Genomic DNA, 144,179 nt, shown 5'->3' with positions numbered 1-144,179 from the left:
TTTAAAGTTGGCCGATCTTTAATTTTTTGCACAGATGTGGCAGTTTTGTTGTTTGGCTGACAAAGACATACATAATTCATACATTTTGATATATTTATTACATAAATTTTTTTCCCTCATTTTAGCAAAATTGCTAATTATGTTGTTATAATCATGATTTTTACATAATTTCCATTCTAATGGGTAGTAATGCCAAATTAGTTGACCTTGCTTAAGTCATTACATTTTTATTTTTAAATTAATTTTAATATTAGCCTGGATAGAAGGGGTATTTGGGGGAGAATGGATACATGTATGTGTATGGTTGAATCCCTTCACTATTTTCCTAAAACTGTCACAACACTGTTAATTGGCTATATGCTTGATCTTAGTAGCTCAGTAGTGTCTGACTCTTTGTGACCAATTGGACTATAACCCGCCAGGTTCCTCTGTCCATGGGGATTCTCCAGGCAAGAATACTAGAGTGGGTTGCCATGCCCTCCTCCAGGGGATCTTCCCAACCCAGGGATTGAACCCATGTCTCCCATATTGCAGGCGGATTCTTTACCATCTGAGTCATCAGGGAAGCCCAAGAATATTGGAGTGGGTAACCTATCCCTTCTCCAGGGGAACTTCCCAACCCAGGAATTGAACTGGGGTCTCCTGCATTGCAGGGGGATTCTTACCAGCTGAGCTACCATTGGCTATACCCCAATACAAAATAAAAAGCTCAAAAGAAAAATAAATTATTTTTAATATGGAAAAAACTTTTTATTTAGCCAATAGCAACTAAATTAGTCAATAACATTATTATAGTAACATTTACATTCAGAAATGTATAAAACTTTTATACATTAAAGTTCAAATAGTATGATTGGGTCTTATGTTAATTATTATAGAAAATATTATTAAATATTCTAATTCCATCATATAAATCATTACCACTTATATTGCAGTTCTCACAGTCTCTCAAAGCAATATCTAGATCCATAAAATATTGATGTCTTACCCTTCAGCACCCAGCAAACTGGAAGCCTGCCCCAACTGGAAGCCTGATGTCCTTTTTTAAGAAATTTCAAGACTGAAATATTATAAGGAAGACCAAAAATTGGCAATATCTTCTATGATTTATTTAAATCTCTATTTAATTGACACTGTCCCTTGGTCCATGCATGTTTGTGTGTGTGCTCAGCTGCTTCAGTCATGTCCAACTCTCTGCCACCCCATGGACTGTAGCCCACCAGGCTCCTCTGTCCATGGAATTCTCCAGAGAAGAACACTGGAGTGGGTTGCCATGCCCACCTCCAGGGGATTGTCCCGACTCAGGGAGTGAACCCATGTCTCTTACTGAGTCTGTGCTCTAGACCCCTCGAGAAACCCACTCCAGTATTCTTGCCTGGAAAATCCCATGGATAGAGGAGCCTGGCAGGCTACAGTCCATGGGGTCACAGAGTCAGACATGACTGAGCACATACACATTCTTTATAGTGATGCAAATATTTTTATTTGCATAAAAATATTTACTTGTTTTTGTTTTCCTATATTTTATAGGAATGTCACATTTGTTACACACTTCACATACAGTTTATTTCAATTTAAGGAAAGGAGTTTCTCTAAGTTCAAAAGAATTCCTCTTATAAAGAAAAAGAGCCAAACTTGTATCAGTTTGAATTTTGAAGTTTCTGCAAGCTTTGGCTAATATTTTTAACAGCAAGTAGCAGTTCAAAGATAACTGTGGGCACTGCAAATTCAAAAATAATTATTTTGTTAAAGATCACCATTCTCTTTACTTAATGATCATCTTTTATTTTTTGTACAATTCTAGTGCATCTTGTTACTTTCTGTAAATTAATTTTTATTGCTTTAATGGCATTTAGTCAACTTTTTCTTTGTGTGTCTGAAAGTAGTTTTAGTGGTAAATATGATGTGTTTTTTAAAATCAAGATATTTCATATTTGGACAAATATAGAAAATATCCTATGTAATCATTGAGCTGCTTCAAAACTGCTATCAGTTAGTACAACTGAGAATATGTCTCTGAATAAGAAACTCAAATAATGCATTGTCCGTGGCTCACAGAAAAAACACTTGTTCCTTCCCAGTGGCTAATGTTCCTTCCCATTAGCGTGCCCTCACTGTTCTTTCCACCAATGCCCGAAATTCAAAGTTGTTTTTGTAGTTCAACTTTTTACAATCTGCATGAAACCAATAAAATGTTCATTAATTTTGACTTCCTCAATTTTTTTTCATTTATGTATATTAGTTGGAGGCTAGTTACTTTACAATATTGTAGTGGTTTTTGCCATACACTGATACGAGTCAGCCATGGATTTACACGTGTTCCCCATCCTGAACCCCCCTCCCACCTCCCTCCCCGACTTCCTCAATTTTTATCTTTTGATAGCTTGACCATATATATGTTGAATGTTGGGCTTTCCTGGTAGCTCAGCTGGTAAAGAATCTACCTGTAATGCAAGAGACCCCAGTTCGATTCCTGGGTCAGGAAGTTCCCCTGGAGAAGGGATAAGCTACCCATTCCAGTATTCTTGGGCTTCCCTGGTGGCTCAGATAGTAAAGAATCTGCCTGCAATGAGGAGACCTGGATTCAATCCCTGGGTTGGGACGATCCCTGGAGGAAGGCATGGCAACCCACTCCAGTATTCTTGCCTGGAGAATCCTTCTGGACAGAGGAACCTGGTGGGCTACAGTCCATGGGGTTGCAAAGAGCTGGACACGACTGAGTGATGGTTGTGTCATGACTGAACATGATGAATGTTAGCTGTTCAGTATGATTTGTCCTAGCATACTCTAGTTAAATTAGTTGTCATTAATGTTAAAATTTGTATGTGTAATTTCTTTTCTCATTTTTAATACTATTTTGAATTATCTATTTTTATATGACTTTAAAAAAATCTATCTTACATTCTAACATCAAATTTGCAAGTTTTCTGACATCAAATTTTTTCTACCAAACTAGAAAATGTCCATTGTTTTCTATGAATGTTGTGCTATTGTCTCACAAAGCTTGGTTAAATATGGAACACCTGTGATTATGCTCCTTTTTTTTAACTTGAAGTATAGTTGGTTTACCATGTTGTGTTAGTTTCAGGTGTAAGCACAGTGATTCAGTTACACACACGCATGTATACATACATATATATATATGCACACATTATATATTCTTTTTTCAGATTCTTTTCCCCTATAGGTTATTATGAAATATTGAATCCTGTGACTATTCTTTAAGAATATCATTCCAAGATTGGTATTTATGTGTTTGCTGGTTTCTTGGTTGATTACTATTTGCTATTTTTATTTATTTATTTATTTGCTATTTTTATTTAATACTCATTTATTTTTTGACTGCATTGGGTCTTCACTGCAGCCTGCAGGATCTTCACTGAGTCATGTGCAGTCTTTGCTTGTGGTGCAAGGGCTCTCTAGTTTCCGCATTCGGGATAGTTGCTCTGTGGCATGTGGGAGCTTAGTTCCCCGACCAGGATTCAACCTGTGTTCCCTACATTACAAGGCAGATTCTTAACCACACGGCCACCAGGAAGTTCCCTATTTGCTATTCTTTAGGGCTTTTTTTTCAGTTCTAGTTTTTGCATATGCTGTGGTTTTGTTTGTTTTTGGTACAGGTAACATTTTGTATTTTTTAAATTGAGAACCTAAGTATTTCTAGTCACAAATGGTTCCCCTGGCCAAAACTAATTGTGAAAACTGACTGTGAAATATGTAATAATAGTAACAAAATACTTTGGTCTTCCATCTTAAGATATTAAAAAGTTTCTGTGGTTACTTTCTCTATTTGAAAAATGTTTTGGTTTTATCTTAAATATTAAATTTTCCGCCATTTATTCAATGGAAAATTCATAGCCAATAATTTGAATCAACTTACATTTTTCCTGAATCAATCTGATGATTTCAGAAGGATATGACAGATTTTTCCCAGGATCACCTTCTAACAATCAATAAAGATCCAAAGATTTCATATTTCTCATCAATTTGCCAAATTTTTTGCAATTTATCTTCTGATGGGCAGGCCAGAATTGCATGTGTTGTGAATTTTATAGAAAAAACATATTTTTCATTGTTTTGACCAGGAAAAAAAACTTCATTAGTAAAGACATAAAGTAATAGGTGTTTCATTCTATCTTTTTGAGTCATGGATGATAAATATACATTGTGCATTTCCTAGTTTTGCATAGTAGCTAAAATACATTAAATAAAGAACTTGTCATACCTGTTTGTGAACTGCGTGTGGGTCATGCTCAACAGAAGCCTGTTTACTTTCAATGTCTGAAATTTAAAAAATGAAGCAGACCATCTCTTTAATATACTGTAATATCTTTTCAGTCCTTACTTTTCTGAGCCTTACTTTCATGTTTTGTGTTTCTATCCCAGTCTCAACTTGTTCTCATTTTCAATGATCTATAGAATTAAAAGATAAAATGTAATTATATTCAAAAGGTTCCAAGTTTGAATATATGTCATCAAAAATACAATTAAAGGAAATGTTAAAATATTGAAAATTAAAATTATTTTTTCTATTTGTTGTCTTTCACAGAATAGGGACCTCCTTTTCTGAAAAAAGTCATTTTTCTTCTAAAATAATCTATTAAAATTAAAAACAAAATTAAAATGATTGGTCATTACAATTTAAACAAAAATTATTCAAACAAAGCTTAGTTTTTACTTTAGTTTTAAAATGTCATTATAGCTTATATTTTCATAAACATAAAATTATTTATAATTCTTATATTCAATATCCATCAGTTTCTAATGCCAAAAATTGCTATTATGCTTCATTCCTGAAACATGTTATATCTGGAGTATATATAAAAATGATGTAAGGATTATTGTTTAGTCACTTCAGTTGTGTCCGACTCTTCGTGAGCCTATGGACTGTAGCCCACCAGGCTCCTCCATCCATGGGATTTCCCAGACAAGAATACTGGAGTGGTTGCCTTCTCCAGGGCAGGAGAAGAGAGCAAACCCTGACCCAGAGAGCAAACCTGTGTCTCCTGTATTGGCAGGTGAATTCTTCATCACTGAGCTACCAGGAAGTGCGATATAAGGATAATATTGTTTAATATTGTAAAATGTTCTCTGGCTGCCATATGTAATTATTGAAAATACTGCATTTATTCATGAGTGCTCACAGGTCTACAAGCTGGGACTTGAAGAAAGCAAGAAAGTAGACGCTCAGTACTCCTGGGAAATGATACTTTATCATGCAAGAATCTATAGCATTCATGACATCTGAGAGGAAGGATTTGACAAGTGAATTAATTTGTCTTTTCTCTTACCTAAATGCTTCCACAGCTCAAATTCTCCTTATGCTCCTAAGCAGTGTCCTTCTATGCTGTTGGCAGCAGGACAACTTACGATTCTTCTTGACATTTGATTGAGTTAAGGCACCTTTTGCTTTCAGAACAGAGAGCAAGAGATGTGGGGAATCACTTTCTGTGACCTAAACGGTGTTAGTCATCGTGTGGATGTTTAGGATGATGGCTGCTCTGTGTCAGCAGTGGGTACCCAATCTCATAGGGTCTCTAACAAGCTTACCTTTTCACTGTGTGTTCGTGATTATCAGACTCTCTCACAAATGAGTCCCAAGGTAGGAGCCCTTCTTGACTAGATCTACGGGCCAACCTAAGCTCAATAAAAGTATCTAATACTACTTATCTGCACAACTCATATGTATAAAGTAGACATAGCTTCCTCACACCAGTATCTGAATAAATGGGTGTTCCTTTTTCTAGGCATCTTTTACACTAACATATACATACATATATTCTTAACATTAAATATATATATAATATTTAATTTTTATTTATTTTTGGCTGTGCTGGATCTTCATTGCTACGTGGGCTTCTCTCTAGTTGCAGTGAGCAGGACCTGCCCTCTAGTTGCCGTGTGCGGGCTTCTCATTGCGGGTGGCTTCTCTTGTTGCAGAGCACGGACTCTGAAGCACACGGACTTCAGTAGTTGTGGGGCATGGGCCCGGTTGTTGCCGCCCCCAGGCTTTAGAACGCAGGCTCAATAGTTGTGGTTCAGGCTTACGTGCTCCGCATATGGCATCTTCCCAGATCAGGGATCGAACCCATGTCTCCTGAGTTGGTCGGCAGATTCTTTACCACTGAGCCACCAGGGAAGCCCTAAAAATATATGTTAAAAAATAAAAAAACCTATTAATTATATCATAATATAAAAACTTTGTATCTCCTATTTAACAATATATTATATACTGCTTTCCATATTGTTATATAAAATTGACCATTGATTTCACCTTGTTAATAACTACAGTGATATTATACTACATTTTAAAGCCAACTTCTCCTTCATTGACATTTACTTTTTAAAATTTTTGTTCTAGATGAAAAGGATATTCTCATGAACCTCAAAATATGAGCAGATGGAGGAAAACTACCAGTAGTTCAAGACCCACATCATATCAGTGTCTGCGCAGGAGGAAGCCATGAGGTATCTGACAGACCTGAGAACAGGGGAACTCTTAAGACTGGCACGAGTTCAGTTCAGTTCAGTCACTCAGTCGTGTCCAACTCTTTGCGACCCCATGGACTGCAGCACGCCAGGCTTCCCTGTCCATCACCAACTTCCGGAGCTTGCTCAAACTCATATCCGTTGAGTCGGTGATGCCATCCAACCATCTCATCCTCTGTCGTTCCCTTCTCCTCTCACCTTCAATCTTTCCCAGCATCAGGGTCTTTTCAAATGAGTCAGTTCTTTGCATCAGGTGGCCAAAGTATTGGAGTTTCAGCTTTAGCATCAGTCCTTCCAATGAACACCGAGGACTGACCTCCTTTAGGATGGACTGGTTGGATCTCCTTGGAGTCCAAGGGACTCTCAAGAGTCTTCTCCAACACCACAGTTCAAAAGCATCAATTCTTTGGAGCTCAGCTTTCTTTATAGTCCAACTCTCATATCCATACATGACTACTGGAAAAACCATAGCTTTGACTAGACAGACCTTTGTTGGCAAAGTAATGTCTCCACTTTTTAATATGCTGTCTAGGTTGGTCATAACTTTTTTTATAAGGAGCAAGTGTCTTTTAATTTCATGACTGGAGTCACCATCTGCAGTGATTTTGGAGCCCAAGAAAATAAAGTCTGTCACTGTTTCCATTATTTTCCCATCTGTTTGCCATGAAGTGATGGGATCAGATGCCATGATCTTAGTTTTCTGAATGTTGAGCTTTAAGCCAACTTTTTCACTTTCCTCTTTTACTTTCATCAAGAGGCTGTTTAGTTCTTCTTTACTTTCTGCCATAAGGGTGGTGTCATCTGTATATGTGAGGTTATTGATATTTCTCCCAGCAATCTTGATTCCAGCTTGTACTTAATCCAGACCAGCATTTTGCATGATGTACTCTGCATATAAGTTAAATAAGCAGGGTGACCATATGCAGCCTTGACGTACTCCTTTCCCAATTTAGAACCAGTCCGTTGTTCCATGTCCAGTTCTAACTGTTGCTTCTTGACCTGCATACAGATTTCTCAGGAGGCAGGTAAGGTGGTCTGGTATTCCTATCTCTTTCAGAATTTTCCACAGTGTGTTGTGATCCACACGGTCAAAGGCTTTGGCGTAGGCAATAAAGCACAAGTAGATGTTTTTCTGGAACTCTCTTGCTTTTTTGATGAGCCATGGATGTTGGCAATTTAATCTCTGGTTCCTCTGCCTTTTCTAAATCCAACTTGAACACCTGGAAGTTCATGGTTCACGTACTGTTGAAGCCTGGCTTGGAGAATATTGAGCATTACTTTGCTAGCATGTGAGATGAGTGCAATTGTGTGGTAGTTTGAGAATTCTTTGGCATTGCCTTTCTTTAGGATTGGAATAAAAACTGACCTTCTCCAGTCCTGTGGCCACTGCTGAGTTTTCCAAATTTGCTGACATATTGAGTGCAGCACTTTCACAGCATCATCTTTCAGGATTTGAAATAGCTCAACTGGAATTCCATCACCTCCACTAGCTTTGTTCGTAGTGATGCTTCCTAAGGCCCACTTGACTTTGCACTCTAGGATGTCTGGTTCTAGGTGAGTGATCACACCATTGTGTTATCTGGGTCATGAAGATCTTTTTCATATAGTTCTTCTGTGTATTCTTGTCACCTCTTCTTAATATCTTCTGCTTCTGTTAGGTCCATACCATTTCTGGCTCACTGAAAATCAGAGTAGACTAGTCTGAGAACAACTACTGGGACTGGGAGGGGGTTTCTACACTTCAGTAAAGATGGGGGGTATGGGGTCCCAGATAAGGTGTAAAGTAGCTATAATGGTTTTAGCTCTTTGAACTTCAACTTAATTATAAAGCTCCTTTTCAGAAGAAAACCTCACAACAAAAGAAGACTTTTGAGAGTAGAATCAAAATGAGGAAGTATGGGATAATAGAAGTAAAGGAAAAAGAAAGTCTAGATAAAAGAGCAGAGGAACTACATTTCAGAACATATAAAAGGCCATTAAAAAAATTCTTGATAAGGACATCAGAAGAAGGAAATCTAGAATAATGAAGCCAGAAAAGTTACCCTGGTTCACCCTTCCTTCATAAAGGAAAAACTAAATTCCTATAAAAATGAATAGTAGAATAAGATTGTGTTCAAATCAAACATTGTCAGATGTGTTAACTAACCTTATTGTGATAATCATTTTGCAATATATAAGTATATCAAATCATTGTACACCTTAAACTTATACAATGTTCTTTGTCAACTGTATCTCAATAAAACTAGAAAAAAATCCAACACTAAGTCATTGCAAAAAAAGGAAAAAAGTCTAATAACATTCTAACAATGAAAACATACAAGGAGGACACGCTTACAAGACAGATGAAAAATTTAACTACTTCAAAATGAGCTAAAAACTAATAAAATCATATTAGACAGGAAAGAAGTATATAAGTCAGAATTAGAGACTCTCAGAAATGTAGGAGAGCTCCAAATTAGAATTAATATTAATCATCTGAGAAATGGAGATTAAAATCAAAATAATAGAAGTAAATAAATACCTTTAAATAATACCTTTAATAATACCTTTAAATAAACAGCATGTGAAAAGGAGGGAATGCCAACAAATCAAAGAGATCTGAGAGGAAGTGATGGATGTAGAAGGTAAACAAACAAATGAACAAGCCATATATAATAGAAGACAGACAAGGAAGAAAAAAGCAGTGGAAATTTTAAAAGTAATTTAAATTTAAAAAGCAAACTTTTAAGAAAATTTTTCCTGAGATAAAAAGAGATGTGATACTACTACCTAGGAAGATCAATCCAGAATGACTAATGTCAAGGTACATTCTCAAACTTATGGACATTACAAGAAAGAAAAATATCATTTGGGTATCTAGTCAAAATATCAAGTCACCTTGATGGAAAGAAATAATTGTCTTCAGACTTTATTCCAGAAGAAATAGTGTAACATATTGAAGATATTCGAGGAAAGAAAACATGAGCCAAAGATTTTATATCCATCTAACAGGTCACAAATGATGAACATGAAAGAAACAGAGAATACTGCTCCCATGAATTTACTGAAGAAAGACTTTTTAGAGAACCAAAATGAAAAGACATTGGCATAAAGACTGATGGCGAGCATTAAATATATATTTACTCATAAAACTATGATGGTTGTAAGAAGAGTACATGCCCAGGCAAAGAAGATATTATACAATAGTTAAAAGGAAAGAATGATAAGAGAGATAGAATATACAATATACTTATTGAATATACTTGTTGCTGATGGGGGTAAAGGATATTTATTGCAATAAGATGCTGGTGGATAGAGATGAGAGAGGAAAAGAAACTGTTGACCAGTTTCAGTATTGTTGGGGAACCATTAGAAAATAACAAAATTAAGGTGGGGTTGGAGACTGAGGTTATTTTAGCTTTACAAAAGTAACCATAAAAGTGGAACCTTCCTAAATACCAAATCATAAAAATAAAAACTTCCTAAATACCAAATCCTAAAGTCAATCCTAAAGGAAATCAGTCCTGAATATTCATTAGAAAGACTGACGCTGAACCTGAAGCTCCAATACTTTGTCCACCTAATGCGAAGAATTGACTCATTGGAAAAGACCCTGATGCAGGGAAAGATTGAAGGCATGAGGGGAAGGGGACGACAGAGGATGAGATGGTTGGATGACATCATCGAGTCGATGGACATGAGTTTGAGCAAGCTCCAGGAGTTGGTGATGGACAGGGAAGCCTGGCATGCTGCAGTCCATGGGGTTGCAAAGAGTTGGACACGACTGAGCAATTAAACTGAACTGAAATACCAAATACATTTGAGAGAGCAAATAAGTGAGATACAAGTACTATAAAACACTTGCATATGTATAACATAAAACAATGTGAAATGAAAAAAATAAGGTGCAGAGAGGAGTGTATATAGTGTGCTGCCATTTGAATAGAAGGCAAAATGAGGATATATGTGTTGTGTGTGTACATATACATTTGATTATTCTTGCAATTAAGAAAGGATAAATAAGAAAATAATAAAATTTGCTATGTACAGGGTTGAAGAAAACTTCTTTGAGTTACATCTTAATATAGTTTTGACTTTTGAACCATGCTGCTATTTTACATATGCAAAATAATTAAATTAGTGCTCACTTTGGTGGCATATATACTAAAATTGAAATAATGCAGAGAAGATTAGCATGGCCCCTGCACAAGGATGACATGCAAACTTGTAAAGCATTCTGTAGTTTTGTTACAGATATTAATTAAGTTTACTGTGGTAATCATATCACAGTATATATATATATCAAATCATTATGCTGTACACCTTAAACTTTCAAATGTTATATATCAGTTGTATGTTAATAAAACTGGAAAAACTTAAAAAGCTCACTATCACAAAAAATTAAATCAATATATTAGCAGAACCCTAACATTGAGTATAAAGAGAGACAAATGAATCTATTTCAAAGTTTAAAGGTTTTTTAACAGACCTTGTTACCTTTAGTGGGCTGTATTCTAAGGATTAAAAAAAGTGCCGCAAACAATCTGGAGCTTATGAGTAGGTCTACGGTTGGTAAAGGTACTGAGAACAGGCATTCTGACTCTTGGGTGTACTGTAGGGAGGAGCAAGTGAGTATTAATAAATATATTGATGTTGGATTGAAAACTAGGTTCTCACTGTAAGAGAAAGGAGATAAAAATATGACCTGTGGGAAAAGAAGAAAAATTTTCTGGTGCTGGATTGGAGTTGGAAAGTGAAAGTCACTCAGTCATGTCTGACTCTTTGTGACCCCATGGACTCTGTCCATGGAATTCTTCAGGCCAGAATCCTGGAGTGGGTAGCCTTTCCCTTCTCCAGATGATCAATCCAGGGATTGAACCCAGGTTTCCCGCATCGCAGGCAGATTCTTTACCAGCTGAGCCACAAGGGAAGCCCAAGAATACTGGAGTGGGTAGCCTATCACTTCTCCAGTAGATCTGTCTGACCCAGGAATCGAACCAGGGTTTCCTGCATTGCAGGCAGATTCTTTACCAACTGAGCTATCAGTTCAGTTCAGTTCAGTTGCTCAGTCGTGTCCGACTCTTTGCGACCCCATGAATCACAGCACGCCAGGCCTCCCTGTCCATCACCAACTCCCGGAGTTTACTCAAACTCATGTCCATTGAGTTGGTGATGCCATCCAGCCATCTCATCCTCTGTCGTCCCCTTCACCTCCTATCAGGGAAGCCCAATTGAAGTTGGGGATCAAGATAAATTCATGATTTAAAATCAAGCATACTTCTTGGCTATGTCTACTGAAAAGACCTAGACACCATGACACCTCAGTAGCAATGAGCACTCTATAAGCACCCGATTCTTGCTTTCTATGAACTACTTCTCATGAAAAGGAATCAGGCCTTCTTGGAGAAAGGCTGATTCCAGGTCTGTAAAGTACCAAATGAACTTGGGGCTTCCTCTGCCAGAGAGCAAAGAAGTGCTCAGACATTGATGGAGTCATGTCTGAAGAACAGAGACCAGCTAGAAGGGGCTCCCCGCTTGAAGGGGACCAACTTGAAAATTGAAAATTAGTGGTAATGAAAAACCCAAGTTCATAATAATACTCAAGAAAATTGAGTGTGAGGGGAGAGAAAGCTCTTAAATAGAATGCCAGTTAATGTAGAGGAAATGATAAAATTTTTTAAAAAGTGATTTTTGTAATCACTGATATAATAGTTGATTCAGGCAAGGTTTATGAATGGCTGCTAAAACATCGGGTGAAAGTTGTTGGGGAACAAGATGTCCTCAAAGTGTTATCTCACAGATTACTTATTAACTATATAAAGTTTGAAAAGATGCCTTTACAGTGGAGCATTCTGGCAGACAGCACCTTAATCAACTGTTTAAACTTAGCAAGACCAGTAATAGGACACAGTGGCTTCCTGTGCCTCCTGTGATGTGCTGAGAGGGACCCAATATCACCTCTGTAGAGTTTTTGCTAAAAATCTTTACATAAATCTAATTCTGAAGAAGTAACTGGATAATCCAAATTGTAGAACATTCTATAAAAGAACTGAACTGAAAGTCAGTGACAGGAAAGACCAAAAAAAAAAAAAAAGCTTTTTTAGAATAAAGGAGACTAGAAGAAAGCAAAACATGCTCAAAGGACATTACTGGGAAAATTGAAGAATTTAGTTAAGATTTTTATATCATAGAATAACATAATAAGTATTGAATCTACTGTAATGACAATTTAGTTATATAGGACAATGTCCTTGTTTCTTAGGAGATAATTGCTGAAATACTTTGGGGTGAAGTTTCATAAGCTCTCTAACTTCCTTTCAAATGGTTCAGTGAAAAAAAACCCCATATATATGGAAATATTATACAATGAACATATGCAGCATTTAGCTGCATATATTAACAATTGGGGAATCATAAGTGAGGGATATTTCAGTGTTCACTGTATTATTTCTTCAACTTTTCTGCAGGTTAAAGAAATTTCATAGACGTTTGGAGCAGGGGAATAAACACATGGATTGGAGGTAGGTGTGTGACTCCAAGACAGTGAATCTACAGGACAGTCAGCTAGTGACCTGGGACCTGAGTGACCTGGTCTGAAAAGATGAGCTACATCGTATCAGTCAGGATCCTTTGGCTTCATGTAACAGGACACCAGAGTCAAAGTAGCTTAAACTGTAAGGATACCTAATTATCTCATGTAACAAGAAGTTTAAAGGTACATGCCTCCGGGGTTGTTAATTTGTCAGCTTAAGGATGTCATAGGCCTCTTCTCTCTAGGTCTCTTGGCTTTACTTCATGGTTGCAAAATGGCTGCCACAGCAGCTTCATATATCATGTCCTCACATGACATATCCAAAGTGTGCAGGAAGGGGATGGACTGGCTCCTCCTTGGATTTTGCCCTCTTGTATCAAGAATAAAATTCTTTCCATAAGCCTCTCAGGAGGATTTCTTTTATATCTCATTGCCCTTAACAAACCAATTCTGGTTCATCACCTGGGGTTGTTCACTGGAACAAAACTAATTGGGAGAGATGACTGTGGGATGGGCAGCTGATAGTATTTTGCCACATGAACCAATCAGAATCTCTTGCTCAGGAATCTGAACCAAGAAACTGACCTGGGTTTGCTGTTAGCGAAAGCACCACCAGAAGTTGAGTTGAGGCTGTGGCACACGAGGCCATGAACAAGCCAAGGTTAAGGCAAGAAAAACTCCACAGAGAGGGTGAGGAAGCCATTTGGTAGAGAAAGAAGAACAGAGCACATGTGGAGAGGTGGGTGGAGCTACCTTGAGGGTTTGAAACTATTCCCCCAACTGCCTGGATCCCTGATGTTTTCTGGTTATGATTTTACTTCTAGGTTACAAAGAATGTACTAGTTAGGACTCAGAAATAAACAAACAAAAACTGTCCTAGCACAAAAGAAGAATTAGTAATAGTTACCAATGTACTTGCTACCCAAGGCAGGAAGTTGAGCCTATCCTTAGGAAGTACTAGAACCAGAAAGGGCCAGGACGAGGCACCTTCTCTCTGCCTCTTCCCTCTGGGTTTCTCTGTAGTTTATTTGATTTTATTTTTAAATTGAAATATAGTTGATTTACAATGTCGTTAGTCTCAGGTGTATAGCACAGTGATTCAGTTATACATACAAAATACACACATATCTATATATATTCTTTTTCAGATTTTTATAGATTATTACAAAATATTGAGTAGAGTTTCCTACCTACACAGTAGGTCCTTTTTGGCTATCAGTCTCATATACAGTAGTGTGTGTATGTTAATCCCTACCTTCTAATTTGCCCTCCCTCCCCCTCCCTTGTGGTTTATTTCATTCTTATCTCTGCAGTAGGATGCCTGTTTCATGTTTCCCACGTTATCATACATCTGCCTACATCTTCTAAATTTGAGTTAGAGTTTTATCCCCCTGAAGAACCCAGGTGGTTCTCAGTCCCTGGGTCCTAGTTTCAAATTCCCAAAGGAAAGAAGCTGAGACCTAAGTTGGGTCAGATGTCCAATCTGCCTGGTCCATAGACTTTGGGGTCACAGCATGCATGCACAGGATAGTGAGGAGCAGAGGTAGGAGAAAGGGGTCATGGACCCAGGCTGGAAAGACACCCCAAAAGATTTCCACCATGATCCTCAAAAGAATGGCTTTCAAGATTGAAATGGTAGGAACCTGTCCCCAGGGGACATTTTGCATTGTTTGAAAACATATTTGGTCATCACAGCTTAGGGGTGGGTGCTACCTGCATCCGATGAGGAGAGGCCAGGGAGGTTGCCAAAATCCTAGAATGTTCTCACAACAAAGAATTATCCAGTCCAGAATGGCAGTGGCACTGAGGTTGAGAAACTCTGCCTCCCTCTTGATTCTTTCGATCAAACTGTACCTGTACCACAGAGCACACACCCAGGCTTGGTAAGTCATAAACCATTCTCCAGGCCATAATACTGGAGTGGGTAGCCTTTCCCTTCTCCAGCAGATCTTCCCGACCCACGAATCGAACCGGGGTCTCCTGCATTGCAGGCAGATTCTTTACTACCTGGGCTGTCAGGGAAGCCCTGGTAAGTCATGAGTCTCAGTACCTATTTTGGGGGGAGAGGTCAAATGAAAACACCATCCTGGGATTATGTGGATGCCGGTTCTACTGCTGACTCACCTGGATTCGGGGTGCATTCTCGGCGAAGGAACCCACAAAGGCAGCAGATGCTGAGGTTCCTGCTCCGGGTGGGAGATTGTTAAAGAAGAAGCAAAGATGGAATAAGTAGAAACAGATCCAGGCAGAAGACAGAACTAGAAATGCATACACACAACCTGCTTTTACAAGTGCTCAAAACATAAACAGCAGCTGCCTAACTGGTACCTGCTCCTTCCCAAACACCATAAGGGAGAGCCTAAATCCTTAAGACCCACACAGCTGTCAGCTATGACAGGAGTGTCTTTTTTCCACACTAACTCGTCTGGCAGGAAGGTGAGGCTCCAGGCCATTGATCAATACAACATCTGCTTTCATTTCTAAGGATTATTGTCCCTGAAATCTTAAAAAAAAAAAAAAAAAAAAAATCTGTAAATGGCTCAGAGAAAAGAGGGCTTCAGGAATAAGGAGAGAAAAGAAAGTTTAAGGCAAGACATTTCCCCAAGATTCCTGATCCATCTGAGGCTGCTATTTGGCAAAGGAGAGTATGTTTTCTGAAGTTTCTGGTGGAAACCTCAGAAGTCAGATAACACAGGGTCTTTGCTGCCCTCTACCGATTATGATGAAGACTAGCAGGGAGTTTGAGAGGAGGAGCGGCTTTTCCGGTGGATTGCTTCATCCTTTCATTTAATTTTCAGTACATATTTACTGTGTGTAAGTATACTTTGCCTACACCCTCTGCTGATGGTGCTTGGGATTAGTGCAACAGTGAAAAATACACATCCCTGTTCTGCTTTGGGATGTACATTCTAGCAAAGGGGACAGACTGTGTGTAAGTTAACAAATAAACATTTAGCACACAACTACTGAAGCCTGCGTGCTCTAGAGCCCAAGAGCCAAAACTAATGAGCCCCTGTGCCACAACTACTGAAGCCCGCATGCCCTGGAGCCAGCAAGTCGCAACTACTAAGCCTGCAGGCTGCAACTACTGAAGCCTGTGTGCCTAGAGCCTGTTCTCCACAAGAAAAGCCACCACAGTGAGAAGCCCATGCACCACAACTAGAGAAAGCCTGTGTGAAGCAACAAAGACCAGCACAGCCAACAGTAAGTAAAGCAGTATGTACATGTTAAAAAAAAAGAGAGAGAGAGAGACATTTAAAGTTTGTTCAGTGGGCTCTGAAAGCACTTAACAGGCAATTTAAGACTTGGGGAGCTGGAAGGTGACACATGAGCTGAGACTGGAAGGTTGAGACAAAACCAGCTGAGAGCAGAGCCTAGAGCTCTGTGAGAAGATTGAGTAGTGAGTATAAACCCGCTTGCTGGGTCCCTGAACCTGATGTGGGAGCAGAGGTCAGCGTGGAGGGAAGGCCAGAGAGGAGGGGAGGGACCTGGGTCATGGAGGGAGCCTGCAGTCTGCAAAGGAACTTGGATTTTCTTCTGAGTAAATCTTAGCAATAGAGGAAGCTGTTGAAGCATTGCTATTTTTGTTTTTAAAAGATTATTCTCTCAGTAGGACCTTTGTGTCCTAGAATTTACAATAGACTTTCCCAAAAGTATCATAAGGCTTAGGATTGGTTCAAGATGGTGGAGTAGAAGGACATGCTCTCATCTCCTTCTGTGAGAGCCCTGAATTGCAACTAGCTATCGAACAACTATAGACAGCAGAATGCTGGAATCCACCAAAAAAAGATAACCCACATCCAAAGACAAAGGAGAAACTCATTCCACAATGAGATGGTAGGAGGGGTACAATGATGACGAAATCAAATCCCATACCCACTGGGTGGACAACCCACAAACTGGAGAATAGTAATATCAAAGAAGTTCTCCTACTGTTGTAAAGTGTCTAGGCCCCCATCAGGTTTCTCAGCCTGGGGATTCAGAAAGGGACGAGGAATTCCCAGGGGATTGGACTTTGAAGGCCAGTGGGATTTGATTGCAGGACTCCCAGAGGACTGAGGTAAACAGAGACCCATTCTTGAAGGGTACACACAAAATCTTGCACACTAGGGCCCAGGGGAAAGGAGCAGTGACACCACAGGCGACTGAACCAGACCTCCCTGCTAGTGTTGAAGGGTCTTCTGCAGAGCGTGGGGCGGCAGTGGCTCGCCACAGGGACAGGGGAACTGGCAGCTGCAGTTCCGGGAAGGGCCCACTGGAGGATGTCATCAGCCCTACCTTAGAGGCTATAGACTCCAGGGCCAAGCAGCTAACAGGGAGGGAGCACAGCCCCACCCATCAGTAGACAATTGGATTAAAGTTTTACTGATCCAAGCCCTGCCCACCAGTTACTGCCTACTGAGCAATACCCAGTTTTTCCCACCACCACTCCCTCCCATCAGGAAACTTGAACAAGCCTCTTAGATAGCCTCACCCACTAGAGGGCAGACTAGAAGCAAGAAGAACTACAACTGAGTCTCCAGAACAGAAACATAATCAGAAAGTTAAAGTGAAAATGCAGAGGATTATGTTCCAGATGAAGGAACAAGATAAAACCCCAGAAAACCAACTGAATGAAGTGGAGATAGGCGACCTTCCAGAAAAAGGATTCAGAATAATAATAGTGAAGATGATATAGGATTTTGGAAAAAGAATGGAGAATATGCAAGAAATTTTACTGAAGAACTAAAGAGCCAACAAAGATAGGTGAACAATACACTAGAGGGAATCACTAACAATAATTAATGCAGAAGAACAGAGAAGTGACCTGGAAGACAGAATGGTAGATATCACTGCTGCAAAACAGAATATAGAAAAAAAGCATGAAAAATAAAAAATGGAGACCGCCTAAGAGACCTCTGGGACAACATTGAATGCACCATCATTCACATTGTAGGGTCCCAGAGAAAGAGAGAAAGGACATGAGAAAATATTTGAAGAGATAATAGCTGAAAACTTTCCTAATACAGGAAAGGAAATAGTCAACCATATCCAGAAACTGCAGAGAGTTCCAGGAAGAATAAACCAAAGGAGGAACACACCAAGACACACAGTAATCAAACTGATAAAAAGACAAAGATAAAATATTAAAAGCAACAAAGGAAAAATGACAAATAACATACAAGGGAACTCCCATAAGGGTCTCAGCTGATTTTGCAACAGAAACTCTGCAAGCCAGAAGGGAGTGTGATGATATATTTAAAGTAATGAAAGGGAAGAACCTACAACCAAGACTATTCTACCTAGCAAAACTCTGTTCAAATTTGATGGAGAAATCAAAAACTTTACAGACCAAAACAATTAAGAAAATGGTAATAGGATCATACATATTGATAATTACCTTAAATGTAAATGGATTAAATGCACCAACCAAAAGACATAGACTGGCTGGGTGGATACAAAAACAAGACCCAAATACATGCTGTCTACAAGAGACCTACCTCAGACCTAGGGCTACTTACAGACTGAAAGTAAGGAGATGGGAGAAGGTATTTCATGCAAATAGAAATCAAATGAAAGCTGGAGTAGCAGTACTCATATCAGAAAGTTTACGTACAGGAAAGAAATAAGTAAACATCTAGAGGATCACTCTGTCTCCTGTGTGGATCAAGTAAGTTAGGGCAGGGGACAAGATTAGGAGGCATGTGACTTCCCTTGTGGTCCAGTGGTTAAGACTTTATCTTCCAATGCAGGGGATGTGGGTTGATCCCTGGAGGGGAACTAAAATCCCACATGCCTCAGGGCTAAAAAACCAAAACATAGAACAGAAGCAATATTGTAACAAATTCAATAAAACCTTAAAAAAATTTTTTTAATCTTAAAAAAAAGAGTAGGAGGCAGAGCTAGGCCGGGGCTGTGTGGGAGGCAGGCTGGACCAGAGCGGTGCTGCTGTGACGATGGGCAGAAATGGATGGACATGAGGTGCCTTTGGGATTTGGAGCTTCAGGACCCGCTGATGAGTTGGAGGTGGCAGAGGATGATTGACAGCTGCCAGGGCTAGGAGGGCAAACCAGTCAGCCGTGACACGCAATAGAAGAAATGTGGCACCTGCGGGCTCCGTTGCGGGCGCTCTGTGGGCCAGGGGCCCAGAGCCATTACTTGCATGTCTTTGCTCTTTCCTTCTGCTTGGCCTGGGTGATTATACCTGACAGGTCTCAGGGAGGCAGCCCTCATAAAAATGGCTGTAAAGCCTTTTGCTAATACGCCGCCTCCCATAAATGTCAGGTGATGAGAATTACAGCCCCGCAGGCTCATCAAAGAGAGAGCAGGCCGTGGCTTGAGGAAGCCACAGCGACTATGAGGGCACCAAGATGTCTTTCCCAGCTGTATTTTAGTGTCGGGGAAAATATGACCGGAGGAAGTGGAGTGCGAGCTGAGGGCGAAGTGGCTCAGAGCCTTTCTTGGAAGTTGTAATTATCAAATCTGTTCTGCAAAGCTCCTCTTCCCTTGGCCCAGGGCTTCTGCAAGGTCTTCACTTGTACTAACTCAGCCAGGAGGAGTGGGAGTGTAAGGGAACCTGGCCTGGGGCAGCCTCTCATTCTGGGAGTAAACAACATACTCTTTCCCACCTCTTCCAAACCTTGACCCACCTGTCAGCTAATTAAGACCTAGCACTCAGGAGTTTTTCCCTGCTCACCAGCTGTCTGGCGGCCCTTTGATGCACCCCATATGTCTCAGCTCCAACCCCCCAGCCCTCTTTCTTTCTCCCCTTTTGTGTCTCTTTCTGTAATGGGCACTCAACATACAGCTAAAAATCACTGGGGTCATATGATAAAACATGGCATTATGCTGGGGTCCTGGAAACTGGGCTGGGGGTGGCAGGGAGTAAAGAAATATGATATGAAAAAGTCCCGGTTCAGAAGTTACTGATCTCACTGACTGCTAGCTGGATGAGTAACTTCAAGAGCAAAAGTAGAACACTCACAAATAATGGTGGCTAGCATCCATTCTGGGAGCAAGGCTGCGAGTCAGGGGCCTGCCAGGGGCGTTGTCTCAGGGGGTCCTCCTGATAACACTCACAAGGTTAGTACTGTTGACATTCATTCTTTCAGAGGAGGACGCTGAAGCTTGGGAGGTGGTGACTTTTGCAGGGTGACAGCTTGTGACTGCTGGAACCCTCTTTCAACCCAAGTCTACCTGACCCTGATGCCTGTGCACTACTGTATCTCTGGCCCATCAGTTAGGTTAACAGGAGATTACTCATAGCATCGACATGTGTTCTCATTAGGAGGCCACGCTACCTTTTGCTTTTCCCAAACCTCTCTTGTACACACATGTGCACCTGAATACACACACACATGCCCCTTGATTCATACCCTCATCCTGACCCTAATTCTTTGGATGCCAATGGCATTTTATTTATTTATTTAGCAGTGCCGTTCATAGCTGCAGCATGCTGGATCTTCAGTCTTTAGTTGGGGCATGTAGAATCCTTAGTTGGGGCATTCAGGATCTTTTCATTTCAGCACTCGGGCTCTAGTTCTCTGATCAGGGATGAAACCCAAGCCCCCTGCATTGGGAGCATGGAGTCTTAGCTATGGGCCACCAGGGAAGTTCTCCTAATGGCATTTTGACATTGAATCAAAATTATACCAACACTGTTATATGTTCATCGAGAAAGCATTTTCAGGAAGAAAAATCCAGTGTATAATAAACTCCAATAAATAATCACCCCCAAACACCAATACATTTCTGGAATAGTTTTCTATATTAGATAAGATTTTTCCATTTGCTTCACTATTAGTTTTTTTTTTAATTTATTGAAGGTATTTTTGACAATTAATTCTCCATTTAAATTTCAAAGTGAAATTAAAAAATAAATTTACAGAATTTTCCAAAGTGAAGAATTGAGTCATCCAGCAGTTCTGTCTGCATCAGATTTTACCACTTATATTGTTTGTGTGAGGTTTCTTCAATGACTATTATTTCTACCAGGTCTAAGATTCCTTGATCAAATTTTACAGATTTGCACTTTAAGATTTGATCTTCAGTAAAGTTTTGGTCAAAATGACCTTTAACCACATGCAATGGCAGGGATTTTCAGTTTCAATTTATATTGGTTATTTTTACCAGACATATGCATTATGAATTGGACATCAGACTAATAGTTTGTATTTATTACTTTGTTGCTGTTGTTTAGTTGCTTAGTCTTTGTGACTGTATGGATTACAGCCCACCAGGCTCCTCTGTCCAGGGATTTCCCATGCAAGAAGACTGGTGTGGTTTGCCACTTCTCCAGGGGATCTTCCTGACCCAGGGATCAAACTCGAGCCTCCTGCTTTGCAGGTGGATTCTCTACCACTGAGTCACCTGGGAAGGCCCTGTTTATTACTTAGCTAAGTGATATTTGGATAACCAATGAGAAAATTGGAGCAGTTTAAGCAACAGAGAGAACCAGGTAAAACAGAGACAAAGATTCAGACATGGACACCTAAGAAAGACAGTAAGAAGAGATAAAATAATAAGAATAAAAAGTATATTTATAAAAATGGTAATGGCTAATGTTTATTGAGCACTTACTCTAAGCCCTGTTCTAAACATTTTAAATGGGCTTACATTCATCTAACCCTCACATAAACTCTTTGTGGAGATGTAATTATTATTTCCATTTCAAGAAAGAGGAAACTTAAGCACAAAGACTGGAAATAAATAGTCCCAAATTACACAGCTGGTAAAAGGTGGATCCAGGATTCAAACCTAGACAGCTTAGGACAGAGAAGTTGCAGTGGTCCTTGTCCATGGAATTCTGCAGGAAAGAATAGTGGAGTGGGTTGCCATTTCCTCCTCCAGGGGATCTTGCCAACCCAGGGGTTGAACCTGAATCTCCTGCACTGCAGGTAGATTTATTTATTTATTTATTTATTTACCATCTGAGCCACCAGGGACAGTGGATTTCAAGCAAGGGTTACCCACAAAAAAGTTTGCAGAAAAGTGAACAAATAATTAAAAGTTTCTAAAGTCTTTTTTTTTTTTTTTTGCTATCATATCTGTGACCTCCTTGTGGTGATTCCGTTCTGTTTAAAAAATATTTTTCTGAAAAGTTCTATCTATTTTTAGACTTACATGTAATAAGGATGAACCTACAAAAGATTACAAATTCACAATTATACTTCACCGTTTGTTTAGAGCTATCTTTGATATATTTGCAACATTTCATATCTCTGATCTTTGACCAACTTGAATTAAATAAACTTCTAATTGGAAAAAAAATAGCTCCTGAACATGTCCCCTCTTCTCTAGTCTTGCTGTCATTGTCTTAGCTAAAAGTCTCATCATGGTCAGTCACAACAATTTTTACTGTCTTATATTTGGTTTATCAGCTTTCCCTTCTAGACTATGTACTCCATGGACAGTGTTGTTAGCAACTGTGACAATCCCTGGCACACAATAGGTGTTCATTAAATGTTTGTCAGATGGGCAAATGAATGGGTTTGCCAAATGGACAAATGAATTATCTTCTGAATTCAAAATCAGAACACTTGGTCTGATACATTTGTGTAATGGAGAGTTCAGGTAATTTCTAAGATGGTGAGTTATTGCAACATCAATAGTACATTATTACTTTAGTCATCAGTTTAAATACTTTTAGAAAGTTTCTTAGGTTTTAATGTTTCAAGGGCTTAGAATATTTTCTCTGTTAATGGCCAACTTCAATGTTAAAAAGATTGTAACAGAGAAGATAGTATCACAAACCTTCATCTCCCCATCACCTAGCTTCAACAGTTATCAAGATATAGTCAACCTTGTTTCATCTGTAATCTGCTCCCCTCCCCTCACATTCTCTCCGTGACCTTGGTGCTCCCCATCTTTGTTTACTTTGAAGTTAATCCCAGATATTACTTTATCCAGAAGTCTTCAGGAGGTATTAGAATGTTTTTTGGTGTCAATTAGAAATGATAATCATTAATAATTTGCACATTGACATTTATTGACTGGTACTGAGCTACATTCAGGAGAAACTTTGAAAAACATGAATGCATTCCTACTCTCTTGGATTCTGTATCAAACTGGACATTGAAGTTACTATATTATTTATTTCTCTTTGTCCTAGTTTCTTGACATGTGAAAGAGATAGTGATGTTACCTTACTTAGATGATTGTATGGATAACGTATGAAAATTCTAGCCTCAAAAATTATTCATTGTAGTTATTTGAAATGGACTGAATAATTGAAAACCCATGAGTCCATAATAATACTTAAAGATGTCAGAAAAACTAATTTGTCCTCAGTTGAGATGGCTATCAAACCATCACTTTATTTTGAAAGTTGATAAGTAAAGGGAAAGAACTGAGCATTTATCCACTTTTAGCATAGAAACTGTAACTGGGGGCAATAGCCCCTGTTGTTGAAAGAAATATTTAACTTTCAGAAAAATTTTTAGTTAGTAAATGTAGAAAGAAACATGTAGTTAGAAAATCACTATTTTGTTACCCCAAAGGAAAGTACTGATTCAGAAAAAGATACAATCATTAAACCATTAGGTTAATGGTCATTAGGTAGGGCGATATTTGTTCAGTTTTGCTGGAGATGGGCCTGGTTTATGACTGTTGTCCAAAAATAATTATTAATAGTGCAGATAACATTACAATGTAAGGATTGAGCTGTCATCCCCTTTAGCCCAATGTCAGTCATTGAGGGTAGGAAGTTCAGACATGTGTCTCCTGGTGTGAGATACACATTACTATTTAGGAAGTCCTCTTGATAAAAATGTTCAGTTTGTACTTGATCAGTCTTCAGATCTAACATCCAGCTTATAAAAATTACAGTGTTAGAGGAAGCAATCAGATCCAAAAGGCGAAACTGGCTTGGGGTCTTCAGCAAGTCAGTGTTATAAGAGGGACTGTGCTAGGCTAACAGTCCTTTTTTTTTTTTTTTATTAGTTGGAGGCTAATTACTTCACAACATTTCAGTGGGTTTTGTCATACATTGATATGAATCAGCCATAGATTTACACGTATTCCCCATCCCGATCCCCCCTCCCACCTCCCTCTCCACCCGATTCCTCTGGGTCTTCCCAGTGCACCAGGCCCGAGCACTTGTCTCATGCATCCCACCTGGGCTGGTGATCTGTTTCACCATAGATAGTATATATGCTGTTCTTTTGAAATATCCCACCCTCACATTCTCCCACAGAGTTCAAAAGTCTGTTCTGTACATCTGTGTCTCTTTTTCTGTTTTGCATATAGGGTTATCGTTACCATCTTTCTAAATTCCATATATATGTGTTAGTATGCTGTAATGTTCTTTATCTTTCTGGCTTACTTCACTCTGTATAAGGGGCTCCAGTTTCATCCATCTCATTAGGACTGATTCAAATGAATTCTTTTTAATGGCTGAGTAATATTCCATGGTGTATATGTACCACAGCTTCCTTATCCATTTATCTGCTGATGGGCATCTAGGTTGCTTCCATGTCCTGGCTATTATAAACAGTGCTGCGATGAACATTGGGGTGCACGTGTCTCTTTCAGATCTGGTTTCCTCAGTGTGTATGCCCAGAAGTGGGATTGCTGGGTCATATGGCAGTTCTATTTCCAGTTTTTTAAGAAATCTCCACACTGTTTTCCATAGCGGCTGTACTAGTTTGCATTCCCACCAACAGTGTAAGAAGGTTCCCTTTAGGCTAAGTCTTAAGTGACGTAGCAACCAGACACATTGCATGATTCTGAATTGGATCCTGATTTGACCAAACCAGTTCAAAAGGACATCTTAGGGACAGTTGGGGAAACTTGAATATGGATTTGATATTACTGTGACTTTTGTTAGATGTGAAAATGTTATTTTTGATATGTGGGATTTTTGTTTAAGAGATACATAAATACTGATGTAATGTTTTTTAGGGATGGAATGTTATGATGTTTATATAGTTTAAAGTACTTCAGAATTAAAAACAATAAAGTGAGTTGACAGGAAAAGAAGTAAGATAAAATATGTAAGACATAGACATAATGCTAAATGTTATAATAGGTAGTAAAAAGTGATTGGGATGTTATAAAGATATCTTGGGTGCCATAGGAGAATTATGATAGAGGAAATTATCTAGATGAGGGTGGCTAGAGGTCAGATTTTCTATTTGAAGAATGCTTCCTGGAGGAAGTAATTGGGTAAGTTGAGATCTAAAAGGAAGTGTGGTAGGTAAGATGGTCCCCAGTGGTACCACCTCTGGTATTTAGCTCTTGTGCAAGCTATTCCTCTTGAGTGTGGACTGGACTTACTGGCTTGCTTCTAATGAACAGAATATAGGCAGAAGTGATGGAATTTCACTGCCAATACTAGGTTACAGAAAGTCTGTGGCTTCCATCTTGGGCATTCTATCTCTGTCTCTGTGTCCCTTTCTCTCTCTCTCTCTTCATTGAATTGGTCATGCTAGGAGAAGCAAACTACCATGTTGTCATCAGCCCCATGAAGAGACTCATGTTGTATGGCCTCAGTTGAACAACCCATGAGAAAGTGACACATGCCACCATTCAGATGAGAGAACTTGGAAACAGATTCTACAATCTTGGGTGAGTCTTCACTCCTGAGCCTCAGTGCCCCCTATGTAAAATGGTACAACACATTTGCCTTGAAGGGTTGTTGAAGAGATTAAAAACAGTGTATGAAAAGTATATATCTACCATGGGTATAAAATAGGTGTTTAAAATGGTAGTTATTAAAAAGAAAAACCTGATTTAGCATTGGAACCACTTCTCAAGAGTCAATTCTGAAGAGTGACTTCATAGCCAGGACTTAGAGCCTTGATGATATTAATTAGTCTTAAGCCAACACTGTCTCTTACTTCACTTTGATATACTAAGTTTTAGGATCTATAATTCAGTTGCTGTCAATCTGCCCCCTCCCCAAGGAGTTTCTTCCATTCATTCAAATTGACAGTTTGTTTTCATCTTTTGTTAATGCCAGTGACTGTCTTTCTATGAAGTTTTTGTTTTGAGGATTGTCCCCTTGCCCCTGCCCCCCAGCAGTGGGTCATCTGTACAAGTATTATTTTCAGAATAGTTTGCCAGGATTTGGAGTTTGCTGATGTTGAAAATGGGGATCTAACCATTCACTCTCATTCAAGCTCCATTTTGTTTAAATGTTACGTATTTAGTGAAACTTTAACCATACTTTCCTTCTCCAAATTTTATGATCAGAATTGTGTTTGGGTCTTATCACATTTTATCATACTTAGTTAATTTTGCATATTTAACTGAGATTCAGTATAGCATGGTATTTATTGAAATACTATAATTCACATACAATAAAATCCATCCTTTAAAGTACAAAATTCAATAGGTTTTAGTATGTCCACCAAATTGTACAATCATCACCACTATGTAATTTCAGAACATTTTCATCATCCAAAAAGAAATTCTGTACCTATTAGCAGTCACTCCTGCCTCCTGAAAATCTACTTTCTGTCTCTATGGACTTGCCTATTCTGGATATTTCATTAAATGGAATCATATACTATGTAGCCTTTGGTGTCTGGCTTCTTTCACCTAGCATAATGTTTTCAGGGTTCATCCATGTTGTAGCATGTATTGGTACTTAATTTTCTTCATGACTTAATAATGTTCCTTTGTATAGATATGAAGGAAAGTGAAGTTGCTCAGTCGTGTCCAACTCTTTGCAACCCCATGGACTGTAGCCTACCAGGCTCCTCAGTCCATGAAACTTTCCAGGCAGGAGTACTGGAGTGGGTTGCCATTTCCTTCTCCAAGTATAGATATACCATGTCTGTCTATTGTATAGATATACCGTGTCTTTAGATCAATTCATCAGTTGTTCAGACATATTGGCTATTATGAATTATGCTGCTATGAATATTGGTGTACAAGTTTTTGTGTACATATTATGTTTTCAGGTTTTCTCAGATCACGGTGTTTAGCAGTGAGGCTTTGCTGCCATACTGTCAGGTTTAAGGCCAGGTTCTGCCATTTATTAGCTGTGTAAACTTGGACAAGTTACTTAACTTCTCTGTGTCTCAGTTTCATCTATAAACTGTGGCTGGTCATAGTACTCAAATCCTAAAAGGCCTTTTTAAAAGGAGGCCTAAAACAGATAATACATGGAAAGTAATTAGCACAGTGATTGGTGTAGGCGGTTTGTTGTTGTTTACTCTTTAAGTCCTGTCTCACTCTTTTGCAACCCCATGGACTGCAGCCCTCCAGGCTCCTCTGTCCATGGAATTTTCCAGGCAAGAATAGTGGAGTGGGATCTATTTCCTGCTTCAGGGTATCTTCCTGACTCAGGATTTGAACCCGTGTCTCTTGATCTCCTGCATTGGCAGGCAGATTCTTTACCACTGTGCCACCTGGAAAGTCCCTAGGTCTGAGTTAAAAAAAAATCTCTATCATTAGCTTAATATTTTGAGCTCCTTAATGGTGGAATTCCTCTGTATCGTGCCTTTGAAACCCCAGTATTTGAAGGTTTTTGTTTTTAATAAAAAGTTTAATAAATATTCAGAATTCCTCCTAGGTATTAGGGTATGCTAATTTTACACAAGTATACTTTAAAATTGAAGGACGTATGGTTTAAATTATAAATTGCCGAGACATTTCCTTCCCCCAACTTAATAGAGCAATTTGTAACGCTCATCAGCCTGCAACTAATTATTGAATACAATTTAACAGGTATTCTTGTGGTTAGTAATGTATCATTTAATAACACGGGTATAAACTGGTGGCCCCTGAGGACTCTAGATTCTAAAAATCTGGGAAATAGCTCTTTTCTACAACTCTGTGATTGGTTTACCGGCGACCCAGGTCGATTTTTGATTGGCTCACTCAATAGACATGGTCAAGGCCTGAGCCAATATGACCGGTATGAGGACAATATGGCCCCACAATTGGCTTTGCTGGAAGCCGACAGACACGTGGCTACCGCAGGCCTAGCCGTACGTGGGAGGACCTAGTTTCGCTTACCTCGAGAGGGCGCCGGCGGCTCCTCGTTGCTAAAGTCTCGTTTTCCCATAAAGCCTCTGAGCGACCAATCAACTGACTGTCTCCATACCGCTTTTAAAGTCGGCGGGCCCTTTCACCAATAATAAGGCAGACACCACCCTCAGCTCGGGGATTGATGGAGAGTTTCACCAATCACCTCACAGATCTCTGCTATCTCCGCCTCTCTCTCGCGGGATTGACGATCCACCCGGCCAATAGGGGACGCCCAGTCGGCGGGTGGATGAAAGCGGCCCTCTGTAATGGCGGAGCGTGGCGGGGACGGGGGAGACGGTGAGCGATTCAACCCCGGGGAGCTCAGGTAAGGGCGCTGGTCCGCCTTACATCTCGGCGCTCCGGCGTCCCAGGGGCTAAGCCTGTTGCGCGGAGAGCCGAGGTGGAGGGTGGGCTGAGGAGGCGCGGCGGCTAAGAGCCGGGACCGCATGGGGTTGGAGAAGGGGGAAGGGAAGGCTGCTTGAATGAGGGAGCCGGGCCGAGTCTCGGCCGCGGCCTCCTGTGGGTTCTCGGGGCTCATTTCCGTTTTCGTGGGGCCCCGGCGCCCTTCGCAGCTTGCGGCCCACAGGCTGGGCCAGGGGTTCCCGCTTTGGGGCCCCGCCTCAGACGCAGTCCGCCTCCGCTTGGGCGGCCCTCAGCCTGACTCCCGGCTCGGCGCCGCCGCGGGCCCAGTTTTCCTCCCTGAAGCCCTCCATGCCGCGGGCAACCCCTCGGCGCCCTGGCTCGGCCTTCTTCACGCCCTCCGCCGCCTTTTGGTGTCCCTGCGTCCGCCTGGTTCCTTTTGCCCACGTCGCTTGCTTTCCTTTAACTTCACGCGGCCTCCCTTTCTCTTACCGTTTGATCCCTTATCCCGAGTTTATGAGTAGTAACAATAGCGGCAGTCATTTGTTTCGTGCTTCCGAGAGCCAGAGAGCCCTTTCCTTAGTGTTTTCTCTTTTGATCCTCATGCCCACCTTTTGGAGTAGTTGCTCTTCTCGTTTTGCAGGCCCCGGAGCAACAGCCACTTTCAGTTAAGTGACTTGCCCATCCTTCAGGTGAGGAAACTGACGTAGAGCCAGGTGTCTTTGGTAGAATCTTGGCTTCAGGAAGTGGCTTGAACGCAGGCAGCCAGGCTTGGGAGCCTGCACTTTTCTATCCTTCTCCCATCTAGTCGTCTGCCCACGCCGTCTCCCTAAGGACGGCAGCAGTGACCTTTCTCGCTCTGGTTTCTGGGCAGCCTCTGGAATTTTTAATTGTCTTGGAGAGAAAAATCCTTAGTGATTTTTAAGGAAAACGAGATACTGAGCTTTACGTCTGCTTGGATGGAAAAAAAATTGCATTTCAGATGTTTAGCCCCCATTCTGAATTGTGCCATTGTTATCCTTTGAGAATGAGGAAGAGTAGAATAAGTTATGAGGACTCTAGCATTGTCTAGAGCTCCAGATAAAATTGTATAAGGAAACTGGGTATTGTTAACTAAAGTTTTCAGGGGGGAAAAAAGAATCATGTCTTTGAGATGATGAGTGGTCACAAAAATTTTTAGTTTGGCAGAAATAAAGTCTTATTTCAGGGATGGATCTTTTAAACCCCATGTATATAGTTCAATAATAAGTGATCTGAGTCCATTGCCAGGGTCGTTTAGTATTAGTGATGAAAGGGTTATACCTGATTCTGATCTCAAGAGGTACTTAAGCTAGTCTTATGGACTGATTTGGAAACATTACTTTGCATTTAAGAGAGTATCTTTCTTCAGTTTTACAGTGAGTAGCCTTTTAGATTTTATTAATAGAAAGTGAAGACACTGCTGCAAAACTGATTTGAATAGTGCTTTAAATTAGGTGTTCTGTTGCAAATGTTTCATACCTTAACGTCTGGGGTTAGAAATTCCTTCCACAGCATGTGGTACAGACTTTTGTTTTAGCATTTCTCATGGTTTAAGAGAAATTAGTTTTTTTGTGGCCTCTGATTACAGAAACTGGGGCTTAATTTTTTGTATTTTTATTCTGAACATACGTCATGGTGTGTCACCGTCCTAGTGCCTCACGAATAAGGTTTTCAGGTATGTATATTGTAAATAAATTGTTATAGGAGATTTAGAGATTTTCCATTTATTGTACTCACATTTATTGTGTGCTATATGAGATGAGAGTCACTGATCTAGGTGCTGGCAGTAGTCTTGAACCAGACCAAAATCCTTTGTCCTCCTGGAGCTTACATGCTAATTAAGATTGATCTAAATTTCAAACTAAGGACACAAGATGAGGAAATCAGCCTACAAGTGTGAAGAGATTTACACAAGGTCACTGAGTTATTGGCAAGATCCAGATTAAAACCTATGTCTCTTCGTTTAGTCTACTTTATAATTTGCCTCCCAAATATCAGCATTTAAAAATTTTTGCTCCGTTGTGCTAAAGTATTTGCAGTCCTCACCATTGGGAAGATTGCATATCTAGATATAGTACTTCTAGGGAGATACATTTGTTCTTGTAAAAAAAATTTCTGCCTTTCTGTTCATGCTTGTACGCTTCTATTTTCATAAAGATCCAAAGTGGTAGGAATGCAAACAATCTACAATAAGATTTATTTGGAGATCCAAATACCTTTCTGTTTGTTTATGATTAAGGATCATTAAGATAACTTTTAGAGTCATGTTGGTATAGATACTTTACCCAGGGCCTTTATTTACTTATTAATGCTTTATGACTTATGACAAGGTACTTGTCTGACTTTCCTCAACTGTACACTGGGAATAAGAATACGCTGGTGTTACCACTGACTAACATGAAACAAGTTCTTTTTCTGTGCTATAGTTTCCTCTGAAAAAACGGTGCCAAACTTATCTCATTGAGTTTTTGTGATGATTGAAAGATTTAATACAGACAATGTCCCTGTAACTGTGCCTGGTATAGAAGAAATACCTAGGGTTCACTCTCATTAAAACAGTAATTGAACACCTGCCTTCTGGGCTCTGGGAGGCATCACTATACTAAAGAGAAAATACTAGTGAGTATAGGTAATACAAGACTAAATAAGTGAGATTTTTTTCATAGCATTTACCTTATAGTTGTAAACTCAGATTGGGTAATGAGATAGAAAGGAGGTGGGAGAGACTAAGGTGGGAAAGAACTTGGCGCTTAAACTGAAGAATGAGAGAGTGTTACGTGAAGCTCCGGGGAAAGCACCCCAGGCAGAGGGAGCAAGTGCAGAGGCTTCAGGGGAACGAAGTAGTTGGTCAAAGGACTAGAGTCTGTAGAGAGATCAGCAAGGGCCAGGTTATATAGAGCCTGCTAATAATGATTATAATAATATTAACACTGCTACTAATATTAATACCATTTAACAAGGTAATTTTAGTAGTCACTAAATTATGGTTTTTGATTACTACCATTACTATACTGATGTTGTAGTAGCAGCAATAATAACTAATATTTATGTGCTGAGCACTGTTCCAGGTACTTCATTAGTTTCTTTAACCCTCACTGCAGGTAAGGTTGTTGTGATAAAGTGCATATAAAGAGCTCAGCACATGTGCTATACATATCTGACATAAGAAAATGGTGACTTGAGGCTGTCGATAGAGGAAATTATGTGAATTTTGCTACCATTTTCACTGCAGACATTTGAAAGCATCTAGCTTTTCAGTTAGAGCACTATGCTAGGTTTTGTGGGAGAATGAAAGTAATGATGGTTAAAACAGTTCACTGTGCTCCAGGTGCCATCCTAGATGTTTCACGGGGATTATTTTATTGAACAGAGAGAAAGAGAGGTTTCATTTCTGTCCCCACTGCCCCTCACTTACACTTGAGTATGTTCAGACTCGGAAAATATGTAAGAAGCCTGAAACAGAAGGCAGAGCCCTGTCCATGGTTTTAGAGCCTAAAATACTTAACTTCAAGTGATAGCTAGAAAGTGTGAAATTCAAAAGAAAGAAATAATGTGTAGCTGAAGGCTGAGATGGAATATCTTTCCTTGGTGAAGATTTTTCCTGTCCCAAAGGTTAAGACATTGCTTCGGTAACAGTGACATCAGCCTTTTGGGAGTGTGTATGTATAATTTGAAAAAGGCTGATTATTGTTTCTGCAGTCACTGCTTTTAACTCATACTTCTACCATTGAGTGTAGGATGATTTGCAGATTTGGTGAAATATGTTTGGTATAGTAGTTCTGGATTTGTTTACAGTCCTAGTGCTCTCCTAGAAGGCAAATTGGTTCTTTTATTAGGATTTTTTTAATGTCAGAATTGAACTACAATGTGAAAAATTTAGAGGAAGTTGAAAGGGTAGTCTTAAGCACAGGGTTGAAAAATGTAGGAAAGTTGGAAGAATCTGGTGAGGCGAGTGTCAGAATGGTTATTATCAGATGCACATGAGGATATAATTGTTAATCTTCTCCTGAGCACTGGAATGTAAATTTCATGTTGATAATGGAGAGAATTATTGTAGCTACTGTGTAGACTGTGATAGGTGCTCAGTAAATTGACTATGGCAAATTATAGTAAAGATTTTTATAAGATTCTCCATACCCTATTTATAAGGTACAGTATCACCTACATATTCATTGGTTCATTCAGCAAATACTTACTGAGCCCCACTATGGGCAGGCATAAATAACTGTGTGCTGGGGAAATAAAGGTGAACAGGACAGACAATTCTTGCTCTAAAGGGGCTTACATAGACAGCATGGTGTAGTATGTAAGAGCCTTTTGCCTGTGTTTGAATTCTAAACCAGCTGTGTGGCCTTGGACAAGTTGTTTTACTTCTGTGTGCCTTAATCTGTAAAATGAGGTTGATAAAATCTATTTCAGAGTTACGTTGATTGCGTGAATGCTAAGTTGCTTCAGTTGTGTCCGACTCTTTTGTGACCCTGTGGACTGTAGCAAGTCATGCTCTTCTGTCAATGGGATTCTCCAGGCAAGGATTCTGGAGCACATCCTCCATCAGGGGATCTTTTTGACCCAGATCTTTTTTGTCTCCTGCATTGGCAGGCTGGTTCTTTACCACTAGCACCACCTGGAAAGCCCAGTAAGCACTTGTAAGAGTTAAAACTTTTTTTTTTTTAAAGCACTTAGGAGATAGAGAATATCTTGTGATATTGCTTATTTGCTTGAATGCCATGGAGAAAATAAAGAAGGGTGTTTAGCTAGAGATTGAAGAGGGGGGTGGGGTGCAGTGTACAGAAGGGCATTCCCTTCTATATGAGAATGCTAATTATGTCTTAAGCTGTTAGCCTCCCCTGCTATAAAAACCTTCTATTTAGAAGTAGTTTCAAGGTTCCAAAAACTCGCAAAAACAAAAATAGTGTGCTTAATGTTAATATTTTACCTGTTCTGCTTTGTTGCTTGGTCACATACGTGCTCTCTATTACTCTGAACCATTTGTGGTAAAGGGCCACACACACCATGGCCCTTTACCTCTAATACTCGAGTGCTTATTTTCTGAGAATAGTGATCTTCTCTGACGGACAGCACGGTTACCTATTTTGTAAATTTGCACTGATAAAGTAATTTTTGTCTTTATTCCAGTGTTGTCTGTTAATGCAGTATGTCCTTTATTGTATTCCTTCCCTCTAGTTTTGTATCCTGTCTAGAATTGGAATTGTATTGTCATGTCTGTTTGGCCTCCTTTAATCTAGAACATTTCCACAACCTTCCTTTTTTCTTCTTTTTATAACAGCATTTCTGAAGAATATACCCTCTGCTCCCCACTTTGTAACAGAACATTATTTTGTGTTTGTCTAATAACTCCTTATTATTATATTGAGGTTAAACATTCTTGCTTGGAATAGGTGGTATTGTGTCCCTCTCAGTTGCATTAGGTCAGTTTCTCTATTGCATAGTGTTTTGTTTAGCCTTCTTTCTATTGTAAGAAACGCTATTTCTATTGTAAGAAACGCTCAGTCGTGTCCGACTCTTTGCGACCCCATGAATCGCAGCATGCCAGCCCACCAGGCCTCCCTGTCCATCACCAACTCCCGGAGTTTACTCAAACTCATGTCCATCGAGTCGGTGATGTCATCCAGCCATCTCATCCTCTGTCATCCCCTTCTCCTCCTGCCCCTAATCTCTCCCAGCATCAGGGTCTTTTCCAGTGAGTCAACTCTTCACATGAGGTGGCTAAAGTGTTGGAGTTTCAGCTTCAGCATCAGTCCTTCCAATGAACACCCAGTATATTAAAACCATGCAAATAACCCCCTCATTTCCTCCTAGATTTGGTGTCCATTGATCATTCTTACTGATGCACTCTGCTACAGTGATACAAAATGATGATTTTCCAACTCTGCTTGCTCTTAAGGGCTTTAAAAATTTGATAGAGTTTAGTAGCTATATTTTTGTTACTTTGAGAAAGAAAATTTAATTCATTGGTTTCCCATACAGGATGGCTCAACAGCAGGCCTTGAGGTTCCGAGGCCCAGCTCCCCCACCAAATGCAGTGATGCGAGGCCCACCACCTCTGATGCGACCTCCTCCACCTTTTGGTATGATGCGAGGCCCTCCTCCTCCACCTCGGCCCCCATTTGGACGTCCCCCTTTTGATCCTAATATGCCACCAATGCCTCCTCCAGGAGGGATTCCTCCACCTATGGGCCCTCCACACCTTCAGGTAAAGAATGTAGAGATAGCTGTTTCTTTGTTGACTTTAGTGTCAATAGTATATATATGAGTTTTGGTTTTAAAACTTGTATTCTTGGGTTTATAGGAGAATGAGAACTAAAGAGAACATCTTTATACTAATGTGTTGCTTCAGAAGCACTGATAATGATAATTAGTATGGAAATTCAGAATGGAAATTTATATGGTGATGAAAAAGTATGTATAAGCATTGAATAAGGTAGTTTAGTTCTAACTTACCTTCATCTCTGACAATTGTCTGTAATAATCTTCTTTATGGGAAATGATATTTGAAAGCTTATGTGTAAAGTGAGGGAAGTTTGTTTTCAATGATACATGTTACTAGTGAGTTTAAATATATCTATATATATCTATATATTCCTGAAGAATTCTTTCCAGGAATGATCCCTAGAGTAGAATCTAGAATGTGACAATAAGCACATTTTGTAAGCACAGTATTTGGATTTTTTTCCTTCCCCAGGAAAAAAAATGAGTGTGTCACAAGTTTTAGAAGTAGAATTTTTGTGAAATTTCCTTAAATGAAATTTTTCCTAGTGTTTTAACCTGAAGCATATATCCCTTTTTAGTGAAGTTATGAAGGTATCAACTCTCAAATACCTACTTTTGAGATTATATTCTTTTTGACTGTTTCTGAGTTTTCTGTTTATTTAGCCTGTACAGTTCTGAAACCAAATACAGTAGTATCATCTGCCTTCTGTTAGCTTAGATAATCCAAAATGAACTTACTAAAAATAGAGATAATGAGGTACTATTTAAGTGATGTTAGCTATGATAGAATTATATTTATGGCAGAAACACCAGATTTTAGTACTTTGCTTAGTTATTTTGTTGGCTTCCTAGAAGAACAGCCTGTCCCTCCTTTCCCCCCAGCCCTCTTAAACAAACTGTTAAATCGTTTTATATTTTCTTTAGAACTAGAATATGAAGTAACTTTTTGACTTGTTGACTGTGGTATGACTTGTTAAATGTGAATTTACTCTACTTTGTGCCTTTAAGAGTTAAACCTTCTTGTAGAATATTATAAAATAGAATGGGTTAGTGTAACCCTCTAATGGAAATATATCAGATGTTGTGATGGGATACTGCCTAATGTGATGCTTTTTTTGGTCTTGATAGACCATTGTGTGATTTTACAATAAATCCAAATGATTTTCAGACAACTGTGTAGCATATATTTGGAATGGATATTTTATAGAATATGGGCCTGTGTGTTGATTGATGCTTGAAAGACAGCTGAATCTAGAAAAACGAGTATGGAAAAGAAAACTTTTTTAGGAAAATAAAATAACTTTCACATTATTAGCGTAGTGTCAATTCCATTATCCAGATTAAGATGCTTTGGATAATTAAGTTCTAATGTTATGTGTAGATTATAGAGGAAATCTTTTAATCCCTGTTCAAAATCTGTTTTCAGAATTGCAGACCTTTTTTCTACTCTAGTGAGTAAGATATCTCAGTTACAGTTAAATTCTTTGGTTCAGGATGTTGGGTTGGGTCAGCAATCATTGAAGGAATTATGAGGGATAGTGTTGAATCAGTAATGGTTTCAGGAGATTTTTTTTTTTAATTGTAATATATACCATTTAAATTCTTTTCCCAAAAGTAAAGTGAATAATTATTTTACTGTATCGTTTAAACTTATTAATGTTAGCATCTTTGGTGAGCTACATTATTATTTGAAAACTAAGAAATAAATGTTTTCCTAGCTAATAATTTTTTTCTTATAGGAAAAGAGAATAAAAGGTTAGGTATATCTGATTTTTCTTTTTAAGTTATTGTTATTTGTAAAATAACATTTCTCTTATAGTTTGTTGGTTCCTGTTGTAGGTGAGCTCTCAAGGCATTGGGTGGCTGGTGTTAAGAGAATCAGTTTTTTTCTTCTGAAAGTAATCTAGTGCCCAATATATGAAATAGCAGTTAAGGTATAAATAATAATATAAATAATATATATAAATATAAAATATAAATAAATATAAATATAAAGTATAAATAATAAAGCAAATATAATTTTATATTGTTCACCTATAATTCTATAACCCAGAGATGACTGTTGTTGGTATCTTGACATTCTTCTAGTCTGTTTAGTAATCATTTTTATTATAGAAAAACTTTGCTTACACAATAACCTAGGTAAATGTATTTGAATTGACTATAAAGCTAATTTCTCTTACAGTGCCTTACTTTTGGGTAGAATTTAGTAATAATTTGAAGGAAAAAAGAGAAACACAAGTGACGTTACTTCTTGTGAATTAACAGAGACCACCTTTCATGCCTCCACCCATGGGAACCATGCCTCCTCCTCCTGGTATGATGTTTCCACCAGGAATGCCTCCTGTGACTGCTCCTGGTACTCCAGCACTGCCTCCTACTGAGGAGATTTGGGTTGAAAATAAAACTCCAGATGGGAAGGTAAATTATGAAATGTATTTAGGTTGTTATCTTTTGGTGACAGAAGAGTAAAACCTGGGAGTTTGGCAGATTGAGATCAATGACTGTATCCTTGCCAATTAAGAATGAAACTCAAGTAAGCCAGGGTAGGGCAGGACTCCTGGAAAGGTTCACTTGATGGGACTTCTGCACAGACATAAGGTGGCCTGGAGCACTTCCATAGGTCTGCCTGTGATTCTGAAAACTGTGTTTTTAAATACACACCTCAGGTCCCCTAGCAGCTCTCGGGTTTAGTGTTCATTGGGAGAACTCACAGGACTCCGCAGGTAGTTGTATTTGCAGCTGTGACTAATTACAGAAAGAGGATACAAAGCAAAGCCAGCAAAGAAAAAAGGCGCATGGGGCGTAGTCTGGAGGGGACCAGGCACAAGCTTGCAGGGGTCCTTTCAGTTGGAGTCTCATGAGAGTGTGTTTAATTCCTGTGCCATGGAATTGTGAAAACGCTGGTAAAGTGTTGTCTGCCAGGGACACTGTCCTGAGCTGAGGAATCGGGGTTTTCACTGGGGACTGGTCCCATATCTGGTACCATCTGCCTTGCACTTAACGAAATTCCAGACTTCCAGAAGGAAGGCAGGTATAGAGCATAAAGTGCATTGTTTGTGTAAATAGCTGAGCCATTCCTATCAGTTAGGGGATGGTGGACAATGGCTTTCTAGGGATAGTGGTCTTAGATCTGCTGTGTTAACTGTGCACAAAATATAGCCTTGGTTCTCCTTTATTGATATGTGTTAAAAATACAATATGCTCTTTATAGAAAATTGAGGGAAAAGGAGAAAGTGAAAAATCACCAATAATTTCATATGAACAGCCAATTTTGATGTATTTTCTCTTTTCTAGGTTTTTAAAAAAATACTATTTAAGACAAAATATAATTGTATTATTTATAAATGATAGTTGACATGTTCTTTGAAACTGATGATTTTGCTTCCTCTGCAGGTTTATTATTATAATGCTCGGACACGTGAATCTGCATGGACCAAGCCAGATGGAGTTAAGGTTATTCAGCAGTCAGAACTGACACCTATGCTTGCAGCCCAGGCGCAGGTTCAGGCCCAGGCCCAGGCCCAGGCACAAGCTCAAGCTCAGGCCCAGGCCCAGGCCCAGGCTCAGGCTCAGGCCCAGGTCCAGGCGCAAGTGCAAGTGCAAGCACAAGCGGTCGGTGCTTCCACCCCTACGACCAGTAGCCCAGCACCTGCAGTGTCTACTTCAACATCATCATCAACCCCATCCTCTACCACTTCTACCACAACAACTGCCTCTTCAGTTTCGCAGACAGTATCAAGTGAGTATTAGTCAGTATGGGTTTTCATTTAGGGACTAGAGAAATGGACAAGTAGGAATGCATTCCCATATGGTCCTAGTTTAAGTATTATCCTTGATATTATTTAAAATACATTTTTTGACATTAAGACTTTTGGCTAAAAAGAACAGAAATTTATATTAGTAGAAGAAATTATTTGTTCAATTGAAATTCATGAAGCTAAACTGGGAAAGTGCAGAGTTAGCTGTACAACTTGGCCAACAGTAATGTTGGGTGCTGTGGATTTGCAAAATAAGTGTGAGTCTTGGCCCCTATCTTACAGAGTTTCCAGTTTTTCTAATTGAGGAGGCAAGAAAAATGCATGTGAAACAATTAGAAAATAGTGTGCAGAGTTATACAGCGAAACTAGAAGATATAAGAATTCAAGAAAACGGAGAGACAAGTGAGTGGACTACATGGGTATTGAGATGGATCATAAAGGGTGTGTAATAGGATTTGAATAGGTTCAAAATTTCAGAGAGGTGTTTCAGATGGGGGAAACATAGGTCAGGAAATGACGGTAAATAGTTTGTAAGATTGTTAGGTGGGAGGATTTTTATTAGTTAATATATTGAATAAGAGACCAGGTTATGGAGAGTTTTAAGAACCAGGCAAATGGGTGAGGCAGGCAGACACTAAGTGGTTTGTATAAATTCAGTATTCTGGAAGATTTTTTCTTGTGCTCAGTTTTTGGTTAGTGTTGAAATTGGGGAAACTGCGGAAAACTTCCAGTAATCTTGTTTAAAGGTAGATAGGTCTTGGAATGATGTGCAGGCAGATGAAATGAGGACTTGAGTTAGAAGCAGTCCAAAAGGTAAGAGAACTTTCAGGTATGAAATCACAGAAGCCCAAAGGTATGTCTTTTCTCTAAAGATGAGCAGTGTTGAATAGATTTCAGGGGTGAGGAGAGAAGAATGTTAATTTGCTTAAAAGACTGTCATTAATATTTATGATACCATTTCTGGGTTTTATTTTTTTTATATATAAATGCTGTACTTATTCTGCAGGTTCAGATTGAGCAACCAAATATTTAAATAATTTTATTGATTTGAATATTTATGATATGAAGATACATAGTTATCCTTATAAGGCAATCACAGTTTAGATTCTTTTCCTACCTGGATAATAGGTGAGAATAAGGGGGAAGAAAGAAACTCTTCTCCCTCCCCCAGTAGCTTTGGGGACTAGGGAATTATTGGGGTATATTACCTTATAAGAAATAAGAGAAATCTAGTCATTTTAAAAATTCAAATTTGATTTTATTTACACAAGTAGTAACCAAAGTAGTTAAGGTACCTGTGATAGGGAGACAGTTTTTTTAAAGGCCCTATTTGATATTTTTTAGATAGTTTGGGAGAAAATATACTTAATAGGAAGATGTAAATAATGCTTTATTAGCCTGATTTCTTCTGTAGCTATATTGAATTCTGAAAATATAGAAGTTTAGCAGTGATACGAACTAGTTGGTTGAGGATCTTTGCCTTTTTATAGGCAAATATTTCTTAAACCTGTACGGCAAGGCAGAAAGCTGCCAGTTTTTATGGGGTACTTTTGGTCGAAATGGGAGAAGGAGATCGTTAAAAGCAGTGTTGTCCTACGGGGAATCTCTGTGTTGCTTCTGTTTTTTTCCCTGCCTTCTTTGGAAAGAGAAGTCTGTAGTACTTGTTCAGTAAAGTGGATAGCCAAAAACTTCAAACTGTTCTCTATGTATTCCATTTCTGTATTGGAGTGGTCTATCGGTAGGCCCATAGAGTCTTGTGGTTATTAACCATTCTATTCAGAATTCCTGGTTGTTTTTTTTTTTTGTTTTTTTTTTGTTTTTTTTTTGCACTACTCTTCAGTGATACGAAGGAATGTCTTTATTCTAAGAACAAAACAGTGAAATGTTCTTTTTACTGCCTTTAAACATCAGTTTTGATGTTGTCTTTGAGTATTCCTGACATCTGTTTTTATTTCGCTTGATTCACTGTCATGAAGTGTTACCATACTATAATTCTTAATATTTTTCCATCTCTTAGAGGTAGTCTCTTGTCTTTAGTTAAGGTCTGAGGCTGGATTAGTAGTATATTTTGAGATCTAGTGTTATACTAGTCATTTTAGCAAATGGAGTTAGTAGAAATTGACCTACTATAAAGTCCTAGCTACCATTCTATCAGCTCCTCATTTAATTCTTTTATTTCCTTTGTCCCTTTTCTGTCATGACTTGCGGCCACTAATCAAATTCAGAAAATCCTGTTTCAGCAAGAGGATGAGTGAATACTTTCTGCCATCTCCATTGGTGTACCTTTCCCCTTGAAATTTGATCCCTTTCTAACTCATTTTCCTGACTCCAGTACTTTATATCATAATTTTAACAAATATTACTAAGTACTATTACCATAATACTTTGAAAAATGTAATTCTATTAACTGCAGTATAAATCTGTGGGTAAATGGAACTAAAAATTAAGGAGTTTATATTTTAACCCCATTTGAGCTTAAACTCGTTTTATCTTGTGCAAGTTTGTGAAAAATGCTGATGAAATCCTACTTCTCAGGGAAGTTGGGAAATAACTAGATATATTTTCAGCCTTTGCAGTAGATTACAAATGATAAATGGTATATGTATGGGACTGGGCAAATGTTGCATGTAATTTGTATTTTTCACACTGTTATAAAATTATATTAATATGATACTGTACCCTAAGGCTAGGTCTATGCTAGACCACCAATTCATTCCTGGGCCCCTGAAGATACTTGTTTGGCCCTGCTGTCTATTTAGCCAAGGTGAGTCCCTCATTAACAAGTATGAAATTGCACACATCTTCCCAGCCTAAGTGAGTTTTTCATTGTTAGGAGCTGAAGGAAAGATAGTGACAAATTTTTCAGTTGAATTATTGGGTGGTTTGCATTAAACAGTGTGCTTTCCCTTAGAATAAAATTGGCATAAAGGTTGGGAAAGCACTGTTTTATTTATAAATTTGATGAATTCATTCCTAGTCCAATATAGGTAAAGTCTGACATTTTTCCTTCTGTCAAGATAAAGATGACGTATTTGTTACCAATGAATTATAAAAACAAATTTTGTTTTGAAACTAGATGGTTTAGTTTTGTGCCACTACATGGATATTATATTTGAGAACTGAAACTTTAAAGAAGGGAAATATGAATTTTATATATTTCAAGAGTCACAATTTGATTTTATGTGTGATTACTAGGGGTGAAATGTTTTTATTTTTCATACCTAAAAAGAATGTATTAGCAGAGCCAAATTATTCTGAATTTCACATTCTCCTGGTCTCACTTTGGAAACCTGAGTGTTTTTTTTTTCTTTTTTTAACCTTTTTATTTTGAAATAATTATAAAGAAACCCAAGTTGTTTTTTTACTCCATTTGTTCATATCCAGTCAATCATTAGTTACTGCATATCTTTTTCCCTCTGTTCTTCCTTTCTTGGACAACTCCAGATGTGTTGAAATTGCTTTTCACATCTATGTTTTTCCTTCTCTTCCTATGCATCTGCCAGGTTAATTCATCAAATGAACAGTGAATATTACTCTTTAATTCAAAAACCTTCATTTGGCCTCCACCCATCCCTTTTACATTCATGAAGTCACATAAATAACACGTGAATGCATTCTTATTAAAAAAGAAAAATCAAACTCTGAAGCATGTGTAGTAAAAACAAAAGGGTATACAGATAATAGTTTGGTGTTCATTCTTTTAGATTATTTCTCTGCATTTATGAGTTCTTCCCTTTCCCTACCCAGTTGAGTATAAACTCATTAGTTGTGTGTTCAAGGCCTCCCAATTTATACTTCTTGCCTACCTTTCCAGCTGTAATTTACTGGTTCTGTTGGTATGTCTAGTGTTTGACTAGTTGACTGCTTGCCTTCTGTTTTCTAAACAATTCCTTTTTGTCCCCTAGTCTTTGCTTTTACTCAGTTTTCTCACCACTTGCTTATTTTCTCTTTTCACTTTGTCATTTTCCTTGTTAAAATCATAATCTTTCAAGGCCTATCGTCACAGTATAAAATTTTCTGTACCATTTCACAGTAGAAGTGGTCTTTTGTCTTGATTCACATTCATGTACATTTATCCCATCTCACTTTGTATGTTGCTTATTTTTTTGTGTTTCATTTAACTATTTTCAAGCTTCTTGAAGACAGAGACCTTGTTATAAATACCTTGCAGTGCATGGAATGGCCCTTAAATACTGAATGAGTGAATGATGAATGAGTATAGTAAAATCGTTTATGAACGAGTGATACATATTTTTGTTTTATTTTTTATCAGCACCCACAACACAAGATCAGACCCCAAGTTCTGCTGTTTCAGTTGCCACGCCTACAGTTAGTGTTTCAACTCCTGCTCCTACAGCCACACCTGTGCAAACCGTTCCTCAGCCGCACCCCCAGACGTTACCTCCTGCTGTTCCTCATTCAGTACCTCAGCCAGCAGCAGCAATACCTGCTTTTCCACCAGTAATGGTACCTCCGTTTCGTGTTCCCCTTCCTGGCATGCCAATTCCACTTCCAGGTAAACCAATAGATGATAATAGTTTTTCCAGTTATGTTTTCATATTGTCAGTTAGTTTGTTCTCATGTGTCTGTTGCATTTGAAATTTGCCTTGAATCTCACTTGTTTGAAACATTTTTGAAAGATTCATGGCTAACTGCAATATTTTCTCTTCAGTTTTGGTAAATGTCCTTTTTTGTTATTGTTGTTTACATGTCTTAAAATTAGAGCCACATTTAAAGCTACACTCATTTTGGATAATGGCCTCAGTGAATTAAAAGTGATCATCTTTTTGTGTAAATATGTTCTAAATGCCATATTTTAAGGGATTGACTGTATGAAGTTAAGAAATCACGTCATAAGAGTTACCACAAGTGATTTATATATCATCCATTGGTCCAAGCACTTAATGTGTAATAAGTCATGTAATTTTCACCACCATCTTAGGAGGTAGATACACAGACAGGTTAAGGTTACTTGCCCATGGTCACATAGCTGGTAAGGGATTGTGTTGGGTTTGAGTCTGGGCACTTCAGATCCAAATACCATGCTCATAATAATGATGTTATACTGAGAAAAAATTGTGAGTCATGAACTTTAAAAAATTCATGTGAAACAGAATGCATGCTTCCCCTGTAACAATTGTGAAGTATAACATATACCACTTAAATGTTTACATAATTGCAGTGAATGTGTTTTATTCTTTTAGGGGAAATCATTTCAACTAGAGAAGGAATTAAAAGATTTTGGAGTAAAATTTTTCCTCATAGGAATTAAACAATGATAGTGTTCAGCATCCTAATATGAGAGTGTTTGTTGTTGTCAGACACATTTACTCCTTTAATCCATCGTCTGTTCTCCTAGATTTACAGTTGAAAATATTGATCCCTTAAAGAGGTCAGGGCTTCCCTGGTGGCGCAGACAGTAAAGAATCTACCTGCAGTTCAGGAAACCCGGTTTGGATCCCTGGGTTGGGAAGATCCCCTGGAGGAGGAAATGGCAACCCATCTCAGGATTCTTGCCTGGGAAATCCCATGGACAGAGGAGCCTGGTGGGCTGTAGTCCATAGTTGGACATGACTGAGCGACTGACACTTTCACTAAAAAGGTCAAGTTTACAAGGCTAGTTTGTAGCAAAGATGAATAGAACCTAGGCCGCCTGTCTCCTAATTTCACATTCCTTCCACGTGACTGCTGCTTTATTGCATTAGTTTTTGTGTAAAATAGGGTTGTGATACAGCTGGTAAGAGTTGCACACATGAATTATCACTGTTGCTCTAATTGTCTATTTCCTTGTAACTACTTTGAAAAGAACACTTTCAGCAATACCTGAGCAAGAAAGAAGCCAAAATTTTAAGAATCAGTGTGTTTTTTGGAAAATCTTTTTCATGTTCTTGTAGTGTTAGATAATGCATAGTATATGGTATTTAAGAAACTGAAATCATTAGGAAGAAGAAAATAAAAAAATCTTCTCAAATACTAGGTATTACCCTTTTTCAAAATTAAAGATAAACAGCTAGATACTTTCCTCTTTGGCATACTCCTTGTAGAAAATTAAGTGATAAATGGATAAAAGCATGACATAATCTCTTGCAATCTTGTTTGGCTTTAGGGCCAGGACAGTGTTAAGACCAGATCCTGAATTCTGAGTCATCTTAAGGAGCTGGGGTTGTTAATTCTGTAGAGAGAAGATTGAGAGGTAGCATAACAACATATATGAGATATTGGAAAGGCTGGTATCTGAAAGAGTTTGGTTTTGCTCTGGAGGTTCTTAATAGTACCAGTGAGTAGCAAAGAGTACTCTTTGCTAGTACCAATGAATAGCAAAGAGTACTCTTTGCTAGTACCAAAATTATTTTTATAGGAAGTGGAATTTTGTCACAATAAAATCCTTTCAGTTACAGCTGTCTTTGAATATCTTGGTCTTCTCTGGCCCTCACCCACCATTAAATTTTAGAACAGTTGGTAAACATTTGGGTTACCAGATGAGGTAGTACCTATGAAGTTTGTCAGCAAAAGACGTTTAATAAATGGCAGCCATTAATGACATTTTTTAGGTCAGTTGGAAGACGACCTGAATTAGATAATCTATAAAATTTTGTGCATGATACCAAAGATTCTTTGGAGACGGAACTTATTTTTTATAGAAAGTAATATTAATATTTTTGAAGTAATATTTGTTGAATATTTGTAGTAAGGTAAATCAGGGATTTGGATGTAGTTTATCTTGGAGCCTTAAGTGCTGTTTGAAACATTGTATATATGGCTCTGAGGATGATTAAAGAGGAGATACTCAAACAGTGAAGGAAAGGAGTGGAAGAGTTAGGTGTGAAAACCTTCAGAGGTGGGCTTTGGGATAGTGAATTGGATTAGGATTATAGGATTTCTACTGTAAAATCTTATTTGGAATTTTAAGAAGCTTATAGTCAGTGACATCAGGATTATCCAGAATACTAAATGGAATTTTCTAATTTCCTGGTAGAACATAATGTGAGGATGGATGGAGTTGTAGGGAAATTGAATCACTGCTCCTTTTAAAAAGAAGACTAAAAATTTAGCTCTTTGGTTATTTTGTGAGTCTTCATGGTACACATGTAGTCATCCTCAGAAAACCTTAATTTGGTCTTTTTAACATGAGAAGAAACAGAAATGTTCTTTTATCATATGACCTGTAATGTTGATAGTCAGATACAAGAGTTCTGTTGGCCTGGTTGATGTTAGACATGGCAGTTAGGCCTAAATATCAGTAGGTAGGATTTTCTTCTGTTTTAGTTGTATAGTTGAAATTATTTATTGGGTTATGGCTTTAGGAACAATCTTTGAGAATAAAGTTCATATATTCTAAGATTTGAATTTCTAGTGCGGGCTTGCTAGGCTCAGTAGTCCTGCAGATGGCAGTATTTATACTAATTTAAACCTAATACATGCTATAACTTCCTTAACCAAATGAATTTTTCCATTGCTTTCTTTAAACATGGAAAATAAAACTGTAAATATAACTATTCAGCATGCTTTTATGATTCAGTGCATTTGTTTTAGTTTCAGTGTTAATAGAAGGTTTAGCTTTATGTTTTTATTTAAAATATAATTAAGAAGTTAAGGCAGTTTGCAAAAATTGGCAGCATTTTTGTGTGTGTGTGAGTGAACATAGGCACATTACTTATAAACCCAGGGGTTTAGCTTTAATTTTTTTCTCTGAATCATGAAGAGTTTCTTTTCATGTACTTTGTGGGGAAAATAGTTTATTCTTTTTAATTTTTGTCAGTACCAAAATAAGTTTAGTATTTTTTTTAGCCAAAACAAATAGAAGATAAAATTTAATTTCCAAACCCTTTGCTTTAGGCCTTTTCCTTTAAAAATTTTTAAAAATTCATTCTTTAATTTCAGATTTCCTCAATTAAAAAAATCTTAGTTTTCCCGCTTTTCCTTTCATTCCCTTTTTATCATCATTGTAATGCATCGTGATGAGGCTTCATTCTTCTAAGAACTGTACGTAATTTCCGTTCCTTTAGCTAGCTTCAACAAATTGAGGTTTCTAAATTTATCAACCCATGTAGTCATCAGTGGGGCTGTATTTTTCTTAATTTGTTAGCCTACCTCCACAGTGTCCCAAGCCCATGGCATTTCACAGAGCAGGCACTACACGTGGATGTTCTGTCTTTAGTTGGATGCTACCCTCCTCTTCATCCTTGCCCTTTTTATTATTTGCAGTGGAGTATTTGGGTCTATCTCCTCCTCAGTCTTCTTCCTTGCCCTCACACTCTGTCCCGCCTTGCTGTTCTGCATGGCTGTGCTCCACGCCTCTGCTTCTGCATGTGGTCCCCACTTAGCAGCAGCACGGAGAAGGTGTCTTGTCAGCGCCATGCTGTGTCTGCCTTTCACTAGTTTCTTAAGCAGCATGGACTTGCGGTCCTGTGGGAAAATGTCCCACATGGAAACCTGTTATGCATATGTAATGAAGGGACTTTTCCTTTGTTGATTTTAAACTCTTGAGACTCCTTCGAAAATTACCAGCTGGTTTGATAAAAAGGTAATTGATGCTATAACTTAGAAGTAGTTATCATTGAATTTGGCACCACTTCCCACAAAATGTCAAACAGAAAGAAATTTTACTCCGTCCTTGGTCTTTTTCATTTGGAAATAACATTCTAAATTGTAGTGGTAAATTATTTCCCTGAATCCCAGTGGTAGCCGACATACAATGGCAGCTTTCCAACGTATGCTTGCTTATCCATTTTACAGGTGTAGCAATGATGCAAATAGTCAGCTGCCCGTATGTAAAGACAGTCGCTACCACCAAGACCGGTAATTTTTAAAACCATCTTAGTTTGTTTTGTCTGTAAGTTGGCATGGTAGTGAATGTTGTTGTTTATCCTTTTATTTATTTATTTTGCCCAAGTGAGTGGATTTTTTTATATTTTTCTTTTTAATGAGCAGTATAAATGCAGTTGTCATATTTGGCCAACACTTAATTTTCCCAGTTGCCTGTAGTTTTAGCTTCGTTGGTTCACAAAAGCAAATAAGGTCAGATCACTTTATATCTTGATTTTTGTAATAAGTGTAAACAACTTCATTCTCATATTCATAACATTTAATTTTATTTTTGATGTGTGTTTTTTAAGTTAAATATAAAAAAATCATTTCCATGTGTAAAGTGATGTGATTATGCTTGCATGCTAGTGAATTTATGTGTGTGAATATTTGTGTGTGTATAGTATAAATTTGCATTTTAAAGTTACTGAAGTTAACTACCTGAAACTTAAATTCTAGTATAGGATATGAAGATTTTTTTTTTTCCCAATTTTAATTCACATTTTTGGTTATGTAGCACCAGCTTATTTAGCTGTCTGGTGAAAAACATAAATCTTGGCTTATCTTTTAAAAATGAAAGAAACTTTGCTCTCTTTTTGGAAAAGAATAAGCTGTCAGTTTATAGGGCTATGTGACTTAATCACTTACTTTGTTAAAATTGCTTTGATAACAGAGTCAGGGATTTATTTTTACTTATTTTTTCAGTCATTTACTTTGAAATGGAATTTTATTTGTATCCTTTTTAAGTATCTTAGAACAAGAAAATAATTTTACCTCAGGAAATATTCTTAGTAAATGTGCTTGTTGCCTTGACTTCATTAGAACTTAAGAAATTCTTTATAAAAATATATTTCTATTAAAATTTGAGAATTTATCATTTTTATAGTTTTATGTTATTATGATTTATCACAATTTCATTATAGGTGTGACGCAAATTTCTGACTTTAAGGTACTTCTTGGGTTGAATTTCTGAATCTAATTGAATTTAGGCATTAGAAGTAAGCCAGATTTAAGTAATTAAGTAATATTTTATATGATTTTTTTTGTTTCAGTTCGCTCATTCATTTATTATGTTTGATAGAAAGATTTAGCTCATATTTTAAAGTTTTACTTTGTATCACAATTTGGTACTTGGATCTAATATTTTCTATTATTCTTCTTTTAGGTGTATTGCCAGGAATGGCCCCTCCTATCGTACCTATGATACATCCCCAGGTTGCTATTGCAGCTTCACCTGCTACCTTAGCTGGAGCAACAGCAGTTTCTGAATGGACTGAATATAAAACAGCAGATGGGAAGACATATTATTATAATAATAGAACATTAGAATCAACCTGGGAAAAACCACAAGAGCTAAAGGAAAAAGGTATAGTTGTAATGACTTAGTGGGACATAGTATACATAGAATGGTATTTGAAATTCTGAATTAATTCCTTTTTAAAACATTTGAGGGATTTTCTGTTTATATAGTGTTGGATTATTTCCACTGAATTGATAATGTGTTCATTTAAAAAGCCACGGTTGTTCTGCTTACATGTTTGTCCGTCATTTTACCATTTAGAGAAGTTAAATTATATGTCCACACTAATAGATATATTTTTTACTGTTGTCAGGAATTGCATAATTGCCTAATTAGCTGTTGAATTACTGTCATCATCCTTACTGAGATTGATAGTAGTGACCAGAAGGAATGTGTGTATTGTGTGTGTTCTGAAAAAAAAACTTTAGGCTGTTGGAACCTTGGAGGAAGAGGACTCATAATTGTCTATAATCACAAGTCCCTGTTTCTGTTTTTTAGTATGTTATCCCTTTCATTTGTAGCAAAAATGATACATGAATGTAAGACTTTATGTCCTTCTGAAATCAGTAGTTCTTTTCTGCTGACAGTCCTAATTAGTATAGCAAGGTATTTGAAGTTGAGCATGACATTAGATTCAAATCAATGATATTATAGGAAGAAAGTTTTACAGGAAGAATAATTTTTGTGGTTAACAGCTAGAAATGGAATATCCTTACTGCTTAGTCTCAGAGTTCATCAGAAGTTACATCAGAACCACTATGTGATGTTATCTCCATTTTTTTTTTTTTTCCTTTATTTTTTAATAGAAAAACTAGAGGAGAAGATTAAAGAGCCAATTAAAGAACCTTCTGAAGAACCTCTGCCAATGGAGACGGAGGAGGAAGATCCTAAAGAAGAGCCGATAAAGGAGATAAAGGAGGTAAAGGGCCATTTCCTACTGACAAGAGAGCCAGCGTTCATTGTTGGATACAGTTTACTGGTAACTGAAAATCTGTTTGCTGTAGTTTTAGATAATTGCTGTAAATCTGATCCCTGAAATTTTAGGGTTCTTTGAAATTTGTAATTCAGTTTTCCCTATGAAAATTTCATTGAATTACTTCTTAGACGAAACCAAGGCTGCCCTAAAAAGAGCGAGCCCTGGACCAGAGCTGATGTCTCCTCCTGACTTACAAGCTGCTACATCTTATAATTTTAAGTACAACTTCATATTTGGGGATTGTTCATTGTAGTTTACCTGTCCTCTCTTGCATGGAATAATCTCTGAACAGCACTAAAAGAGCTCCGCTTTTTGGACGCTCTGCTAAGTAAGGAATTTAGCAGAAAAAGAAGTAACCTTAAATGAAGAAATCTCCTCTAATATTCTATACCCCTTTCCTTATTTCTACTCCTAAACAGATGGTTAATGACTCTCTAAGTTAGAAACATCTTCTTTTGACGGGGTCTATATTTCTATGTGTGTGCCTTCTCAGTCATGTCTGACTCTTTGCGACCCCATGGATGGTAGCCCACCAGGCTCCTCTGTCCATGGAATTTTCCAGGCAAGAATACTGGAGTGGGTTGCCCTTTTCCTACTCCCGGGGATCTTTCAGACCCAGGGATTAAACTCCTGCGTTGGCAGGCAAATTCTTTATGACTGTGCCATCTGGGAAGCCAATAGGTTCTACTGTCATGGAATTCAGCTCTGCCTAAGGGGCAAAGATTTAGAAATTCTGACTTAGAGTCTCCCCTCTGTATGGTAGCAACAGACATTATGTTAGTTTTACTTTAAGGTATTTACAGTCTAATGTTTGTGGGATATTCAAGTATAATTTTGTGATATTAATTTAATGGGAGTAATACAATTTCCCATAGGAGCCCAAAGAAGAAGAGATGACTGAGGAAGAAAAAGCTGCCCAGAAGGCAAAGCCAGTAGCTACTACCCCTATTCCTGGTACTCCGTGGTATGTAGGTTACTTTAATTAGTAAGTTGTTTTATTTATTTATTTATCACCATGTTTGGTTATTACATTATTACACAATAGGAAGAGAAAGTACTTTAAAAAAGTATGTGTCAAATACTGAATGTTTTTTGGTTGTTTTATTTTGGATTCTCAAACCTAAAACTCAGCTGCTGCAGTATCTGCTCTTCTCACAGAACTCTCTATTAATATTTACTGATTATAGTTATAGATTTGAACCACTGTAAGATCCTGAATCTCCTTTTTTATTGTTTGAAATGTTTTAAAATTGCTTTATATCCTCAAAATGATTATGTTTAGAGAACTGTGTAAAATTACATCTTTTTATCTTAGCTTTGAGTAGTCTGTTTTTTCTTTCCTTTTTTTATTTGGTTCTCCCTTTTCTTCCTCTCCCCACATCAGGGCTTTCTTTCCCTATTCTATTTAATCTGTATTCAGTCTACTCATGGCAATGAGTTGGCTTGTTTCTTAAGTCTTGTAATCTGTAAATTCCCCTTCAACTTGTTTTCCTTTTTTCTCCTTGGTTTTATTATTTGTTCTATAGAATCCCACAGTCTGGGTTTTATTACTGGGTTTTATTTTTAATAGAATCCTCCATTCTGAATTTCCTGTTAATTTAGCAGGCAGTTACAGAGATGTGATCAAATTCATGCTTGATCTTTTTGGCAGACTAATTGATGATGACCTTTCCCTCAGGATGCATCTAGTTGTCCCTTTTTTTGTGTGTGATTTTAGTGGTCATTGCTGATTTTTGCCTAGATCAGTGGTTTTCCGGAGAAGGCAATGGCAACCCACTCCAGTACTCTGGAAAATCCCATGGATGGAGGAGCCTGGTAGGCTGCAGTCCATGGGGTTTCGAAGAGTCAGACACGACTGAGCGACTTCACTTTCACTTTTCACTTTCAGGCATTGGAGAAGGAAATGGCAACCCACTCCAGTGTTCTTGCCTGGAGAATCCCAGGGACGGGGGAGCCTGGTGGGCTGCTGTCTATGGGGTCGCACAGAGTCGGACACGACTGAAGCGACTTAGTAGCAGCAGCAGCAGCAGTGGTTTTCAATCAGAAGTAATTTTGGCCTCCTCCCCTCAGCCCCCTCCTCCCTGAAGTGGATGTTGGGCAAAGTCTGCAGGCATTTTTGGTTGTTGTAACTGGAAGGTATTAAAGGCATGTGGTAGGTATAGGCCTGGGCTGCTCCTAAACACCCTACCATATACAGGGTAGCTCCCTATAAGAATTAATTAATTTGGCCCAAATGCCAATAATGAGGAGATTGAAAAACCTGGCCTTTTAAAAAAAAAAAAAAAAAACCTGGCCTTTTGGCATATTTACTCATTTGCTTTTCCCACAGACAAGACCAGTAGTGTCAGCAAGAGTATGATTACTGAAGACAGTTTAAGATTTTTTTCTGGTTATTTTCCTACCTAGGTGTGCTAATACAGTTCCAGTGGTATGAGCTGTAAGTGTGGAGTGAGAAGCTGTCAGGACATTTCAGAATTAATAGAAAGACTATGGACAAAGAATTCTTGTGTCACCAGGGCTTCCCCTGGTGGCTCAGATGGTAAAGAATCCACCTGCATTGCAGGAGACCTGGGTTCGATCCTTGGGTTGGGAAGATCCCCTGGAGGAGGGCATGGCAACCCTGTCCAGTATTCTTGCATGGAGAATCCCCATGGACAGAGGAGCCTGGTGGGCTACAATTCGTGGGGTTGCAGAGAGTCAGAAACGACTAAGCACTCAGCACATGGACAAAGAATTCTTGTGTCACAAAACTACCCTGTGCTAATAATATGCATGATAAAGTGCTTAGGGTGAAGTGTACTGATAATCTGCAGCATTTAATATATCAAAAAAATAAGACTGGCAGATACTTAGGGGAAGGATAGATATGTGATAAAGAGCATATGATAAAATATTAAGTCTAAATCTAGATGGTCAGTATATTGTGTTCACTGTTCTAGAGACATTCTTTGAATATTCTGTATGTTTCAATTTTTCCATAATACTGAGTAAAAACCTATGGAAATAAACTAAAGAAATGCATCAGCAATTAATCAATTGATATAAATATGTAAATAAAAATAAAGTTGCCATGCCAGCCTAGGTAAATATAAAATTTCAAATACCATAAGTTCAAAGATAAATTTTTCATAAGTTGAAATCCAACACAGGTTACAAACAAATTATGAATGGCAAATAAAGGCAGCCTCACTTTGACTTCGTTTTTCAGTGGCTCAGTCATGTCTGACTCTTTGCGAACTCATGGACTGCAGCACACCAGGCTTCCCTGTCCTTCACCATCTTATGGGGCTTGCTCAAACTCATGTCCAGACAGAGGACATCCCCTTCTCCTCCTGCCTTCAGTCTTTCCCAGCATCAGGGTCTTTTCCAGTGAGTTGGCTTTTCTCATCAGGTGGCCAAAGTATTGGAGATTCGGCTTCAGCATCAGTAAAGTCAAGTCGCTGAGTCGTGTCGGACTCTTTGTGACCCCATGGACTGTAGCCTGCCAGGCTCCTCTGTCCATGGGATTTTCCAGGCAAGAGTACTGGAGTGGGTTGCCATTTCCTTCTCCAGGGGATCTTCCCGACCCAGGGATCGAAGCCGGGTCTCCAGCATTACAGACAGACCCTTTACCGTCTGAGCCACCAGGGAAACCCACTTCAGCATCAGTTCTTCCAGTGAATATTCAGGGTTGATTTCCTTTAGATTGGATTTAGATTGGTTAGATCTCCTTGCAGTCCAAGGTACTCTTAAGAGTCTTCTCCAACACCACAGTTCAAAAGCAGCAATTCTTCAGCACTCAGCTTTGTTTATGGTCCTGCTCTAACTTTCATACATGACTACTGGAAAAATCATAGCTTTGACTAGCTGGACCTTTGTTGGCAAAGTATTGTCTCTGCTTTTTCTTAGGCTGTCTAGGTTTGTCATAGTTTTCTCCCAAGGAACAAGCGTCTTAATTTCATGGCTGCTGTCACCATCTACAGGGATTTGGGGGCCCCCAAAGATAAAGTCTCTCACTCATTCCATTATTTCCCCATCTATTTGCCATGAAGTAATGGGACCAGATGCCATGATCTTCATTTTTTGAATGCTGAGTTTTAACCCAAGTTTTTCACTCTCCTCTTTGCACTTTCATCAAGAGGCTCTTTAGTTCCTCAAAGTTTTCTGCCATAAAGGTGGTGTCATCTGCATATCTGAGGTTATTGATATTTCTCCCAGCGGTATTAATCCCAGCTTGTGTTTCATCTAGTCCAACATCTCTCATGATGTACTCTGCATATAAATTAAATAAGCAGGGTGACTGTATACAGCCTGGAAATTCTCCTTTCCCAGTTTGGAACCAGTCTGTTATTCCATGTCCGGTTCTAACTGTTGCTTCTTGACCTGCACACAGGTTTCTCAGGAGGCAAATAAGGTGGTCTGGTATTCCCATTTCTTTGAGAATTTTCCACAGTTTGTTGTGATCCACATAGTCAAAGGCTTTAGCGTAGTCAAGCAGAAGCAGAAGTAGATGTTTTTCTGGAATTCTCTTGCTTTTTCTCTGATCCAACAGATGTTGGCAATTTGATCTCTGGTTCCTCTGCCTTTATGGCATGCTAAATCTTTGTGATGCAGTCTTAGTAAGCAATTGGAAAAGTTACAAGTCTCCATGACCTTAAAGACTTTTGTTTTATCAAAACGTTAAAAACTTTATTAGAACCAGAAACTAAAGTTTACTGAACCTAGAAAATTTATAATTTTTGATCCTTCTTTATTCTTAAAAAAAAAAAAAAAAAAGGTAAAATAAAGCCAAACCGATGCTCTGAAATACCAAGAAAAAAAATTCCAGTGTAATTAAGGAAAACATGAAACTTCATAATTTACATGTAATTTCTTAGCTTATCTCTTAAGAAATAGTAATTTGAAGAGTAGCATGTAAGGATACCAAGAAATAAACTAATAAAATTTGATTATGCAAATGAAGTAGCATGCTTGGTTAGCTGAACAGTTGAAAGTTACGGTTACCTATCTTATAAGAAATAGAAAATAATTAGGGAATTAAAGTTACACTGTTGATACATTCCTTCATTGATAAAACTTGGAAGATAATTTGGACAAGTGGTTATCTTTCAGGTATTCAGATGAACTATAAAAACATTAGGACCATGTAATTGCAGTTTTGGAGAGGGAATGGAGATGCTTCCTAAGTAAGACAGAAAGCCTAGAAGCTGTAAATAAAAAGATAATTAAGTTTGATCTCATAAAAATATAAAACTTTTGTGTGATAAGGTTTTGGGTATTTTGTAGACTAGAATCTTGCTAAATTCATCTATTATAGTTTTGTAGATTTCTCTGGGATTTTCTTCATGAAGAACTCTTATCACCTGCAGATGGGAGCACGTTTCTTATTTTCTGATTTTTAATGTATTTTCTTTTTCTTTTCTTGTTGCTAGGACTATCATATCAGTGCAATGCTAAGTAGAAGAAATGAACATCCCTGCCTTATTCTCCTTGTAGGGGGAGAAATTCAGTCTTTTACATCAGATATAATATTAGCTTATATGGTTTTTAAAAAATTTGATACTGTTTTTATCATAAATCTATATCTTTTGAAATGAGTTTTTCTCTTACATTCTTTTAATATGGAGAATTACTCTGAATTTTGATTGTTAAACTAACTTTAACAAGCATTTCTGTAATAAACCTTAATCATGGTAGATTAATCTTTTTAATGTATTGTTGGATTTGATTTGCTAGTATTTTACTAAGTATTTTTGCATCTATACTTGTGGCATGTGAATCCATAAGTTTCTTTGTAATGTTTTTGTTGGATTTTGGTATTAGGGTTTTGCTGGTTTCAAGAAATGAGTTGGATGGTGATTGGTGATTTCTATTCCTCTATTTACTGAAAAAGTTTGTAAGATAATACTTTTTCATTAAGGTTTTATAGAATTAACAAATAAACCATCTGTGGTCAGAGTTTTTTGGGGGGGAAGATTTTTGGTAACAACTTAAACTTCTTTAATAGCTATAGGACCATTCATTTTGTTTTGTTTCTTATGTTGTCTTTGGTTAAGTTGTATTTTTCAGGAAATTTGCTTATTTTGTGTAAGTTGAATTTGTTCTAATTATTTTCTTAGTATCCTTTGAATGTTTCTGTTATTATTATTCTCTTAATATCCTTTAAATGTCTGTGATCTGTGGTGATACTGCTTTTTCTTTCCACATAGTGGTGATTTGTTCTCTCTTCTGGACCAATCAAGCCATAAGTTTGCCAGAAGTTTTAGGGTGGTTGGGCGCCTTCACTCTTGCCCACTCTTATTTCCTTTTTTCTGATTACTTTGGGTTTACTTTATACTTTTTCTAGCTTCTTTTTCTAGTAATTATGAAGTTACTCTTAGGTCATTAGTGTTCTTATCATTTAAAGCTTAACAGTTTGCTTTAAAGCACTGCTTTAGCACCCTGGTGGCTCAGAGGTTAAAGTGTCTGCCTGCTGGGTCGGGAAGATCCCCTGGAGAAGGAAATGGCAACCCATTCCAGTATTCTTGCCTGGAGAATCCCATGGACGGAGGAGCCCTGTGGGCTGCAGTCCATGGGGTCGCAAAGGGTTGGACACGACTGAGCAACTTCACTTCACTTTAGCACCAGCCTACAAATCTTGATGTGTTGTATTCTCATTACCATTCAATTTTTAATTATAAAATTTATTTTTAATTTTTGTCCTTGACTCATATTATTTAGAAGTCTTTTTTTTCATTTCCTTAATTTGAATTTTTTCTGTGTATTTCACTTGTACTGATTTAATTGTCTTGTGGTCAGAGAATGTGCTTTCTTTGGTTTTGATACTTTCAAATTCATTAAGACTTTTTTTTTTCCAATTGTTCACCAGGTGTTCTTTCTTGGTACTGTTAGTTTTAGGGTTTGGTTGGTCTGGCAGTTGTTGAGATGGTTCTGTTAATCTATTATAATAGTGGAAATGCCTATTTCATCTGCTTTTTTTTTTTTTTCTATTTCATCTACTTTTAAGCTCTGTAAACAGGCTTATTATATATGTTTTACAGTTGTTACATGTTCCTGATTGTCTTTTTTTTTTTTATCATTATGAAAAGACTCTGTTTCTCTCTCATAATACCTTTTGTCTTGTGCTTTTTCCATCCATTTACTTTAAAGCTTTCTATAATTTTATGTTTAAAGTTTCTTAAAACAGCTTATAGTAGTGTCTTGTGTTTTTATTCACTTTGGAATGTTTAGACTGTTAACATGAATGTAACTTTTGGTTGGATTTAAATCTATTATTTGTTTTCTGTCTTCTCTATTTTTGTTCCTCCATTCGCCCTTTACTCCCTTTATTTTAATTATTTGAACATTTTCTAGCATTTAATAATTTATCTCTTGGCTTTCGGGTGATATCTCTTTGCATTAATTTTTAGATTTTCTTTTATTATAATATACCCATTTAACTATCATAGCCTACTTATTATTGTAGCACTTCACGTAAAATGTGGGACCCTTGTTATCATATAGGTTCTTTTTTAACCTTGTACCTACTGACCTTTATGTTACAGTTGTCATATGTATTACTGTTACATGCATTGAAAACCCCAACATGCGTTGTTCATAATTTTTCATACATATTTTGAAGAACTTAAGAGGAAAAAATCTTTGATACTTACCATTTCTGTTTTTTTCCCTTCATTACTAAGGATCCAGGTGCTTTTTTATTTATTTGTTTGGTATTTTTTTAGGTATCACTTCCTTTCAGCCTGAAAAACTTTCTTACAGGACAATTCTGATAGAAATGAAACCTCTTGGTTTCCCTTCATTGAGGATATCTTCTTTTCCTTTGTTCCTGAAGGATGTTTTTGCTCTATATGGGATTCTAGGTTGGCATTTCCTTTTTTCCTGGACTTTAATGATGTTGTTTTAACGTATTTTTGCCTCTCTGGTTTCTGGTAGGAAATCCACAGTCCCTGGACTAGTTTCCCTATTTGTTTTCTGCCGTACTTTTTGTTAGCTGCTCTCAAGGATTTTTCTTTATATTCGATTTCCATCTGTTTATGTTGTGTCTAAAAATGATTTTCTAGACGTTTATCCTGTTTGGGGTTCACTGAACTTCCTTAGTATTTATGTCATCTACCAAATTTGTAGATATCTTTGGGCCATTTTGTCTTTAGATTTTTTCTGCCCAGACATGTCTGTCAGGCATTTTGATATAGTCCCATAGGTTCCTGAAACACCATTCTTTTTTTTGTTTTCTTTTTTAACAGTTTCTCTGCTGAGAACCTCTGTCTTCTTTCAAGTTTTGGCTTATCTTTGTTTTGTTTTTCTTTATCTCATTAAGTGTAATTATAATTGCTGCTGTAAAGTGTTTGATTATTTCAACAATAGAGACTTTGTCTGATTAATTTTAACATCTAGGTCACCTTGAGCTTGGCAGCTGTTGGTTAACTTTGATTATCTGGTCATAAAGACCTGCTTAAGAGAAATCAGAGAAAAACTAAGAGAAGTTTTAGCTGCCTGTGCTACTATTACTGTGCAGCCAGGGGCCTCAGCAGAGGTTTGAGGGAGGAGAAATTTATACCCTTGCTTCTCTAAATTTTGACTCCATAGCTGTATTTCGTTTTTTTTTTAAACCTTAGAGAGTTCTTAGGTACTTGTTTCTTTCCTTATTGTTGCTGAGTTTCTAGTTGTAATTAATAGGAACACTGGGTTGTACTGGGTTACAGTGCCATAGCACAATAGGTGCTTTTATTTTTAGATACTTGATATAGTCAATTATTAAAAGCTTCATAAATAATTGCATTTGAGTTTGTAGTCTGTCTGGTTTGGTAAGAAATAGTATTATGTAATAGGTCAGATGCTGTGGTATGTGCTTTAGCTTTAGAACTGTTTAATAGCATTATTATTTGCTATTAGGCTCATCTTTTGTGATAGGTTAACATTGAGTGTGCCAGACATGTTCCTGAGCACTCTAAATTCTGATCATGAATGTTTTGCTTTTCCTAGTTTTTGGTTAGTATGTTGAGTTGGTATTTTACTTAACCCATAGCCAGTCACCTCTCCTTTTCTGAAAATCATATTTGGCTCCCTGTAAGTAATAATAATGTGAATGTGTCCTTCTCCACCACTACCACCTCCCCTTTTGATTGGATGGCATTAAAAGACCTAACTATAAAATATGTTCCATAACGTAAGAAAATGTTTGACTATTCCTAGGTGTGTTGTTTGGACTGGTGATGAGAGGGTCTTCTTTTATAATCCTACCACCCGTCTTTCTATGTGGGACCGGCCCGATGATCTGATTGGAAGGGCAGATGTTGACAAAATTATTCAGGAGCCCCCGCATAAAAAAGGGATGGAAGAGGTGAAGAAACTGAGTAAGTCTTAAATTAGCATTTGTCCTCTGATTTTAATATGCTTTTAATATTTTTATGGAAAATATGAGGCAGTTTAGAAATGTCTGTTTTCAAGGAATATAAGGAAAGGAATATTTGAGAAATGGAAAGTAGACTGCTCTTCTAGATTGAGTTCAGATGATTAAAAAATAGAGAATTTGGATAAAATTATGGTTTGTAAATATTTATTATATGTATTTTAAAAGCATCTTGTTCTTTTCAAGGTTGTCAGTTAGTCCAGGATATGTTGTACTGCTGATGCTTGCTTCATTCTTACTAATAGTACTGCAATGCTCCTCGGTGAGCCTTTTAGCACCTTTTGTGATTAGTGTTACATATTTTGAAATATTCAAGCTGTACAGGGTATTTTTAAAATATTGTTTATTAAAATTTGGTTAACTAAAACTGCAGTCTTTTAAACTTGATGAAATTTGGGGAAGTAAACCTTATTCCTGGGACTAGAGAGATGCCTGCACCTTCTTAAGAGATAATCTTTTAATTCACCTTACCCTCAGACAGCCTTTCAATATATAAGATATATAATAAATATAAATATTTGTATTTAATTTTTATTGCATTTTTTATTGATAATTTGCCATGGTATTGATAGGATTATGTTTTTTAAAAAACCCTTTATGTAGTATAGAAGCACGATAAATGACTCATTTAATACTTTAGTTGAAACAAATCCTGATATATCATTTATAATAATTGATAAATCTTCATAGATTATATATATACACGTGGTACTAACATTTTCTGCTTGCTTGTGATTTCCAAATTATTGGAACTTGGTCTACCTGGTGCAAAAGGTGTAAGGGTTTTATTCTTTATTTGATAAATATTCACTTATTTGATAAATGAATACAATATTCATTTATTGATAATTTTTATGTTACTAAAAATTTCAGAATGAAGCAAATTTAAAGGGAAGATTAATAGAGGAGTTGTAGAATTATCATGATTTGTTTAATGTTTTATAAAGAAGTGTTATAGATATATAAATAGTTGAGTAATTTTATTAAAGAAAAGATTGTGTAACATGTACATATAACTATTCATAATTTTTGAAATTTTTTTTGCCAGGGCACCCAACCCCGACAATGCTGTCCATCCAAAAGTGGCAGTTCTCTATGAGTGCAAGTGAGTGAGCTATAAGTTGCAGCTTTAAAAAAATACTGCTGACACAAGCGTTCCAGTAGTGGTTAGCAGAAGGATTCATACCTAAATATTTAAATTGTTGCTTGCTTATTTTTATTCTGACAGTTAAATTAAATTTTCTTATAGTTAAAGAAGAACAAGAATTAATGGAAGAAATGAATGAAGATGAACCTGTTAAAGCCAAAAAACGGAAGTAAGTAATACTTATAGTTTATGTAATTTAGGTAGATTTTTACCTTTTAAAAGATGATTAGGCTGCAGTCAGTTCATGATTAGGACAGGTAATGTGTGTGTTAGGAGGCAGAAGTCATGATTGCTCTCTTTAGGCCTATTACTAAGCCTTGCTTTAGGATGTAGAAATGGTGTCCCTTCGGTTTCTAGATGTGGAAGAGTTTTGGTTATTTAAATATGTATTATGAAGCCAAATGACATTATTATGATAAATTGTTTTCAGAGATTCATTACACCTGAATTTTATAAAAAAAGAAGTGTCCTTCCTAATGTAGATCCCAACAGCTACCGTTCCAAAAATCTGATAAATGTAGACCCAGACTTCTCTCTCTTTTTATATACTTGTCACTTCACTTAGTCCTTGTATCCATGGTCATTACTTGTTGAAGAGGGAACCCCTGAGCTTATTATTATTAGAAAGTGCTCTGAGAGAAAGAGAGTGGTATAAACGGAAGCCTTAGTTTGACCAGTGTGCAGTAAAATATGAATGTTACTAATTATGGGGGGTGAATGGGTGGGGTAGAAGGTGTTTGTATATGAGTGGGGGAGGCATGGGACCATTATTTAGCAGCAAGAAGGAAAGTTTGAAGACATTATTATGGATTGGTTTATCATAGTCCTTATCTGAGGACAGATTGAATGCAGCCAAATTATGGCAAAGAAATCAGTAAGACAACCCCTGTTAAGGGTGTTTCTTTTTTTAAAAAGTTTCTTTATTGGCAGCAGTGTTAAAGAAATTAAGATATTAAAGTGTGACTCATAATTGACCACAGTAACAGCAGCTGTTTGAATTTTTACAGTTGACTTTTTAGTTCTTGACCAAATGTATTTTTTATTAGTTGTAATCAACTGAATTTGTCTTCTTTTAAAAATCTAGAATAAGAATTTGTTTTCTTAATATTATAAATGACTGTATTCATTCTGTTTATGTACCATGATTTTGGATGTTCCTACAATGTTAAACTTTTAGGTTGTTTTTAATTGTTTGTTCTTATAGACAACTCTGTAAGGTTTTTAACTGCTTTTATCAGGAGAATGTCAAAGAAGTCCTTTATGTGGATTGCCCGAGCTTCTCTATTTAGGTACAAAGCTAAAAGCCTATTTTTCCTGGCTTAGTTTTTCTTTTATTTCTTTTATTGAGATAGATAGTGATAGTTTGTATTGTGACATTTTCATTTAGTATAATTCTGTAAAGGTTATTTGTTTTCATTAGTTGTATTTCTTGTCTTTTAACTCTTTATATAAATAGTTCTTAAATAAATTATTATAAGAGGGTATATTGTTTGGCAAATTGCTTTTACCTGTTTGTTTTGTGCATATCTTAGGTCACAGACTATCTCGCTAAGTTCCTGCAGGTCACGGATTATATCTTCTATTTTTGATTCATTCCCTAAATTGCTAAATACCTCTCACCATATCTGGGCTAGCCTTAGTTCCATTTAAATCTCCTGGGCTACCTTCATTTGCCTATATAGCATGATTTTGAATTTCCTAATGTTCTGTTTTCTTAATTCCCTTAAATTTATGCAGGAAATATGAACCAATTTTATTTGTATACAAAGCAGATCAAATTTAAGATGGAAGATCTGCTTAAACACACCTGAGTATTACTGAATTACTTTTTTTGATTATTCACATGAATGGGCCTTCTTCATAGGGCAGATGTTTGAGAGGTGACTTAATTTCATGTTCACAAACTCTCCTGAGTACTGTACAGCAGCAGGGGTGCCCTTAGCCCTGAGGTGCATTTTTGGAGAAACGAGAAGTAGTTTAGTCATTGATGAACAGTTCTAATTCCACCTAACTACTCCGGGGCCTATGTTGCTCTCTGGGACCTGTCCTTCAACTTAAATCTCAACTTATCACCCAGAAAGTGAGTAAAAAAAATGTCAGGTAGGTAAGGTATATATCTCACATATCCACTTGGCCAAATTTGCAGATATTTTATTATCAAAATAAATATTTGAGATTAGTAAGACTTTTACCAATTTTTATTAGATTAAAAATGGTATGCATTTATAATGTAAAAACATTTTGGAAAATACTGTTTTTCCTATATCGTTTCAAGAACTAAAAATTATATTCTGTGCTGTTTGATTCTAACACATAGAGTTTTATTGCAATATTGGATAAGTTTTGTTTTTTAAGTAAGGTCGTTTATTTTGTGTATCAAGTAGTATTAGGGAGAGACAGCATATTAAAGGTATTTTTCTTTCCTAACAATGTAGCCACTGTAACATCATTAGAAGCTCATTGTAACTTTATTATTATAATGAAAGTTGCCTATCCCTTAGAGTTGATTTGAAAAGCTCAGTATAATTTGTTTTTGCCAAAAATATTCTGCTCAGTAGTGAGTCTTGAATATTCCAGTGATTTTAAGATTTTAGTAAGATTATTTATTAATATTTTGTCAGTTGATGCCTGTATTTTCTTTTTTATAGGAGAGACGATAATAAAGACATTGATTCAGAGAAAGAAGCTGCCATGGAAGCTGAAATTAAAGCTGCCCGAGAAAGGGCCATTGTCCCTCTGGAGGCCCGAATGAAGCAGTTCAAGGACATGCTGCTAGAGAGAGGGGTCAGAAAACAATCTTTGGGGGAGATATTTCTGTTTTGTATAAGTAATATAAATATGTCTTGCTAAAAGGTCAAATCTAAGGTTAGTGCTCATGTCGTGGGGGCGGGATAAGGGAAGCCTGTCAAATCACTGTGCTCTTTTTCAGATAGCGTTTTTCTTGGCTAATTATATTATGTTTTAACTAAATGCCATTTTATTATCCTTTTAAGTACAAATAACATTTAACATTTATTGGGTCATTAAATTTTGGTGAGTAATATGACGAGTATTAACATTACAGAATGGCGGACAACTCGGGATAGGTAAGGTAAATGTGATTCTTTTAATATCTACAGAATGGCTTTTGGTTAAAGGAGTACTGGTACTTTATGATATTACTATTAATGAAGCTTAATTGAGAAGGGATTTCAACCTTTTGATTATATTCACAGATTCATTTGAGTAAGTAAAATTGTTCAACTTTATACCACAACATTGTTCACAAGATTAGAGCAAGCTTGGGAAATCAAAATGCAAATCTTCAAGGCTTTTTCTGATGTACTGATTTTTAAAATGTCACACAGTAGTGGTTATTTTAATGAGTAATTAAGTGTGTTATTTCTATATAATATAGAAATGTTCAGAGCCAATTAGTGTGGAAATTTGCTTTTGCCTAGCCTCCCACTGCTTGTCATTTATTAGTGATGGAAACTGCAGTATGGTTTTTATTATGTGTCCTTTTTAAGTAGACGTCCCATAGATTTCAAGCAAAATTATATGACCTTTCAGTTTTTAGAACCAACTTAATTTATGAGGCAATACATTTTTTTATTTTAAAGGTGTCTGCTTTTTCAACATGGGAGAAGGAGTTGCACAAGATAGTTTTTGATCCTCGGTACTTATTGCTCAATCCTAAAGAGAGAAAACAGGTAAAATGAAAATAACAGTAAGAAATGTATATCCCTTGCCAGCATAACTTTTAAATTGAACCGTTTCATACCTTAGTGACCCTCTGTGTCGTCATTTCTGCCTCAGAAATACTTGGATATTTTTGCCATTATGGACATGGCTTTTGCCTCATGAACATTTTGTCCTTATGTTTCATGTATACTGATGTTATACCAAGGTTTCAAAATCAACTCATGTACATTTATTAATTTTTATTGGGCAAATGATGCAAATTTAAGGTAGCAAGATAGCAAAATACAGAAGAGGAGAAAGGAATAAAACTTGCCTACAATTCTTCCCAACTGATAGTTCCAGTGTTTGACATTTGACCCTTCCCAACTGTGGTGTGTCAGCATATGCATCTGTATGTATCTGTGTTGTAGATAGACAAGACTGAAGTGACTTAGCAGCAGCAGCAGGTTTTTATCTCACACCCTCTACACACACATCTCTTCAGTGGCAACTGTTAGGATGTCTTTTCATAATAAACTTAATGGACGCTTCAGGTCTCTGCTGAACTACAATTATAAGAACTAGAGTTGCCTTATTACCGAGCTGCTGTTTATTCCCATTGTGATTCAGTGACATATATCTCAGTGAATGCTTCCTCTGAAATATTGCACACTGCAATACTTTTTATAGTTTCTGAATTACCTGGACCGCCCTGACACTGATCTGTGTAAAACGTTGAGTATGTTGAACCACTTGCTATAGCGCTGTTGAGGTAAACAGTTTCATTTGGTAGTAGTGTCCATCTTCCATATTTGTAATTTAATGGTTGGAATAATTTAGTTCTGATTATAGACGTTTTATGAAAAGAGGACGTTTACACTGTGTCAGAAATGTATTTGAGACTCATAATAGGAAGACATGACTTTCCATATGTATTTCATGCACAATAATGTTTTTTATTTTAAACTCTTCATGTGTGATGGTCTCATTTTCACTCAGTTGATGGCCCTATCAGAACCTGTAAATTAGCCTTGATTTTTTACTTTCCCCACTGTGCATTTCAAGTCTTATCAGCACAGTCTACCTCCAAAACCTTTTCTAAATCCAACCTCTTATTTACCATTTCCCTCACTAAACCCTAATTCAAAATACTCTGATTGTGGCGCCTAATTGAACTTCTTGCCTCCTCCATTCTTTCTGTCCTCTGTAGTCAAGTTCTCTTTCCACACAGCAGCCAGACTGATCTTAAAATTTAAATGACAAATTAAGGCAGTATTCTGTTGCTTGAAAAATTGGCACTGCTTACTATTTTAGTTAGAATAAAATTTTCATGGCCTGTAAGATTCTCTATATACTCATCTCTGCATACTTCTCAAGACTTTTATGTTCATTTATTCTAGCTACACTGACACTGATATGCCTTGGCCAGTACTGGAATATTCTGGTACTTAACTAGTCCCTCTTCCTGAAGTGTCCTTCCCCCAGGTGTTTGCATAACTTACTAAATCATTTACATTCAGATACTTGCCCAGATGCCTTCTGATTAACGTCTTTGCCTTCATTACTCTCAGTAGCACTCAGAACTCTCATCTAAAATTATTTTACCATCTGTCTTTCCCTACCACAACCTGGGGACTTTCATGTTGGAGAGTTTGCTTAGATGTCTTTGTAGACCCTGACTGCTAATGGTTAAGAACAAGGTACTAAAATGCTCTTTGGGCTCTCTTAGCATCTGGGTGGGCTCTTATGATTGTTGGCTTTACTGTAGAACAGTGGCTCTCAACCAGGGTTTTTTTTACACTGGAGGACATTGTAGTTTGCCCCAGTGAGGGAGTGCTGCTGGCATCTGGCAGCCAGGGATGCTTCTGAACATGGTCTGGTCAGTGCTGAGGTTGAAAACTCCCTTGCTGTGGGACGATTTCAGCTGGTTTATTGAGATCCTCTAGAGCAGGTCATTTTTAGGCTGATGAGATCCTGGATAAGGACTGTGTCTTGATAACACGGTATGTTTTCTCAATCTAGTATGCCTTATTCCTAATTTATGTTCTCCCAGTCCAGAGACGGTTTTGCCTTTTAAAGGAAGGGTCAACAAAATTTTAACATAAAGGATTAGATAATAAATATTTTAGGTTTTGTGGGCTATGTGGTCTCTGTCATGATTGTGTAACTCTGCTGTTGTAATGTGAGAACACCTGTAGATTTATGTAAAGGAATAAGCGGACACTGAAATTTGAATTTCATTTAATTTTATGTGTAATTAAGTTTTCTATTTTTCCCCCACCTTTAAAAATATCAGAACTATTCTTGGGCTGTATAGGAACAGACATTCAGGCCAGATTCAGCCAACAGATTGTGATTTGCTAACCCTTGCTTTCTAAAATCACTCCTTGCCTTATTACTGAGTTTCAAGAGTGCCCCAGATACATAAAGTTGGCAAGGAGAATCTAGTGATTAAACTGCTTTTTCAAAATCTTTGTTATAGCTGTACTGTGTCCTTACTTCAAAGTTGAGATTTGCTATAGATCATTTGCATATAATTGAGTTACCTATAATTAACATACTTCTCCTATTTTGGGACAGATGTTGACATAGCATTTTTCTTTTTTTCATAGATTCTCTAGTTTGGTATTTAGAGTACCAATATGAAAGACTGATATCAATTTGTGGTTTTTTTGTAATAGGTATTTGATCAGTATGTAAAGACCAGGGCAGAGGAAGAACGGAGGGAAAAGAAAAACAAAATAATGCAAGCCAAGGAAGATTTCAAAAAAATGATGGAGGAAGCAAAATTTAATCCGAGGTATATGGTTTATTACTGTCAAATACCAAAGCATGTATGTATTTTCTCCAAATCAGTTGAAATATATATATATCTTTTGGATTTGGGGACATGAAAAGCTTCTTGTTTGATTATTGATGTCTGGCTTTCCAAGAATCTTCTTTCATAATACATTTTCTTTGGAGGATTCCTGTTACTGGTTCCTGAGGCACTGGTTTTCAGGAAGGTACCTTGTTTTAAAAACTTCTCTTTGAGAATAAATTTCTTTCTCTGAAACTGGTAAATGATTACAAATCTCTTGTCTTCTTAAAGATTTACACAATAAATTGCAGAGGAGGAACATTATTTTGATTGAATTGAAGTAATGTAGGATCTTTCGTTTTAAAAATTTCTAAATGTGTTGATGATTGTTTGACACTTCCAGTTGATTGTTAATATATATTGAATATATGTAATGGCTGAAGAAAAGGAGATATTTTAAATGTACATGCTTAGGATTATAATAATATCATCAATTATTGGATATTTTAGATATGTGAACTTTCACATATATGCAGTTAAAGTAACATGCATATGTATGTGTGTATTACCACATTCAGTCTTCAAAACAGCCAATAAGATTTAGGTGCTCATATCCTACCTATTTTACAAAAAGGAAAGTAAGATTTATACACATTAGGTCACTTCACTGAGTAAATGTGGAATTTCTGCTAGATTCCAGTATTTTAAATTGCTATGAATATCCCAGAATATGAAGAATTTCTGAAACTATGGGGTAGAATCATGGAATCTCTGGGTTTAATGGTACTGTTTAAGGGTAATAAGAGTTTCAGACTCTCCAGGAGATCTTGGGCGTTTTTCTTAATCAAAAGATTAAAAATTCATGGGTCTGTGTAGTTGTGACTCTGTTATAAAGTACTTTTTGGAAGGTATTTGAATTGGTATTACATGAGATTAGAGATTAGTAATTTTCTTGGATATTGTAATTATGGTAGAAAAAGGATTTACTCTCAGGAGATGCATGCTGAAATATTTATTGATGGAATCTCATGATGTCTACAGGTTACTTCCAAATGATTCAGCAAAATATATCCATAAAAACCCTTTATGGATCTGGGAATAATTGAGACTCCAATGAGATTTCTCTGTTGTAGATTTGAAAAGTTAAATCTTACTGTATCACAGTACCCTACTAATATTCTTTTGGGGCAGATAAAATTGTTGGAGTAATTTTTCCTTTGCAGGTTATATCAGAAAGTAAAGCCATCAGGCACAGAACTTGAAGTCTTAGCACTTGGGGCATTGGGCTGTGTTGCTAAATTGATGCATTTGACACTGGCATAGAGATTAGGACCCATTTTAGTAAGTAGGAAACAAAGAGGAAAAACTTCTTAAAGTTGAGAAAATACCATCCATAGACTTTCTTTGAATTGGGAAAAGACCACAAGCACAGAACTCTAAAGCACAGGAGTTGATTCCAAGGGAAAGAATGACTGGGAAGAATTACCTAACTTAGTGACTGTTTCTTCTATGTTTTATTTCTTTTTTGTTGGAAATTTCGGGTGTACTTCCTATGGTTAACTTCAAGTCATTATACTCTTTGTCATCCATTATCACCAAAAACTATCCACCTCTTTTCAGTAAAGAACTTTTATACCATGTGTGTTATAAAGTATGTAGCAAGATACTATGATAAATTCTTTGCAATAGCATTTTTGGAGTTAAAAGATGAGTCATATGAAAACATCTCTATGGAATCTAATGCTAAAATTTTAGTCTGTTCTGATTAAAAAAAATTGCTACCTTTTTTTAAAACCTGTTTTAAATAATAGAAATATGTATTAAATAATTGAATTCTCACTTGTTCATTGATTTTACATTTTTAAGAAGTTTGTTCTTTAATCATAGTAATACTTTCTCTTAAAATTATAAAGTAGGGTACCTAATTTATCATGGAAAGAAAATAGATTTATTGAACTTAATCTTTAATACATGAGATAAAGTGTTTTATTTTTGTATTGAGATAGATGGTTTTTCGAGGGAAAAGTAAGTTTTATTTTTCCCCTCTAAAAATAAGCTAAACATGGGAGTATTTGAATTCTTACTATATACAATAAGGTGAAAAGCTTCAGATATTGAAATATATCCAACTATATGAAAGCTTTAGAAATGCTTCTTTTATTCATGGAGAAACTTCTTTAATACTTAGCTTCATTGTCCTTCATAGACTTGATTTTCCATATCTCTACTGAAGCTACCTAACTGTTCATCCATTAAGATCATGGTTTAAATTCTTTGAACATATTTTTATTTAATTCTTCCAATATAATTATAGTAGTTTAAAAGATTGGTCTATACCTCAAACATCATCTGGGTATTTTGGGTTACTTTCTATTGCTTAAGGTCCCCCCCGCCCCGTGGATCACATGTTTCTTTGTATGTGTTGTGATTTTTAATTGAATATTGAACGTTGTGGAATAATAGGTAGAGACTGTTATCTTCCTCTCAAGAGTGTGGATTCTTGTTTGAGCAGGCAGTTCAATTACAGGCTGATCACTTTAATTTTAGGTTTGATTTTATGTTGCTACTGTGGATCTCAGAAAGTGGGAATTGTTTTTGTCAAACTTCCAGCTTTGTGTCCCTGTGGATCTTTTGTGGATTTTGTTGTCCTCCTATTGTTCCTTTTCCAGTGCTTCTCGGTGTCTAGTGTCTCTTTTTTGCTCTTAAGCCTGTAGCAGTTTGGTACAGGGAATAGTTTTTCTGCTGTTTTATAGCTTGGTATTGGCTGTCTACTTATTCATGGGGAATTTCTAAATGGTATTTTTCTGGGGTACCTTCTTTCTATAGCTTCTTCCTCTGCCAATTTTTTTTAGCACCCCCAACTCTGATCTTTGCTGCTTCTAGCTCATGGGGATCGCTGTACTCTTTTTGGACTCTAGCTGTTTGCATTTTGGGAAATTGTCCTGAGGCAGAGGGCCATGGGGCTTCTTACTTCAGTTTTACTCTACCTGTTGTCCAGTGCTTGAAATCAGTTGCCTCATATATTTTGTCTGGTTTTATAGTTGCTTTTGGAGGGAGAGCTAATTCAGGAAGAGTTAGTCAGTCTCATCTTAGAGTGGAACTAAATGAACTCTGAAGTTTCTTGAAATACACAGATTTTTTGCTCTAGATGTCTGTCCTCCTAACATCATGCTGATAGTAATACAGATCTCTAACCACAGTTTTAGTCTTTAGCCCTTTTACTCCTTTCTGTTGGTGGATGTTGGGACTCATTGTCTTGTTGGCACATACTCTTAATGGGAAGATGATATCATCTGTGCCTTTCTTCAAGTAGAAATAGCTCTACCAAAGTTAGCACACTTGCCATTTTGTTACAGAGCTACATTTAGTGAATTTGCAGCCAAGCATGCTAAAGATTCAAGATTTAAAGCAATTGAAAAGATGAAAGATCGAGAAGCCTTGTTTAATGAATTTGTGGCAGCTGCAAGGAAGAAAGAGAAAGAAGATTCGAAGACGAGAGGTGAGAAGGTAAGAAGGTTTAGTTCCAGTGGTGTGATTGATGGGAGTATGAATGGTAAGGGACTAACCTGGTGCTGTTTCTAATCTCATTCATGGGCTTAAATATTAAGTTGGCTGAAAGGTTCATCTGGTTTTTCTGTAACATCATATATATGGACAAACCCAAACAGACTTTTTGGCCAACCCAGTAACAAGATCCATATTTACTGTCTAGCTTTTACAGTTGTTTATATGTGTGTGTGTGACCGCTTCCATAATGCGCATTTAGTAGTGTCACTAAGCTGCATAGATTTTCTTTATATTTTATTAATTCTAAGATGCCCATTAAATCCAGAACTGGTTATTAGGCCGTTCACTGGTGCTTGCCTGCTAACATTTCAAGGTTCTTCATAGGCAGTAGCGTTTAAATTTTTCAAAAAGCTTCTTTATATTTTTTGCCATCTACAAGATAGCATTTTGGCGACTTTCTAATCTTTTAGTAAACATATCTTACATATGAATTATTGCTTATCAGAATTAAAGGTCAGCTATTAAAGATTAATGAATTCCAAATGTCATTTGATAGCGGTGTCATGAGTGAAGAGGAGCACACCACTGGGGAGGCAGACTGGTAGGGAGGTGGCACCAGTGGTGCGTGAACCATCAAAACATGCAGCCGCTCTCCTCAGTGACCCTGTGTGCTTTTGAATGGAGAAAAAGAACCTCTGAAGCTTTATTATTCTTGACATTTAAATTTGCTTCTTATTCCAGAGAGTTAAAATATTTCAAATTCTATTAAGAAATGTTGTTACGGAAGTAACACCACTCTTCTTGAAAAGAAGCCTCTTTAATTGAAAAATAACAACAGTTTAGGTGAAATAACTTTTCTCAAAAATAACTGAGATTTCCTGATGATGTGATTTATTATGCTTCATGGTAGATTTTTCCAGAATCATTTCACTATTAACTTTTTTGGGAGTAAATGATTGTGCTTCTCAGAGGAAGATTGAGTTTTACATAAGCATTTTGTCTGTTGCATTAGAATCATGTCAATGAATTGTTTGCTACGATTGACTTTTAGTAAGAACTTACTGATATCATATGATTGTTTTAAACAAATTGAATGTTTTTGCATTTGTAACTGATGTTCTTTTTCTAAACATGTTTTTCGGTAGCTGTTTTATGTATTGTTTTATAACAAGTGAATAGACTTTACAATTTTGTGCTGTGTGGCCTGCCAGTCAGTTCGTTCTGACAGCTGTTCAGTTACTGATAATGTAATTCTCTGATGAGGAAAGAATTGGCATCTCCCTGGTGGCTCAGATGGTAAAGAATCTGCCTGCTGTGCAGGAGACTTGGGTTCAATCCCTGGGTTGGGAAGATTTCCTGGAGAAGGGAATGACTACCCACTCTAGTATTCTTGCCTGGAGAATTCCATGAACAGAGGAGCCTGGCAGGCTGCAGCCATGGGCTCGCACAGAGTGGGACACAAATAAGCAACACTTCACTACACTTGTGTGGTGCTTTTAGCCTCTGGTACATTACTTTGGGGGGGGGGGGGTTCTTTTCTTATAAAGTAATGAGAGTTGTGTCCAGAATGTGTTAATTAAAATAAGACATTGAATAGACACTGCATCTATATAAACTTAATTATTCAGCTTTGTTTTCTTTAGATTGTAAAATTTGAATTCTCTAAAGGTTTAGCCTTGTACTATTACATTGATGGGGGGAGAAACAGGAAATTACTAAAGTGAAACTTTTCTTAGCCAATTTAAAGAATGCAAAGTCAATTACTAACAGATTTTGAAAATAGAGGTTTAAATGTATATTTTATATTCAAATTTGAGAAGTATCCGGCTAATGAAGTTTTATCTCTTCATGACTGCCACTGTATATTCTTAGGACATGTATTGGCAGTACATTAAAAAAATTTTTTTTAGTATTTATTTACTTTTGGCTGTGCTGGATCTTCATTGCTGCACACAGGCTTTCTCTAGACTCAGCAAGTGAGGGCTACTCTAGTTGTGGCGTGTGGGCTTTTTGTTGTGGTGGCTTCTCTTGTAGAGCAAAGGCTCTAGGGTACATGGGATTGATAGTTGTTCCTTGCAGGCTTCCTTGCCCCACGTCATGTGGAATCTCCCCAGGCCAGTGATTGAACCCATGTTCCTTGCATTAGCAGGAGGATTCCTTACCACTGGACCACTAGCGAAGTCCTGAAGTACATTTTTTAATTGCATTTTAACTGTGTATGATTGAATTGTATGAACTGATACATTGGAATCATGAATGATACTGACTTTTGGTGAAATTCTTTCTCTTTAGTTGGGACTTTTCAAACTAGAGTGCAGTCATCATTTTCATGTAGCTTTCATGGGTAGTTTTATTTAAAAAATGCCCCTAAAACTTTTACTGGACGGTTTTGTTTACCAAAGTAGCTACCCTCGAGTTTTTGTTTGTTTGATAATAATTTTATTATTATTATTCTAACCAATTTTTATTAGTGTTTCAAATAATTTATTTTTTGGAACAGCAGATTTGAAGTTGCACATAATAGGGTTAATCCTTTTGTAAAGTTGGCATTTTTCTCTCTTCCCTCTCTTTCAAATTAGCTGCTAAACAATTTTTGTTACAACACATTTAACTGAGGAGACTATTTCTCCCTTAACTAAACAGCTTAGTTGGTAAGATGCTTTCATTTTTAGAGAGAGGGAAATAGGGACAATAGGGTCTTGAATTGTTGCTAATGACAATTGACATTTTATAGGTTAGAAAGATTCTTATTTGATGCAGCTTAGCTATTTTATTAACATAAATTTTGCCTTCTGGGAATTTGATGTTCATTGTGTCAGATACAAAGTAGATAAATGAACAGAAAAATTGTTACATTGCTATTACATCAAGTAGTTCCTTTATTGCTATATAAAAATACTGAGTTTATGAGTTATTTCTTATTAATCCAAACAAAGTCAAGAGCACAGTTCCGTGAGTGGAGAAATCCACTGAATAGTTCTTATGTTTTAGAAAGTTCTCTAATACAGAAGCTCTGTTTCTTACAACCTTATAAGTGTTTTCCAAAAAGGACATCCACCTCCCTTTTAATCCTCTTTAAGGAGAAATGAAGTTACAGGAGAAGGAGAGGGTTGAAATAGACCTAAGGAATGATTCATTGTATTTTGTGCCCCCACGGAAATTCTGTTTCCATTCCTAATTTCTCATTCCCTTGGTCAGATGGGGAGACAGCATATTTAATCCCTACGGGGAAGAGAGGATCTTGACATGGTCAGAATCCTCTGCTGAAATGAGTTTAGCTACCTCAGATGTCTTCGCTGGTAACAATACACAATAACCTAAATGAGACTGGATTTTAAAATGGATCCTCAAAGTGCATAGAAACAAATGCTTGTTTATTCTCTTCTTCTCGTATTAAAAAATAAAAAGTACAATTTGGAAGAGGCTTTTTAAGTATTGCATATGTTGACACTAAAGGATTGATATTATATCTTTAGTATAATGTTACTAATTTGGTACTTCATTTGTTAAGAACATTAATTTCATTGACACATATTCTGGTGAAGGCATACATGTTTAATGGCTAAAAAGTGCAAGAAATCTGAATATAGGTTTTTTTGTTTGTTTGTTTTAGAAATGACTAATTATGACCATAGAAATTATATAGTTTTCTTATACATACAAAGGTAAAAACATTGCTCTTTTTTAAAGCAAAATATAAAAGTTTAGTTTTTGTTTTTACACTTTTGACAGTAAGTTTCAGATTTGTGATAAGACTTGCTGTTTGGGTGCAGCTGTTTCCAAATTCCTCTATTAGTTTTAACAGTTGTATTAATCTACTTTTAAAAAAATTCTTACCATCTTGATGTTGAACTATTTTTGCCGTTTGTTCATAAGCCTGAATTTTATTTTCTTATAAAAGAGCAATTCTGATACTTTAAAAAAATTTTTTTAACTAAATTCCACTTTAAATGCATTAAACAAATTATTATCTTTAAGGTCAGTGAGCTTTGTTCTAGTTGTAAATCTTTATGAAGAATTTCTCACGGCATATTGTTTTCCTCCCACCTTACACCTGTTTTGAAATATAGATTAAATCGGATTTCTTTGAGCTACTATCTAATCATCACTTGGACAGTCAGTCTCGATGGAGCAAAGTAAAAGACAAAGTAGAAAGTGATCCACGTTACAAAGCAGTGGATAGTTCATCCATGAGAGAAGACCTTTTCAAACAGTACATTGAAAAAATAGCCAAGGTAACCCATTGTGTTTACTTTTATGGTAACCATGGAATAGTAAAATCGTTAATTGCATTACAAAGGTATTCGCTACTTCTTCAGGGTTTAGAATTTTTCTTGTTGGTATTCCTAATAGAACCTTTAGTAATTAATTTTGGAACGAGTATTTAGGTATATTCTTGGTAAAAACTAGGTTTGAAATCTTGTATTTGGCAGACTAGTTATTCTGTGGGGTCATATGTTAATGGAGTTGGTAATTTCACTTTTACAGAACTTAGACTCAGAAAAAGAAAAAGAGCTTGAAAGGCAAGCCCGCATTGAGGCAAGCCTTCGAGAACGAGAAAGAGAGGTTCAGAAGGCTCGTTCAGAACAAACAAAAGAAATAGATCGAGAGAGAGAACAGCACAAACGAGAAGAAGCTATCCAGAATTTCAAGGCTCTTCTGTCTGATATGGTATATATTACTGTTTTGCTTTTTTCTGTAAAGTACTATTAGAAATCTTTTATATTACCTCATTAGTGGACATTATTTACTCTGAGAGTTGTAATTTAGTAAGTTACCTATAAAGTATTTTAAAATTGAGTACTTGGTATTAACACCAATAGAATAGGGAAACCTAGTTATTTAATATTTTCAGAAGTTTAATGTTTTGTGTTTGTAAAATTTCATAATCTTTTAGTCTCAGAGCTTTTAAAAAATTGTCCTTGATGAAGTCATCTTAAATCATCATACACTTGTATGAGACTTAAAAAAAAAAAATCCTCCTGTATTACCCAGGTTGTTCAGGTATGAAGGGTTTTTTGTCCCTACAGTGAATGCCCTCAGGCCACCCTGCTGTTCTGCTTGCTTTTTCCTCCTTGTCACTGTCTCTCCTACTATTTCTTTTAACAAGGCTCCTCTCATCACTCCTGTTGCTTCTTCTGATTTCTTCCCTTGCTTCTGCTGGTCTGTTTTCAGTGACCTTTTTTTCTGTTTCCTGCACAGTTACAGTTATTTCCTGTTTTCTCTCCCTGCCTCTGCTTCCCCCAGATTCATCCTCTTTATTGCAATCACAGAAATCTTTGTAAAAGGCACATCTGATTCTTGTCGCTCTCCCTGTTGCTGAGGAGGGTGAAGGTCCTCGCTACTCCTGGCAGTTCTTTTTTATTTTGTATTCCCAGTGCCAAGCTCAGTGTTCACTTGACATGTTTTTAGGTACTTGTTTTTTTGGGTAAATAAATGTTTTTATATTTTTCTTCTTTATTACTTTTTTTGTCTTTTCAGCATCCTGTATTTCTTTGTGTTGGCAGCAGTGTGACTTAACTTGTAATGCCATTGCTGTCCATGAAGCATACCTTTCTGCTGGTTGCTGACCCAGCCAGAGCTATCACGTTGTCTCTTCTCTTATCTTCTTAATGATGTTCATTCCTGCTTGTATGTGCAAGTGTCACTTCCAGGATATAGTTAAGTCCCAATTTGACCTTGAAAAATCTTTTTTTTTGGTCTGGTGAGCTGCTTATGCTGTGAGACTGTATTTCCTCTCTTATTTATATCCATTTCTACTACTAGAAGTTGGTAAGATCTTGAGTAAAGTACCTAGGTACTGAAAGTTCTTAGGGGCTGTGGTTTATGGGAGATAAGTTCTCTTCATCCTTCTCGCCTCTCAGCCCATACTGTATAGCTTAGATGTGCTCTGGGAGATGAGATTTCTGGTTTTAAAGAAGTAGATTTTCAGTGACTGGTTGGCTAAGATGGAATCATCAGGAGCTTCTTTTATTAAGGGTATTGTTCCTAAACAAAATAAATGAGTCTTTTATTGACAAAATATAAAAAGATAAGTCTTGTCTCGGGTGATAGATAGCATTCTCTGTTTTTAGGTACGTTCTTCAGATGTGTCCTGGTCTGATACTCGGAGAACTCTACGGAAAGATCACCGCTGGGAATCTGGATCCTTGTTGGAAAGAGAGGAGAAAGAGAAGCTTTTTAATGAACACATTGAAGCACTTACCAAAAAGAAGAGGGAGCACTTTAGGCAACTTCTGGATGAAACTTCTGCAGTAAGAGTCCTCTACTTCTCTGCTTTAATCTGGATGAATCTTTGTTAATAATTCCTATAAGTAAAATATTGATATGATTTTTAATGTCATTGTCTTTAGAGCCATTACTGAAGTTCATGGGTTTTATGGCTCTTCTCTGATTTTTTTGTTTAAGTGAAATGATACTCTTACTATTTAGAACTTACTTCATTTTACTGTTTTCAAGCTCATACCTACTCCCTGAGTAATTCCAGATATTCTTACCTGTGTGTGATCCTTGATGCTCCCTGATGGTAGATTTAACAGGTCCCTCCTTTTGCTACGTTTTCAGTTTGGGGCCTTGGTCCCTTGATTGGCAGTTTGTGCTCTCTGCAGGTTTTTCCTCTTTGATCTCTTCTCGGTGGTGGTTTCTTCAGCAGTTATGATATTGCCCATGGAGATACAGGGTTTGCAGTTAATTGTCATAGGCCACCTTGACTTGACAGTATGGCCATGAAAATAACTTGTGGCAAGCCAACAAAAAGAAATTGCATTAAAGCTGCCTTCCTCTCTGTTACTAATCCCATTACACTTGGGCCTAACAAGAGATTGCAGATCATTGTGTGATATGATGTATGCATGTGCTGCAATATCACCCCTCAAGAAAAGTCAATTCTATTTTTTTATTCACTTGTCTTTCAAAGATTACCTTAACATCCACATGGAAAGAAGTAAAAAAAATCATTAAGGAAGATCCTCGGTGCATTAAATTCTCCTCCAGTGACAGGGTAAGATAATTTTGTCTGAGATTTACTTTCAGTTTATAAATATTAATTGGGTGCTTAATCAGCAATACTAGTATCTTGACTAAAATGAAGTTGATGGTTTTAAGTGAATAATGTTTAAATGTATGAGAAATAAATCTTGAGTTTTAAGTTTATATTTTCTTTCTTGTATGATATATTAGCAAGACAACACAAGAGGAACTTTAAAATTTTAATCCTTGGGTTTAAACCTGTGTTTTGGGATCTTTTAAGAGATTTAATGAAGCTGTAGTTTTTATTTATTGTATAGTCAGGTCCCACTAGATATAGTCAGGCTGACAGTTGGTGCTAGGCTACCAAAAGTGCTTAACCCTTACAATCACGCTAGCAGCAAAACGTAACATGATCTCTAGTTCTTAATGTCCCGGAGACTTTGGAGTAGGGGAACCTCAGCTGTGTGAACCTTGTAGAAGCCCTCTTCTGGTGCACTCTGACTCCTGTGTAGGAAAAAAACTCACAGGGCTCTTTATTAGTGAATGATGTCAAGGAAAGTATAGCTTATTCCCATCCATTTTGTCCCTTGGCCTTTATTTTTCTTCTTACCATCATTCTCATCCTGGTTGGTTTCTCTAGGTCTAGAGTTTAAAAAGCCCATCATCTAATATTCTTCCCCCTCCTGCTCCATTAAATTTTAGATGTATGAACCACAAAATATACATGGTTGGAAAAGAGTGGTAAACGGATAGCTGAGAGATCCATGCAGTCAGTCTCTTAACTTTTTCTAATTGTTTAGAATTAACAATGTCTTTTTAAAGCTCGGAGTTTCTGTGTGTCTTTGCTGGTCCCTTACTAAGCTCTCTTACTGAGCTAAATGCTCAGTTGAACTTAGAGTGTCTACCACGTGAAGTTGTGATGAAGGGTAAAGGAGATATTTTATAAAAGCCTCAGCACAGTGCAGCACATAGCAAGCCCCCAATATATGGTTATAACATAAACCATATATTAGCTGCTACTAATATATGGCTTCTTATTCTTGCTCTTTACCTTTAAAATGTACGCTGCAGATTTTACTTTTAATGAATGTTGCATGAACAGAAATGTGTCTTACTGCTTTTTTCTTTTGAATTATTTTATGTTGTGACTTACTGGTCATTAGTTTAATAAATAATTGATAATAATTTTGGAATTAGTGGAATTTTCCCCCTAATCTTACTGTCTTTTTACAGAAAAAACAAAGAGAGTTTGAAGAATACATCAGAGACAAATACATCACAGCCAAAGCTGACTTCAGGACGCTTTTGAAAGAGACCAAATTTATAACATATAGGTATGTGCAATGAAATGTTTCATATCGCCAATCATTGTCTTTACTAGTCCTACTCTGATGGCCAAGCATACTTTGCATTCACACACATGTTGACATTGTTAATTTTTAGGACTAAGAAGAAGCCAACTTTTCTCAAAGGCTGAGTACAGCCCATATCTACCGTTTTTTTGTTTTTTGTTTTTTTTTTTTAAGAAAGGGCCCAGATGTTAATTCTTATTTTGTGTTACCCACCCATCTGTTTTTTAAACACTCTTTTGTTTTTACTTCACTGCTTTTTCAGAAGTATTTTCAAATATATAAAAGTTGTATTTCATGAAGAGACTTTTAAAAAAAAAATCTTTCACTGTCAATTATCTTTGCCTCCTCTGAAGACTAAGTATTTAGTGTGTTCATTCTAAAGCTTGAACTCATCCTATTTAAACTCAGCAAATGCATTTTTTCTCAGATGAAAGCAGTTTGCTGGATACTTTTAAATTAAAACTTCAAAACTATAAAATCAGCACTTTAAAACAAGATCTCGCTGTAACATACCCAGTAGTTCCCCACCCCCTAACAAGTTGTCATCGGGAAAACAGTTTTATATTGCTTAGCAGTCAGTGTGCAGGAAACTATTTTTTGTTTCATGCTCCAGCTTTTCTTCTTTTAAGAGAAAAATTTGAAACATCTTAATGAAGGGTATGCACGGGAGGATAGATAGTGCTGAGGGTGTGGTTTTTAGGATTTTGTCATTGGATTTTTTGGTCAGGATCCTTAATGTTTTGCATCAGCTTGGGCTTTTAAATTAGATGTGAAGTAAGACTTCTTTCTACATTTTTGTAGTTAATTTAGTGAAAGATGTGAAAGTGAAAAAGCTTGTGAAAGATGCTGGGATTGGCAGCCCCGCAGACTGAAGTCCTCTGTTCATCCACAGAACAGGTACAGCACGGGCAAGGTTACCCACCCACCCTCAGCCCTGATCTGGAGGGACCACCAGCAGGGGTGGGAGGGTAATTCAGCTTCTGAGGCCCTTTCACTCCTTGGAGTCTTTGCTGAGGCGACTTACAAAGGTGACCACTGCAGTGAAATTTTTCTTTAAAAAAAAAAAATGGAAACACAATTAGGAACTAGATGGACATTTCCAGCTCATTTCTGAAAGACCTATGAACAGCAGTAAGTAATTCTTGGACTTCTTTTCTTATTTCAGATCCAAAAAGCTAATCCAGGAATCTGACCAGCACCTGAAAGACGTAGAAAAAATTTTGCAGAACGACAAACGGTATCTAGTACTAGACTGTGTGCCAGAGGAGAGGCGTAAACTGATTGTGGCGTATGTGGATGACCTGGATCGCCGGGGTCCACCCCCACCTCCCACAGCGTCAGAGCCCACAAGACGATCAACAAAATAACTTGGAATACTCTTCCACAGGGTGTCTGTTCATTCAAAACGCTTGCATGAGCCAGTTTTCAGGTTTTTACATGTATGTGCATTAGTCAGACTATTGCAGAACCATCTGATGAGCAGAAGGAGAAGCATCCGTGAACAGTTTCTGAACAGAGAACACTTTGGAAATATTTATGCTTTTCTTTGTATGGCATGACTGACTTACATACTCAAATATAGGCTGTCTCTAGTAAATCTAAAATCTTGAAGCTAAAAAATCATCATTTTATGAGATGTGGAAGTCAGTGACTTTTGGTGATGTTCTTTCTAGCAGTGTTATAATACATGCAAGACGTAAGAGCATTTGTGGTTTGAACTTGCAAGATGCAAATACCACAGATTCCCAAAAAAAAAAAACCTAAGTTAGGGTTTGTTTTGTTTTGATTTTGTTTTTTAAAGCGGGTAAAAGAAAAAAACACTGAAAATTGAATTCTTATCTTCCAGAGGCTAAGATTATTATAATGGACATACTTTGACCTTTGTCTCTAAAGAATACTTTAGTTTCATTTGTTCACTTATGTGCTTTGATTATCCCCTTTGAATTATAGGTGTTGTTTAGCCTAAGAGAAGATCTATTTAGTAATTTCTTCTCAGGTATGGAGCCACAGTCATAACTAACATGTTGGCCAGACTAGGACTGCTGGTTAAACACATTTTATTCACCATTAAGTGATCTCTATCAATATTCTGGATTAGACAACAAATTTACCTTTCTTGGATGTTCCTTGTAAACTATACTCCTATTTGAATGTTAATTTTTTGTTTCTAAAGTTTTAATTTTAAGATGTTTGAATGTTCAGTTTATGTATTTGAACTACAATAAACCAACCCTTTTTATATATGTGGATTGTATATGATTATTGTTATATAATGTATAAATACTTCTTTTAAACCTGTTCTTAAAAGCAGCAGCAAATGTAATTTGGCGCAAAGAAGGTTTGAATCTTGAGTATCACGTCATTTTAAAAGGCTTGAATATAATAAATTACTTGTACCATAAAAGGGAAGAAATTTGTAAAGAACCATTTTGGTGCTCAGTCTCTTAGCAATATCTTATTGCTTCATAGCAAGAAGATGCTGATTTTTGTTTGTCTGTTTTCTTGTTCTCATCTTCTATATTAACATATTGATGAATGCCTTTTTGGATTTCTTTCAGTGTGTTGAGTGCATCATACCATGAAACTTAACTTTGATTCCCAGTTACTCTGTCTAGCTTTACCTCTCCAGTTTAGAAAGATCTCTATTTCATTCCTTCATAGATTTCTAGTTTGAATCACCACCTTAAATAAAATGTTGAAGAAAAAATATGTTAATAGGATAATTTATTTTCCCTGTTATCTCGCACCTTCTACAATGGCAACAAAACCTTAAAAAGGGACGGCAGTAGGTATGTTTTATATGCATAAAGACCCAGACACACATCACACACATACCAAAACACAGTCACATCTCTGTGATATAGTGCTTAGCTTAAATATATTAAGCGCCACAGAAATTATGTGGACTCTATATGTAGAGCTGGCTTCCCTAGTGACTCAGATGGTAAAGAGTCTATCTGCAATGCAGGAGATGTGGGTTTGATCCCTGGGTCAGGAAGATCCCCAGGAGAAGGAAATGGCAACCCACTCCAGTACTCTTGCCTGGGAAATTCATGGACGGAGGAGCCTAGTGGGCTACAGTCAATGGGGTCGCAAAGAGTTGGACATACTGAGCGACTTCTCTCTCTTTCTGTATGTAGAAACCCGGAATGGGTTATCTACAATTTTAACCTATAAAATTGGTAATTAATGGGATTTTTACGTAAATCCATTGAGTGACTTTGAAGTCTGAAGTGAAACTGAAAATGTGTGACAAAAGAAACAACTATTATAGAATTAAGACTGTTACAAAGGTAAAGTTTCTAGAATGCTTTGTTACTCTGAAATCCACATAATATTGTTTGTCTGCTCAATACGCTCTGTTTCTCACTGTAGAAAACTGAAGAAAATGGTGATACCTATTTTAGTTTCCTACTTTTGCTGTAAAATACTTGGAATTAACTTTTCACATATGGTATAAATCCAGCTTTTCTATGCAGATTTCTTTAAGAGGGCAAGTCAAGACTTTGTATATTAGGATTTTTTTTTTTTTTAATTGAAATACAATTGATTTGGAGTATCAGGTTAGTGTCAGGTTACAACACAGTGATTCAGTTGTATATATACATATCTATTCTTTTTCAGGTCCTTTTCCCTATAGGTTATTACAAGATAACAAGGATAATTCCCTGTGCTATACAGTAAGTCCTTGTTTATCTCTTTATTAGTAATGTGTGTATGTTATACCTAAACTCATAATTTACCACACACACACACACACCCCCATTAGGTTCTTAATGACAGGGTCATTGTAGTTACATTGTGTTTTCAGTATCTTCATTTTGATTTGGTGCTTATCAGCAAACTTTTTAAGAATACATGATTCCTTGCTCTCTGATACCTGTGCCAGTGTTAAGGTCTTACCTTCCTGTAAAGCCCCCATGTGCTAAATGATAATTTTGAAAGCAGCATTCAAGACAAAGCTTTTAAGTCTCCAAAACTTTCTGAAGCAAAACATAATGTTTTTATTTGTTTACAAGTTGAAATGTCAAATAGTGAAAGCTTACATCCTCCATTTACTATAGATAATGATCACAAGTCTTTAATTCAGATAGTTCATCACAGTTTTAAAGGTAATCCCATTATATTACCATTGCCTCACAAGACAGTATTTTAGATACCTGTGTTTATTGTAGTTTAATGCGCTCTTGTGAGCCTTAAAATGAAGTGTGTTATGAACCAAGGGAAAAAGCCCTATCATCTGTGTTAAAAAAGTAAATCATGACCATTTATAAAGAATAAACAAAGCCACAGACTATACATTAAAAAATTCCATCCACAGCATGTCTTTACGTTTCCTCTATTGCTTAGCCTAAATGCAGTTTTGTTTTCTCCAGAGAGAACCCCTCAATGAAAATATCCCAGAATTCCATTACAGAGTAACCAAAAATCATGGACAAATATCTTTTTTCATATTTAATAGGGGAAGACATATATCAATTGTTTTATTGGGTGTGTTTCATCATGCTATACATTTAACAGTTATTGCTTGTTACTCAAATTATACTGGTAATATATTTGGAAACACTAATTTTACTGCTTAAGTTCAGTGTTAACTGCTAAAATCCCCAGACTTAGAAACTGGAAACTCACTGAGGTGCTTTAAAAAGATCAGTGAAGCAGATTTTTTTTTTCATTTATTTTTATTATGAAGCAGATTTTTGTATGAGGCAAAGTCTGAATTTACTTAGACTTTGCCTGTAAAATAAGCCATGTTTTGAAATTAGCTCAGAATAAGGATATTCCTTATTCTGCAACATTCAGTCATGGAAATTATGAATTTTCATCAAGTAAATTAACATTCCTAAAGCAAATGAAGATAACATTAAAATTTACATGTTAGATCTCTTAGAAGTAGATTTTGAGCTCTGGTTATGTGAAATAAGGTTTGATGGGTAAAGTTAGCAGGTTCAGGAAGAAACTAAAAGGAAGGAGACCGAGCCTCTGACAGACGAGCTCTACTCTAGCCAGTACACAGCTGGCCCTACAGACTACCCTGGGAAACAGCCACTGCAGAAAAGTGAAAAAAGAGCTGGCCTTTCTAATCACTTGTGACAGAAGCATCTTAAATACAGCAGTTAAATCTTTGACAGCCAGATGATAACATAGTTATTCTAATATGATGTCCTACTTACCAAATTGTACATTTTGCAAATGCAGACTGCAAAGCATTTTTGTAATTCCTAATGGTATTAATTCTACTATGTTTCATATGGCAAAGTCAACGGTACTGATAAGCAGCATTATAAATAAATACAGTAACCACAATTTGTTTTGCTTCGAAACTATTTATCACAGTCTCCTGTCTCTTGATCTTCGTGTTCCCAGGGGATAGGGTCATTGTCCTGTACACAAGGGGCTGCGTCTCTGTCATGCCAAAACTGCTCGACATCAGGGAGGATGGGAATCTCTGCCTTCTTGGCTTTCTCTTTGCTGAAGGAAGGAGAACCAGTTTTCTCTTTCTCTGACATGGGTGGTGGGGATTCTGGAGATGGAGCACTGTCAGGAAGGACCTGGGAGTTACCAGCTGGTGTCTCCTGAGACTCTGAAGCAGGTGGATGTTTTCTGGTTACCATCCATTTCCATATGCCTTTCAAGCCTTGCTTAAACTCCTCTGACATCACTAGAAAAATGAGAGGATTTGCTGAAGAGATGGAAAACATGAGGACTTCAGACAGGGCTATAAAACCTTGCGGTGGGGTCGGGCCTCCAGCCTTCAGATGCCACATCCACAGCCAGGCTATCCATTCAGGAAGCCACAGGATAGCAGAGGTGATGGCAATGCTCAGCAGCATCACTGTGAGTTGCTTTGAGCGCATCTGGTTTCTAAGATTTTGAGTCTTAGTTCCTCGTTTCTGACATTGGCCATAAGCTCTCCAGAAATAAAAGCTGGCAGAGAGTAACGGGAGGCAAAATGCCAGGAGCGGGTAGAGCTTACCAAACGTTGACGTGAACGCTCGTGCCACAGCGGGCACATCCACGAGGCACATTTCCACACCTGCGTGATGCCTGGTGGTGCTGAAGAACCATTCTGGCAGGGGTAGCAGGCTCGCCACAGCCCAAATGGCAGCCAGCACGGACCAGATGGTGCAGTTGTGGATACTCACTGGTTTGGCTGGGTCACATGCATACATGAAGCATACCTTGGCCACTGCAACGATCGTCAGGCTCTTGGCTGCCATGCACGTGTGGATGAACCAGTCAGAGGACTTGCAGACAAACCAGCCTAGATCCCAAACACCTCTGGAGTATGCTGTGGCTCGGACAGGTGCAGAAAACAGCAGGAGAGAGAGATCAGCCAGGCTGAGGTTGAGAATCAGGGAGTGGATCATGGATGGCTTTCCTTTCCAAGCACTGTGGAGGAGGATGCCAATGACACACAGATTCCCCACGAAACCCACCAGGCAGACAGCCACCAGGAGAGCTGGGACTATGGTCCTCCAGTCCTTGGAGTCTGAGGGCAGGTAGCCGCCGGCAAAGTGGAGGTGAGCAGAGGACACGTTCATGGTGTTGGAGTCTGCCAAGGCAGCTGTCAGCGCACCCCCTTCCATCTAGTGCCTACTTGCAAAAGTTAGCTTCTTTTTGTCTTTCTGCCTTGGCTCTTTGATGTAGGAAATCAATACGTCATCGTCAGTGTCCAATGACACCTCTGGGCCCTCCCCTTTATTCCTTGAGAGCAGACTGTGGAGAAGGTTGGCTGCTAAGCTCTTTGCTGTGTGTGCTAGTCCTTGACTGCATTGAGTGACAAGCAGCAGGAGCTCGTGGTTGCTGCTCATTAGCAAGTCTAATAACATTGTCAGCCCAGCGGAGTGAAAAACTCCCCGATAGACCCATCAATGATAAATGAGAACATATATGTAAGTGGGTTATGTTCCTGGGGGGTCACTAGAGCCAGTCAAGGTAATTATTTTCAACTAGCTGATTTTAAATCTAGACCCCCATCTGTAATACAGTCAACACCACATATGAGTAACCCACTTCTTTAAACGTGAACGCACGTCAGAATCACCTGCATGGCTTGATCCAGCAGGTCTGGGGTAGGGCCCCCCAAACTTGCATTTCTATCAGGTTTCCCAGGGATGTTACGATGTGAGTCGGGGGGCCACACTGTCCTAGGAAGAACTAGTGCTTCCCCTTTCGGCTGCAGGAATGAGCTTCCTCCTCTTTTACCCAACCCTCACTACCACTTCGGGTAAAGAATCGGTCTGCCAATGCAGGAGACACGGGTTCGATCCCTGGGTCAGGAAGATCCTCTGGAGAAAGAAATGGCAACTTGCTCCAGTATTCTTGCCTGGAGAATTTCAATGAACAGAGGAGCCTGGAGGCTATTGTCCACGGTGGGACACGACTTAGCGACTAAACAGCACCACCACTTCAGCCTTATGAACAGCTGGCTGAGATCAAATGCGCAGAACTGGATAATGGAAAAAAAAAAAAGCTGCTGGTAAGAAGCCCTATTAAAAAGTCTAATTATGGATTACTCTAAGTTTAGTCTATTGTGAATTTTTTAGAGGTGATTTTAGAGCAGTGCATTAGAATGAGTTTACATACTAAGAAGACTTAAACAAGTGATGGTGATTAAACCAACCAAATGTTGAATTAGATTTTCTTTTAGAATTCCTAAAGGATTTACGGAGACAAGTGAAATAAAAGAAAAATAATTTACTTGCAGAAGGCATTTAAGAGATTTTAAAGAAAATGACATTTTAAAGTTGAGAAAAGAAAAAAATGATTCTAGAACCAGTCTTGAAATTTTATAATAGGCAGCAGAAAGATACTCTGGAGGAGGTCAGAAGAGCTAGAATTGTTCATGGAGAAGAGTTTGTGGAATTGAAAGGATTTTGAGGTCTACTCTGTGTTGAGTCAGAAATGCTTAGTGTCGTATAGTGGAAAGTGTGCTGAGCTCCGAATCCGACCTCTAGGTTCTGGTTCTAACTCTGCTTTCACTAGTTTTTCTCTGGAAATTAAGGATGACATTTAAAATCTCCCTAAAAACAAACAAAAAAACTCCCTGAAATCCCAGAACTCAAGTATTGGCTCAATAAAAACATACTGAATATCAGGAAAGCTGTCAGTGGTTCTTGATTATCTTTTCTGTTTTCCTTTCCCTCTAGGAAGTAGTTGTGTCTATGAAACAGTTAATGGGGGTAACGTCTTGTCCCAGCAACTCACCGTAACCTCTAGTTAGTGCTGTGGACAGTGAAATATCAAGTCTCAATAGCACCATTTTTGGGGGTGAAGAGGCCCACACCATTGTATGGGAAGGCAAATGGTTGGGGGCAGGGTGTGCAGAGAAACACCTTGAGTACTTCTTAGAGCAAATGAATGTTTTGTGAATTACAGGCTACAACAGAGCTAGTTCTATTCAATGTACATGGAAGAGAGGAGCTCAGGACAAGAAAACAAATACTACTTGACATTATGGCTTATAAACTTGGGATGCTCAGGCTCCTGAAGACACAGAAAACAAAAAGCTAAATGAGTTCGAGAAGGCTTTAACAGCATGAAAATTTGATTCTAACTTTTTATTTTGAAATAATTGCAAACTTATAGGGGAAAATGCAAAAATAGTACAAAGAATTATCATTCTGATTTTCCAGCTATCAAGAGTTTCCAGATTTGTGCTCATGCCCTCTCTGCACACACACACAGGCTTATATGCATGTATATAGACACATAAACATATACATTGTTTCCTGAACCAATTGAGAATTGGTTTTCAGAAAATTTTGAGTTTTCTTCCTTGATTATCAGATATAAAACTCAAAATGAGACTATGTGCTTATAGCAAAAAGGAATTCTTTTCTTTGGCAATCCTCATCTCCCAATCCAAGTCTCTGTTTATCTTCTGATGTATTAGCACTTGTGCATCTAGATATTAGACAAATATAATATGTAGCAGTATGTAGCTTATATCCACTTTTTCTTTGTTTTAACATCACTTCCATTTAGAGGATAAGTGTAACTTAGCAAACAAACCTAAAAGAAGAATTACATCCTATGCATTTTTCTTATTTATATCATGCATTCAAGTTATTTTGATCTTTCTTCATGGCATGTTGTTTAAAAAAAATTTTTTTTTTAATACAGTATTCAATTGCATGCCTGGTGGACATTTGCCAAGTTTCCTTATTTTTGTTTATTTTTGGAATTTGCCTAGTATGTGAAAGTGTAAGTGTTAGTCACTCAGTTGTGTCTGACTCTTTGCGACTCCTTGGACTGTAGCCTGCAGGCTACTCTGTCTGTGGGATTCTCCAGGCAAGAGTACTGGAGTGGGTAGTCATTCCCTTCTCCAGGGGATCTTCCTGATCCAGGGATCAAACCCAGGTCTCCTGCATTGCAGGCAGATACTTTACCATCTGAGCCACCAGGGAAGCCCCCCTTTCTTATTTGATAGAAGGGATCCTGGAGATAAATGATTTGGAGGAGACAGATGGAGAAGTACAGTAAAAATATTTAGAGTATTTGGGACGAAAACTGAAAACAACCCACCACCCCCACCCCAAAATACTGGAAACAACTCAACTGTCCGCCAGTTGGTGAATGGAGAAAGAAATGGCTGTATTCATACAATAGACTAGTACTTAGCAATATAAAGGAATACAGGCTGCCACATGTCAGAACCTCACAAATACTATGCCAGTTGAAAGAAGCCAGAGACAAAGATGACGTATTGTGAGAGTCCACTTATATGAAATGTCCAGAAAAGGCAAATCTATAGAGATGGAAAGTAGAACAGTGGTTCCCTGGAGCTAAGAGTGGGAAATGGGAGTGACTGTAAATGAGCACAAAGCATCTTTTTGGGGTGAGAAAAATGTGCTCAGCTGGGATTGTGGGGGTGGTTATACAACTGTAACAATGTACTGAAAACCTTGAATTGTACACTGAAAAGGAGTGAATTTTATGGTATGTAAATCATACCTCAATGAAACTTTTTTTTTGAGTTATTTGGGATGGAGGAAAGGTAAAGAGCAGATGTCATAGCTCTTAGAATGCTGAGTGAGCTCCAGTAAAAGGGACTATCCCATTCTGAGACTGTGATTAAAGTGTATGATGTGGAGCCAGGGAGAGACTGTGACCTGGAAGGACCAAACCAAAGGGCAGTACTAGGTGGGAAAGGGCCGTGGGGAGAAGAGAGCCCCAGAATGCTGGGGTTCAGAACCCCGAGGCTCAGCTTCCCCAGCTTGGAAATGGGCTTTCATCAGAGACTTCCTCTGTCTCCACACTCCTGCAACACCAGTAACAGGGCAGCCATCCCCCACAAGCACCTCAGCTGGGTTCCAGTCTACGCTTCCTTCCCCTGACAGGGATGCCACCCGCAGTGATGATGCCAAGAGATAAACCTTGGAAATTGAGAAATAGTAATAAAACAATAAAACAGATAAATCTGATACATAGACAACCCTCCATCTCTTTTAAAATTTTTAAGTTACAAGGGACCTCAGCCAACTCAAACCTCAAAAGAACCAAGGCAAAGCAAATTGGTGGCTAAGATTTTAAGTGACTCCTGATAAAAGCAGAACTAGGTGTGAGCTCTTACTAGGAGTAGGTAAAGCTTATCCTATAGCTCAGTTCCATCCAGGGAAGGGGGAATAATAAAAACATCCATTTTTTTGAGTGAGTCCTCAGTGCCCACCTTTGCGCTAAGCATTCTATGCCCCAAATCTTCACGACAGCTCCTAGAAATAGTATTACTTTCTCCTTCTTACAGGTGATGACCTTGGGGCACAAAGAGGTGAATAACTTGCCTATGGGGCTTTCCTGGTGGTTCAGGGATAAAGAATCCACCTGCCAATGCAAGATATGTGGGTTTGATCTCTGGGTCAGGAAGGTTCCCTGGAGAAGGAAATAGCAACCCACTCCAGTATTCTTGCCTGGAGAATACCATAGACAGAGGAGCCTGACGAGCTACAATTCATGAGTTCTCAAAGAGTCAGACAACGACTTAGCAACTGAATAACAAGAAGCACCCCCATGGGAATGTAGATTGCACAGCTACTAGATGAGAGAGTTGGGAGAGACCCCCATGGGTCTGACCCCAGAGTCGGGGTTCCAGAGTGAGTATTGCTAAGCTGTATGCTGCTATTCTGCCCCACTAAGAACGTTCTGGGTACTCACTCTTCTCTAAACACTACAGTTGTGAAACTGATCCAACCAAGGCCAATATTCCAAGGCCCAAATAATGGACTACAGGTCACTTCAACAAGCATGTTTTGAGCCCTTGGGCACTGGGAATATAATGTGTATTCTTTTCTTCTTTTCTGGGGACCTGGAATCATGAGTTTAGGATGGAGCTGGGACTGATGTACCTGGATCCCTAGTGCTAAGTCAGGGACCTGGAATACCCTGGGTCTAAGAGGAAGTTGGGTGCTTCCAATTCCTGAGTCCAAGAGAGGTGCTGGGTATAGAGGATCCCTGAGTCTAGAGAGGGAGCTGGCTGTCTGGGATCCCTCAGTCCTGGCGAGGGGATAGGTACCTTGGGACCCATAGTCTTGAGTGGGAGTTGGAAGCCTTCATGCTTGGGTTCAGGAGAGACGCTGAGGGCCTAGGATCAGAGCTTGGACCTTATGTGAAGCAGGTGTGTGGTGTGGAATTAGAGTGTGGTTCCCTTGGTCCTAGGAGGGAACCGAAGGCCCTAGACTCGAGTTCTGGAGGGGAGCTGTTCCATGAGTCCTGGAGGAGAAGTCGGGGTTCTAGATCCCTGGGTGGAGAGAGCAGGGGCAGCGGGGATCGCTGGGTTTCCTCTTGCTCTCTGGGTCCCCCACCCCCACCTTCACTCCCACCCCTGGAAGCGCTTGTGTCCAAGGCCTCACGCAGGCAGGTGCCTGGCCCACCTGGCCCTAACCCAGACTCCACCTATTTTTCTTTCAGTGAATATTTGCTGAGCCACTTTCCCTGGGCCAAACCCGATGCCAGCCTCCGGGAACCCACTGTGGTAGAAGAGTCCCATTTTCTCCAGGAGCTACTAGGTAGTCGGAGAGATGGACAAAGCAGAAGTTGCGGAGAGAGTGCTACAAGATACTGGCCGAGGAGCAAACGCCAGAGAACAGCTGCTTCTCATCAGAGAGGTGAGCGTGGCTGGCTCGCGGGGTCTGAGAGTAAACTCCTTCCACCTGTGGGCTGCCAGGCCCTGAATGTTACACGCGAAGCTCTGGGAGGAGCAGAGTGGGGCACGCGGGGCGGTTTGACCAGCTGCCTTTGGTTGGCTTGTTAGCGTGCTCAGCTCCGTCTCTCCCGCCGTAGGGAGCTCAGCCCTCGGGTCTGCAGCGTCTTTACCACCCGCGCTCCCACTCCCAAGGTCAGGAAACCGGTAGGTGGTTCTTTCTTTGACAACAACCTTGCTTGCTGAAGCGTCCTCTCTCCAGTCCGCTGACGGTGCTCCTTTCTGGACCACAGTTCCTGGTTTTGGTGAAGCATCCTTTGCGGTGGGGCCTTCCTGAGTGGCGTGTCCCATTACTTCGTGTCTGGCATCTTGGAGTGTTGTTCCAGACTGCGGGTGCAAAGCTGCGTGACCTTCCATCTCTACCGTGAGTGCCGGGTAGGTCTGGCTGGGCCTGAACAACCGCTCCTACAAGCCGTCACCTCCCCCGTCCCTCTTGTTTCTGCTGTTGGTTAAGTGGCTCTTAAGTCCACTGTGGGGAAGATGGTGGAAGCAGATGGATTGTGCTCTTAGTTACAAAGTGGGCACCAAGTCTGGAAACATAGGTCATCAACTTACCTTATTTAAAATCAATAACCGTTTATTTTATTGGAGTATAATTGCTTTACAATGTCATGTTGATTTCTGATGTACAGCAACACGAATCAGCCATATGTATACATATGTCACCTCCCTCCCAGCGCCCCCATCCCATTCCATCCCACCCTTTTAGATCATCACAGAGCTCTGAGCTGGGTTCCCTGCCCAACACAGCAGGTTTCCATTTTCCATTGGCTGTGTATTTTACACATGATGGTGTATATATCAGTCCCAACCTCCCAGTTCATCTCACCCTCCCCGTGACCACTTGTCTGTTCTCTACATCTGTCTCTGTTCCTGCCCTGCAAATAGGTTCATCAGTACCATTTTTCTAGATTCCACATATATGCATTAATATGTGATATTTGGTTTTCTCTTTCTGACTTCACTCTGTATGACAGACCCTAGGTACATCTGTCTCACTACAACTGACTCAATTTCATTCCTTTTTATGGCTGAGTCATATTCTGTTGTAGTAACTGTTTATTATGTGTTGCACACGTTTCCAGACTTGATGGCCATCCTGTGTATTTTACCTTCCGCAGACTGAGAATCAGGCGATCTGAACCCTTCCCCACAGAGGGAGGCTGTTGGATCTGCCAGGGACCCTTTTGGGTTTGTCTGTGTCACAACTTCATTTTCCAGATGAGAAGGCAGATGCTCAGAAAGTGTAAGTGACCAGTTCTAGGTCACTTGGTTTCTCGGTAGCTGGGCAGCAATCGGGATTCAGGAGTCTCTTATTTTTTGTTCTTCATACTGTTTCGGACTTCTTCCTGCTGTATTTTTTTCCCTTTGTTAATAACTTGTGTGTTGACTTTATGGAGGGTAAAATTTGTTTGATGTAGATGGGAAGGCTCTATGGAAAGCAAGAGGATGGTGAGAACATAGGAGGTAGCTGCAATGTATCAGCTGATGGAGAACTTACACTTGCTTTTCTAGAAATCAAATTTCCAGTCTTATAAAACACAGCGGTGGTTGATATAATGGTGTCTTTCCTTTTATTTTTTTCTTTGCAAGACTTTGTTTACTTTTTACATTGTTAGAATGGAAATTATAATTGCAGCTCCGATTTTTAAAAAATAATATTTGTTTGGCTGTGCTGGGTCTTAGTTTCAGTACGTGGGATCTAGTTCCTGATCAGGGATCAAACCTGGGCCCCCTGCACTGCATGTGGAGTCTTAGCCACTGGGCCACCAGGGAAGTCCTGAAGCTCTGATTTTTGTTGTAATGAGAGGCTCTGATTGTCCAAAACGACCCTAGGGAGAACTGTCTCAGGGATTGATTTCACAAGCAGTGAAGATGACAGGCTGCTTTTTGTAGAGGCCATAGTCCTAGGAGAACAGCAAGTAAAGGACTAACACATACATATGGGTAGAGAATGGTTAAAATCATGCTTTGAATGCAATGAACGCATTCCCGGCTATAGCTATTTTTTTTTTTTTGTAAGGCACAGTTTGCTGTGGGTTCTTACTGAATGACGCATCCCATTATTTAGAGGAAGGTCTAGTTGTTAAAAAAAAAATCAAAATTTTATTGTCATGTCTATCTTGTACAGTGAATTTTTTCATATTCCTTTTAGAAAGCTTTATAGAGATAGAGTTCACATACCCTTAGCACACATGCATGCACACGTCACCCAGTGAACATTCAATTCAGTGGTTTTTGCTATTTTACTCTTTCACATTCTTGTCCATGCTAAGTGGCTACTGTGGGTGTGATGCTGTCTTCGGCACCAGCTAGAGCTGTTTCCATGGCTACCGAATCCAGCAGGTAGAGTGGCATCATCGTGCACATTTCAGGCAGCCCAGGACTAGATGGGCTGGGCGTGGAACATGCAGTGTTCAGAGATCCCATGCTATCTCAGGTTCCTGGGGGTCCATTAGAAAAGAGAGTACGCTGCCATCCCCGAGTCCCAGACTTTGCCCTCCTTTTTAAAATGCAAGAGTCAGTCTGTAGGTTTTGGCCTTCATGTTTACTTTGGGGAGGAAATTTTTTTTTAGTTTTAAAAAATCCTCGGTAATGAAATATCATGCTCCATATCTTGGAAAGAAAAGGTGTTTGGATGAAGGGGAAGGAGGATTAGAGTTTGATTTCAAATGTTTCAACCTGGGTACAAAATGTTTGTCAATCAGCTATTCTGCTGAGTGCATTAAAACAAAAAGTGTTTTTTTTTTTGTTTGTTTTTGTTTTTAACATTTTTCAGTCCCTCCTTGCAAATCCTTGTTGAAAGTTTAGGAAATTCTTCTAAGAGTTTAAAACTTTTCCACCTTTTTGTTTTATTTATTTATTTGTGCATTATTTCCCCCCTTGTTCAGTAGTTGAAAAATTGAAATATGCAAGTTTGAGTGCTTCTTGTGATGTCTATAAATTTTACCTTCATAAACATTTTAAAAATTAGGTAGAAGAGGTGATATTGTCATTATTTTGTAAGAAACTAAAGCATCCCAGAGGTTTTTGACTTGCTAGCAGTTTCAGAACTTGTTAGTTGCTGGATTGAGAGAGACCCTGGATTCCTGATTCTGCTTCCAACTCTTCCACCAGATCAACCTCGCAGTGGAACATAAATCAGTATACTGAGAGATGTTTTCAGGTGTTCTGTATTAGTTTCTTGTTGCTTCTGTAATAAATTATCATGAATTTATAGCAGCTGAAAGCAACACAAATCATCTTACAGTCCTGGAGATCCAAAGTCCTAAAATCAAGGTGTCAGCAGGCTGCATTTCTTCTGGAGGATTTAGGGGAGAATCCATTTCCTTGTCTTTTCCGGTGTCTAGAGGCTGCTCACATTTCTTGACTCCTGGCCCTTTCATCTGCTAAGCCAGCAGCATAGCATCTTTGTAACCAAAATTGGGGTCCAGCTGCTCCCCACTCAAAAGCCAGTAAAGAGGCAAGTTTGGTCATTATGTAGTTAACGTCTTCCACCTGACCGGGGTTTCAGTATCTGCAAGACAGCTCACAGGATACGGCCCAGAATGTTATCTATAGCCCTTGAGAAGGAAATAAATGTCCTTAACTGTGCTTAATGACTCAACCGTTATTATTTAGTCTTGTTGGACTATTTACCTTTGTTTAGGCATTTTCTCACTTCTCTAATTAAACTTGCTCTTTGGCTGAAGTTTCTCCACAGACAAAAGGCAGATGGAGGACTTGGGGGACAAGGACCATAGGGTCCTGCTCCTTTTCATCTTTACCTCTCTCTCTGTAACTCTGCTTTCATTGTCACATCTCCTTCTCTGGCTTCTGTCCCTTCTGCCTCCTTCTTATATGAAAGACCTCTTGTGATTACATCGCACCCAATGAATAATCCATGATAGTCTCTCTATCTCCAAATCCTTACCCTAATCACATCTGCAAAGTTCCTTTGGTCATGTAAGGTGAATAGTCACAGGTTCCTGGGGTTAGGGCATAGGCATCTTTTGGAAAGCTATTATTCTCACCTCTGTGTATTCTAAAAAACTTTGGTGGTAGTACATTTGGGACTTGCTGGACTAAACAGAGTTAAACAGAATTTCTCTGCACTTAAAAAATGGTAACCAAAGCTTCCATTTGTTGCGACTTTAGTATCTATGAAGCACTTTGCTAAATTTTATGTTAATTATCTCATTTCATTCTCGTGACAATACAAAAAGGAGTTCTGTTCCCATTTATCAAATAAACTGAAGTTCAAAGTTAATTCAAACTCACACTGCTAATAAGTGGCCGAGCTGGGATTCAAACTCAGATCTTTGTGATGCTAGAGCAGGATATGGCTGTTGAGCACTTGAAATGTGGTCAGAGAAACTGAGGGACTGAATTTTAAATTTCATGTGATTTAAATTATAGAAATAATCATGTGCGACTAACAGCTTCCATATTTGACAGCCCAGTCTTTATTCTTTCAATACCTGATGTTTCAGTTTAGCCCATGCAGTTACTTTACTTTTGAGCATAATATTGTATTTGACAATTTCTTGGTATCAAATGTCATTTGAAGAATGGTTGTTGAAAGCTTCTTCAGAAAATACTCCTGTGAAGAATGTGTCTTTGTGGTGGAAGATAAGAGTAAAACAGGATTTCAGATGTCTTGGGCAGAGTCAGTGGGAATTTGTAGACCACTGAGTCCTGTCTTTTTAAAAAATTTTATTTCTTTTATAATTGAAGGATAATTGCCTTACAGAATTTTGTTGTTTTCTGTCAAACCTCAGCATGAATCAGCCATAGGTATACATATATCCCCGCCCTTTTGAACCTCCCTCCCATCTCCCTCCCCATCCCACCCCTCTAGATTGATACAGAGCCCCTGTGAGTTTCCTGAGCCAGACAGCAAATTCCCGTTGGTTATCTATTTTACACATGGTAATGTAAGCTTCCATGTTACTATTTCCATACATCTCACCCTCTCCTCTCCTCTCCCCCTGTCTATAAGTCTGTTCTCTATGTCAGTTTCTCCATTGCTGACCTGTAAATAAATTCGGGAAGACAGTATGGAGATTTCTTTAAAAACTAGGAATAAAACCACCATATGACCCAGCAATCCCACTCCTAGGCATATACCCTAAGGAAACCAAAATTGAAAAAACACATGCATCCCATTGTTCATTGCAGAGCTATTTACATTAGCTAGAACATGGAAGCAACCCAGATGTCCACTGACAGATGAATGGATAAAGATGTTGTGGTCCATATACCCAATGGAATATTACTCAGTCATATATACACAATGGAATATTACTCAGCCATAAAACGGAATGCATTTGAGTCAGTTCTAATGAGGTGGATGAATATAGAACCTATTATACAGACTGAAATAAGTCAGAGAAAGATAAATATTGTATTCTAAGCATATATATGGAATCTAGAGAAATGGTTACTGTCTTTGATAGAACTACCTGGGGAACTGGTTAGCTGACAGTTTCCCCTAAAGATCGATGTCCTAGTGGAAGAACTCTTCAGTCATTCAACAAGAAGCTGTGAAGATAGCCTAGAAATTGTGGGAGAATCAAGGAAATAGGAAGGTCCTGTCCAGGCTTTGAAACAGCTCTGGGGGAACAGCATGCACTTTGGTGAAAAGACCATCTGTAATGTTAGTGTGCTTAATGCTTGGTCGCTCAGTGTCTGACTGTGTTTTGCTGTGTCTTGGTCTTGCTCGTGTCTGACTCCTTTAGACTCCATGGACTGTAGCCCAGCAGGCTCCTCTGTCCATGGAATTTTCCAGGCAAGAGTGCTGGAGTGGGTTGCCATTTCCTGTAATGCTACATAAGACTGTATCATCGGAAATGCTGTAAAGAAAGTACCGAGTTAATGTTACAGCCAGTGATGTTCGTATTTATTTAGCTGTGGAAACATCTTTTCAGGTGAGATCATAGGCAGAAGCTCTAACTGTGACAACGGGAGAGCTGCCCTGGGACTTCCTTGGTGGCCCAGGGTTAGAACTCTGTACTCTCACTGCTGAGGTCCTGGGTTCAGTTCCTGGTCAGGGAACTAAGATCCCACACGCCAAGCCACGTGACAGAAAAAAAGCAAAAAACGCTGTCCTATGTGAAGCAAGTGTTGGGTGGAATCGTGGTCCTGTTTTCTGCGGCCCTCTCCTCATTTACGGCTGTGGCCCTTGGGGTGCCTCCCTGAAACTCCAGGGCAGTGGTCCCCAGGCTTTTTGGCACCAGGGACTGATTTTGTGAAAGACAGTTTTTCCATGGACCGAGCGTGGGTGGGGGATGGTTTTGGGATGATTCAAGCCCATTATGTTTATTGTTCACTTTATTTCTTATTTACTGCTGCTGCTGATCTGATAAGAGGTCCTCTGCCTGGAAGTTGGGGATCCTGCTCTAGGAGATGTAAGTCACTGACAGAGTCTAGAAAAGAGTTTAAAAGCTCAGATGCAGGAGTGTTTCTGGATTTCTGAGGGAATGCTGCATAGAAAGGTGAACTATGATACTTCCCAGGTGTCTCTATATACATATTTTCAAATACGTTTTCTACACACACACACACACACACACACACACACACACACACACACACACACACACACACACACACACACACACACACACACACACACACACACACACACACACTTTGGTGGGAAAGAAAGGCCTTTGTTACTCTTAAACAGAAATGTGATATAATTATATGCTTCTGTCCTCTGGTACACACATATGTAATTTTGAAAGGATCCTGCTAGATGCTGTTGCTAATTTGCCTTTTCTTTTTATATCATCTCATATGCAGCTGCCTGTTATTACCTGATCTGCATCTTTAAAATGGTAGTTGAACATTCTCTTTTGTGTTTGTGCAGGGCAGAGTACAAGTAGGGGAAGAGGGGCATCCTTAGGATCTCATGTCGCTGATACGAGTCAAGTCCTTCCCAACATCCTTGGGTAGATTCTTTACCCAGAACCAGCCATTTTTTTTTTTTTTTCCCCAGAAAGAGCTATCCCTGTGCATAAATGTCAGATGACACTGGAGATCAGCGTGCTATGCTGTGTGTGCTATGCTCAGTCACTTCGTCGAGTCTGGCTCTCTGCAACTTTATGGACTGGAGAGATCAGTGAATTGGCTGTAAATCTTGCTACCGAAGTGTTGTATGGGTACAGGGGTCGCCTGGATAACTGAATCAGCTTGAATCTTTGAGTTCTTTATAGCATCTGTTTCAAGGTCTCATCTCACCCAATCTTTTTTTTTCCCCCCTGCAGTAGTTTATTTTTTTTAATTTGTTTTTTCTTTTTAAAAGTTATTTTTAATTGGAGGATAATTGTTTTATAGAATCGTGTTGGCTTCTGCCATGTATCAACATGAATTAGCCATAGGTATACTTATGTCCCCTCCCTCTTGAAGCTCCCTCTCACCCCATCCCACCCCTCTAGATTGTCACAGAGCACTGGTTTGAACTCCCCGAGTCAGGCAGTAAATTTCCGCTGGCTATCTGTTTTACATACGGTAACATACATGTTTCCGTGCTGTGCTCTCAGTTCATCCCACTCTGTCCTTCCCGCCTTGTGTCCACAAGTCTGTTCTCTATGCCTGTGTCTCCAATGCTGCCCTGCAAACAGGTTCATCAGTCCCATCTTTCTAGATTCTATGTGTATGTGTTAATACATAATTGTCTTTCTGACTTTACTCTGTATAAAAGGCTCCAGGTTTATCCAGCTTATTAGAACCAAGTCAAATGCACTCCTTTTTATGGCAGAGTAATATTCCATTGTGTATATGCACCACAGTTTCTTTATCCAGTCATCTGTCAATGGACAGCTAGGTTGCTTCCATGTCCTTGCTATTGTAAATAGTGCTGTGATAAACTTTGGGGTCCATGTGTGTTTTTCACTTATGGTTTCCTCAGGGTATATGCCGGGTAGTAGGATTGTTGGGTCATATAATAATTTTATTCCTATTTTTTAAAGGAATCTCCATACTGTTCTCCATATCAATTTGCATTCCCATCCACAGTACAAGAGGCTTCCCTTTTATCCACACCCTCTCCAGCATTTATCGTTTGTATATTTTTTGATGGTGGTCATTCTGACCAGCATAAGCATTCAATTTCAAGAAGTAATGGATTCAAAAATTATGTGGCTAGTGAGTTATAGGCCTGAAATTGAACCCAGGTCATCTGACTTTAGCATTTGTGCTCCAGTGCATTAACTTCTCTCCAAAATAGGCTTTCTTTCTGATAACTGTAATAGTAGGTAATGAGTTGTCAAAGTGAATGGAGCAAATGTTAATAAGCACCATCTCTCTTTCTCATATGAGGTGGTTATTTCTCCCTTTATATGGACCAGAACCTAGATATTTCCTCATTGGGATCCCCTCTCAGCAGCAGCCTGCTTCATGTGAAAGTAACTCAGTGACTTGGTGAACACCTTTCCATAGATGTCTTTATCCAGATTTACAAATAAATGATATATGTATTTGTGATTTCAAATGGGATCCTACTAGCTTCCATCATACATGAATCCAGTCTTTCTCTGTGCTATGTCAATACCATTGCTTAAAAGACTTTTTTGCCAGAAGTGTGTGTGTGAAGGTGACCATGAAGAAGATAAGGCTGAACTCTGTTCAAGGTACAATTAATTAATACTATAAAATACCTAATAATAACTTGGCTTTAGCATTAATACTTGATCTATTTCTTGGTATCAGACAAGTTCTTAGTTTTCTTGTCTTTGATAAACACACACAGTTGATTGTCATAAAGCTTCTACTGAGGCCAAATAGTTTTCATCTTTATTTCATTTTGGCATACTTAATTATGGCTATTGCTGTATCAGTGGTGTTATATTTGGGACTTATGCTTCTGGCTACCTCCTGCAATTTAATTTTTCATTTTCCCATTTGTTTTTAATACATTCATGTAATCACTCAATTCCACAACTCTGCCAAGCCTGCTGCCTAACCTGAACTACTGATGGGCAGACACTGCCCTCTGTGGACAGCTCAAAACACTGTCAGTTGATGAAGAAAGGAGTGCATTTATTTGTTCTAAAGGTAGTTGTTTTTTTGCCCCTGTTTATAGCAACAGGGATGGACCTAGAGATTATCATACTCAGTGAAGTCAGTCAAAGACATATACCGTATGATATCACTTAAATGTGGAATTTAAAAAAAATGATATAAATGAACTTATTTACAAAACAGAAATAGACTCAAGACATAGAAAACAAACTTAGGGCTGCCAAAGGGGAAAGGGAGGGGGAATAAACTAGGAGTTTAGGATTAGCAGATACACCAGCAAGGACCTACTGTATAGCACAGGGAGCTATACTCACTATTTTGTAATAACCTATAAGAGAAAAGAATCTGAAAAAGATTTATATATATATATATATATATATATATATATATAATATGTATACATAAAACAATCACTTTATACACCTGAAACTAACACAACATTGTGAATCAACTATGCTTCAATAAAAAAAATAAAAGTAGTTTGTAGGCATCAGTGACTAACATACAAAATAAAAGTTGAATGAAGTTTAGGGACTATTGTTGAATGGGACATGGATGAAAATTACCTTAGCATAAGCATATTTGAGTGTACGCAAGGAAAACGAACACAGAAATAAAAAATGGTTACAGATGCCCATGATAGGAGGTATACAGTCTTCTAAGTTGTGGCTTGAGGTCCAGCTGCTTGGGTACTGCTTTTGAACCCATTAGAAATGCAGAATCCCAGGTCCCACCCCAAACTCTCGTATCAGAGTCTGCATTTAACAGGGACTTGGGATGACTCATCCACATGGTGAAGTATGAGAAACTCTGGTGTACAGTGTAGCAGATGTTTGGCCCGTGGACTTGAGATGTAGGTAGAATTGGGTTGGATTCCCAGCTCTGCCACTTATTACCTGTGTGAACTTAAGCAGCTGACATTTCTGTGACTGAGTTTCCTTATCTGTAAATGGGGAATATAACCAGTACATCCCTCACAGGGTTATTGTCAGGCGACTGTCACCAGCAACATCACCACCATCATCACTAAGGATTAAGGAGGGCCCACCCTACCCCAGGTGCTGTTACTAACACTTGTTACTAATTTGTGAATGGGATGGGGGAAGGCTGCTTGCCTGGCAAAGGGTATGTCTCATCAAATCTTAAAACCTGATGGGTTGTGATTGTTATGATGACTCTAAAGCATGGTCTTTAGCAAGTGGGATAGAATGGCATTCCTCAGCTGAAGAACTGAAGGTTGTGGATTTGGGGAGTGGAGGTAGGTGCTAGGCCTGCTAGGGCATTCAGGACCAAACTCTGAACATCTGACCCCGGCTTTTCATTAGTGACGTAAAAAGGGTTATTTAGGGTAAAACCAGTTTTCTGTGTTTGTTCAGTCACTAAGTCATGTCCAACTCTTTGCAACCCATGGACTGCAGCATGCCAGGCTCCCCTTCATACACTATCTCTTAGAGTTTGCTGAAACTTATGTCCATCGAGTCGGTGATGCCATCCAACCACCTCATCCTCTGTTGTCCCCTTCTCCTCCTGCCTTCAATCTTTCCAAGCATTAGGATCTTTTCCAGTGAGTTGGCCCTTTGCATCAGGTGGCCGAAGCATTGGAATTTCAGCTTCAGCATCAGTCCTTCCAATGAATATTCTGGACTGATTTCCTTTAGGATTGACTGGTTTGATCTCCTTGCTGTCCAAGGGACTCTCAACAGCCTTCTCTAACTCCACAGTTCAAAAGCATCAATTCATTGGTGCTCTGCCTTCTTTATGGTTCAACTCTCACATTCTTAATGACTCAGTTTTCTGAGTATTTGCTTAATCTAGGAAGCAGCAGGAGAACTGGTGTTTAAAGCAGTGGTTCTCAGACTTTTTGGTCTGAGAGGACCTCTTTATCCTTTAAAAATGATTGAGAACGCCATAGAGCTTTTTGTTTATGTGATTATATCTATTGATAATGACCTTATTAGAAACCAAAGCTGAGAAAATTTTAAAATATTTTTTTGAGGGGATTTCCTTGGTGGTCCAATAGTTAAGACTCTCTGCTTCCACAGGGGCACAGTTTTGATACTTGGGCAGAGCAAAAAAAATTTGTCTTTTTTTTATGATTTATTTTTCTGTTTTATTTTATTATTGCACATTTCAGTGCTCTCTCTGATTCATCCATTTCTGTTTCTTATAAACTGCATAGTTAGGGAAATTCCTACCTAAACTTCTTGATTTTGATAGCATTCCATGTAAGAAAATTTTAAAATATCAATTCATTTAAAAGAAACTGTAATCAACCCAGTACATGTTAACATTAAGCAATAGTTTTATAAGAAATAAATATATTTTCTAAAACAAAAAAATATAGTTCCTTGATGGCCTACCTATTAGGATTCTTGGCTTTCACTGGTTCAGTCCCTGGGTTGGGGAACTGAGATCCTGTAAGTGGTGTGGCATGGCCACAATAAAAAAGGAAAAATTAGTGAGAAGAGTGGTGTTTTTCCACATTTTTGCAAATCTCCTTAAATCCTGGCTTAATAGAATGAAACTGTATTCTCCTGTCTGCTTTTGCATTCGGTCTGTGGAAGTATCACTCATCTTGTGGCCTCTAGAAAACTCCACTGTATACTCAGGAGTGAATGAGAGTCAAAAAGGCACATAATATTTTAGTATTACTAAAAATTAGTTTTGATCTTGTAGATCGCCTGATAGGGTCTCAGGGAATCCTAGGAAACTGGAAATTTAAGAGATGAAAGTACACTCATTACAAGCAAATACCTGTAGTTGATGTATTTATTCTTCTATGTTAATTAAGTGCTTTATAGAGCACAGCTCTGCTGGGACCCCATGATAAACTTGAAATGCATTAAACAGAATTTCTGCAAGATTTATAATTCTCCATTTTTGCTAATTCGGATTGGTCTTACACACCTGTGGGTTTTGTCATATTTCCACAGGAGTTTTTGATTAGGGGCACTTGGCAATTACCCCTAGACTTCCAGTTCAGCTGCAGAAAAATATTTGTTTTAACATTCTGTATTCTTTGGCTGTTGCTGCTGCAAGTTGGAAACTGGTGATTAACTTACAGGGTGTGAACAAAGCATTGCTCTCTTGTCACATTTTATCTTTAGAGAGAAGAGAATAGTGGTAAAAATAGGGCAGAAATCTCTTTAGTTGAATATATGACTTTCAAAATAGAGCTGTTTGTTAAGTACATCAGGTTGGTTTGCTGTATGTGCTTAGTAGCTCAGTCGTGTCTGACTCTTTGTGACCCCATGGACTGTAGCCCGCCAGGCTCCTCTGTCCACGGGGATTCTCCAGGCAAGAATACTGGAGTGGGTTGCCATGCCCTCCTCCAGGGGATCTTTCCAACCCAGGTCTCCTGCTTTGCAGGCGAATTCTTCACCACCTGAGCCACCAGGGAAGCCCACATCAGGTTGGAGCTGGTTATAAAATCTGTGTGCAGACTGGGGCTACCCTATGAGGCAGCGGCTTTCCCCGCTTGGAGTGTTGCACTTGGCAGTAGCTCAGTGACTAAGAGCCCCTGTTTTGTTTTGACCCCTGTGATGGGTACTGTGAGCACCATGTCATGACATTCACAGTCTTTGGGATGGCTAAGTTCAGTGTAGCTCACAGAAACTTCAGGATGAAATTAATTGTGCTTGAATCAACCAGTCCATCCTAAAGGAGATCAGTCCTGGATGTTCATTGGAAGGACAGATGCTGAAGCTGAAACTCCAATACTTTGGCCACCTCATGCGAAGAGTTGACTCATTGGAAAACACCCTGATGCTGGGAGGGATTGGGGGCAGGAGGAGAAGGGGATGACAGAGGATGAGATGGCTGGATGGCATCACCGACTCAATGGACATGAGTTTGAGTAAACTCCGGGAGTTAGTGATGGACAGGGAGGCCCAGTGTGCTGCGATTCATGGGGTTGCAGAGTCGGACACGACTGAGCAACTGAACTGAATCATATTCAGGAATGTGGTGGAAAATGATTTAATATGCTGTTTTGGAGGAAAAAATTAAAGTTTTGTTATGTAAGTGAAGTAATTCTGAATTCCATTCATAAATTATACTATAATGAGATTTGTGTTTGATGTTTGACATTCTTGTGCACTTTTCAAATGATGGTCTATGAAAACAGAATCCAGTTTGCATTTCTTAAATACATATCATCTGATGCTGGGAGGAGATGAGGAATTTTTGTTTTGGTATTGATAAAGAATTTTGGTTTTTGAGTGGCTGACCTATTTGCAGACGATCAACAGGCTGGAATAATTTGGCAGTTAAGTGAAGTTGCATGAAATGGTCAGAAGAGGGCGAGAGACAGTTGCTGATGCTAACGCCAAGGAAGTGCGAACTCAGATACCTAGATGATGAGGGTGGTGATGTTAATGAGCTGGAGAGGGGTTCCAGGTCTGAAAGCACGAGCTTGCAGTTAGTTCTAGCTGATGGTTGTTTTGTGAAAGAAGCCCTCATGTTGCCAGTTCTGATTTTTCAGGAGAAAAAAATTCCACGTTTCTCCCTAAAATTTTCTGACTTAAACAGATAGTTTAATTTAAACTATCATCATTCAGTGATGATATAAAGCATCATTCAGGCCAAAAAAAAGTCATATTAAAAAAAAAAGTCATATTAGTGGGCTGAACTTGTCCTGTGGTCTGCCAAGAATCTCAGGATTATATCAATACATGGCCCAGATTTATTCTTTTCTTTTTCTTAAAGGACGTTTCCATTGTATCTCTTTAAAAGAGGTAAGAGTAGAGTGTAGACAATAAAAGTAGACTGGGTTTAATATTTTAGGGGAAAGTCATGCTGTTTCCACTGGGATTAAAATTTCAAGGTGAATAATACATTTTTGTTATGGAATTCTGATAGGAGTTGGCTTGCTTGTCAAGCATTCTCCTTCAAGTAATAAATTACTTTAAGTATTAAAAATAAAAACATATTAACACATATTTACAGTAAGTCTACTGCTACAATCCAGATTTTGTGGGATTGTTGAATTTCTAAATACTCTGACTTGTTTCCCTATAACCGCTTCTGTATTTGTGAGGATGGTGTCTTATTTTTAACATGGGATGGAGTGAGCCTCTGGCTGGTGCCTCACAGCCTGCCCTCCACTGTGTTAGTCTCCTGAGAGCTCTGTCTGCATTTTCTCCGGCATCCTCCCACATTGTTCTTCGTAATTTTCCTCAGCAGGCAACCAGAGTCATCTTCTGAAAACTCAAATTTGATTAAGTTTTTCCTGCTTCTGCATTCTTTCTTGTACTCTTATAATCCTCCAGGGCCCTCCTATTGCTCCTTCGGTTAAAGATAGACCTCTCCATGACTATTTCTCCCGTTTTATCTCAACCATCTCCTCCTCTTTGCATTCCTGCCACCCTGGCCTTGTAATTGCCATGTTTCCTTCCCCTCACAGCTTTGAAACAAAGCTATTTTAAATCCCCCAAGAGAGCTTTGCTTAAAGTTACAGTTAAAACTATACGCAACAAGTTCCTTGGAATGGGATGAGAAGCCCTAAGTGAAGGTGGTGTAGACACAGGAGTTTCAAGCTAGGGTTATTCTCTATTTTTCATTTAGAGACCTAAAGGGAAAGAACAGAGATTACCGACAAACTGAGAAACATCAAATCTGAGTTAAATCTCTCTGATTATCTTATTAATATAAAGCTGCACTTCTGATTGTTCCCTTAGGGGACTTCCCTGGTGGCCCAGTAGTTAAGACTGTGTTTCCAATGCAGGGGGCATGGGTCTCATCCCTGGTCAGGGAACTAGATCCCACATGTCATGAGGTGCAAGCAAGAAAAAAAAGTGGGGTGCCAAGAACTTTCTGGTAACATTCATTGTTTGAGTTGAATAGTTACCTTCCTAGGAGTATAGACCTGTAACTTTGAAACTGCTTGTACATGTAAGTAAAATGGCATTTGTCAACATGTTTGTTGAAGAATATCATTCACCGAATTTGTACACAGACCATAAGTTGACCGATCTTTTCTAATTAAATCCAAATGATCTATTTACAAAGAAAATCGAACAGAACTGCAACCTCATATCCCCCTCCCTGCTTCCAGTAGTTTGGATCAGCAAGGTCCAATAGCCCTTTGTAAGATGATGGAAATGGTCTCTTTGGACTGTCCAGTATGAAATGTGGTTGATGCAACCGAGGAACTGGATAGTTAACTTTATTTTTTATATTTAAAACTTTATTTATTTTTGGCTGTACTGCATCTGTGTGGCTGCATGTGGGCTCTCTCTAGCTGTGGTTCCTGGGCTGCTTATTGTAGTGACTTCTCTTGTTGCAGACTGCGGGCTTTAGGGAGCGTGGGCTCCAGTAGTTGGGGCTCATGGGCTTAGTTGCCCTGTGGCATATGGAATCTTCCTAGACCAGGGATTGAACCTGTCTCCCCTGCGCTGTCAGGCAGATTCTTAACCACTGGACCGCCAGGGAAGTCCAGTTCATTTTATTTAATTTTAGTTAAAATTGCCACATATGAATATTGGCTACTGCTATGGTCTATATGTTTATGTCCCTCCAAAATTCATATGTTGAAATCCTAACCCCCAAGGTGATGGTGTTAGGAAGTGGAGCCTGTAGGAGGTGATTAGGTCATGAGGGTTGAGGCTTCATGTGTGGAATTAGTGCCCTTCTCAAGGAAACCCCACAGAGCTCCCTATTCCCTTCTGCCATGTCAAGATAGAATGAGTTTATGATCCTCACTTGACCATGCTGGCACCTAATCTTAGACTTCCAGCCTCCAGAACTGGGAGAAAAATATTTCTGTAAGCCACCCAGTATGTGGGATTTTGTTATAGCAGCCTGAAAGGACCAAGACAGCTAACAGATATGTGTCTGAAAGACTGTCCACCTTCAGAATTTATTTTTGCAAGTAAAAATACATGGTTGATGGGGCTTCCCTGGTAGTCCAGTGGTTAAGAATCTGCCTGCCAATGCAGGGGACACAGGTTTGGTCCCTGGGCCAGGAAGATCCCACACACTGCAGAGCAACCAAGCCCATGTGCAGCAACTCCTGAAGCCCATGGGCCTAGAGCATGTGCTCTGCAGCTTGAAAGTAGACCCTGCTCTCAGCAACTAGAGAAGGCCCATGCACAGCAATGAAGATCCAACAAAGCCAAAACTAAATAAACACATTTTTAAATAAAAATTGGTGATTCAAACAGTTGAATTTCAAAGGGCCATATGAACTCTGTTTTTTCATGGGATCTATGAACAAGCAGGGTCCCACTGGCTGGGATGTTCTTTTTTCCCTGTATTCCCACCTAACTCCTTCTTACTCTTCAGATCCTGTCCAACCATTGCTTTCTCTGGGAAACCTTCCTGATATTTTTTATGTCTCCTGTTCAGAGCACTGGTCCCTCTCCTTCACTAAAGCCAACGTGTGTGTTTTGGAGGAAAAAACACAGAGGCAAGAGGAGAGACTGATCACTGTTTCTGTGAAACAGCCTAAGGAGTGGCAATTGCTTTGGTAAGTGAGAAGGCAGGAGATCTGGGTCCCATATTGAGGACTGGCCTTAAATAGGAGGAGGGCAGTTCTCTGCTGTGGAAGACAGCAGGTGGCAGATGGATATAGACAGAGGGAGGGGTTGCTCTTTGGCCCCTGTTTTCCTGAGAGCAGCTAGTAAGTAGCAGGGGACAGTGTGTGGAAGGTTTGAGAATTAGGACAAATTAAGAGTGCTGAAGAATTGATGCTTTTGAACTGTAGTGCTGGAGAAGACTCTTGAGAGTCCCTTGGGCTGCAAGGAGATCCAACTAGTCAATCCTAAAGGAAATCAGCCCTGAATATTCATTGGAAGGACTGATGCTGAAGCTGAAACTCCAGTGCTTTGGCCACCTGATGCGAAGAACCAACTCACTGGAAAAGACCCTGATGATGGGAAAGATTGAAGACAAGAGAAGAAGGGGATAACAGAAGATGAAATGGTTGGATGGCATCACTGACTCAATGGACATTAGTCTGATCAAACTCTGGGAGATAGTGAAGGACAGGGAAGCCTGGCGTGCTGCAGTCCATGGGGTCACAAAGAGTCAGACACAATTGAGCGACTGGCCTGAAGACCTGTTACTCTAAACAGCAGAAATGCTGGGGCTGGCCGAAGGCTTATTTGAAATGAAGGATGCTGATGTAAGGGCTTCCCTTGTAGCTCAGCTGGTAAAGAACCTGCCTGCAATGCAGGGGACCTGGGTTTGAGCCCTGGGTCAGGAATATCCCCTGGAGAAGGAAACGGCAACCCACTCCAGTATTCTTGCCTAGAGAATCTCATGGACAGAGGAGCCTGGAAGGCTACAGTCAATGGGGTCACAAGAGTCGGATACTTAGTGACTAAACCACCCCCACCATGCTGATGTAGAGCGCTATCCACCTGCCCAGGCCAGGCTTCACTTTACTTCACTAAGCTGATGGTTGAGCTCTTCAGAGTTGGGGTTTGGCCAAGTCCGGGAGTAAATGAGGACGTATCTATTGTTGCTCTCCAGTTTTGCCCTGTTTTGATCCATCTGGGAGTTCTTGCTCATCTTACTAAAAATGTGATGCTGGTGAATGTGAGTCGAATATGGACTTAAAATCTGAGTGACATGCCCCATGTCCTCCTACCCCTGGCTAATTAGCTTCCCATCTCTCTGTTACTGGGGGACCAGCAGAACTTTAAGTCATGCTTTTGTCCTGGGCTCTTTGCTGACACGGTTGGAACTGTATGGTGTCATTCGTCATGGGAAAATGCCGAAACAGCATCATCTCTGTCATATCCCCATGTCTCCACCTGCCTTAGAAAAACTGATCTTGAAAGATAAAACAATTTTCTGACAATACATGTCTTCTAACCTAACTCTTGTTGGAGTCTGATGACTCAACAATTACAGAACTCCCTGAATATCTTGGCTGGGGTTCATTTTTATTGGGAGGGAACCAGGCATATTGCCTGCTGGATGGTTTCTGATGGTCAGTCCACAGGTGAAATGGCTCTGGTGGGGGTGCCCAGCTGCAGTCCAGCTAAGAGTCCTGTGGGGGTGTGGTTGCTATGATGGCCCCACCCTTCTGTGACTGCAGTGGGCCCGCATGGTGAAGCAGCTCTGGGGCATCTGAGCCCTGAGCCCTGCTAGCTGCTGCTTCATCAGACTCTCTCCTTAGCATGAATGTTTCCTACTTATTTACTATTTTGGCTGTGATGGGTATTTGTTGTGGTGCATGGGGCTGTTTGCTGCAGCACTCAGACTTCAGTAGTTGTGGCAGAGGATTAGTAGCTTCTGGGCACATGGGATCTTAGTTCCCTGACCAGGGATTGAAACCTGCATCCCCTGCATTTGAAGGCAGATTCTTAACCACTGGACTACCAGGGAAGTCCCTCCGTTTTATTTTAGAATCAGTTTTTAGATGTACAAATACATGAATGAATTCTAAAGAATCAAATATGAGAGAGCTCTATTTTCCTTGGACTTTCTCTCTGTGACTACACTCCTCGCTTCCTTTCCCCAGAGATGATCATTGAAATTAGTTTATTTATCTTTGCAGACTAATTGGATTTGCCTACTGTGTCACTTAGGATTAGGTTTGCCTGCTTATGACAGGGTAACCACAAATAAAAATAGCTTAAGTGAATTAGAAGTTTCTTTCTTCCATATGGAAAGTCTGGAGGTAGGCATTCAGGGCTGACATACTGGCTCCAGAATGTTGTCAGGGATCCGGGCACCAGACTGCCATCTTCTGTCCATCGTCTCCATCCTCAAGGTCACCTTCTGGTCCAAGATAGTGGCACAATGCTAACCATTCTACCCACATCCTGGACCAGACATGGAAGGAAGGAGGTCTTATTTGCATTCACTTCTGAGTGCTTCTCATTAACTAGAATTCAGTAATAATACTGTGCTTAACTGCGAGAAGGTTCTGGGAATTGTAGTCTTTTGGCTTGAATTCATTGCTTTGTGTGTGCACTCAGTCACTGAGTCATGACGAACTCTTTGCAACCCTTTGGACTGTAATCCGCTAGGCTCCTCTGTCCATGGGATTTTTCAGGCAAGAATACTGGAGTGGGTTGCCATATGCTTTTCCAGAGGATAGTCCCAACTCAGGGATCAAACCTGCATCTCCTGCATTGGAGGCAGATTCTTTACTGCTGAACCACTGGGGAAGCCAAGATCATAGTTCTATTATTAAATAGCAAGTGGGGTAGATAGCTAGCAAACTCTGCCATGCAAATATGTGTATATAAAAGTTGTTACTGTTCAGTCACTAAGTCATGTCTGACTCTTTGCGACCACCTCAACTGCAACATGCCAGGCTTCCCTGTCCCTCACTATCTCCCAGAATCTGCTCAAACTCATGTCCTTTGAGTCAGTGATGCCATGCAACCATCTCATCCTAGGTCTTCCCCTTCTCCTCCTGCCCTCAGTCTTCTCCAGCATCAGGGTCTTTTCCAAAGAATAGGCTCTTCACATCAGGTGCCAAAGTATTAGAGCTTCAGCCTCAGTCCTTCCAATGAATGTTCAGGGTTGATTTCCTTTAGGATTGACTGGTTTGATCTCCTTGCTGTCCAAGGCATTCTCAAGAGAATTTTCCAGCACCACAGTTTGAAAGCATCAGTTCTTGGGTGCTCAGCCTTTTTTATGGTCCAACTCTTACATCTCTACATGACTACTGAAAAAATCATAGCTTTGACTAGACAGACATTTGTTGGCAAAGCGATGTTTCTGCTTTTTAATACACTGTCTAGGTTTGTCATAGCTTATCTTCCAGGAGTAAGCGTTGTTTAATTTCATGGCTGCAGTCATTGTCCACAGGAATTTTGGAGTCCAAGAAAATAAAATCTGCCACTGTTTCCACTTTTTCTCCTTTTGTTTGTCATGAAGTGATGGAACCAGATGCCATGATCTTAGTTTTTTGAGTGTTAAGCTAACTCTTTCACTCTCCTGTTTCACCTTTATCAGGAGGCTCTTTAGTTCCTCTTCGTTTTCTGCCATTAGGGTAGTATCATCTGCATATCTGAGGCTATTGATATTTCTCCTGGAAATCTTGATTCCAGCTTGTGATTCATCCAGCCCAACATTTTGCGTAAGGTAGTCTGCATTTAAGTTAAATAAACAGGGTGACAAAAGCAGGGTGACAATCCCATTCAGCTTTGATATAATCTTTTCCCAGATTTGAACCAATTCTTAGAAAAGGCAGAGGAACCAGAGATCAAATTGCCAACACCTACTGGATCATTGAAAAAGCAAGAGAGTTCCAGAAAAACATCTATTTTTGCTTTGTTGACTATGCCAAAGCCTTTGACTGTGTGGATCACAACAAACTGTGGAAAATTCTTAAAAAGCTGGGAATACCAGACCACCTTTCCTGCCTCCTGAGAAACCTGTATGCAGGACAAGAATCAACAGAACAGAACATGGGACAATGGACTGGCTCAAAACTGGGAAAGGAGTACATCAAGGTTGTATACTGTCACCCTGCTTATTTAACTTATATGCAGAGTACATTATGAGAAACATTGGGCTGGATGAAGCACAAGCTGGAATCAAGATTGCCAGGAGAAATATCAATAACCTCAGATATGCAGATGACACCACCCTTATGGCAGAAAGTGAAGAAGAACTAAAGAGCCTCTTGATGAAAGTGAAAGAGGAGAGTAAAAAAAAATGGCTTAAAGCTCAACATTCAGAAAACTAAGATTATGGCATCTGGTCCCATCACTTCATGGCAAATAGATGGGGAAACAGTGGCTGACTTTATTTGCTTGGCTCCCAAATCACTGCAGATGGTGATTGCAGCCATGAAATTAAAAGATGCTTACTCCTTGGAAGGAAAGTTATGACCAACCTAGACAGAATATTAAAAAGCAGAGACATTACTTTGCCAACAAAGGTCCGTCTAGTCAAGACTATGGTTTTCCAGTAATCATGTATGGATGTGAGAGCTGGACTATAAAGAAGGCTGAGTGCTGAAGAATTGATGCTTTTGAACTGTGGTGTTGGAGAAGACTCTTGAGAGTCCCTAGGACTGCAAGGAGATCCAACCAGCCCATCCTAAAGGAGATCAGTCCTCGGTGTTCATTGGAAGGACTGATATTGAAGCTGAAACTCCAATACTTTGGCCACCTGATGTGAAGAGCTGACCTATTTGAAAAGACCCTGATGCTGGGAGGGATTGGGGGCAGGAGGAGAAGGGGACGACAGAGGATGAGATGGTTGGATGGCATCACCGATTCAATGGACATGAGTTTGGATGAACTCTGGGAGTTGGTGATGGACAGGAAGGCCTGGCATGCTTCAGTTCATGGGGTTACCAAGAGTTGGACACGACTGAGCGACTGAGCTGAACTTTGTTTCATGTCTGGTTCTAACTGTTGGTTCTTGACCTGTGTATACTTTTCTCAGGAGGCAGATAAAGTGGTCTGGTATTCCCATCTACTAAAAATTTTCCACATTTCTTTGTGATCCACATAATCAAAGGCTTTAGTGTAGTCAACTTCTATGATCCAGCAGATATTGGCAATTTGATCTCTGGTTCCTCTGCCTTTTCTAAATAGAGCTTATACATCTGGAAATTCTCGGCTCATGTACTGTTGAAGTCTAGCTTGAAGAATTTTAAGCATTACCTTGCTAGCATGTGAAATGAGCAGTATGTGAATTGTGCTAGCATGTGAATGTGAATGTGAATTGTGAATGAGCTAGCATGTGAATTGTGCAGTAGTTTGAACATTCTCTGGCATTGCCCTTCTTTGATATTGGACTGAAAACTGACCTTTTCCAGTCCTGTGGCCATTGCTGAGTTTTCCAAATTTGCTGGCAAGTGCATAGCATTATTTTTACATATTGTACCCCACATACAATATTTCAACTTCAACTCCCCCCGCCCCTACCCAGTACAGTATGTTTTAGAGATCTTAGCATGTTGGGTTACATATTGGCTTGGCCAAAAAGTTTGTTTGGGTTTTTCTGTAAACTCTTATGGGGAAAACCCAAACAAATTTTTTGGACAACCCAGTATAATTCTACCGCATTTCAGTCACTCATGCATAGTATTCTGTATTGTAAAAATACTGTGATTTTTAAGCTATTTCTCCATGGATAATCATTTAGGTTACTTTGAGCTATTCACTATTACAAACAGTAGTGTAATGAATACCTTTGTACAGTATTTTTTAGGCACACTTGGGTGTTACCTTAGTCTGTTCAGGTTGCTATAACAAAATACCACAGACTGGGTGGTAGAACCACAGAAATGTATCTCTTGCAGTTCTGGGGACTTGAAGTCCAAGATATGGGTGCCAGCATGGCCAGGTGAGGGCCTTCTTCCAGGTTTTTCTGACTGATGACTTCTTGCTGTGTCCCCACCAGCTAGAAGGGGCTAGGGAGCTCTGTGGGTCTCTGATATAAGGGCACTAATTCCATTCAGGGGGACTCCACCATCATGACCTAATCACCCCCAAAAGGCCCCACCACCTAACACCATCACATTGAATGCTGGAATTCCAAAGTGAATTTTCAGTTCAGTTCAGTCGCTCAGTCATGTCTGACTCTTTGTGACCCCACGGACTGGAGCATGCCGGGCTTCCCTGTCCATCACCAACTCCCAGAGCCTGCTCAAACTCATAATTTGAGTCAGTGATGCCATCCAACCATCTCACCCTCTGTTGTCCCCTTCTCCTGCCTTCAGTCTTTGCCAGTGTCAAAGTGAATTTTAGGGGGACTTAAATCTTCGGAGCATAGTAAGTATCATATTCTAGAAGAGATATTTGAGAATTAAACTGATCAGTTGAAACTTGTACACATTCAAAAATGGATAAGATTTGGCCAAATTCGCCTCTGAGCTGGCTCTCTGGTTTTATACCCTTTCCATCTGTGGATGAGGGTTCTGTCTTACATAACTTTGCCTATATTCATGTTCTTCTACTGTAAAGTTTTGAGCACTTTATACTGGATCCATAGAGTTGTCTGCTGAGACTAATGTTTGCCACTGATGTGATCCCTAAATTAGTTTTTATTTAAAACTTAAAACATCCAGTCTATTCTGTAATTTTACCACCAACTTTGTTTCTCATTTTGAATGGAACTGCCATCAGTGGAACAGGATTTATGTCAATCAGAGAGAAGACCTTTGTGTATTGGGGGCCTATTACTGAGAGCTGACATTGACTGAGGACTGACTATAAGCTTGACATGCTATATCCAAAGGTTTTCCCATTATTGACTTTCTCCTGACACACAAAGAAGGTTCAGTAAATTGACAATGTAGAAAGTGGTCGAGTTGAGATTCAGATCAGGCTAAGATCTATTAAACATTCTGAAATATTGCATATGTCTATGGTAGATTAATATTTTGAGCGTGTAATGGTTACTGAGTCCTTCCACTCTGATAATGAGTGGTTTGGACGTCAGGGGTAGGGAAACAGACAAGGGAGTGGATGGAGAAGTCTTAGCAAGGTCTTATGTGCAGCCCTGGTATCACCTTCAAGGCCCAGCTCCAAGCTGGAGGGAGATTGTGTAGGACTCTGCTGGTTTTTGCTGTAACCCTTCTGTCAGTCACAAACTTGTGTTTCATCATGAGCGTGATGTGCTGTGGGGGTTTCTGGGATGGGGAGGATGACTTTACATGGGAAGAGGTAGGCTGGGCAATTTTTGGCAAACCCTGGTTGAATTTGCTGTCTTCCAGATCCTTCTTCTCATCTCCTTTCTTCTGCCTTTGTCCCATGTGGCACACAGCGTGACCTTTTTAAAAAATATTTAAAAAGTAATTTCATTACTGTTGGCTGTGCTAAGTCTTCGGTGCTGTGCCGGCTTTCTCTAGTCGCGGCGAGAGGGGACTGCTCTCTAGCTGTGCAGGCTTCTCGCGGCTGTGGCTTCTCTGGGTGCCGAGCCCGGGTGCTAGGGCGCACAGCCTTCAGAGCTGTGGCTCCGGGGCTCTGCCGCGCAGCCTCAGTAGCTGTGGGAGCACAGGCATGTTGTGCTTCATGGCACGTGGAACCTTCCCAGATCATGGATTGAACCGTGGCTCCTGCACTGGCAGGTGGATTTCTTACTGCTGAGTCCCCAGGGAAGCCTCGGAGTGATCTTTTAGAAGTGAAAGCGTCACTGTAACCAGTGCTCAACCAATCTGATCTTCTTGCTGGAATATACCAGAACACGTTCCCACTTCAGCATCTTGACACTTGCTCTTTCTCTGAGTGCTCTTCCTGGGGCCCTTCCGGCAGCCTTCGGTTCTCCTCCAGGAGTCGGTTTGAATGTCCTGTCGGGGAGGAGCTCCCTCACTTGTTCCTGTGGTCCAGTGGGAGCCACCCAGCCCTCTCCTCTGACCTCTGGTCCCGCAGGTCACTCCCTGGGAGTTCTGGAGCATCATGAGGAGCCAGGGTGCGAGCTCCACCAGGCAGAACCCTTGTCACGCTTCATCCCTGCCTGGAACAGCACGCTGGACAGTACATGGCCGTTTCGTGAACGGTGAAAGCTAGGGCTCTGGTGGGTCAGTGTTTGTATTTTAAAAATTCATTATATATTTATTTGGCTGTGCTGGGTCTCAGTTGCAGCATGCAAGATCTTTGATCTTTGTTGTGCCATGTGGGATCTAGTTCTCCTCCTGGGTATCAAACCTGGACCCCTTGCATTGGGAGTTCAGTCTTAGCCACTGGACCACCAGAGAAGTCCTCCAGATCTATGCTTAGTGTACTTGTGAGTTGGTTCCTTTTTGGAATCTGCTTTTTCCTTTATGAAATAGAGGGAAATTAATATGTATATAAATGAACATAAGCAACTGCTATGCCGCACGCATTGTGCTAATTACTTGACTTACATATGACCTCATGCGAAGCTCACCACCATCCCATGAGGAAACTGGTGTTCCCATTATGCAGGTAGGGAAACTGAGGCAACTGAGCCAAATCTGTCCCTCAAAAGCTCACGCCCTTCTCACTGCCCAAGAACTCCATGTTTCTAGAGTTTTTCTTTTTAACTCCTACCCCAGGACATAACACAGCTGGGTTCCTTTAAAGATCCACAAGCAATTAAATCTGTCTTCTATTTTTACCTTTCAAAGTAAAAGCAAGCAAAGCAGTCACATATTTACTTGGTATTGTCGGACTGGGTGGCACGGTATCTGCCCGGCTCAGCTCCCAGTTTGCCCCTTTTCACCACTAAATGCATTTTATTAGACTGGCCGGGCTTGGCGGGAGATCACACATGTGATGTCGGTGTACTTAAAATGTGGGTAATTCATTTGTTAAATGAATACAGCAATTATTAATTTCAATTTATCCTGTTTATTGGGAACAGCTGTTCATTAACATTTATTTAACTGCTAATTTTAGAGCCAAGCTAATTACCTCAAACACACAGCGCAGTGGTATCCAGTATGGAGAAGTGCTCTGACTGCCCTGCATGTGCCAGAATGTGAAAATAGCGAGCTCTCCAGGGTGCTGTTTTGCAGGTGGCCAGGTGGGGGCTCCCTTCAATTGGAGTTCAGACCTCATGCCTCAGTCCTGTTCTTAGGACCTGAAAGGTACCAGATGCTCTAAGGCCAGAGGAGCAAATTGTTGTGGGTGAAGGGGAGGTGGGGTGGGGAGGGGCCAGTGGTGAGGCTGGCAACAAAAATGAATGAAATGGGAAGGTCTAATAACTCACACAGCCTCATTGGTCTATATTTGTTTCTGTTGTTTTAATCAACATATAGTTTTGAGAAATCTTTCCTCTCTTATGGATATATATTCTTTTTCATATTGTTTTCCACTGTGGTTTATTACAGAATATTGAATATATATATCAATATCCCTGTGATATACAGTAGAACCATGCTGTCCATCCATTCTATATATAATAGTTTGTATCTGTTAATCCCAACCTCCCAATCCCATCCATCCCCTACCCCCTGTTCCCTTGGCAGCCACAAATCTGTTGTTGATGCCTGGCAGTCTGTTTCTGCTTCAGAAATCTTTCTTTGCAGTGAGAAAGGAAATCTATTTCAAGCATGGTAATAATGGCCATTGACTCTCAGCATGAAATTCCTGGAGACAGTAGGGAGGGGTGGAAATTGTAGCAAAGCTGGAGGGGGTTGGCACTTGCTTCCCAGAGGACCTAATTGTCAGCAACCAGATACATAGATTTTTACATGAAATCTCCTGAATTGTAGATGTTAGCTCAAGTGTTAAAAGAATACACAGTGGACAATAAAAGAGTACAGTTGTGGCTTGAGTGCTGCCCATTTATAACTTCTACATTAAGGGTTACTGAGATCTGTGGGTAATGCTCAGGTGACTGGTGAATAGACTTGTCTTCTGAGGTCAAATCTGATTTATTTCGTTTTCAGTCATGTTTTTGGTCCACAGAATTCTCTGACTAAAAATACTTCACCTTAAGGAAAATTCTTAACCTGTCTGTGCTTCATTTTCTTTGTTTTTAAAATGAAGGAGTTGGGTTTTATTTTCTATGAAGTCTAAATATAACCTTTATGATTTGCAAATGTAATATGATTTAAAATTATGCAAGAAACATGAGCCTTATAGGGGACCATTAAAATAGTAAAACAATTTTTTTGTGTAGGAGTCATTTTGTTTTGCATCTTTCTCTCCACCCCCCAGCACCACCCCCCGCCCAGCCTCACCATCACTTTTATAGGCAAATTCCTTTTGCTATAGTCCAGAGGATCTCAACCTTTAGTGTGTATCAAAGGATTCTTGAGACTCTGTCAAAATGTCGATGCCCAGACTTCCTGAGATTCTGACCATATATGTTTGACATTTGCTGGTGTGCACCCCCACGGTTCCGAGGCAGAGGATCCCTGGAGCACGCTGAGGAGTTCTGGCGCTCAGCGTCTGTTTCCATAACCTTCTGTGTCCCCATACCCCCGGTCGTGGAGGCTGGAAGGCGAAGAACCACCTTTTTCTGACTCTTTGGCCACTAGGATCCTGGATGAGGTTTAAGTTTTGATAAGGAGATGCCCTGGAGGTTTTGAAGGTAGAAGGGAGGCAAAGACCAGTCTTTTTTTTTTTTTCCCCCCTGAGATTTTTGTGCTGCTGATGTATGTGAATGTTGGCAGTAGCTGGACTTCACAGTCACAGTTTATTTAGCTTCACCATCTGGAGAAGCTATGGCTTCAGAAGTGGCGGTAGCTATGGAAACAGTAATAGCCTGACATCTCCCTGGCAGTAATAGTCCCTGCCCTCTGGATTATGGCTGTGGGGGGTTATAATCTTGAAATCAGAACCCATTTCAGTCAGCATAGGCGAGGTTCTGCTGGGGTAACAAACAACCTTGAAATCTGAAGTGTGTTTTCTTTTTATGATCAATTTCTTTTGTTTCTGTAATGTGCCAGGTGTGGATTGCTGAAGGGCTGTGCCTCATGTTGCCTCACACTAGGATTTACACTGAAACAGCAGACATCAACCCCTCCTTTGCTGGGTACCACATGGAGGGGTGGCAAGGTGTAGGGAAATCATGCTGGCAATTAAATGCTCTGACCTAGAAGCAATACATGTCACACAAAAACCAATGGTCATAACTAGTCAAGTCCCACCTAATCACACAGGGGTTAGGAAGTGTGCCTAGAATGTGGAGAGCTGAAAAGACTTGGTGAACAGTCCTCAAGACTCCCACAGGAGCCTAGAGGCAGCCTTTTAATATTAATACCATTCAGTTAATTCTTCCACGATGTTGCATCTTATCTCTGATTTAAATCTCATTGTTCTTAACATATTAGAGTCATTTTTGCCTCCTGCACTGAACTCCAATCAGTAAATAAACATTACCTTAGACCTTCTCTTTCTTTTATACACACACACACACACATATAATTGTGTAGTTGATTTTGTACATATCACATATAAATCAATCTTGAATTTGTATTTAGTTCCCAGTTGGTTCAGTGGTAAAGAATCCGCCTGCCAATGCAGGAGATGCAAGAGATGTGGGTTTGATCTCTGGGTGGGGAAAAATCTCCTGGAGAATGGAGTGGCAACCCACTCCAGTATTCTTGCCTGGAAAATCCCATGGACAGAGGAGCCTGGTGGGCTATAGTCCATGGGGTCACAGAATTGGACAGGACTTAGCAACTGAGTGCACACACATGCTATATTAAATTAATGTTCTTTGAAAATGCTTAATCATGTTGTGTTCTCACCCATGGAGGCCCCAGCTTATCTTTCTCCACTAGTTAAATGCTATTCTGTATGTTCTTAAAACAATGGGTATATACCATTCGTCAAAACTCCACATTTCCAGAGACTCTCTTCTCATCCCTTGACATCTTCAGCAACCAGTCAGGTCAGTCTTCCCACAGTGTCGCTCTACAGAGATGCTTCAGTCTCTGGCTAGCCAGAACAGTGTTCTAGTTAGGGGATGGCCTCTGGAGCTGGGTTGACTGGGTTTGAATACCAGCTCTATGATTTCCTGGTAGTATGACTCAGGGAAATTTCTTAACCTCATGTCCTATTTTTTCTCATATATGAGGTGGAGTTGTTTGGAGCATAATGCTTTAAAAATGATGACTGGTACAGGCTCAATACATTTTAGCCAGTTTATGCATTGTCCAATATATCAAAAATGTGAAACTTACATGGTCCAATAGATGGGGTTTTGGTAGCACTGAAACCTAATATAGGTAGCATTTAACTCACACAGATGTACTTTCTTTCAATTCTCTTTTCATCTTTCAAAGACAGTCTTGATTAGTTGCTAGTATGTCCATTACAACCTCTTCTACACTCACTAACAGAAATGGTATGAATAAAGTTTGAAAAAGCCCAATCCAGTCCATTAGCACATTTCTGCAGTCATGCAATTTGCTACATGGTCTCCATGATCGATTATGTAACCTCTTAAATGAAGAGCTTATTCATACCTATCCAAAGTAGCCTGGATTTGTGGTTTTCTCTAGCAGAGAGGGCTCAAGAGAGTGAATGTTAATCTCGAAGCACCTTTCTGAGGCTGATTCCCAGGTTAACAGGTCTTGCTGAATTTTACTAGTTTGCACCTAGACACATCTTTACCAACATATTAAATCAGCCTTTTTTATTTCCCTCCAAGCTCAGCTCCCTCTCCTCTCTCCCCTAGTTTTGTAAATGGTGCCACAATTTTGGTGGATAAGTTTCATATTTTAGCTTATCAGGAGTGGCTTCCTGGAAGGTAAGATCCTGAAATCTAAGAAGAGTAGAATGGAGGTCAGTTACTATTTTCTGCCATGGGTACAGAGTGAGCAGAGTTGATCAACTCTTCAGTTACAAAGAAACTGGACATTTAGTCCCTTTTGTTTGACTTTGTTCATTCCTCCATTACATCTCTTTGGGCTTACATGTCTTCATTTTCCCACCAATTCAATTTCTACTCCCCCTGAAGATGCAACAAAAGCCCTGTCTTTCTTTTTCTAAAGATTTTGTTTTAGAGTTGTTTTAAGTTTATAGCAACCCTTAGAGAAAGGTACAGAGATTTCCTGTATACCTTCTGTCCCCACATGTGCATAACCTCCCCCCTTATTAATGTCGCTTACCAGAATGGTATAATTTTCACCAAGATGAACCTATGTTGACATAATAATCACTTGAAGTCCACAGTTTACTTTAGGGTTCACCCTTGGTATTGTATGTTCTATAGGTTTGGGCAAATGTATAATGCCATGCATCCATCTTTATATCATACAGAGTAGTTTTACTGCCCTAAAAATCCTCTGTGCTCTCACATACCCTGTCTCCCCTGTAACAACTATTGTTTTTTATTGTCTCAATAGTTTTGCTTTTTTTTTTTTCAGAACTCTGCCTTTTTTTATGTAGTTAGAATTATATAATAAGATTTTCTTTTATTTTTAATTTATTTGGCTGTGCTGGGTCTTGGTTGTGGAACATTGGCTATTTAGTTGTGGTGTGACAAGTGGGATCTAGTTCTCTGACCAGGAATCAAGCCCAGGTCCCCTGCATTGGAAGTCTTAACCACTGGACCACTAGAGACGTCCCTCTAGTTGGATTTTCAAAGAGGTAGCCTCTTCAGGTTGACATATTTCACTTACTAATATGCATGTAAGATTTCTCCACATTTTTTTATGGCCTGGTAACTCATTCTTTTTAGTGCCAAATAATATTTCATTGTCTGGATAAACAGCAGTTTATCTATTCACCTACTGAAGGATATCTTGGTTGCTTTCAAGTGTTGGCAGTTGAGTGAAGCGGCTATAAACATCCATGTGGATTTTATATGGATACAAGTTCAGCTCCTTTGGGTAAATACCAAGGTGCATGATTACTGGATCATAGTTTTGTAAGGAACTGTCTTCCCGGGAAGCTCTTCCAAAGTGGCTGTAGCATTCTGCATCCCCTCTAACAGTGTTCCTGTCTGTCCACATCCTCTTCAGCATCTGGTGTTGTCAGTGTTCTGGATTTTGATCAGCCTGATAGGTGTGTGGTGAATCCTATTTTCTTGACCCAGATAATGAGTCTTAGTCATTTTGGTTTCCCACACAATGTTGAGTCCATAATAATTGCTAAATAAATATTTGCTGAATGAATGGAAGACTCTGCCTTCTTTTATGTAGGTTGTTGCATTGAACAGCCTACATGTTTTTCTTAACTATTTACGAACTTGTCTTCAAAACTAAACCGGGCACTGCGGAGGCAGGGATCAGGCAGACCTTACTCTCACTAGTGTAACGTTCATTCCCTTGTTCACAAACGTTCAATTCGAGAATTTTGTCCTTCAGGTTGTTGGCCCGCCAGGTCTAAGGAATATACCTCCCAGCCTATTAATGATGATGTTCAGGGACCTTTGAATTTCCGAGGGAAGGCTGAGGATAAAGACAAGTTGGATGACCACCTGACAAAATACCCTCCTCTCCACCTACCCCCATCCACTCTTCACCTTGGTACCAACTCACATCTCTTGGGTCTCAGCTTATTGGCCACATTTCCTCAGAGAAGACTTTGGTGGTTTTTTTTTTTCTTTTCTTTTCTTCAATATTTATTTGTTTATTTGATTTGACTGTGCTGGGTTTTAGTTGCCGCGTACGGGATCTGTAGTTACAATATGTGGGAGGATGTTTTAATTGTGGCATTTGGACTCTAGTTGAGGAATCTAGTTCCCTGACCAGGGATTGAACCTGGACCCCCTGCACTGGGATCTGGGAGTCTTAGCCACAGGACCACCAGGGAAGTCCTGAGGAGCCTGCAGTTTTTACCTGGAGAGAGTATCCCTCTGACAGTCCTGGCAACTTTTACTACTTTGTGTTTCTTTGTCCAATCACTAGCTTAGCCTGGGAAATCCCCAAGGTCCCTGACTGCCACTATTTCTGCCCCGCAGTCCCAGACACAGCATGGTTCCTGGCAGACAGTAGGCCTTGTGTTGAGATTGTTCATATGAAGGAATGACTACCTAGTATATTAACTTTTAACTGAATTTTGATTGATTACCATCATTTAGCCTTATCACTCTCACAACTTGGATTACAACTTTATATTAGGATGAGTGAAAGATTTGGCGTGGGGTGGAGGGTGAACTTAGACCCAATACTAGATTTTATTTTAACTTCACTAAAATTTCAGTTCAGTTCAGTTCAGTTGCTCAGTCACGTCCAACACTTTGCGACCCCATGAATCGCAACACCCAGGCCTCCTTGTCCATCACCAACTCCCAGAGTTTACCCAAACCCATTCCCATCGAGTCAGCGATGCCATCCAGCCATCTCATCCTCTGTCGTCCCCTTCTCCTCCTGCCCCCAATCCCTCCCAGCATCAGGGTCTTTTCCAATGAGTCACTAAAATTTACCCAATACCAAATAGGTTTCTTTTCTTTTTATTTAAAAAAAAATTTTTTTTTGAATGTGGTTGACTTACAGTGTTACAATGTTGTGTTAGTTTCAGGTGTTCAGCCAAGTGATTCAGTTATACATATACATATTCTTTTCTTTTTAATTTTAAAAAACTCTCCTGAGCCTTTCAAGGCCTCAGCTTTATCATGTACATACCATCATACACCCTGGCTGTGAGAAAAGACAAAGCAAAACAGGGTCAGTTTTGGACTGTCAGAGGCGATTCAGACCACATGTACTTAAGAGAACAGTTTCTCTTCCCCTGCAATATCAGAATGACTTCAGGACCATGGCTTCCAAGGTAGTATTTCACTTTTAATTTTAGCTCTAAGCCACTGACTAATAGGACTTGAATCTGTGCTGAGAACTCAGACCATAAAAAAAAAAAAAATCCCCGTCGTAGACAGCAGAGGAATGCAAAGAATTAATTGCTATGTCAGGCTTCATTTTCTGCATAGTTACACTGGGCTGATCTTTAGACTTTACCCATGTTTTTGAGGCAAACAGTGCATAAACATGCCCCTGTCCTTTTTTAAATGACAAGGTTGTCGGAGCCTGCTCGTGAACCCCAGGAGGACCTCAGATCCCTCTTCTCCGACACATGGGAGTTGAGGCAAGTCATTAAAATGGAAAAACCCTCCTGTGTGGAGCTGAGGAGCTTGCGTGTGGTGTGGTGAAACCCGGAAAAAGCAAGGGAGGCCCTGGCATCCCAGGGTCAGTTTAGCTGCAGAGCAGACGATGGTCCCTGGGTGAGGAGGTGACCAGGCTGACAGTGATATCAAGGGTAGTTCACGAGTAGACTTGATGTTCTCAGATCAGAGGCACTGGCCTCTATGTTGAATTGTCTATAGTTCCAGCCTCTCCCCATGACTCTCATCATGAATTCATCTAAAATGAGTCTATTTCTATCATCTGCATGGATTCCCCCCAGCGGCCAGAGTGGTAGTCGCTGAAAATAATGCTAATTACAGCAATAATAATAGCTGCCATTTATTGGCCATCTGCTAGGCTCTCGTAAGTTGCTAAGGGCTCTCTCTGTGTTATCTCATTTATTCTCCACAACCATCCTGTTGTCCTAGGCATTTCTCCCTGGGGGTGGGGTGGGGGTGGGGGAGTCAGCACCCTTGTGCGTGTCTTCATGTGACTCTCCCTCGTGGGAGGCGGGTCCAGACAGGGCCCCAACTCCACGGATGCCTCATGTTCCCTCTCCCTGCCTCCAGAAGACAGGCCAGCCCTCAGACACTCCTGCTCGATTCTTTGAATGTGAGTCTGAGCCGAGAGTTATGAGGGCAGAGATGGGGTGGGAGTATGTCCTGCCATGGCCGCGTTCTAGACGAGGTACTGCCCAGTGGTCAGAGAGCTTGGGGGTCCTACAGCTCCTGCATGGTGCCCATCTTGACTTCTGTGAATTCCAACACACACACTTTAAAAAAAAAAAATTTGGCTGCGCTGGGTTTTCATTGTGAACTCCAGAGCATGCGGGCTTAGTTGCAGCACGTGGGTTTAGTTGCCGTGCAGCATGTGGGATCTTAGTACCCTGATCAGGGATCGACTTCACATCTCTTCTTTTGGAAGGTGGATTCTTTACCACTGGACCACCATGAAAGTCCCCCAGTACACTCTTCTTGCTTTCAACCAAGTACCCTGTCACATCTCTGAATCCAGTGCTGTTATTCTCCCTATGTTACAGGAGAGGAGACTGAAACTCATACAAGGTAAATAACTTGACCAAGGTCATGCGTGTGTGGCAGGGCTGGGACTCCATCCCACAGACATCAGATACCAGAATCGTTCTTTCCATTGGCCGATTCAAAGGACCCTTACCTCTGCTTGCCTGGTCCATTAGATGGGGTCGCAGCTTCTGAGAAAAAGAATGGAATGATCTTTTCTTCAGAAAAGACACATGACTAGGTGTTTTCTCCCTTTAACCCAAGAAGAGCAGCCTTGATTTTCTTTACCCAGTTGATCTATTCAATTCCTTCTCCCCTTTTTGTTCATCACTCTTTCCCCTCTTTTAATGCACCAAAGGATTGCAAACCCATGGGTGATTTTTAAATTAAACACTATTTTTTTAAATCTCTTAAAATCGAAAGCTCCAATTAAAAGGGGGAAAAAAACTCACAACTGCATGAAACTTTATCATTTGAGCCCCAAGACAGGAAGCAGCGATAAAACAGTGACATGCTAGAAACAAATTACATGCATTTATCAGTAAATGGGGCTGTGTATGCTAATGGGCTTCAGCTTGGGAATAGGAGGCCTGGCTGCGTCAGGCTGGTTACGCGGAATTCATTACCAGGAGCCAGTGAAGGAGAGACTTGCATTGGTGAGTGCCTGCCTTGGGTCCCACTGGAGCAGTGGGGCATGTGCATTTCCGTTTGGAATGAGTTCTGCAGAGCTATGGGTGTGAAGGGCTGGGACTGAGTGGAGACTTCCGGGAAAACAGTACCATGCTGATCCAGCCAAGGCAGGGAAACCTCAGACCAGCACTTGTCAAGCTCCTGGGATGTGCCGATTACTGAACTTGGAGCTTTATTTACATATTTATTTATGTCATTTAATCCTCAAGGTAACTTTTGGATACAGGCAGTAATAACCCCATTTCATAGGGGGAAAAAATTGGGGATTCAGAGGGACAATTGCTGAAGGTCACTGGGGAGGAATAGTAGGATTTGAACCCAGGGTTTATACCAGAGCTCTATCTATGACCTTGGCAGTTGCTTTATCTCACAGGACCTGTTTCTGAGTTCAAGGATGGACTTTGATATTGGGCAGACCTGGTCTCAAGTCTCTTTCTCTAACTACCTGGATGACATCTGATAAATAACCTCTTTGAGTGTCTTTTTCTCTACTGGTTATGCAGAGTTTTAGTTAGTTGTCAAAAGACTAATAAGATCACACCAATATGACATAGTGTAGGACATGTTGACAGTAGATGGTTGTTGATATTGCTCTTTTTTTAAAAAAAACTTATTTTGCCTCTGAAGGCTATGTAATCTTTGTATTTATTTCCCTCTGGGCTTCCTTTCCCTGGCTCTAGCCCTCATGTTAATGCTGAGACACTGGGTGCCACCAGAAATGCAAGTGAGAGTGGAACTGTTTCTCTTCCTCCTCCTTCTCCTCTTCTTCTACAAGGGGGCTTCAGTGTTGTACATTAAAAAAAAATATCTGAACTCTTTTTCTTCTCATACGCAAGCTTGGTGGGGGCAAATTAAGACAGAATTGAGATTTCAGGGAGACCAGCATTTAAGACTATGCACTAGAACTGCTTGGCAACATTTTTCCTTTTCCAGTGAAGTTTGGAAAAAACCAAGATACTGTATTGACTTATTTAAAAAGCTGAATTTATTCTGTCTTAAAGGATTAAAAAATTCCTGAGACTATGTCCTTCCTACCATTTGTTGTCTTTCTTTTATAAATTATAGTGAAGTTGGGGAATCAGTCTTCCTTTTTTTAAGGCAAAAACCCCAACCCCCCCAAAACATGTGGGTCTCCATTTTGGGGGTAGGTGGGCAAATTTATGAAATTTGAAGGTCTGAAAGAGAAGAGGGGGCTCTGCACTTTTTAGGTCATATATCTCTTTTTTATACAAAATTTTGAGTGGGCTTCTCTAGTGGTTCAGCAGTAAAGAATTGGCCTGTGATACAGGAGATGCAGGTTCAATCCCTGGATTGGGACGATCCTCTGGAGGAGGGCGTGGCAACCCACTCTAGTATTCTTACCTAGACAGTCCCATGGACAGAGGAGCCTGGAGGGCTACAGTCTGTGGGATCACAGAGAGTCGGTCACAACTGAAGCAACTCAGCATGCTTGCATACAAAATTTTGAGTAGGAAATCATATCTTATATATATTTATAAATTATATGTCTATTACTAATTAAATATAGGTTAAATATTAGTACAGTATAAGTGTTTTTTTTTAATTAAAACAATATTTCCATACTTCAATGGACCAATTTGCATTTTAGAGGCCATTGGTTTGGTTTAGAAAATAAAGAACCTCCAATGTTAGAACAAAGAGATGAGAAAACATCTCTTCAGGGCTACCTACCCTGGCTTCTATGGATGGTCTTCAGATCATTTTCATCCCCCTGGGATCCTATGCAAAAATGTAGTATTTGTAATTATTTTTCCAGAGTTTTGGTTCATTGCTTGAATCAGATTCTCAAAGATTAAGTTCTAAAGACAAATCCAGTAATTTGTTCCAGCTGCTCCACAAGATGGAAAAGAGAGCAAGTTGCCAGGGTGAAGGCAGTCAATTTAGTACTGAGATGGGATTTGCCTTTACTGAGTTCCTACTTATTGCTTTTAGGATTGCTCAGGTTTCTGTTTCAATCTCATTTTTGGGTATTATGCATTCACAAACAAAACTGTGTAACACATTTTCTCAATTGTAGAATTTTTACATTTTTAATGCTAACAATACTTAATGAATAGTTCATCTAGAGTCATGCACAGTTCTTAAATGTGTAACTTGTTGAGCTTTGACAATACATACACATGTGTAGCCATCACCCAGATTAAGATACGGTAGTTTTCCACCACTTGGAATCTTCTCTTGTTCCCTGTTGCAGGCAACCCTTCCTTCTCACCCGAGGCAATCACTATTAGAATTTCTACCACTGGAGATTATTTGGGCTGGTTTTGAATTTCATGTAGAGAGATCATTTGGTGTTCATTTCTTTTTTTGGTGACTGATTTCTTTCATTCAGCATAATGTTTTTGACATTCATCTAAGTTGTTTATAGTAGTCCATCCTAACTGCTGAGAAGTATTTGATGGTATGGATATAAAACAGTCCATCATTTTCCTGATAAGGAATATTTAGGTCATTTTCATTTTGTTGTTTAGTCACTAGTTGCATTTGATTCTTTTTGCAACCCCATGGACTGTAGCCCACCATGTTCCTCTGTCTGTGGAGTTTCCCAAGCAAGTATACTAAAGTGGGTTGCAATTTCCTTCTCTAGGAACTCTTCCTGACTGAGCCCACGTCTCTTGCATTGCAGGTAGATTCTTTACAACTGAACTACCAGGATGCTATGGACATGTAGATGCATTACTGTGGACATATGCTCTTATTTCTCTTAGGAATATAGGAGTGAAACTTATGGTTCATACTGTAGGAAACTGCCAAACTGTTTTCAAACGTGATTGTACCATTTTACATTTGTATCAGAAGTATGCGATGGTTCCAACTGCTCTGTGTTCTTGCCCACACTTAGGATTGTCTCTTAAAATTTAGCCATGCTTGCGGGTGTTTGTGTTCTTTTCCTCTCTGCCCTTCATTTTAATGCTTTGGAAGTTAAGACGCTTTTTGAGTTAATATCAAAGAAATTTACCAGGCAGAGGAATAATTAGTGACAGGTCAGATGTCTTGGATTGTTCAAATTCAAAATTAGAATTCATAGAAGAACTCTGTCCACCAATTATCACCTTGCCTGAGAGAGTTTTTTGGTAGCACCATTCAAAGCAAATCTAAAATTAAATGTGGATAGCTCATTGCAATTTATACTGTCTTCAAAAGGATTGTACTGTCATGCAGCATAGAAAAAAAATTACTGTAAATAGACATTGCCGCAGTTGCAGCTAGAGGCAGTAATATTTTCTAAATGTCTTAGAATAATTGATAGAGTTCTCTAAGCTGTAAGAAGCTGGTATGACAATTCATGTGCTTGAACTTTCTATGATTGGCTTTAGAAAGAAGCTATTTATGCATATATTTCAGTTAAGGACAATAAAACTGCTGAATTCATAGAAAATGAAGGTGAAGGCTTGTTATACTTTAAGTTGTCTTGAAAGTATTTTTAAAAAATTATATCTTTATGTGATTTCAAATTCAAGAGTTACAAAACTAAACAGTTGAGTGCCTTTCTCTTGCCCTTTCCTCCTCCCTGGAAACAGCAAGTGTTAGTTTCTTATGTGAAATTACTGTGAAAACAAGCAAGTATGTTTACCTTCTCTTGTTCACACCTTGTTCTCTTCTTCTTCTTTAAAACCAAACTAACTACAATGAGGTATCACTTCATACCAGTCAGATCAGCAAAAAATCTACAAACAATAAATGCTGGAGAGGATATGGAGAAAAGAGAGCCCTCACAACTGGTGCACAATTGGTGGGAATATAAATTGATATAATCACTGTGGAGAACAGTAAGGAGATTTTTTGAAAAACTAGGAATAAAAATACCATATTACCTAGCAATCCCACTATTAGGCATAGTGAGTTAAGCCGCTCAATTGTGTCCGACTCTTTGTAACCCATGGACTGTAGCCTATGAGGTTCTTCCATCCATGGAATTTTCCGGGCAATAGTACTGGAGTGGGTTGCCATTTCCTTCTCCAACTACTAGGCATATACCCTGAAAAAACCATAATTGAAAAATATTCATATACCCTAGTGTTCATTATAGCATTATTTGTAATAGCTAGGACATGGAAGCAACCTAGATGTCCATCGACAGACGAATGAATAAAGAAGTTGTGGTACACACACACACACATACACACATACAGTGGAATATTACTCTGTCATAAAAAGGAATGAATTTGAGTTAGTTCTAGTAAGGTAGATGAACCTTGAGCCTGTTACGCAGAGTGAAGTAAGTCAAAGTGAAAAGCAAATATTATATAATAATGCAAATATGTGGAATCTAGGAAAATGGTGCTGCTGAAGCTATTTGCAGGGCAGGAATAGAGAAGTAGATGCAGAGAACAGACTTGTGGACATAGTGGGGGAGGAGAGGGTGGGACGAATTGAGAGAGTAGCATCGAAACGTATACATTACCTTGTGTAAAATAAATAGCCAGTGAGGAGTTGCTGTGTAACACAGGAAGCTCAACCTGGCACTCTTTAACAACCCAGAGGGGTGGAATTGGATTGGGGTGGGAGGTAGATTCAAAAGAGAAGGGACATATGTATACTTACGGCTGATTCAGGGTTGTATGGCAGAAACCAGCACAACATTATAAAGCAATTATCCTCCAATTAGAAAATTTTTTAAAATTAAAACCAAGCTGAATATAAAACCCCCAAAGCAAAACAAACAAAAGTAAGAGAAACATACAAAGCATACTGTTCAGTACTCAGATTTTTTCATTTAACATTCTTTGGCATTGACCTTCTTTGGGATTGAATGAAAACTGAACTTTTCCAGTTTTGTGGCTGCTGCTGAGTTTTCTGAATTTGCTAACTTGTTGAGGACAGCACTTTAACAGCCTTACCTTTTAGGATTTTAAATAGCCCAGCAGTAATTCCATAACCTCCACTAGCTTTGTTCTCAATAATGCTTCCTAAAAGGCCTACTTGACTTCATACTCCAGAACGTCTGGCTCTAGGTGAGTGACCATAGTATTGTGGCTATCTGGATCATTAAGAACTTTTTTGCATAGTTCTTCTGTGTAATCTTGTGTCTTCTTTTTAATCTGTTCTGCTTCTGTTAGGTCCTTACCATTTCTGTCCTTTATCATGCCCATCCTTGTCTAAAATGTTCCTTTGATAGCTTGTTTTCTTGAAGAGATGTCTAGTCTTTCCCATTCTACTGTTTACTTCTTTGCATTGTACACTTAAGGTCTTCTTATCTCTCCTTGCTATTCTCTGGAACTCTGTATTCAGATGGGTATCTTTCCCTTTCTATCTTGCTTTTTTTGCTTCTCCTCTTTCCTCAGCTATTTGTAAAGCCTCCCGAGACAACCACTCTGCCTTCTTACATTTCTTTTTTCTTTGGGATGGCTTTGATCACTGCCTCCTGTACAACGTTACAAGCCTCCATCCATAGTTCTTCAGGCACTCTTTCTACTGTATCTAATCCTTTGAACTATTTGTCACCTCCACTGTATAATCATAAGGGATTTGATTTGTGGTTTTCCCTAGTTTCTTCAAGTTAAGCCTGGATTTTGTAATAAGGAGTTCATGATCTGAGCCACAGTCAACTCCAGGTCTTACTTTTGCTAACTGTATAGAGCTTCTCCATCTTCGGCTGCAAAGAATGTAATCAATCTGATTTTGGTATTGACCATTTGGTTATGTCCAAGTGTAGAGTCTTCTCTTGTGCTGCTGGAAATGGGTGTTTGCTATGGCCAGTGTGTTCTCTTGACAAAACTCTGTTAGCCTTTGCCTTGATTCATTCTGTACTCCAAGGCCAAACTTGCCTGTTACTACAGGTGTCTCTTGACTTCCTACTTTTACATTCCAATCCCCTATGATGAAAAGGACATATTTTTTCAGTGTTAGTTCTAGAAGGTCTTATAGGTGTTCATAGAACCATTCAACTTCATCTTCTTTGGCATTAGTAGTTGTGGCATAGACTTTGGTTACTGTGATGTTGAATGGTTTGCCTTGGAAATGAATTGAGGTCATTCTGTTGTCTTTGAGATTGCACCCAAGTACTGCATTTCAAGATTCCTTTGTTAACTATGTGGGATACTCCATTTCTTCTAAGGGATTCTTGCCCACAGTAGTAGATATAATGGTCATCTATATTGAATTAGGGAAAGCCAAGTGTTGGTACAATGCCAACAAGACTGCCTAAGGCCAAAAGTGACTCAGAAGAATCTTTTCCTTCCTAAGGCTGTCTCAAATACTGCTTGAGAGGAGTCAAGAAGAAAGAGTTAGGCTTTATATGAATAAGGGTATACAGTTATTAGCAGAGTTCTAAATCATGTGTCTTTAATAGAATTCCTCTTTTTTTTTTTTTTTTAGAAAGCGCGAATGCAGCCCCCCACTACCACAAATTATGCAGTCGAGTTTCCCACATTTGGGGAAATCGCAGGGGTCAGCACATCCGGAGTGCAATGGATAAGCCTCACCCTGGGAAAACCACCTTTGTGATCATGGTATCTCCCCTGCCAGGTAAGTATTCCTCTTTTAATTCCTTGAAATGTTGGTATTTTATTGGTGGGCACCTTTGAGGAAGATGAAATTTCTAGGTGTTATTCTTTTGGTACAGTGGTTGTTGCTCAGTCCCCATGTCGTGTCTGTCTCTTTGCAACCCCGTGGAACGCAGCACGCCAAGCTTTCCTGTTCCTCACCGTCTCCCAGAGTTTGCCCAAGTTCATGTCCATTGAATCGGTGATGCCATCCAACCATCTCATCCTCTGTCACCCTGTTCTTCTTCTGCCTTCAGTCTTTCCCAGAATTAGGGTCTTTTTCAATGAGTTGGCTCTTCCCATCAGTTGGCCAAAGTATTGTAGCTTCAGCCTTCATCTTTCCAATGAGTATTCATCGTTGATTTCCTTTGAGATTGACTAGTTTGATCTCCTTTCTGTCCAAGCGACTCTGAAAAGTCTCCTCCAGCACCACAATTCAAAAGCATCAATTCTTTGGCACTCTGCCTTTTTTATGGTCCATCTCACATACAGGTATGATTATTGGAAAGACAATAGCCTTGACTATACAGACCTTTGAAGGTAAGGTGATGTCTTTGCTTTTTAACACACTGTCTAGGTTTGTCATAGCTTTCCTTCCAAGGAAAGTATGCAGTATCTAAATACTATTTCTCATGTAGTGGTCCTGTAGCTCTTTGCAAAATGAGTCAAAACTAGGCTTTTATCCCAGAAGAATGCATGTGGATACAGATAAATTTGACTTTCACTTTAGGAGAGGCTTCATAGATTACCTGAAGCTCGTTGGTGGCAATGCCCTGAATTTGTTGTAATCTTCCTGAGGAATAAAGGTAGTTTATATTCTGTTGGTTGATGATCACTTGGGATTATTAGCATGGAAGGTATCATTTTTATGACTTCAGAAACCACAGTAAATTTGAAAAATGATTGCAACTTTTTGAGGGGCATATGTTAGAATGCATAAGCTTCCAAATGATTTGCTTCCACCATTTCCCACAAAACAGTGTGTTTGAGTTTTGGCCACTGAGAAATAATATACAATAATGTTATGAGCCTGGGCTTAATAGTTGTTAAGAGCATGGGCTTTATGTCAGAATTTGAGAATGGGGAGCAAGATCCAAACTTTATTCTGCCACTCACCTAGTATAGGACAATTGAATCTTTCTTTACCTTACTTTTTTCATCTGCAAATAGGGTTAACAGTGCATTTTATGGCATGGTGTGAGGATTACATGAGCTAATGAATGAAAAGCTATATGTAGAATGTCTGGCATGAATAAGAATTCAGTTAATAATATCTGTCAGTTCTTCTCTGTCTGAGATTCTTAATATTTTGTAATTGTATCAGATGACTCTAGATCATATTCACTGTTATTTTAAATTATCAAATCACCTGGAGACTAATTGAGAAGTTCAGACCATGGATTGCCAAGTGGCAAAACTGTAGTTAAAACATATGGTCAGAGTGCTTTGGGCCACTTGGGGAAATGGATTTTATAGAGATGCTAGAAATATTAAATAAAGTTTATGGAACAGAATAATTATTGTTACCAGTAACTTCAACATTTTGTGTTCATACATATTGGTCTCACTGCTAGGAAGACTTTTATTATTATCACTGTTAAACAGGTTAAACAGGATCCCATTCACAAAAGCAAGCTGAAAAACTTAAAATTATAGCATATGTTTGTCCTTGAATTGATCCCATGAGTCTTGAGAATTCAAAGGAGCCTTCAGAATATTTCTCAAAATCTAGTTTGAAAGAATATATCCATATTCAATTCACACAAGATTTATTGAAAATACTAGGTTTCTCAAATTTGGAAGATTCTCCCTATCTTTTTGATTCCTAAGACAAACCTCACCCTGCAGTCATTTATTTTCTGATTTTTTTAAACCTAAACAGGGAGCATCCTAGCAGTCTGTCTGAAAACTAAGCAGATTGTGTGTGTGTGTCTCTGTGTATATGTATCCAGTGTGTATGCATGTATCTGTGTGTCTACTTATGTATCTCTCTCTGGATGTATTTATCTGTGTGTGCATGTTCCTGCATCTATATTCTTTCCCAGTCATCTTATGACTGAGAACAGAAAAGACACCAAGAAATAAAGGCCTGAGAAGACTATTCATCACTGGGGTCTGCCTCTCAGCCTGACTAGTAGCTCCCCAGGGAGTCTTAACAAAGCACTGCAGAGTCCAAATTCTTCTCCCCACCCCCACACAATCTGCGGGACACTGTACTTTGAGGCTGTTCTATCACCTTCACCCTCAGACTTTGCAGAACCTCCCCTCCCCCATTCATCTCTGGGCCCATCAGGGATGTGAGCAAAGGAAGCATTAAAATAGGTAGATTGATAGCCTTGGGATCACATCGATCTTCATACGTGTTGAATATTATGTCAATTATTCATCACTCAGAGATATCATTGCAGGGAAAAATCACATTAAGAGGAGCCAGGAAAACTAGAGGTTATAAATTCCAACCCCAGCCAGTGACTGTGCTGGAATTCAGTGCCAGCTCCTCTGTGGTGGTCTCGTTGGAAGGCTGGAGTCTCAGACTTTCTTTCAGAAGCAGAGACTCAAGCTTCCAGAGGTGAAAAAGAGCTGATATATCTGTGGACACAATGCTCCTAAGTTTCCTTTGAATTCTGCCATCACCTCGAGTTGGCTGTCTAAAAAATGCCATTTTCTCTCAGTTGACTCAAGGAAGCTTTTTTTTCCCCAGCACTAGATGATACCAAAAATGGGTGTCTGAGAAGATGGCAAATGCCACAGAGTAAATATAACTCAACCCAGCATACAGAGTTGTTGACAGAGAGAGTGTAGGAGTATAAGGACTCGACCACCAGGCAGTGACTCAGCCTTTCCAAACTTGCATTTCCTCATCTTGTGAGTTTAGGGATCCTGCCAGTTCCAGTGGGTGGCTGTGAAGATTAAATTAGGTAACCTAGATCACATAATTCCGAGTCCCTCAACCTTATGGAGCTACTGGTACTTTATGACACATTTTGTGGGAGGGCCACCGAGTTGTTCTTCAGAGTCTCTGAAGGTTCTGGGGAGAAGCTTAGATGTCTTCTGCTGGAGAGCTGGTCCTACAGGCACCAGTCTCCCTCCCCAGCTTCCTTCCCACCAGTAGACGTGACCCCCCTATTTCATTCCCTCAGAGAAACACCAACACGGGCACCACTTATCTCTCCATTCACAGAGTGACTGCTTCCCGAGCTCCTACTATGGGCCATGGAGCAGGAGTTTTGAACAAGAAGGAAGGTCCTCCTCTCTTCAAGCTTATATTCAAGCCCGATTGACCAAAAATGAGTCCACAGCAGATATACCAGCAAATTCAGGTGTAACAGGCACTTTGAAGGTGATAACACAGGGTGACATGATGCAGAGTGGAGTGGGGTGTGAGGTCAGAGAAAGAGCTTTTGAGGAGGTGATAATGAAGCCATCACCTGAAAGGTAGGAGGGAGCCAGTTATGTGAAGATCTCCGGGAAGAGTGTTCCAGGCAGAGGGAGCTGCAAGTTTGAGTCTGAGGTGGGAAGGAGATGAGGTCATTTTAGAAAGGACAGTGTGACAGGAAAGTGTGGTCTGAGATGATGTGGTCTGAGACGAGGGATAAGTAAAGCTTGGGAGGCCAGAATAAGGAATTTGGCTTGTATTCTTGTACAACAGGACACTTTCCAGCAGGTGCGTGACATATCCTGGTTCGTGGTTCAGGCAGGGAGGTTGCTTTAGCTTGTGTAGAATGGGTTGTGGTGGAGGAACAGAGTGGGAAGAACAGGTAGAGACTCTGTGGTCGAGCAGCTGAGACATGGTGATGGCTTGGACTAGGGTTGTACCAGTGGAAAGGTGTCAATAGATGACTGGGCTCAGGAGCAGTTCTGAGAGCTTTGGGATTCAGGGCTAGCTCCTGTGCCCTGAGAGAATCTCCCAAGGGATTGAATGCGGGCCAGCGTGCAGGGAGGAAAGAGAGGATGCGCCTAGGTATTTTGTAAGCTTTGGCTACCCTGCAATGTAGGGGGAAAAATGGCAGATTTGGGTCATGAAATGTGTCAGCTTTTCCCTGCCATGGGAATGTTCTTACTGGTGCTGTGTCTCCGTGGGCCCTGGTCTCCTGTCCCCGCCGTCTCTCCCCCTTGGCTTTCTCCTTTTCTGTGTGTGCTCTGTTCTGAGGACTGAATATCCTCAGGCAGAGGGTGACATTATTCAGAGCTTTATATTGCTAGCCTTCTGAGCGCCCAGACCTGTGCTAGTCCCGGTATGCCATATGGGCAGACTTCTGGAAGCCAAACTCATGCTAATATTTCTTGGGCCGCTTCTAGGAAGAGCATCCTCTCCCCTTTGTCCCCAGGACTTTCCTGAGGGACTTGTCTCCCGCTGGTCACGAGCTGGTTCTGCATAACACACTGCTCAGGAGCTCTCAGCTCTGCCACCCTTTGGTTGTGTGAGCTGGAGCAAGCTACTTAACACATGCCAGGTCTACTTTCTGTGTCTGTGAAATGGGAAACCTGCTTTCTAGAGCACATAGGAAGATTTTAGAAAACCCTACAGGGGACCTGGCAGATAATGCTCAGAGCAAAAGTAACCCAGCTGGTTGTTGCTGCTTCCCCCTCCTCCCCTTGTTTGTATTGAATTGAACAAAGAAATCCTGAACCAGTTAAAATGAAACAGGAAGTAGTGGGTTCTGATATTTTGTCATCTTCAGCTGGTCATGGAATCAGAGGGGTGGTGAGGACTTAAGAGAGTATTTCTGCTAATCCCTGGGTGTAACCAGACAGGAGTATTTGTGAAGAGGACCCTTACAGAGATTTCATGTGGCGGCACATTTCTGAGGGTGTTCTGCAGAATAGTAACCATGCCATGATTTGCTCAAAGAAAGACTTCGTGGTCCAACGATAAGAAATGTTGCATGTCAGATCTCTTCCTTATAGGTGCACAGACTATTTGCCCAATAAAGGTTCTGATGAGTCCTGTAATGAAGAAATCTGCCAGTCCCTTTTTATTATTGCATTCTCCGCTGGCCTTAACCGGAGAAGCTTTTGTCTATCAGCTTTACTAACATCCTGTAGAATGTGTGTTCTTTAGAATGTCCTTGGGAAATCCTACTTTAGCCAAAGGAGCCCACATTTCAAACTGAGGGTTGGTTTCTTGAGACAGTTCTGTTACTGGACCAAACTTGAGTCAGCTTACCCACCATGTAGCAAAGTCCATCTACTGACACTGGGTTGTGGTTAAGAAAGGGGTATACAGCATCTATTTGCAGGGACTTGGAAGAACTATACAAAAAGATCTTCACGACCCAGATAATCACAATGGTGTGATCACTCACCTAGAGCCGGACATCCTGGAATGTGAAGTCAAGTGGGACTTAGGAAGCATCACTATGAACAAAGCTAGTGGAGGTGATGGAATTCCAGCTGAGCTATTTCAAATCCTAAAAGATGATGCTGTGAAAGTGCTGCACTCAATATGCCAGCAAACTTGGAAAACTCAGCAGTGGCCACAGGACTGGAAAAGGTCAGTTATTATTCCAATCCTAAAGAAAGGCAATGCCAAAGAATGCTCAAACCACTGCACAATTGCACTCATCTCACATGCTAGTCAGTTCAGTTCAGTTCAGTCACTTAGTTGTGTCTGACTGTTTGCAACCCCATGGACTGCAGCATGCCAGGCCTTTCTGTTCATCACCAACTCCCAGAGTTTACTCAAACTCATGTCCATTGAGACAGTGATGCCATCCAGCCATCTCATCCTCTGTCATCCCCTTCTCCTCCTGCCTTCAATCTTTCCCAGCATCAGGGTCTTTTCAAATGAGTCCGTTCTTCACATCAGGTGACCAAAATCACACACTAGTAAAGTAATGCTCAAAATTCTCCAAGTCAGGCTTCAGCAATACGTGAACCATGAATTTCCAGATGTTCAAGCTGGTTTTAGAAAAGGCAGAGGAACCAGAGATCAAATTGCCAACACCTACTGGATCATCAAAAAAGCAAGAGAGTTCCAGAAAAACATCTATTTCTGCTTTATTGACTATGCCAAAGCCTTTGACTGTGTGGATCACAACAAACTGTGGAAAATTTTTCAAGAGACGGGAATACCAGACCACCTTACCTGCCTCCTGAGAAATCTGTATGTAGGTCAGGAAGCAACAGTTAGAACTGGACATGGAGCAACAGACTGGTTCCAAATAGGAAAAGGAGTATGTCAAGGCTGTATATTGTCACCCTGCTTATTTAACTTATGTGCAGAGTACATCATGAGAAACACTGGGCTGGATGAAGCACAAGCTGGACTCAAGATTGCTGGGAGAAATATCAATAACCTCAGATATGCAGATGACACCACCCTGATGGCAGAAAGCGAAGAAGAATTAAAGAGCCTCTTGATTAAAGTGAAAGAGGAGAGTGAAAAAGTTGGCTTAAAGCTCAACATTCAGAAAACTAAGATCATGGCATCTGGTCCCATCACTTCATGGCAAACAGATGGGGAAACAGTGGAAACAGTGGCAGACTTATTTTTTTTGGCTCCAAAATCACTGCAGATGGTGACTACAGCCATGAAATTAAAAGATGCTTACTCTTGCATGAAAAGTTATGACCAACCTAGACAGCATATTAAAAAGCTTTGCCCACAAAGGTCCATCTAGTCAAGGCTATGGTTTTTCCAATAGTCATGTATGGATGTGAGGGTTGGACTGTAAAGAAAGCTAAGTGCTGAAGAATTGATGCTTTTGAACTGTGGTGTTGGAGAAAAAGACTCTTGAGAGTCCCTTGGACTGCAAAGAGATCCAATCAGTCCATCCTAAAGTATATCAATCCTGAATATTCCTTGGAAGGACTGATACTGAAGCTGAAACTCCAATACTTTGGTCACCTGATGTGAAGAACGGACTCATTTGAAAAGACCCTGATGCTGGCAAAGATTGAAGGCAGGAGGAGAAGGGGATGACAGAAGATGAGATGGTTGGATGGCATCACCAACTCAATGGACATGAGTTTGAGTAAACTCCAGGAGTTGGTGATGGACAGGGAGGCCTGGCATACTGCAGTCCATGGGGTTGCAAAGAGTCAGATACAACTGAGCAACTGAACTGAACTGAACCGAACTGAAGCAAGGATAAGACTTCCCTTAGAGCTCAGATGGTAGAGAATCTGCCTGCAATGCAGGAGACCTTAGTTCAATCCCTGGGGTGGGAAGATCCCCTGGAGAGAGGTGTGGCAACCCACTCCAGTATGGCCTAGAGAATTCCATGGACAGAGAAACCTGTTGGGCTACAGTCTACGGGGTCACAACGAGTTGGACATGGCTGAGCGACTAACACTTCACTTCAGGCAAGGATAATGAACAGGAGGCTTGTGCTCAAAAGACCTCAACTACCCAGTGGCTTTCAGGGAAGGACTTTTAAAGGTAGCATTTGGGGTGAGGGTTGCAGCTCCCAGACTTTGTTCTGATTAGTTGGTGGTGAGGTAACAGGATGCTGCTTTGGTAATCTTAATCATCAATCTTCTAGTTCAACTAGTCTGGGATCTATGTGCTTAGGGTCAGCAGATAGTCACCATCTTCCACCTGGGTGGGGGTCTTAGGTTCTGCAATAAAATTCCAAGATATATGTCAGGTTGTTATGCATATATCCCTTGAGAAGGAACTGGGGCTCTATTTTATCACTGTACTATTGTGCAAGCTATCTTGCTTAACTACTTCTCCTTTGTTTCTGTGTTCCATCACTTCTTAATTAATAACCGCTTGAATCTGCTCTTTGGAACTCAGGAAAGACCTAGGAGACAAAGCCTTTTTTCCCTAGAAACAAGCGAGGTCTTGCCACTGGGGATACTTCACAGGATACTGCTTGGTTTCAGTCCCTCCTCCTTTCCTTAGATACTCCTCAGTCCTCAGGGAATCAGGTGGGACAAGGAAGGGAAGAAAGTTTTGGATAGAGTTTAATCATAAACTCAGCAGAGAACTCAGTTTTAAGGGACTCAGTTTCAATTCCCAGTAGCAGAGACTACAGCAACCATGAGACTTCTTCTGACCCAAGCTGAGAGACAATTAAGAGGCTCCTTACTCCCCAACCCACTCTGCATCCCTGCCCCCATCTCTGCATCCCCTCTGCCCAGCAACACCTAGATTCCTTCGGTTTACCGAAGACATGAAGATTCTCAGCAACTCTGAACAGCAGGGGCTTTTGGGGAAACAGAATCCCGTGGGACTCCAGGGGTTTTTACAGACAAGATGGCATCATCTGCCCATGTAGGTTAACTTGAATATCAGCCAAGAAGACCTAATGAAGTGGACTTCATCTTATACCTGTCCTGTACTTCCCACATGTGGGCCTGGAGAACTTGATCAGCTCAATCATCCAGAGAGAGTGTGATTGGGTGGTGGGAGAGAGTTTAGATGGAGTTGAAAACTAAGATATAAAGCTATGAAAATGGGAGAAAGACATTTTCACCTTTAAAAATAAAGGAAGAAATTCCTTGACTGCCCAGTGATTAGAACTCAGTTCTTTCACTGTGTGGTGCCAGGTTCAATCCATGGTTCAGAAACTAAGATCCCATAAGTCATGTGGTGCAGCAGAAAAAAAAAAACAAAAGAAACTCACAGCATAGGTTGAGAGAGAAACAGACAAGCTTTTTAGGTAGAAAAAAATCTGGCAGGTTGGATGGCACTTTCTTATGGTCTAGGAAAACTTCCCTTGGAGGTTGTCTGTCATATGGTAGCAGAAGAAGTGTGAAAAAGAATTTGGTTAGCAACCACTACTTGATTGCATCCAATGGGTGGGAGGGCGGGTCTATGGGACCCCTTGGAACCCACCAAGCTCCTCTGTCCAGCCCACCAAGCTTCTCTGTCCATGGGATTCTCCATGCAAGAATACTGGAGTGGGTTGCCATTTCCTTCTCCAGGGGATCTTCCCAACTTAGGAACCTTTGTCTCTTGCAACTCCTGCATTGCAGGTGGATTCTTTACCACTAGCAGTACCCTCTAAGTTGCAGCAAGAAAGAGGGTGATAATCCAGGAAAAGGATTTGTGTTCATTCTGATTACTTTACCACCAAAAGAGGCCTTGTCAATGGGGAATGTTTCCCCCCTCCCCACCCCTCCAGATTTCAAGCTTGAATTCTTGTGCATCTTACTGTTAGAAAGCTAGTAGCTCTCTGCTCACTTCAGGGATGTATTCTGAGCTATTAGTTAGAATGGGGAGAGGGTCGCCCCAGTGCCCTTGCGGTTAGTGGCCAATAAGGAAGGTAGAGGAACCAGATATCTCGAAAAACATCATTTATTTTGTGCTTTGTAAAGCCTTAGAGCATCTGTCAAATATTTGAGCTCGAGGGCTCAACAGTTTTAAATCCAAATCCACTCAGCTTGCCAGGAACCACATTTCAAAATTCGTGGACCTCTGTCATAGTATTTTCCATATGGCATCCTAATTTGGGGCTATGCTTTTACGAGTTGTAACCCTGAGGAGGTGACTGTGAGATCCACAGGTGGTCGGTCGGTCAAGGCAGCAGGAGAGGAGAACAGGGAGCATCCAAGGCTCTGAAAGCTTGGAGGAGAGACCGCCAGGGCCTGGTCTCTCTGCTTCGTCCAGGCAGAGAGACTCGAGCCGGACCATTGATTTTAATGACCTTCAACAGTTAAAAAAAATTAGTACATCTGCATGGTAAAAATTTAAGTACTACAAATAAATACTCAGTGAAAAATTAATTCCTTTCCTTTCTTGGACCCCAGTACTCCAGTTTATTGACTTATCATGTTCTAAGCTTTTTATGTATATGATCTCACTTAATCCTTATAACAGCTACAAGATTTAGGTTCTGTTATTATTGCCATGTCAGATGAGGCCTTGCATCTCAGAGAGGTGAAATAATTCACTTGTAAGGTGGCATGGGTGAGGGAACAAGAGACAAAGTAGGGGATTGCTGTTGAGAACTTCAAGGCTTTATAAGTGAATTGTGTGAGATGGATTAGAACATTCCATGATTGGTAGAACCTTTTAGCCACAGGGAAAACTCACTTCTTTTCCCGTCTTGGAGAGTACAAGTCTGCTGTGGATTTTAGAGTGATTTTGAAAAATATTTTATTTCTGTCAAGTAGCTGTTGATGACAGTTTCATGAAATAGATGTCTGGACAATCTAGTGGAATTGTGGAGATTGAAGGGTCTGGATATGTACTTAAAGAGCCAGAAGCAACTTAGCAACTGAACAATTTAAAAATGTTTAGTTTAACTAGTATATTTAGATTATTTCCATTTCAGCATTTCAGTATAAAAATTGAGATTTTATTGTCTTTTTCTTACCATTTAGTGTGAATTTTACATGTAATAGCATATCTCAAGTGCTTAATAGCCAAGCATGACCAGAGCAGTTCTAAAAGAGTTACTGTTTTTACCTTTTCACATTTATATCTATGTTCTCTCTGAAATTTTTGAGTGTAGTACAAGGTAGTAACCTAGCTTAATTTTTTTATATGAATATCCAACTGACTCAGAACCAATTTATTGAAAAGATAGTCCTAACCCCATGAAACTTCTGTCTTAAATATCCACACATGTGCGAATCTGTTTCTGGACTCTGTTCTAGGCCATCTGTCTATTTGTCTACACTTACACGAGTAGATACTGTCTTAACTACTATAATTTTAGATTTAGGAATGACTTGCTATGTTGGGAGACTGCAAGAGACCAGCCATGTTAATAACTTAACACTATCTTAACTACTATAATTTTCACAGTGAGTCCTGCTATCTGGTAGGGAAGTTGTTCCTACTAGTTCTTTTTTTTTTTTTTTTATTAGTTGGAGGCTAATTACTTCACAACATTTCAGTGGGTTTTGTCATACAAGAATCTTGGCTATTATTGGTTTATTACCTTTCCATATAAATTACTTGCCAAGTTCCCCCAAAATATCTGTAAAGATTTTGATTGAGATTGTATTGAATCTATATATCAGTTTGAAGAGAGCACTACAAGACAACGGTGCCCACTCTCACCACTACTGTTCAACATAGTGTTGGAAGTTTTGGCCACAGCAATCAGAGCAGAAAAAGAAGTAAAAGGAATCCAGATAGGAAAAGAAGAAGTGAAACTCTCACTGTTTGCAGATGACATGATCCTCTACATAGAAAACCCTAAAGACTCTACCAGAAAATTACTAGAACTAATCAATGAATATAGTAAAGTTGCAGGATATAAAATTAACACACAGAAATCCCTTGCATTCCTATATACTAACAATGAAAAAACAGAAAGAGAAATTAAGGAAACAATACCATTCACCATTGCAACAAAAAGAATAAAATACTTAGGAGTATATCTACCTAAAGAAACAAAAGACCTATACATAGAAAACTATAAAACACTGATGAAAGAAATCAAAGAGGACACAAACAGATGGAGAAACATACCGTGTTCATGGATTGGAAGAATCAATATTGTCAAAATGGCTATTCTACCTAAGCAATCTATAGATTCAATGCAATCCCTATCAAGCTACCAACGGTATTTTTCACAGAACTAGACCAAAGAATTTCACAATTTGTATGGAAATACAAAAAACCTCGAATAGCCAAAGTAATCTTGAGAAAGAAGAATGGAACTGGAGGAATCAACCTGCCTGACTTCAGACTCTACTACAAAGCCACAGTCATCAAGACAGTATGGTACTGGCACAAAGACAGAAATATAGATCAATGGAACAGAATAGAAAGCCCAGAGATAAATCCACGAACCTATGGACACCTTATCTTTGACAAAGGAGGCAAGGATATACAATGGAAAAAAGACAACCTCTTTAACAAGTGGTGCTGGGAAAACTGGTCAACCACTTGTAAAAGAATGAAACTAGAACACTTTCTAACACCATACACAAAAATAAACTCAAAATGGATTAAAGATCTAAATGTAAGACCAGAAACTATAAAACTCCTAGAGGAGAACATAGGCAAAACACTCTCCGACATAAATCACAGCAAGATCCTCTATGACCCACCTCCCAGAATATTGGAAATAAAAGCAAAACTAAACAAATGGGACCTAATGAAACTTAAAAGCTTTTGCACTACAAAGGAAACTATAAGTAAGGTGAAAAGACAGCCCTCAGATTGGGAGAAAATAATAGCAAATGAAGAAACAGACAAAGGATTAATCTCAAAAATATACAAGCAACTCCTGCAGCTCAATTCCAGAAAAATAAATGACCCAATCAAAAAATGGGCCAAAGAACTAAACAGACATTTCTCCAAAGAAGACATACAGATGGCTAACAAACACATGAAAAGATGCTCAACATCACTCATTATCAGAGAAATGCAAATCAAAACCACAATGAGGTACCATTACACGCCAGTCAGGATGGCTGCTATCCAAAAGTCTACAAGCAATAAATGCTGGAGAGGGTGTGGAGAAAAGGGAACCCTCTTACACTGTTGGTGGGAATGCAAACTAGTACAGCCACTATGGAAAACAGTGTGGAGATTCCTTAAAAAACTGGAAATAGAACTGCCATATGACCCAGCAATCCCACTTCTGGCATACACACTGAGGAAACCAGATCTGAAAGAGACACGTGCACCCCAATGTTCATCGCAGCACTGTTTATAATAGCCAGGACATGGAAGCAACCTAGATGCCCATCAGCAGATGAATGGATAAGGAAGCTGTGGTACATATACACCATGGAATATTACTCAGCTGTCAAAAAGAATTCATTTGAATCAGTTCCTAATGAGATGGATGAAACTGGAGCCCATTATACAGAGTGAAGTAAGCCAGAAAGATAAAGAACATTACAGCATACTAACACATATATATGGAATTTAGAAAGATGGTAACGATAACCCTATATGCAAAACAGAAAAAGAGACACAGAAATACAGAACAGACTTTTGAACTCTGTGGGAGAAGGTGAGGGTGGGATGTTTCAAAAGAACAGCATGTATACTATCTATGGTGAAACAGATCACCAGCCCAGGTGGGATGCATGAGACAAGTGCTCGGTCCTGGTGCACTGGGAAGACCCAGAGGAATCGGGTGGAGAGGGAGGTGGGAGGGGGGATCGGGATGGGGAATAAGTGTAAATCTATGGCTGATTCATATCAATGTATGACAAAACCCACTGAAATGTTGTGAAGTAA

At 39.2% G+C, this 144,179-nt stretch overlaps 2 protein-coding genes and 2 non-coding genes across 22 annotated transcripts; 2 read left to right on the top strand and 2 right to left on the bottom strand.

Moving 5' to 3' along the window:
• Nucleotides 1-10,608: 10,608 nt before the first annotated feature.
• LOC122441088 lies at nucleotides 10,609-10,715 on the top strand. Its single transcript, XR_006269231.1, has one exon. It is a non-coding gene; the product is annotated as a U6 spliceosomal RNA (small nuclear RNA).
• A 17,370-nt stretch (nucleotides 10,716-28,085) lies between these two features.
• On the top strand, nucleotides 28,086-80,548 carry TCERG1 (transcription elongation regulator 1). Of its 19 annotated transcripts, XR_006268985.1 has the most exons (25): nucleotides 28,086-28,255; nucleotides 34,328-34,553; nucleotides 36,839-36,991; nucleotides 37,967-38,312; nucleotides 38,614-38,733; nucleotides 42,605-42,847; nucleotides 47,068-47,130; nucleotides 48,302-48,502; nucleotides 49,243-49,415; nucleotides 50,288-50,376; nucleotides 58,587-58,747; nucleotides 59,852-59,908; nucleotides 60,053-60,119; nucleotides 61,189-61,239; nucleotides 62,599-62,734; nucleotides 63,553-63,642; nucleotides 66,295-66,413; nucleotides 69,770-69,920; nucleotides 73,991-74,155; nucleotides 74,409-74,591; nucleotides 75,995-76,174; nucleotides 76,837-76,920; nucleotides 78,123-78,223; nucleotides 79,043-79,138; nucleotides 79,407-79,594. XR_006268985.1 is itself a non-coding variant. In XM_043465086.1 (24 exons), exons 1-24 carry the CDS (start codon nucleotides 28,101-28,103, stop codon nucleotides 79,606-79,608), a joined length of 3,432 nt encoding a protein of 1,143 aa, XP_043321021.1. In that variant the 5' UTR covers nucleotides 28,086-28,100; the 3' UTR covers nucleotides 79,609-80,548. The 19 variants fall into 19 exon arrangements, 18 of the variants coding, with proteins under 18 accessions (XP_043321021.1, XP_043321019.1, XP_043321017.1 ...); XM_043465086.1 differs by lacking the exon at nucleotides 79,043-79,138 and having other exon boundaries at nucleotides 42,689-42,847; nucleotides 79,407-80,548; XM_043465084.1 differs by lacking the exon at nucleotides 79,043-79,138 and having other exon boundaries at nucleotides 49,243-49,355; nucleotides 79,407-80,548.
• Nucleotides 80,549-83,565: 3,017 nt separating this feature from the next.
• GPR151 (G protein-coupled receptor 151) lies at nucleotides 83,566-84,811 on the bottom strand. Its single transcript, XM_043465080.1, has one exon. It carries the CDS (start codon nucleotides 84,784-84,786, stop codon nucleotides 83,566-83,568), a length of 1,221 nt encoding a protein of 406 aa, XP_043321015.1. The 5' UTR covers nucleotides 84,787-84,811.
• Nucleotides 84,812-130,902: 46,091 nt separating this feature from the next.
• LOC122441159 lies at nucleotides 130,903-131,065 on the bottom strand. Its single transcript, XR_006269291.1, has one exon. It is a non-coding gene; the product is annotated as a U1 spliceosomal RNA (small nuclear RNA).
• Nucleotides 131,066-144,179: the final 13,114 nt, after the last annotated feature.

Source organism: Cervus canadensis, chromosome 4 (assembly GCF_019320065.1).
Source record: "Cervus canadensis isolate Bull #8, Minnesota chromosome 4, ASM1932006v1, whole genome shotgun sequence".
Classification (NCBI taxonomy): domain Eukaryota; kingdom Metazoa; phylum Chordata; class Mammalia; order Artiodactyla; family Cervidae; genus Cervus; species Cervus canadensis.
Note: the sequence above shows the minus strand (reverse complement) of the source record. Positions and strands in the feature narration are given on the sequence as shown.

What these genes read in the sequence shown, in the direction of transcription:
- TCERG1 (XM_043465082.1), top strand. Translation starts at nt 28,101, where the DNA reads ATGGAGAGTTTCACCAATCACCTCACAGATCTCTGCTATCTCCGCCTC. An exon ending in TGGCGGGGACGGGGGAGACG is followed by an intron (nt 28,256 to 34,327) that starts GTGAGCGATTCA and finishes TTTCCCATACAG; the next exon opens with GATGGCTCAACAGCAGGCCT. An exon ending in AGTTTCGCAGACAGTATCAA is followed by an intron (nt 38,313 to 38,613) that starts GTGAGTATTAGT and finishes CCTATCTTACAG; the next exon opens with AGTTTCCAGTTTTTCTAATT.
- GPR151 (XM_043465080.1), bottom strand. Translation starts at nt 84,786, where the DNA reads ATGAACGTGTCCTCTGCTCACCTCCACTTTGCCGGCGGCTACCTGCCC.